This window comes from Gorilla gorilla, chromosome 4, assembly GCF_029281585.2.
Source record: "Gorilla gorilla gorilla isolate KB3781 chromosome 4, NHGRI_mGorGor1-v2.1_pri, whole genome shotgun sequence".
Taxonomy (NCBI): Eukaryota; Metazoa; Chordata; class Mammalia; order Primates; family Hominidae; genus Gorilla; species Gorilla gorilla.
The window spans coordinates 119058897-119203075 of record NC_073228.2 but is presented as its reverse complement, the minus strand read 5'-3'; the positions used below and the strand labels follow the sequence as shown (position 1 = coordinate 119203075).

At 36.6% G+C, this 144179-nt stretch overlaps 2 protein-coding genes and 2 pseudogenes across 6 annotated transcripts; all 4 read left to right on the top strand.

The window, feature by feature from the left end:
* Positions 1 to 52107: 52107 nt before the first annotated feature.
* CCDC112 (coiled-coil domain containing 112) lies at positions 52108 to 81913 on the top strand. 3 transcript variants are annotated; one of them, XM_031011725.3, is made up of 10 exons: positions 52108 to 52453; positions 63965 to 64086; positions 69100 to 69221; positions 72082 to 72171; positions 73065 to 73140; positions 73528 to 73918; positions 77503 to 77916; positions 79319 to 79414; positions 80116 to 80234; positions 81185 to 81913. In XM_031011725.3, the coding sequence occupies exons 1-10, from the start codon at positions 52337 to 52339 to the stop codon at positions 81225 to 81227; spliced, it is 1590 nt and encodes a 529-aa protein (XP_030867585.2). In that variant the 5' UTR covers positions 52108 to 52336; the 3' UTR covers positions 81228 to 81913. The 3 variants fall into 3 exon arrangements, with proteins under 3 accessions (XP_030867585.2, XP_030867586.2, XP_030867588.2); XM_031011728.3 differs by lacking the exon at positions 52108 to 52453 and adding an exon at positions 52651 to 52970; XM_031011726.3 differs by lacking the exon at positions 79319 to 79414.
* Positions 56572 to 63933, top strand: LOC129533980 (non-histone chromosomal protein HMG-14-like; annotated as a pseudogene).
* Positions 81914 to 83642: 1729 nt separating the features above from the next.
* Positions 83643 to 85057, top strand: LOC101147335 (small ribosomal subunit protein uS5-like; annotated as a pseudogene).
* A 1161-nt stretch (positions 85058 to 86218) lies between these two features.
* Positions 86219 to 138207, top strand: PGGT1B (protein geranylgeranyltransferase type I subunit beta). 3 transcript variants are annotated; one of them, XM_019026140.3, is made up of 10 exons: positions 86219 to 86393; positions 95832 to 95950; positions 107508 to 107575; positions 111095 to 111246; positions 112582 to 112714; positions 118107 to 118152; positions 127085 to 127269; positions 132099 to 132207; positions 136488 to 136570; positions 136764 to 138207. In XM_019026140.3, the coding sequence occupies exons 1-10, from the start codon at positions 86254 to 86256 to the stop codon at positions 136791 to 136793; spliced, it is 1065 nt and encodes a 354-aa protein (XP_018881685.2). In that variant the 5' UTR covers positions 86219 to 86253; the 3' UTR covers positions 136794 to 138207. The 3 variants fall into 3 exon arrangements, with proteins under 3 accessions (XP_018881685.2, XP_018881684.2, XP_004042418.2); XM_019026139.3 differs by having other exon boundaries at positions 136488 to 136651; XM_004042370.5 differs by having other exon boundaries at positions 136488 to 138207.
* Positions 138208 to 144179: the final 5972 nt, after the last annotated feature.

Below are 144179 nucleotides of genomic sequence, written 5' to 3'. Positions count from 1 at the left end.
TGAGGTTTCACCGTGTTGCCTAAGCTAGTCTCGAACTCCTGAGCTCAAGCACTCCGCCTGCCGCGGCCTCCCGAAGTGCTGGGATTATGAGCATGAGCCACTGCTCCCATTAGAACATGATTTTTAAAAAGAAAAGAATTGTATGAAAATATGTAAAACTTTCCTTGACCAAACTATTGTTGTGGCAAATATATCTGTGTGTGGGAAATACAGCATTTGTTCCTTCATTGATTTGCTAAATATGTATTACATACCCAGTGTGCAGCTGCTATAGGAGAAATGTAAGCAAAATGATTTGAGATCATGGGTCATAAACTCAGATGGCTCTAGGACTGAAACAACTACTGTGAATCTGTGATTGTGACCAAGCAAACAGGAGAATCCTCGCTCCATTTAAAGCATTCACATTTAATTTTAAAAATCAACAAAACCTGCTTCCAGTTTTCAATCCCTGGAACATAGAGGAGGAAGTTAACTATTATGGAAGGGTAAGGCTTGAAGAGTGAGTAGACTGTCAATAAAAGAGAAAGAACAGGAAAGGATATTATAACTTGAGACAATTTTAAAAACAGAAGTCCGGACTTCAGGGAGAGAAGAGCCTGGGTGAGTAGGATAAGTTCTGGGCTTTCAGTGTGAGAGGTTGAGACTTCAGTACAAACAGAACAGAATTTTTTCTTTTGGTGTGAATGGAATTCTACATCCCCTTCAACCTGTTCTTTTTCCAGAGTACTATGGCTTAGAAATGACACTACTATTCCTCCTGTCCTTCTGGCCAAAACCTGAGAACCATAATTCTTAATTCTCTTTACTCTCAGACCCTAGAGAAAGAGTCCGATTTTGTGGAAATTGAATTGTATGCATTAGTGGGGAGGGAGGGGTTCTCATTAAGTAAAAGACTACAAAACTAGATACAAAGATGCATGTTTGGATGGGCTGGTGCAAATGGCAGGCCCTGAAGCCTAAGTTCCATGGAAACTCACCTCTGCAAAACTTACATGAACCCCCCCTGGAATCTGATGCCTCTGCCTTCAAAAATATATCCCAAATCCAACTGTTCCTCCTGACATTCGCTGCTAACCCACTAGATGAAAGCACCATTAGCTATGGCATAGATTCTGGCAGTTCCAGCCCCCTGACTTGTCCTCTACTGACACTCTTGCTTTGCTGCAGTGTATTCCAAACACATCAGGAGGAATGATTCTTTTTAAATCTAAATTGGATCACATCATTCCTTTCCTCAAAATTCTTCAATGGCTACCCATCACACATAGGATAAAATCTAAAGTTATTCCTATGGACTCCTATTGAAGCGGGCCAGCCCCTCCACACCTGTGGATATTTCTCATCAGGTGGGATGAGAGACTGAGAAAAGAAATAAGACACAGAGACAAAGTATAGAGAAAGAACAGTGGGCCCAGGGGACTGGCGCTCAGCATACGGAGGACCCACACCGGTGCCAGCCTCTGAGTTCCCTCAGTATTTATTGATCATTATTTTAACTATCTTAGCGAGGGGAGTGTAGTGGGGCAACAGGTGGGGAGAAGGTCAGCAGGGAAACATGTGAGCAAAGGAAACTCTATCATGAATAAGTTCAAGGAAGTGTACTGTGCCTGGATGTGCACGTAGGCTAGATTTATGTTTCTCTTTACCCAACATCTCAGTGTAGCAAAGAGTAGCAGAGCAGTATTGCTGCCAGCGTATCTCACCTCCAGCCACAGGGCAGTTTTCTTCTATCTCAGAATAGAATGAATGGGAATGGTCAGCTTTACACTGAGACATTCCACTCCCAGGGACGAGCAGGAGACAGAAGCCTTCCTCTTATCTCAACTGCAAAGAGGCCTCCCTCTTTCACTACTTCTCCTCAGCACAGACCCTTTATGGGTGTCAGGCTGGGGGACAGTCAGGTCTTTCCATTCTCATGAGGCCATATCTCAGGCTGTCTTAGTGAGGGGAAACCTTGGACAATACCCAGGCTTTCTTGGGCAGAGGTCCCTGTGGCTTTCTGCAGTGCATTGTGTCCCTGGTTAATCGAGAATGGAGGATGGCAATGACTTTTACCAAGCATACTGCTTGCAAACATACTGTTAACAAGGCACATCCTGCACAGCCCTAAATCCATTAAACTTTGATTCATTACAGCACATGTTTCTGTAAGCACAGGGTTGGGGCTAAAGTTACAAGTTAACAGCATCTCAAAGCAGAAACAATTTTTCTTAGTACAGATCAAAATGGAGTTTCTTATATCTTCCTTTACTACATAGACACAGTAACAATCTGATCTTTCTTTCTTTTCTCCACACTTATGGGCTCCAAGGCCCTAATATGCAGCATCTGCTCACTTCTCAGACATTTTCTGCCGCTCTTCCCGCTGATCACTCCACTGTAGCCACGTTGGTTGGCTTCCTTGCCATTCCTTTATCAAGGCCTTGGGGTCTTTGCATTTATTGTTTTCTCTGCCTAGAACACCTTTGCCCAGAATACTTTGATGACTCTCCCCCCTTACTTTATTCAGCCTTAGCTCAAATGTTACCTTCAAATCACCCAATCCAAATGCACTACTTTAACCTCTATTTCCTTACTTGATTTATTATTTTTTATTTATCGCTACTTACTTTACTATTATTTACTCATTTGGTGTTGCCTATTTCCCCTAGCAGAATGTAAACTCCGTGAAGGTAGGGATTTTGTCTATTTTATTCCCTTCTGTTTTCCCAAAGAATAGCATAAGACCTAGCACAGAGAATAATATAACCCTTCTCTGGAGGAATATGACATCCTCCAAGGCCTCTATGATTTTTCAAACACAGTGTACAGCATTTGATTAAAAAATAAAAAATTCCAGGCATGTGAAGAAACAAGACCAAAAAAAGAGAAACTAACAATAAAAATAGACCCACAGATGACCCAGTTATTGAGAATTATCAGACACAAACTCTGTATTAACTGTAATTCATATATTTAAGAAAGCATACGGCAAGATAGAGAATGTAATCAAAGAACTTGTATCTACACAAGAAATGCAATAGAGATTCTAGAACTAAAAAACTCAGTACTGAAATTAAGAAGTAGATTATTTATAGTATATTAGATTCAGCAAAAGACATGATTACGAAACTGAAAACAATAATGGTAGAAAATATAGAGGCTGAGGCATGAAAAACAAAAGAGGTAGAAAATACAAAATAGGGTAAACATATAGGACATGATGAAGATACACATGTGATGTGGTAAAAAGGCCTGAATAAGTACCACTGGACTTCAAAAAAGGGAAGAGAGAAGGAATTGGGTCGAAACAATACTTGAAGAAATAATGGCCAAGAATTTTCCAAAAATGATGAAAGACATTAAACTACTAATTCAATAAGTTCTCCAAACCCTAAGTGGGATAAATACAAAGAAAACTACAAATAAGCACATCAAAGTGACATCATCGTGACTGCTAAAAAAATGACAAAAATAAATCTTTTAAAAGAAAGAGAAAGTCAGGAAAGAACAAGACAGGCAGATGAATTGTAAAGAGATTCATTGAAAGTCAGAAGGCAATATAATGGCATCATTAAAGTGCTAAAAGAAAACAATTGCCAACCTAGAAATCTATACCTAACACACATATTCCTCAAAAATGAAGGCAAAACAGAGTAATTTCCAGACAAATAAAATATGACAGAATGTTTCACCCAGAGGTCTGCACTAAAAGAAATGTTAAATAAAATTATTAGGCAAAGGGAAAGTTACTTCAGACATGTCCACAGAAATGAAGAAAGGGATGATGAACAATGGTGAGGGTATGTATAAATGAATATTATCTCTACTAAGAAATAATAATGTCTTGTGGCATCTAAAATATATGAAGGAAGCTGGGCATGGTGGCTCAGTCCTGTAATCCCAGCTTTTTGGGAGACTGAGGCAGGTGGATCACTTAAGGTTGGGAGTTTGAGACCAGCCTGGTCAACATGGTGAAACCCTGTCTCTACTGAAAATACAATAAGTATTTGTATTAATATAATTAATATAAATAAATAAGAAGAAGTAAAAAGTTAACAATGATAACACAAAAGTGGGAGAGGATAAATGGACTTAAAGTGTTCTAATAGCTTATCAACATCTGGGAAGTAGTAAAATAATTTCAGTAGTCTCCCCTTAATCCATGTTATTGTATGTTTCCTTATTATATGTTCCAAGACCCCCAGGGGATGCCTAAAATCAAGAGTAGTACCAAACCCCACTGCCAAAATTTGGAATGTCTGCCCGTAAATTTAATACTTTTTCCATTTTAACAAGGCTCATATCATGCACTGTGACTGTAACTTCTGCAGTTTGAAGTGCAGGAGCAAAACTAGCACATAATTTCCTTATTTGGCTTATAAAACTAGCCTGTAAATTTCCTTATTTACAATTTCACAAATAGAAGATTTTTTCTTCACATAGATCTTAGTAACTTTAATGTACTGGTTTTTTTTTTTTTTTTCCTATTCAATTGAGAACTTTCACCTTTTCACTTGAAGGAAGCATTTTCTGGTTTCTCTTTGGCATAGCTGAATTGCCAACATCTCTATTTTTGCATGTTGGGGCCACTATTAAGTAAAATGAGTGTGATTTGAACACAAGCACTGTGATGCTCAACATTGGGTAAGATAACCCAGATGGCTCCTAAGTGACTAATGGGTGGGAGCCTCTATATTGTGAACATGCTGGACAAATAGATGATTCATGTACTGGGCAGATTAGAGTGAGACAGTGCAAAATTTCATCATGCTACTCTGGACAGCACACACAGTTTGAAACTTAGGAATTGTTTATTTCTGGAATTTTTCTTTTAATATTTTTGGACCTTGGTTGACTGCAGGTAACTGAAATCACAGAAAGAGAAACCCTGGATGAGGAGGGACTACTGTAATTTACATGAGACTGTAGTAAGTCAATGATGCATAGTATAATCACTGGAGTAACCACTAAATGAATAATATTTTTAAAACACACACACACATGCCAGGAAGTAGAGGGGAAAAAATAGAAAAATAAATTTTTACTCTATTCAAAACAAGGCATGAAGGGGGAGAAAATGAAACACTGAACAAATGAGACAATTACCAAAAAAGAGTAAGTTAGCAGATTTGACGAAAACATATCAATAATTATTTTAAATTCCTGATCAGTCATATACTACTTATAAGAGACATACCTTAAATATAAAGAACCAGAAAGGTTGGCAGTAAAAGAATGAAAAGGGATTTACCATGTACACACTAACTAAAAGCTAATATAGCTATATTAATATTAAACAAAGCAGACATTAAAGCAAGCCCGTTATCAATTTATTGCCTCTCAGCTCCAAAGTCACCCTAAGATATGTTTTGCCACAGTGGACAGAATTTCTTTAAGCATCTCTCCTTTTTTTAAAATTTAATTTTATTTTAAGTTCCAGGATACATGTACAGGACATGCAGGCTTGTTACATAGGTAAACGTGTGCCGTGGTGGTTTGCTGTACCTATCAAATCATCACCTAGGCATTAAGACTCACATGCATTAGCTATTTATCATGAAGACATCTCTCCTTTTTAAGGAGCATGATGTTAACTAAGCTTTCTCAGTGGACAATCCTAGAGGAACACTGCAGGAGGAAGGGCCTCTCCTGCTGCTTCTGGCTTCTCCATGGCAGGTCAGTGGTATTACGGTGAGGATATTTGGTAGAGCTCTGCCCCAGCCATGTGCCCAGAATGCCCAGTCCCCTGGTGACCTTGCAGCCTTAGCTTGGCCTAGGGATAACCTGAGCCACCAGGCGGCTCACCTGTGGCCTGGAAGGTTTCCTTTTTCTTTTTTATTTCCTTGTAGGAAAACTTTTAATGAACAATTGACCATTATAGATTTTCAGCCTTAGTATTTATTTTTTCCTATGTAAAATCAGATAATTAAAACAGCCTATCTCAAGTATGCTAGAAGACGATAGTATGAAAAAGAATAATAGTCATGTTTGCTCCTACTAGAGGGTTTCTTTCAAGGCCCCACTCCTTCTGCATACCCACACATCCAGTTGCTGATCCCCTGCCCTGCCCTGCATTCCGAAGAGTTGCTCCCTGTTTTATCCAGTGAAATCTGGACTCCTTCCAAGTTTGTCCTTTCTTGGATATTCTTTAAGCCCTAGGGTGCCTTACAGAGTTTCCGCACATTTTATAGTCACTCTTATCAGAGCATGAAAGTCTTCATTAAGTCCATTCACTTTATTAAACTTCCACTGCTTAACCCACTGATTGGACTCAGACTAATACAAAGGATTATGTCAAAGTGATGAAAGATCGGGAGATAGAACAATCCTAAATTTGTATTCAGGTAATAACATAACTTCAAATTATACCAAGCAAAAATTGCACTAAAAAAAAGAAATTAACTAATCTATAATTATAGTGGGAAATTTAACATACCTCTCAATAATTGATAGAATGAAGCAGAAAGTAATATCAATAAGGATACAGAACATCTAAACAACATAATTAACATACTTGACCTAATTGACATACATAAATAGTCCACATAAAGACAACAGAGTGTGCATTCTTTTCAGGGAAACATGGAACATTTATTTAAATTGATAATATGTTAGGCCATAAAAGACACTTCAACAAATTTTTAAAATTTTAAAGGATTGAAGTCACTTATAATATGCTTTCTGACCATAGTAGAAATAAGCTAGAAATCAATCACAAAAAGATAATTAACAAATAAAGATGATGAGAAAATAATATTTTGAAAATCAGCAATTCTCTTCCAAATTAGGGTTAACCTTGTGAGGGTTGGGGCTTATTCTAAATAATGCTGCTTTAGTTTAGTGTAGTTCAAAAACATTTGCATTGAAACTATCTTTGGATGTATTGGTGGACTCACCCATACTAAAAACACAGACTGATTACTCATAACTTGTTACTTTTTTGCAATGTCAGATATTATTCAACTAGATCTATGCCCCACCCCGGCCCTTAATCACAATATTTAACAGGGTGACTTTTGCATATTTCCAAAAATGAAATACACACTTAAAGTATGACCATTTGGTAACATTAAGGATATTTTTTAAATGCTCTGCTTTCTCCAGCTGGCCCCTCTATACCTCAGTGTTCTCACATACAAAATAAGAGGGGTTGAATTGGAAGTTGCTAAGGGCTTTCTAACCCTTAAGATTGTATGAGTAGATGAACTCTGTGTGCAAATATTCTATTTTAATAAGTACGTTGACCCCTGAACAACACAAGTTTGAACAGCATGGGAAATACATGCAGATTTGCTATCCCTGAGACAGCAAGACCAACTCTTCCACTTCCTCCTCCTCCTCAGCCTACTCAACATGAAGATGATGAGGATGGAGACCTTTATGATAATCCACTTCTACTTAATGAATAAGAAACATATTTTCTCTTCCTTATGATTTTCTTAATAACGTTTTCTTTCACTATAGCTTATTTTATTGTAAGAATACAATATACAATATAAATAACATATAAAATATGTGTTACTAAACTGTTTAAGTTATTGATAAGCCTTCTAGTCCACAGTAGGTTATTAGTAGTTAAATTTTGGGGAAACCATAAGCTATATGCAGATTTTTGACTGTGTGGGGTGTTGCCACCCCTAATCCCTGTGTTGTTCAAGGGCCAACTCTGTTTGTATTATAATATGTTACCTGTCAAAACCATCAATTTAACTAGAGGCGAATGTAAAATCTTCATTTACATTGATCCTTGGTTAAGAAAAAAAAATGAAGAGTCCATGTCATTTTTTTTCTGAAGCAGTGACAAATGCTTGAACTTTGAGGTGACTGAGGGATGAAAAAGTAAATTTTCCCTGTACAGGCATCTAGAAGGTACTGTGATCATGTGAACATGCTGATGACGATGTTTAAAATATTCCTGGGATGAACTCAGAACTGGGTCATGTATGCTCTCAAGATGGTGTAAACGTGAGAGGCTTTTCCTGGAACAGATTTCTGGTCATCTAATCTGACTTCAGCAGTCATATCTACCACCAGTCTTCTCAGTAAATAATTTGAACATTATATATATTCTATTATATTTTCCTTTCCCTATATTAATATTATTCTTCAGCTAGATGAGTATGTTTTTAGTAGGAGTGGGGAGAATTCTCAATGCATGCAATAAAGAAACACCAGTCTCTTTGGATTTTTTCTTGGCATTTTTAGTCTTATTTATTATTTCTGATAAAAAAGACCAAAAGTTTAAATGTAGCCTTTTACAGTTTGCAAATAACTCTTCTCATATTTATTTGGTACTTGGGAACACTATGATGCATCAGAAAAATCGAGATGTTTAAGCCACGAAGACTTGACTTTCAATTCTACTGTGGCTATGTACTTGCTCTGAGTCCTTGGACTAGTTACTTAATGCTTCAGTGAATATTTTTGACTGTAAGTAGCTGAAATCCAGTCCCAAGCCAGCTTAAATGAAAAGGGAATTTGTTGTCTATTAATTGAAAAAGCCCACAGAGAGAGGACCGCCGTTTGGTCATCTCAATCTAAAGGCTCTCTCCATCTTTCTGTGACCGCCTTGATTCTGCCCTCCTATGTGTGTAAGCTTCTTCCTCTGACTGGGAATGAGATGGATATAGTAGTTTCAGGCATCACAGCTGCACACTGAGTATAACAGTACTAGTTACTAACATATTAAAATACTTTGGTACTAGTTGATAATTACCCATTGCCCTGAACCTGATGAGGGTTCCCAATGTCCAGCCACTGTAGCTTCCCCCCAGGACTTCCTCACAATCTAGTACATAAAGAGGCAATATATGAAGTTCAGGAATCCAGGTAATATATGGAAGCAGGAATTTCAGACCCTGCTTCAGTATTATGTTCAGCACTTATTCTGGTAAGTATGTATCAAATATTATTGCTATCACCCTGCTGACACATATCAACATTCAGATGGAACAAGAGAGCCTATCTTTCCTTATGGCCCTGTAAAAGAGTAAGAAAACTTTCCCCAATGTCTCTAGTACACTGTCTCCCAATTTCCTTTGCCCAAACTAGATAATGTTTCATTTCCTGAACAAGTCCTATGGCAAGAAGAATGTCATTCCCTTAGGCTCACCCCTTAATCTAGAGGAGGGGACAACTTCTTTGCTAAGTGAGAGCCTATATTTCTCTATGGCTCTATGAAACAGCAAGAAAACTTTCCCCAAAGTCCCTAGTACACTGTCTCCCAATTTCCTTTGTCCAAACTGGATAATGTTTCATTTCCTGACCAAGTCCTATGGCCAGAAGAATGTCATTCCTTTAGGCTCACTCTTAAAGCTAAAGGAAGGAACAACGTCTTTGCTAGGTGAGAGTAAATGAAACAGAATACAACTGAACAGAGGGAAATGGATACTAAGAAGCCAACCAACAATGTCCATTTTTTGAATCTCAGTATTATCATCTATAAGATGATCATAATGTTGTATAATTCACAACACTGTTATAAAAATTAAATGAGATAATATAGTACATTACTTAGAACAGAGTTTGGTTCATTTATTTTATAATAGGTGCTCAATAATTTCTGGTTAACAACAATAAGCACAATAATAATAATATTGCTGTTGTGAAGAACTGTGAAGGAAGTGTCTGAGATTTTATACCTTTCACTACCATAACAACTCAGCCTGCCACGGTTTAACAGATCCTAGAAAAAGACACAACACACCTGGGTTAGAGATAATGAACTTTATTACTCATACGCAGCGCTAGCAATAGCCAGAGTATCAGCATCTTTTTCCCACCAGTTCCTTGAGCCCCATTTTCCACAGGGTGATTCACAGACTGTCAGGTGACATCTGCATATGCAGTGAGCTGTATTACAGGAGAAGAACCCTGCAATAGACTGAGTTTATGTCCCTTCAAAATTCGTTTGTTGGAATCCTACCCCATAAGGTCATGGTATCAGGAGGTGGAGCCTTTGGAGGTGATTCTTCGGGAGCTGATTAGAATGGAATGAGTACCCTTGTACTTGTAAAAGTGATCCCAGAGAAATCCCTTACCTTTTCTGCCATGTGAGGCTATGATGAAAAGACAATGAAGAAGTGAGCCCTCCAAACACTGAGTCTGCTGGTGCCTTGATCTTGGAATTCCCAGCCTCCAGAACTGAGAGAAATAAATTTCTATTGTTTATAAGTCACCCAGTTTATGGCATTTTATTATAGCAGCAAGAACAGACTAAGATGGAAGGCAAGTTTAAATCTTCTTACTTGTAGCATTTGACTAATTGTCTCTTAATGTAAGATTTACAGTGTGTATGATGTGTTGGTGGGGGACCAAATGTTCCTGTACCCACATCCACATAAGCAACGTCTTAATAGATGATGTGAAACTTATTATGTACAGTCATTATCCAGGTCCCACTCACAGTTAAGTGTTCACCAATAATTGGCACAACTCCGTCTGGAATGTCTGAAGAACATTACTCTGTTTAGGCGCTGAAGGTTAGCATCAGTTCTATCATATGCCTGTAAAACCCAAGACAGCTCTCAACTGGAACAAGATAATGTGTCCTCACCTTAAATTAAATGGACACTTAAGGCTTGAAAGAGTAAGAAGAAGGGAGGATTGGGGATATCCAGGAACAGAGAAACAGACTGTACAACAGGTAGGGCAAGAGTTACTGAATCCTATTTACTTAATAATAAATGAAGAGATACAAAGTTTTCTGTGAATGTATGACAGGAATGGATCTCTACTCAAGTACCATGGCATGAGTTGAACTTTGCACCATCAGTTCCTATATATGGGACTCCAATGAACTTTAGAGCCAAACAGATATTTCAGCCTCTGCTGCTTACAGGCTATGAGTGTAAGCAAGTTTCACCACATTTTTCTTACTTAACTGAGAAAATAGGGATAATAATAGCACCTACTGCATAGGGTCATTATGAAGAGCAAATTCTGAAAAGTGCATACCATAGAGTCTAGTACGCATCATCAGTAAATGGTAGCTGATGCACTTGTTTAAAAAACTTTAGTAATGATTGACTTAATGATATATTGGGGAAAAACTTGCCCTGTCCTCCTATCTATATTTCTTGCCAGACACATGTAGGACAAAGGGTCACTCCATAAACCATCTGTGAGCTTTCAACTGATCATCAGAATAATGAGCCATCCCTGAGACCAAGTGCCACCCCTGGGCCAACTAAGATCTCCCTGGGTAATGCATCAATCCATTTCCCAGACTTTGTACAGCCATAGAGACAGTTCCCAGCTCCAGGAGATAGGTGTAGGGTGCGATAATCAAATTACAGAAAGTTGGATATTCATTCTGGTTCCACCTCTTATGAGGCTGACTTTACATTTCATCAATACCTCAACAAAGAGTTGTTGTAATATTTAAGGAAAGCATGTCTATAAATTTCCTACTTAGCACAGTTTCTTGCATGTTATACATTTGATAATTATTTATTCCCTACTTTCCACCCCTATTGTATTAAGGTGGAACAGATGTTGTCTCCAAGTTATTGTGAAGCTGTCACTTTTGAGGGGCTAGGGAAGAGGAACAACTTCAGCAAACTTTAAACATTTTGAACTTCAGTGGGCATAAGGATCACTCAAGGAGCTTGTTAAAAATGCAAGATTGGCCCCACCCATAAACATTTTGACTAAATAAATCTGGGGTAGTGCCCAGTAATCTGTATTTTTAACAAGCTCTCTAGGAGAGTCTTCTGATGTAGGTGATGTTGTAATCAGAAATTGAGAAATGCTGTCTGTGTCCAGTGCTATTTTAGACTCAGCTATCTACCTCATATTACTTATTTCTATTTTCTTTTTACCAAATTACACAATAAAAAATTGCTTTTAAAAATAAGATATAGAAAAATGGCAGAGAGGGTCATGGCCAGGGGAGTGGAGCGCAACTCTTCTCTTTTCACTTCAGAATCCTTACTTAGTTATCAGCTGACATATAAATAAAAGATGAATTTTCCAATGATTGGGAGACTCTGTCTTGGTTTTCAAGAAGATGAATGGAGGAATTTTCTGACTTTAAGGACACAGAAATACATGAAAGAAAAGGTTTGTCAAAGAATAATTAAAAAGATTTTTACTAAATAAAAAGAATATGGTTCATTAATGTGGTCAGTGAGGACTCAAGTAATTATACGAGTAATTTTTATATGTTTTCAGGAATGAAAATTGACTCCAAGGTTCTAATTATGTTAAACCACAACATCAATATTTCCTGGATTTGGGAAGAGAAAAATCATGTGCAGATAAAATTAATAGTGTCTTACCCTCTTCCATGATGTAATTAATGCATATGGAAGTAGGGGATGACTGTCAGTTCTTTTCTACAATGTAAGTTTGGGAACAACTTTGGCATTGTTGCAAATGCCCAGCTGGCTATTTCTAAGAAATGAAGTATTTATATGACAGAGACTCTGTGTTCTTAAAGGAAGTTCCCTATTCATTATTCAGATCCATGCACATCCCTGGAACAGGTTCAGCAACAGAAGTTTCCATGCTTTAAGATGGTGAGATATAAATAGTTTTGTAAGGTTGAACACCAAGATCATCTCATAACATTGAGAATGTTGCAATGTAGCTGTGAATCAGGTTTCAAGTTGTTGTACCATTTATTGGAAATAAAGAGTATACTTCTTTAACTAACTCATCCCTCAAAGGTCTAATGAATTTTAATTGCTCCTATTTTGAGCCTGGCTTCAAACAGCACACCCATTTAACCTGGCTATATTTAAAGGAGGTGGGGGGATCATTAAATCACTTAAGAAGAAAATATTCAGAAACACAAGACTGAAAACAATGTTATTCTTTCTGGAGTCATCTTTCAAGACAAGTGACCTGGAGGCCTGACATCTCCAGGCCACCTTACATTCGAAGGTGAACATGAAAACAGTAAAATAGAACGAATGACTTCTGGAACCAGGCGGAGGGAAGCTGATCTTGCAGCCCAGAGAAGGAACAAGAGCCTTTCTACTCTGTCTCCAAAATAGACAATATCACACTTCCCATGCCTTCCTCCACAACCTTCCCAAATGCCATCACAGAGGACAGTTTGTACATGATGAAATTCAGAAAGTTTCCTACAATATTTTAAATGAAGAAATCATTTTGCCAATTGTTTTCAATCTATAAAATAACTGAATTTCCATGCATACCTCTTCTTTGCCTTCACATAGATATGCCGTCCAGCCATCTGTCCATCTTTTGCCTCCCACCATCAGACTTCTTTGAACAAGAAGAGGTTACACTTTCAACCCTTTCCACTGCGGTCACTTACACATTTAACTTCCTACTCTCTCTGTTCAAAAATTATCAAAGGAGAGTGATGAAACTCAGAAAGCTGTAACACAGCTTCAAGATGCACCACAATTACTCTATGCACTCATGAAAAGCATTGGATTTGAAAAGACTGGAAGAATAAGCAGCTGGTACTTTAGGAGTGCTTATCATATGACTAGCCTTGTTCTAACTTATTTAATCCCCATATCAGATCTATGTTTATCATACTGATTTTACAGAGAAGTAAATCAAGGAGAAAGAAGGATAAGTAAATTTTCCAAGGCCACAGTTGCAAGGCTTGGAGCTAGGATTGGAACCCAGAAGTATGGTTATAGAGTCTGTGCTTCTAGCCACTATTTAAACAAGATGAACCAAACAGTTAAGACCTTAAATGGACTATGATGAATAAAAGTGGGGAAGCATAGAGCACTGCTGCTGTTACTCAGGAGACCCAGCTTCACCTCCACTTGAGAACCCTCTGAAGTAGCTGACAAAATGTTAGGTGAGTCTCCTCAGACCTGGGCTCTGGAAAATAGGCCTCATTCTTTCCTGAAACCACAGAGCTCTAAAAGAGCAATTGTCACCATGCTGAGCAGAAATGCCTCTAAGAGGATGCTTCATTGCCTTCTTAGGTGTCAAGACCCCCACCATGTATGTCCGGGTGGGGGAGGGGGTCACTATCTTCTGTCTTGGCTCCTTGGTCTTGAGCCTTCAGTCGCTAAAGCTGAGGTGCCAAAGCTCCACCTCCCTCATCCCTCTGGTTGGGCAGGAGTCTTTCTGAACTTTGAGGACTTGATGCAGATGGAGAGATTTTTCTCCTCTGCGCAAACAGGATCCTCAAGACCCTAGTGTGGCAATGAGAGGTGCTCACCAGAGAGTAAGAAGACACACTTCTGTTGGGACCTGGTCCAAATGGCTCTTGGGTACTCACCAAGTGACATAATCGTCTTTCCTGCAGTCCATTCTCTGGACACCTCCTGGACCACAGGTTCCCCTTTTTAAATATATCCTAGGATCAGATTCCAAGTGTAGAAAAGTGTGATAGGCTATAAGTTAAACTGTTTTAATCATATATATGATCAAAAGTGTGTATATATGTGTATATGTATATACTCAGAAAAAAAATGTATCGCTGATGCTTTTTTTCTACTTTTCCTTTCCATCTCTGTCTTTTTCCCACATAATGAAGACTCAGGGTAACTTCTGCTATTTGAGATAGCAATTTATTTTGCTTGTCTCTCCTCCAGTGTCTTAATAATAGTTCCTCTGATAATTTTTAAACTTAAATACAATGCAAATTTTGCTTATGTTGGACAAGTAGAAAATCATTTTTGCAGAGATAAAATCAAACAAAAAGTGCATATTTATATTTAAGTATGTTCATATCAACATGACAAAGAAAGATGATAAGTATATACCCCAGGCCATGAACATTTGTTATCTCAGAAAGAAGCATGAGAACAGAGGGGTAGCAATGGTAGTACTTGTATTATTTAGGTTTTATTTATGTATCTTTTTATTATTTCACCTGTTAAAGTAACATACATTGTTTTCTAAATTAAATAAAAATAGAGAACATTTTAAAAGGAAAAGGTAGACTTCCCTTTCCAGGAAGCTGAAGTAGACACATTTTTCCCTATTCCTCTCATTAAGTATAACTAAAAACTTTGGACATTATGTATAAAAGGAAAATAAAAAGACTCTGAAATGTAGAGAAAAGGCACATCGTCTAGGAACAACAGGAACACAAGAAGAAATTTAGTGTTGAACTCCTTGGGTTTTCCTTTTGTTTCCCAGACTTGGAACTGAAGAAGCCAGCCACCCAGAAAAGTCAATGTATACAGACAGAAAAATGCCCAACAAAAGCCTGTTCTCTCTACCAAAGGACCAGGAAAAGGACAACATAGCAAGGCAAAAAACTGCTCCCCTCCAGCCTAACTGCACAGAAAAAACTGTGGCTCCCTCACCCATACCAGCAAATATTGAGTGGGGTGCCCAGACTTCCACCTTCCCCAGGCTATAGTGAGGTTGTGTCAAAAAAGGCCAAGAAGGAAGCTGAGACTTTCATCCCTGCCAGAATACAACAAGCCTCTCCCACCATGGTGTCAGTTGAGGCCATGTGGGAAGCCTGTAATTCTACACTCAGTGGATGGTAGCAAGACATCCTCCTCCTCCCCGCTGGGCTAGTGTCAGAAGAGGCCTAGTGGAGAGTCAGCACTTTCAACACCACCCAGTGGTTTTGAGGCTAACCCTTTATACCTCCTTAAGTGGCACAGTATCAAGGGAACTTCTACCCCCTGCAGCCACAGAGGCATCAATAGAGGCCTCATGGGAGTCAGAACTTCCACCCCTATGTAGCAGTAATGAGGAGCACAAATTACAAGGTGTCAACAAAGGCCAAGAGAAGAACCTGAATTACCCTACCCAGCAGCAATAAGGTAGCAACCCCCTTTCACTTTTGGAGCAGTGTCTGGAAATCCAGATAAAACAGAAGGCTTAAATAGGATCCAGAGCCTTGTAACAAAATACCTCAAATGTCGAAATGTCAATTGTACCAAAAAGAGTTCAAATTCAATGGGAAAAAAAGCCAGCATTAAGATGACAGAGATGTTAGAATTAGCTGATTACATTTTAAAGCAGCCACCATAAAAAATGTCTCAGCAAGCAATTACAAACATGCTTGAAACAAACAGAAACTTAGAAAGTGAAGCAAAGAAGTCCGGGTGTGGTGGTTCAGGCCTGTAATCTCAGCACTTTGGGAGGCTGAGGTGGGTGGATCACCTGAGGTCGGGAGTTTGAGAACAGCCCGACCAACATGGAGAAACCCCGTCTCTACTAAAAATACAAAATTACCCGGGCATGGTGGCAGGCACCTGTAATCCCAGCTACTCGGGAGGCTGAGGCAGGAGAATCGCTTGAACCTGGAGGCAGAGGTTGTGGTGAGCTGAGATGGCGCCATTGCACTCCAGCCTGGGCAACAAAAGCAAAACTCTGTCTAAAGAAAAAAAAAAAAAAAAGGAAGTGAAGCAACGAAATAGACAATGTTAAAAAAATAGAAATTTTTAAAACTGAAATGTACAACAACCTAAGTAAAAAAAAAAAAAGCAAAAAAAAACCTCAGTGAATCAGCTCAACAGCAGAACAGAGGAAAAAGAAGAAAGAATTGGTCGACTGGAAAATAGAAATTAGCTAATCTGAACAACAGCAGAGAAAATGGACTTTAAAATGATATTTGAGTAGATGAATATCCCAATTATCCTAATTTGATCATTACATATTGTGTATTTATATCAAAATACCTCATGTATCCCAGAAATCTATACAATAATTTTATATCAATTTGAAAAAGAAAAAAAATGAGCAGAGCCTTCTCCTCTTTAGTTTTCTAAATCGTGTTTGAGGATTGAAGCAAAAATTATAACATTGTCTGGTATGATTCTAAATGTGTAAAAAGGAAATACTTCAAACAATTATAAATGAGGAAGGATAAAGTCATGTAAGGTTTCTACATTTCACTCAATCTAGTAAAATGACAGTACCAATAGACTGTGATAAGTTATATTAGTAATGTTACTACTTACGGCAATGACCAAAAAAGCTATATACAGAGGCTCAAAACACTAAAAAACACTACAAATATCAAAATGGAATTCTAAAAATTTTTCATGTAATCCACAGGAATATAGGAAAAGGAAAATGGAAACAAACCAAACAAACAAAAAAAAAGAGAACAAAGAGGAAATAAAATATAGAATGGCAGACTTGGGTCTTAAGATATCAATAATTACATTAAATGTAAATAGTCTAAATATGTCATTTAAAAGACTGGCAGAATGGATTTAAAAACATGACTCAACTATATACTGTCTACAAGAAGTTTACTTCAATAACAATATAGCAGATTGAAAGTTAAAAAAAAGTATCACTGAGAAAGATACATCATTTCAACATTAGTCAAAAGGAAGCAGAAGTGACTATATTAACATCAAATAAAGTAGACGTCAGAGCAAAGAACATTATTATCAGAAACAAAGAAGGACATTTAGAGTAATCCACCAAGAAGACATATCAATCCTAAATGTGTATGTACCCAAAAAAAGAGCTGCAACAGAATCTAATCAACATTTATAGAACATGCCAACTAGCAACAAAAAAATACCCATTCTTTTCATGTGCCAGCAGAATGTATAGTAAGCTGGAGCACAGTGAACAAGTCCCATCAATATGCTTAGGCCCATCCTGAGTCAAACAACACACCTCAACATATTTAAAAGGATTGAAATAATACAGAGTGTATTCTCTGTCCACAGTGGTATCAAACTAGTGACCAATACAAGAAGATAAGGGGAAAATCTCTAAACATGTGGAAACTAAGCAACATATTTCTAGATAATCTGTGGGTCAAGGAAGAAGTTTTAATGGTAATTTTAAAATTACATTGACCTGAATGAAAGTGAAAATACAACGTATAAAAATTTGTAGGACACAGCTAAAGCAGTGCTGAAAGGGAAATTTGCAGCACCAAATGCCTACCTTAGAAAAGAATAAAAATCTCAAGAACCTAGAAAAAGGGGAAAACCCTAGAAAAACCCAAAGCAAGCAGAAGGAAGCAAATGATAAAGCTGTACAATGACTAAGCTGGTAAAAATTTTTTTAAAAAAATTGCTTAGTTTTTGGATAAGGAGAAAAACATTGTTTTTGGAAAATGAAATTAAACTACAACACTGAAATATTGGAATGAACTTAAGCTAAATTCTAAGGATTTGAGCCTGGCTTCTAAATTTGCATATACATTTCTAATCTCTGTAAAAGCTCCAGCATGAAACCATATTGGTCAAGGAAATCAGCAAGTGCCAGGCAAAAAACTAAGAGTTATGCTCATTTTTTTCACTCTTATTTATTTATTTATTTATCTCAACTTTTATTTTAGATTTAGGGGATACATGTGCAGGTTTTTTACATGGGTTTATTGCGTGAGGTTTGGGGTATGAATGATCCTGTCACCCAGGTAGTGAGCACAGCACTCGATAGGTAGTCTTTCGACCCCTGTTCCCCTCTTTCCCCACCTCCAGTAGTCCCCAGTGTCCATTATTTCTATCTTTATGTCCATGTGTACCCACCGTTTAGCTCCCACTTGTAAGTGTGAACATGCAATATTGAGTTTTCTGTTCTTGCATTTATTTACTAAAGATAATGGCCTCCAGCTGCATCCACGTTGCTACAAAGAACATGATTTCATTCTTTTTATGGCTGTGTAATATTCCGTGTGTATATGTACCACATCTTCCTTCATCCAATCCACATTGATGAGCACCTAGGTTGATTCCATGTCTTTGCTATTGTGCATAGTGCTGCAATGAATATACAGGTGCATGTGTCTTTTTTGTAGAATTATTTATTTTCTTTTGTGTATATATCCAGTAATGGGATCACTGGGTCAAATGATAGTTCTGTTTTAAGTTCTTTGAGAAATCTCCAAACTGCTTTCCACAATGGCTGAACGAATTTACATTCCCACCAACAGTGTATAAGCGTTCCCTTTTCTCTGCAGTCTCACCAGCATCTGCTATTTTTCGACTTTTAAATAATAGCCGTTTTACTCTTGTTCATGAGATTCATCATATGGTTATTTACCTTACTGTGACCTTGCTGAAATGATAACTCCTCAATTCTAGGCCAGTGTGTTCTAAATGATACTTAAAGTAACTGCTATCACACGTGTGTGTGTGTGTGTGTGTGTGTGTGTGTGGTTTTAAGAAGCGCAGAGTTTAATAGGCAAGAAAGAAACGGGAAGAAAGAAAGAAGAAGCTCCCTTGTACAGAGACAGAGGGAGGGGGGCTCCAAAGCTGAGAGGCAGAACTCCACACTTAGCTAATATCAGCCAGCTATATTCAATGGCTGGAGGAGGCTGTGTCTGATTTGCATAGGGCTCAGGGGATTGGTTTGACTAGGCATGTCATTCACGTAACCGGCGGAAAAAACTGGCCCTCCTACCCTAGCCTTTTAATATGCAAATGTAGGGCAACATGATGTTCCACACACGTGGGGATATGTGGGGGTGGCCATGCTGCCAGACACATGTGGGGGCAAGGGCAAGAGGACAGCTGTGGGAATCGCCATGTTGAGTGGACCCGGTTTCTTTTCTTTCTTTCTTTTTTTAGAACAGAAAGAAAACTGTTTTATTACACAAACTTGAATGTGACATGCATCATAGTCAATCTGCTTAAGAGACTGCAGAGACAGAAAGATGGTCACCAAAATTAGTCCACAAGTAGAAGAATTAACAGCACCATGTCATACATAGTTCATCCTAAATTCACATGGAGATTGAAGAGGCTATCTGTGTATGCTAATTGTTTATATTCAAAGACAAAAAAGCTTTTCACATCTTCATAACAGGAGGTAGTTTAGCAGCTTGAAGCCAGGTACTTGCTGAAGATAGGCTTTCACTCTGCTACAAAAATGGTTGAAAAGCATTCTATCCTTTTGGCTATTTACGTTTTAGAGCAGTGGCTCTGTGCTCCATGGCATTGGGCTACAGCACTCCTGCTTGCTTTTTCCTTTTGCTAGTGTCCGCTCTTGACCTCTATCATCTGCCACTGAGGCACAGCCTTGAGCACAGCTCAGTTTATGTGAACCACATTTCCCACAGCAGCACTCTAGTGTCACATCAGAGAGGAAAGCCTGAGCTGCAGGAGGAGAGCCTGCAGGCCTCGTGGGTAGAATTGCACCTTCACACTAATGGGAATGTGACCAGTGTTTCAGCCCCGTTTACCCAGTTTCTAATGATTTGCATTTGCATATTAAGGTTGCCAGCCCAGCCATGCTGGGTGGACCCAGTTTCTAACGGCTTGCATTTGCATATCAAAGGTTGCTGGCCTGGGTCTAAGAGCCAGGGCTTTCATGCTAGAGAAGAGCTGTAAAAAAATTTTCCAAGGACCCCTTTTTCCTCTCTACCTGCCTAAAATAATTTCTTAATAACTCCTACCTCATTTCTCCCTGTGGAGATATCACCCCAATGGCTGTTAGGGGGTTCTGGGCGACAACTCTATCCGGCTACTTCCTGCTGAAAAGGGGCATTGAATGGGGAACAGTATCTAAGACTTCTCCTGGGGTTGATCTAAAGGTCCTCAGAACGGCGTGTCCATGTGTGGTTCAGTTTGCAGCACCATTTGGAGTTTGATTGATTCTAGGTGAGAAGAAACAATCGAGTTACAGTATTGAGTATACAGGGTCCAAATATTAATACAAGATATACAAGCAAGAGAGGGATTAATAAAGGGGTCAACCAATTCCATAAAGAAGACTGGAATTCATTAAATAAGGATTGTAGCCACCAGGGGCTGAAGCCGGCATTTTCTGTGAGCCTGTCAAAAATTTTGATTTGATCTTTTAAGCACCTGTAGATTTTCCTCTTCTTTACTACAGGTGTTAATCTAGAAGCAACATGTTTCATTTGAAAGTGCACAGGTACCTCCTACTCCAGCCATAAGGACATGGAAGGCCTGTCTATTTTGTGTTACTACTGAGGCTAAAGAGACTATAGATTGCTGTCGTGCCTCTATGGCCCCTACAGTTTCCTTCCATCCTCGTTGCATCATAACAGAGATATTAAGTATTGATCTTTCAAGGAGAGGTATGTCTGCAGACCAGAACAGACCTCTGGCTATAGAATTTCTCATCCATGGATTCTTCTAAGAAGGGATTGTCATGTGCATGCCCTCCCCAGTCTGCCCTTTCAGTTAAATCTCCATATGAGGGCATAGAAATGATAGATCTTTTTGTCTGGTGTATTCGAGATAGTGCAGTTTCTAGAAAAGAGCCTAAGTTAGGGATGTCCCCAGATGATGCTGCCATCTCAGTAGAACTTAAAAATAATAAGTCAGGAACTACTGCAACTGTAGTACAAATTCCCTTCCACTTTCTTGGGAGGATTAAGTGTATCCAGGAGCCACACAGAAAATATAGCCCTGTTCCTAGAAGAGATGGTTTTAAGTTGTGGCTTGTGAGAGACACTGGCAGATTTTTCTCATATCTCAGAAGTTTTCCTTCTTTACATATAATAAGGACATCCTGGGATAAGGATAACCATATTTAGGATAGTCACTTACAGTGCCATTTGGAATTAGACTTGCCAAATGAAAAGGGTCCGCCTGACAAATGGAGTTTCAAAAAATTAGAGACATAATATGCCCTGGCCAATATCTCAGATGATCCTTGTGGCAAGGGCTGTCGGTCCAGATGTCTCCAGTTCGCCCACATATTTGTAAGCCACTACTATTAGCAAACGTCATACAAGGGTTTGGAGTTCCATGAGGGGGCATGTTTGGAAAGGCCCATGTGTTATTCTTTACATTACAGTCAAGGTGGTTATTTAGAGCATGCCATTCCCATTGAGACTTCCAACCAACGGGAGCAGCTAGATTCTGAAAGCCCCCTACTAGGGCTTCCGATAGTTGTAGATTATGCTTGTTGCATTCTCTTCCCCAAATCTTCCCCAAATTTCAGCAATTACAAGTGTGATGTTACAATACTTGAGATCTCCCAAGCATGGTCCTTCCCTTTTACTTCTAAAGCAGAGGGAGGCATTTGCTATTACTTGGTCCACTTTTCCCAGCCTGAGGGTATCACACATATTTTTTAAACTATGATACATAATGAGACTAGGAATAAGCACAGTAAGGAATAATGTATTTACCTGAAATCTATTAATTAGAACTTTATTAAGTCTAGCACTTGGGTTGTTTGCAATAGTTGGTTTCCTCTATGTTCTTAAAACTTTAATTTTTTTAAAAAATCACACAATACATAAGTATATTCTATTTCTTCAAATTCAATCTACACAGAAGCATGTTAAAAAAGAATGTAATCATGGCTAACAGTTTGATATATATATATATCCTTCCAGACAATTTTATATATATTTACACAAATACGTACATATATTTATAGATTTATATACAGAAAATTAACCACTGGAATTTAAGATAAGCAGAATTAGGCTTTTAGGGTTAATTCTACTAGTTTTTAAAAGCTTTTTTAAAGCTTAGCACAGTGTCATAGACATCTGTACATGCTAGTACAGGATTTTAAATGCCAGTAGTTTATTTCCCACTGTTGTAAAGATATCACATGATTGTATCATAATTCAGTCAATCCTACAATGAATAACTTACTCATACTCTTTGTGCATGTATACATGTATTTTTCTAGGGAAAATATATAGAAATTGAATTTTTCGTACTTTGTTTCCAGTAAGTCACAAACTCCCCATAGTGTGTGAGTCTCATTTGTTCACATCTGGAGTCCAGCGTCTCTGTGCTTGGACGTACCAGAACAGCTCCCACCTCTGCAGCAGTCCTCCCCAGCGGTGGTCTGGGCTGCTATGATTTCCTTTATCAACCCAATCCTAAGTTCTTTCTGTTTTTCAGGTAACTTTCAAAATTCCTAGTACATTAATGGCAGTCATTCTTGTTTTCCGGCATTATATGCATTTATTTATTTATAAAATATGTATTCTGTTAATTGAAAGGATTTGGAGAGGTAGGCATATGTGTTCAGTCTATCTTGTTCTAATCTCTTTTCACTCTACAAAAAGGAAAGATGAGTGGATCAGAATAGTCAAAAGAGAGAGACTTGCTAAGAATCTTTACATAGAAACTCTCTATAAAATTTTCCTCTTTTTAGAACCTCTGACCCTGAAAGCTGCCAGTGGGCTCTGTGAAACATCATCTGTAATGTTAGTTTTTCTGTTGAATGCCTCCAGCTGTGGGTCATGGGGCAGAGGACATAGATTTTTATATCATCCCAATGGATTAATGGCTCAAAATCAAATCCTGGCAGAGTATCAAAGACTGACATCAGAAACGCAAGGGTGAAAGTTCTCTCTCTTGAACATGCATAACTTTGGGTTTGTTTTTTTAATGTTGAATATATTTATCATATTCTTTTAATCTAAGAAGCCAAAAGAAAACCACATGGTATAAAAGAAAGCAAGCCTCCAAAGAATACCAAATTATTTTGGAAGCAATAAAATCTACTTTAAAAGATTTGCCTGTTTTAAAAAGCGGCTGGATGACCTCATGTTCCATATGAAATTCTCAAATCTGGACATAGCCATTGTGTTTTCTATTTAAAGCCCAGTACAAAAGCCAAGCAAATGCTTTGTGCAGCTTGTTTGTGCCTTCAACTGCCTATGCTCTGATATGGTTTCACCTACTTGAATCAGGCAGGATGGTTTCTGGACACAATATCACGTTGAAGTCTGGATCTCAAAAATGTTGTGAAGCTGAGGGATTTTTTTTTAGCCTGGTTTCCCAGTTTGGGCAATCTTTTGCTTCTTTCTCCCAGCTGTTAATAACTTTCAAAATTTTAATTAAGATTTAGGTGCAAATGACAGACTGACTATAGCTTAAACTTTTACTCCTTTAAAAACACCTGCATTTTAACATCAATGCTCTAATTGTGGAATCCCGGTGTTAGCAAGCAGAAGAGGAGCAGATGAGGTGGGACCCTTTGGGCACCTGGGCCTTCCAAGTACTCAAGTAAGTGAGGTGTGACCTCCTTCACTCTGCTCACGTGGGTACCACTTCCATTTTCTGAACAGGACTCTCCTTCCATTGCAGCCAAAAGGATAATGGTTTTGTGCCTCCTAGGTTCAGAGAAAAAACAAGAGTCAGCAGGGCTTGGTGCAGGAGCTTCTTAAATATGAGCCCTTCAGGGGCCTCCATGGGAGGGAAGTGGTGAGAACAGGTGGGACTGACTCCTTCCCTACTTTATTTTTCAAAGAAATCCTTGCTTTTCCTTTTTTTCAGTGTAAAATGTTTGACAAGGGGTTTTGGCCAAAAGAAATGTGGAAAACAAAGATGGAGGAGTGGAAAGGATCTGGGTTGTAATCCCTGCTTCCTGGAGCTCAGATAAGTTCAATATGCAGTGGCTAGAGTAAGCCTTGGTGCTACATTTGGCCAGAGAAGATTGTATCGTATAGTTGCCTCCCAGCTCAGCCTACACATTTGTAAGAGAGAGAATGTGTCCATTCCATCTTCAAGACAGGAAAGATAATATAGATGAGAAAGACTCTTTCAGTGAACGTGGAAAATGACTGTTGTAAATAACATGTTATATTTTAACTCCTCAGTCCTCAGTTTCCTCATCTGTAAAATGGTAATGCTGAGAGTGACCTCACAGAGTTGTTGTGAGGATTGAGTAACATCTGCAAAACTCTGCCCAGTGTTCGGCCCACAATCAAGTGCATGTCAGCCATTGTCATTAAGTATCTGCCTTTCTGTATCACTCTCCAGTCTCTTCATGCATGATCCACTGCCTCCCAGCTAGACAGGAAGGGTTTGGGTGGCATTATATTTCTTATCCTAAATCTTTAAACTCCCATCTCCCCACAGCCCCCATTACAGTGTCTGGCATATAGTGGGTTCTCAACAAATATTTGTCAGTTGACTCATGGATATTGCAGTTGATCATGGACTATTTTTCTTCTGCAGTCCATGAAATTGTGTCACCCGTTGTCCTAGTTTCTGTTTGCTCCTTATATATAGAATCCTACCTTTATTTCTAAGCACATTCTGACTTTTTTTAAAGTTCTTGAAATTTGATCTTTTGATCTACCTACATACAATATAAACGAAGAGAAGAGACAAAAATCAAGTTCTTCTGTGGTTTTTAAATTTTACTTTGAGCCAACCCAATAAGGGCTTCTCCTCTTAAACTGTATGTTATTGGAAGAATCTTTTGGTTTCACTTTATTTATATTCTCTATTTATGAAAAGAGGAAAAAAACACATTCTGTATATCCTTGGAGTGCTACAGCTTTTTTATAAGATTAAAGAGGTAAACATCAATAAAGATCAACTACATAAAGTATATTCAATAGCAGAAGAACACTAAAAGGATTACATTCTCTTCCTCTATTAGGTTAATTTTACATTAAAAATAAATCTCTAAGATGAATTTTGTAATTTACCAAGTGGTAAAATAAACAACTTGATTAAATTTTAAAATACACATAATAAATATTGCAGTTAATATTAAATAACAAAAGTGTTTTATTATTTAACATATACTTTAGAAAATAAATAGAAATAAAATGGTACAGTCACACTGGAATACAGTTTGGCAATTTCTTTAAAACTAAACATGCACATACCATATGCTACGGTTTGAATGTATCCACCAAATTCCATGTATTGGAAACTTAATCCCCAAGTTTACATGATGATTAGAAGTGGGGCTTGGGGAGGTGATTAGGATGAGATAAGCTCATCAGGATGGGGCTCTCCTGATGGGACTGGTGGCTTTATAAGAACAGGATGAGAAACCTGGGCTACCACACACACATGCTCTTGCCCTCTTGCTATGTGATGCTTTCCACCATGTTGTGACACAGCAAGCAGACCCTCACCAGATGCCAGTGATATGATCTTGGACTTCTCAGCCTCCAGAACTAGAGGAAACAAATTTCTTTTCTTTATAAATTACCCAGTCTTAGGTATTCTGTTATAGCAACAGAAAACAAACTAACACACCATACAGCTCAGCAATTGCACTTTTGGACATTTATCTCAGAGAAATGAAAACTCATGTTCACACAAGAACCTGTACATGAATATTCATAGCAGCTTTACTCATAACATCCAAAACCTGTAAACAACCCAAACATCCTTCAGTGGATGAATGGTTAAACAAACTGTGGTACATCCATACCATGGAATACTACTCAGCAATAAAAAGAACAAACTATTGATACATGCAACAAGATAGATAATGCATGGATCTAACAGGAATTATGCTGAGTGAAAAATGCCAATATCGAAAGGCTACATAAAGTATGACACCATTTATTGTAACATTCTTAAAATAACAAAATTATAGAAATGGAGAACAGATTAACAGTTGCCAGATTAGTGTTTAGGGAGTGGGGACTTAACTATTAAAGGATAGCATGAAGGAGCCTTGTGTGGATGAAACAGTTTTGTATCTTGATTATGGTCATGGTTATACTAATCTACACATGTGATAATATTGCATAGGACTATGTACACACACTCACACATGCACAATTAAGGACATATAAAACTGGTAAAATCTGAATAAGCTCTGTGTGTTTTACCATTGTCCGTTTTTTGGTTTTGATGTTGAGCTACAGTTATGCAAGATGATACAAATGGAGGAAGCTGGATAAAGGGTACTCGGGACATCCCTGTCTACACATTTTTTGTAACTTCTCATGAATCTATAATTATTCACAATAGTTATAATAATTATAATTATTTCAAAGCAAAAACAAAAAATAATAAATAGAAGTTCTGCACAAAATATATTTCCATTGCACACAATAATGTTTTTTCAAGAGACATATATAAAAAGGGAGCCCTATGGAAGTACAAATGATGTATAGAGAGTGAGCACTGAGGGACCTTTAGATTCAAAAAAGTAATCCAAAGGACTTCCTCTTTGACTTAGCTTCTTAACACAGATGAAGTGGATTTTATCATAAAAAGTATGCTCTCTAAAATAATATTAAACTTTAACTCCAAATGTTGTTATTAATCTTTTAAAAATCAAAGAGTTCCTGGCATGGCTGTTAAATAACACATACTTATCCATATTTTTAGAGAAAGAAAGTGAAGCATAAATGTTCTCACTATATGCATACAACATGCTTCAGAATTTCTGTTATCACAGAAATTCTTAATTCTCCACAATTCTCTGTATTTCTTTCCCTTTTATTTGGTCCTCAAAATAATTGCATGAAGTATATAGAGGAAAAAACATAAGCAGAAAAACCACAGGCTGATAATACTACCATTCTTCTAGGAACTGCCAAGGCCAACACACATACCCAGTCACAGGTGTTCAGTGTAGCCCAGAGACTTCAGGTATTTCCTCAAATATTATACCAAAAGGACACACAAATGCGGAGTGACTTGACAACTCCTCCAAAGCACGGTGCTGATACAAGAATTGTGCTGTCGGTTCATTTCATTCCCCAACATTTTATTCTCTAACAATCCTATGAGGTAGACATCTTACAGATAAAGAGACCAGATAACATAAATGTGTCAATTAAGTCTATGGGTGACTAAGCATGGGCTAGCCCTGGCCCAGCCACATTCACAGTGAGTCAGTGCTTGGCTTCTGGAGCCACACTGTGTGAGTGTGAACCTCAGCTCTACAATGTCTGAGCTACACTGTCTGGGGCCAGTTACATGACCTCTCTCAACCACAAGTTCCTCACCTGTAAATTAAAAATAATAATAACAATCAGGGTATTTTGAGGATCAAATAATTTCATATATGTCAGTCATGTAGATCAGAGGTCATCAAACTATGTCCCGTGGGCCAAATTTGTGGCCAAATCCCACCATCTGTTTTGGGAAATAAAGTTTTATTGGAGCACAGGCACATTCATCCCTTACATAATATCTGTGGCTGCTTTCTCATTACAACAGAGTTGAGTACTTGTGACAGAGATCATATGGCTCACAGCACTGAAAATATTTACTATCTGGTCCTTTACAGAAGAAGTTTGCTGACACCTGATTTAAATGATGGCTTGGCGAAATCTAAATGCTTAGTAAGTGTTTACTATTGTTCTCACTATTATTATAAAAGTTCACCCTGATGTCTTGGAGAACAAACCTCTCCCATCTACTAAGAGCCTGATACAGTCATATTCCAAATAGTTTATCCTTCCATCATAATTCTGAAGCCTCTCTCTTAGAAAATCCATACATGTTTTAGGCCTGTATCATGAGGGCAGTAGCTTGGTAGAATAAGGCTTCTACTTTCCGGGAAAACTACAGAGTCACTTTAATTAATCATGTATAGCTGACCTATCAAAAGGTCTTGGTTTTTGGCACAGTTGTAGCATGGGTTTTCCAGGTCAGACAAACAAATATGTTTGCTAGGAATGCACGAAGTAATGGGCTGATTTTTCTCCTATTCTAGGTCATTCTGGGCATGTTCTCTGAGGATGGGAAAGGTTATTGCCTAAAAAAGCCCTGCTATTTCTGCAAGTCAAGTGTAAAGATAAAAAAGAATAATGGAAGAGATCATAAACTAATCTAGATTCATAATAAAATAAAAATAATAATTATTTTACTGACCCAGGTAGAACTACTGGTTTAATTGGTGTCAGTGCAAAGTACAAGGCTAAAATGGATCTATTCTCCATACAGTATGCAGAGTAATCTTTGAAAACACAAATCAGATTGAAAACACAAATCAGATTAGGTACCTCCCTTGACTAAAATCTTCCAGCAGCTTCTTATTTTAGCATAAAGTCCAAATTCCATGATCCTGCTCTATTTCCTTCTCTGACCTTAATCCGCCACTCTTCTCCCCTCACTCCCTTGAGCCAAGCTCATAAGCCTTCTTTCATTCCTAGCACATGCCAAGCATGCTCTGCCTTCGGATGTTTGCACCTGCTTTCGTCTCTTCTCTCTGCCTGGAAGAGTGTGTCCGTACATCTTCACAGGGCTGACTCCTGCTCACTGATGGTCTTGGCTCAAATGGCACTTCCCCAACCAGCCTTCTCTCAAGACCACCCACTCACACTCTCCATCACACCTTCCCATTTTATTTCACTCATAGCCCTCATCACTAGCTGAAATTATCTTGTTTCTTCATTTGCCTCCTTAATCTTTGTGCATCTCCCTCCATTAGTACATAAGCTCTATGAGAACCTGGAATATCTTCTTTTATATAATAGGTAGCTAATAAATAATCATTAAATGAATGAATGAATGAACCAGCAGGATTTTCACCCTACAACTATAAAACATGTCTGAAGTAGAAAATAAGAAATTTTTAGGGAAAATTAATTTAGGTCAAAGAGCAATATGCAGTCAGAATGCAAAAAATAAGTGTCAAGTAGTAGAACTATTCAGAATGTGCTTTTGAAATGCATTCTCCTACATGGGTCCTATCTCCTGCCATTTAGGCAACATACTTGGAAAGTCTATGGGAGGTAAATTTTAACTAGTAATTACATTCTTTCTTGTCAATCTTCATCTACCTGCCATTAAGGCTAACAAAAAAAAAAATGAAATTCCCAAGTGCTGAGCTCACTTAAATACCTGGGGGTAATTTTTCCCTTCAATGTCTCTGGGATCATGGTTAAAAAGTCAAGTCCCTCTTTCAGAAGAGAACAAAAATCACTTATAAACACTCTTTGAACATTTTGTTTATAGTTCCCTTTGTAGTTTTTAAAAAATGCATGAGAAGCTATTAACATACAAAGCCTAGTAGGGAAAATAGCCTTGTACCTTAAACTAGTTCTCCAATATTTTCACAAAAAATAAAAATAGACTTGTCACATGGAAGAAATGATGTCATTTATCCTTGGAAAGACCTCTAACAGACATTCATCTGTACTGTTACTAAACTTAGACAAACACTCCACAATAGAATGACAGACCTAAACAGCCCCTTAAGTTACCTACACACAGATGAACTAAGGCTGCTGTTCAGCAGACATCATATTCTTCAGGATCCACTCCTAGGACAAAACATATCTCATGCATTAGGCAGTAGCATATGGATATTATCATTAAAAATGGACTTATGTGTACATACAATGTAAATGTATGCAGTTCATACATGTAAAAGGTTCTAGATTTAACTTTAGAGATGAAAAAGGGGGAAAGTTAAAATAATTTATTGAATTTAGAGAAAAACTCTTATTGCATTTAAATGAAAGACACAGTCTGAATGCCAACCTTATTTTCTAGCTCAGACATTATTTTTATAGTTGAATAGTGAAAATTTTTTAACTCATTTATTCAACAATGTCTTATTAAGTACCTATTATGTACTAAGTGAAATTCCAGGGTTGCACAGAGCTTATGTACTAGTGGAGGCAAACAGACAATTATAAAGTAAGCGAATAAATTTAATCCAGATTTAAATCTGGTGGTTCTAAATGTCAAGCAAGATCTCTGAAATAATAGTCCTGACCCATCTTTAATATTCTTCACGTAGATTATTTTATACCTATCTGGACAGATCTAGGAAACATTAACTCTAGCAAGAATTCAGAATTTCATTAAGATACAGATTCCAGTGAGATATGTGGGGCAGATGAGAAGTATGTCTTCCAGTAGGATTATATTTTTATTGAACTGAAAGAGGATTCTACCCAGATTTTACTGAAACAAATTAAATATTGGACATTTGTTCTAATCATGTAACAAAATGCATTTTCTAAATGGAGTTTATAGAATAGCTTTTACCTATTTGGTGGATAAGAAAGATTAGTGTTCACGGAGCGACATGTATTGTTGTTTGCATGGAGAGCATGCCCTGAGACCATCTCTAAAGAACACACACATACATAGGAAGACTCTGGGCTCTACCTGTCAACTGCACAGTCTCTGCCCAGTGCCAGGAACCATTACTTCATTTAAACCTTGCGAACAAGCTGACCAGGCAGGTAAGAAAACAGACAGAAACTCAGAGTTAAGTGATGTGTGAAGATTCACATAGCTAGTAGGTCAGTGGGAGAGCCTAGATTTTTATTTAGGTCTGACTTTAGAGTCCATAAACATTCAACCATTTCACTCGGGTCTCTCAGTTGAGAAATGTCATTTAAACATAAATCTGAATCTAGACAGTATTATGGTCCACTTGGCTATTTTCCTAAAGTGAAGTGCCTAGATCCACTGGACAAACTCCAGAGCATTTGAAGAACTCATTTTGACAATGCCCAGCAAAGATATTTGGTCTTAGTGCTTTTGTTTTTCACTATGAGCCTTAATGCAAAAGAAGTATTGACATTGAAGCATGATTTCTGTATCACAGGAGGGCTCCTGGACTCTTGGGAGGCATTTACACTAAAGAGTCTTCTAATTTAAATTTTTAACTAGGAAATATTTCAAACAAACAAAAAAGTAAAGAAAAATAATGTAACAGATGCCTATGTAACTACCTCCAAGATTAAGGAGATGCTAACCGTTGGGGTGGGGATGGGGTGCATTTTAATGCACTCTAAGGTTTGGGAGCAAGAACTACTCATTTCTCTTGCTGTTTTCTTCCTTTTGAGGGCATGCTTGCCCACAGGGTACATATGTTCTTCATTGCTTTCTGCCATGTGACAAGCTACATTTCAAAGGCCCCTGTGTGGGAGGGCTAGCCCTGTTGGTGACTGGATGAGCACTCCTGTGTATTTCTATGGGTCCAATATTTTGAATTCCAGATCTGAGCCACATTTGCATCATCTATTTAGCTAGTAATAAATGTGGCATTTTATTGACCACCTGTCTGATTTTGACTGCCTTCTATTTGGTCCAGAACTTAGGTGAGAAGAAGGGTGCTATTTTGAGGGACTCCTCAAATTCCAACATTAAAATTTGTCCATACTCAGAACTCTCCTTTTAAAAATGAATAAAAGTTAACATTATAGCTAAAGCTTTCTTCCATCCCACACCTCATTTTGTTCTTCTTCTTCCCCTAGGGCTACCCACTAACCTGAATGTATCCTTCCTATACATGTTTTGGTAATTTTACTGTATAGTTATATGTCTGTAAACAATCTTATATTGTTTTATGTGTTTTACAATTTTGTAAAATGGCATCATCCTGCACACATCCTTTTGAAACCCACCTTTTTCACTCCATGTTATTGTTCAGATTTTTCCTTGTTGATATATACATAGATCTAGTCATTTTAACTACTGTATAGTATTTAAATCATATGAATAACCCACAGTTGTTCTTTCCCATTTTATCCTCAGAGTGAGCAACACTACAATTAATTTTATTGTATGTTTCCTTGTATCAGAATTTTTCAGTGGTAGATATCTAGATGAGTTAACAAATACTAGCTGATGTGGTAAATAAACTCTGAAATGTCAGTGGCTTAACATAATGAAAATTTATTTCTCACTCAATGTAAAGCCCAAGTCGATGTGGGGAACAGGGAGAGACAACCATTTCACAGGGCCATCCAAAGATCCAGTCTGAAGGATGTTCTGCCCCTTTTCAAGATCAGCCTGTTTGTCAACATCCAGCCAGAAGGTGAAGAAAGAAAAAGCGAAGATACACCAGCTTTTTAATCTCTCTGGCTCAGAAATTTCACACATTACTTCCACTTACCTTCTATTGGTGAGAAACAGTAGTACACTTAAATGCTATCCAGCTGAGAAATATTGACGCTGATTGGGCAGCCTCATTCCCAAGACTACCCTACCCGTGGAATGGGGATCATAAATGTTTACAGGATAGCTGACCATCTCTGCCGCAACACCTACAAGTGGTATTGCTGGTTCTTTCAAAGAAGAGTTATTCACTATAAAGTTTTTATTCTCTGGCCTTTTCCTTGTACTAAAGGGTGTTGTTATAGGCTTGCGAGGTTTTTTAGCAGCAGAAATAGGTGGAATCACTACTAGCTTCTCTTTGTTCTCATCAAATCTGCTGGTATGAGGAAAGAGAGCCATTGTTGGGTTGTTAATTGTTGGTGGTGGGGTGAGGGAAGGGTAACACAGAAGACTCCTCTCACTGTCACTTTCCCAGACTTTGAATGAGACTTTGACAGAGCCTTCAATTACTGCAATGCCTGTGATCTCATTAGAAAAATCTTATTAAATCTAAAGGAGTAGACCAGAAGAATATCAGATCGGTTTTACCAAAACATTATGCCAACAAAAGTTCCAAAGGCAGATTTTCTGAGGCCAATATAGCTAAAGAACTTCTTGGGCTAGGACAGAGATGTAGCTTGGATTCTTCCTCTATCCTTCCAAAACTCTGGCTTGCCTTTAGACCCTTGTATACTCTCTGGTCATCTAACTGAGTGAAAACAGGAAACACGATCCTATTAAAAAGACCTGGGGATAATGTAAAACTAATCCTACACATATTTAGATGAAGTAACAATTGGTGCCAAGAGGAGGGAAGGTATTTGGGAAAAATCGAGTTTTAAGTCTTTCTTTTAAAAAGAGGCTTTAAAAATACAGGGAAAACTAAAAAATATCTCACTTTTAGCAAAGTAACTTCCAATCACCTATAGAAAGTCATTTTCTATAGAAAATCCCTCTTCCCACCCAAGTTCTGGACCAAATAAAAGGAAGTCAGAGTCAGATAGATGGACAACAAAATGCTTTTCTACAGGTGATTGCTATTTGACTAATTGCAAATGCTGCCACAATCTCTAATTATGGGTTGACATAATTAGAGTTGACAATTACATGAGACTAAGGAAAAAGTAACATAACTACAGTTAAGCTAAGAGATTGTCAGGTTCTCTCTTACAAATATTTTGCAGCCATCAAAAAAGAATAATCGTGTGCTGATACAGAATTATCTCTAAGATATTTTTAAATTTAAAAAGCCTGTGTAAACAGTGTATGTATTATGTAAATATTTGTGTAAAAAGAAGATATATGTATATATAAATGCCTACACATGTATTTGCTTATGTAGGAAACAATATCTCTAGAATTATTAAAAAAAAAAAAAAAAAAGAAAGAAACCTGTAACAATAGTTACTTCTAGAGAGGGGAATCAAGGCAGGGAGGTCAACTAACTCATCACCATACACTCTTTTATGTTTGAATGTGGTGTATAAATGTGTGCATGTGTGTGTGAATGTGTTTGTGTATTTATGTTGAAGCATAGAGAGGTACAGTAGTCAATTCCACACCCTACTGAGAATAGAGTTTCAAATTAAGGATTCAAGTCTAGTGAAAGTAGACATAGTTATCATTTGAAATTAAAGGGAAAGGAAAGCCAAATATTATAAGGCCTATCCTCAAATTGTTTTAAGTTAATGCTCCTCAATCTCGTTTTGGCCCCAAACACATTGAAGGATCCACATTGTTCATGAAGAGCTACTCCTCTTAAAGGTGAGTCTCAGTTTAGTGCCACATACTTCGTAGGTCTAGGACATGTAGACTTAAACTTGTTCCAGGGGCCATTGGCAGAGAGAGATGGGAGAGTAGAGCATTCCCAAAAATGTAATCACAGAATGGTTTGCTTTAAAGGAACATATCCTTAGAAAACTATTAGACAGGCTTTTGAACCATTATTGTTTTGTGTTCCCCTATTATAACTAAGATAATTTCTACATATTATTTCTCTCTCTCTCTCTCTGTATATATATATATATATATATATATATATATATATATATATATATATATATGTTCTGCTTAGTGCCATCTTGCCAGCTAATGCATTTTGCATTAAAATGCTTCTGATCAGCCTCAGCTAAACCCAATATAGGATCCTGTTTCTTTCCTATCCTGATCTAAAGGGTAGCATATGAAAACCTTGGGGAAGGAGAAGGGCAATACTATCCTTTGGTGATTCTGATACCAAGTCCAATTTAACATCTATACTTACTCATTCAGGCAGCCATTCTTGGTGAATAAATTGTTCAGAATCAAATATCAAACTGGTGGCCCATTGGGTCATTATAGCCTTCTACTTGAGGGGGAAATTAAACTGAACCAAAGGAAAGTTTCACCAGATTCTTCTCAATGTACTAAAAGGAACAAAAACTACCATAACAATTCTAAGAATTTGTGATCCTAGTATAATACAGCCATGACTTACTGGGACATAACTGAACACTTTATAGAGTGACACTTTCCAAAGATTCTTGTGAGCTTTTACTTAAATTTTTCCCATAAATTTACTAATCACCCTTATCAAAAGGAAATTCATGACATAGCTCAATGCTAAGAGTCCAGGGAACAAGGTAAAGGCTGGAAATAGTGACCTGGTTTCACTAGAAATTGCAGGAAAGTACTGGTTTATAGGTCACTGGTTTTTTTGTGCCAGAAATGTCTGACTAAATTAGGTTACATCCTGCAGGCCCTTCACCTGTCTCTCACGTAAATAACATTACCCAAGGGTGTCCTCTCAGCCCTACTCATGACTGGCACAAAGACATTTCAGCCCACATAAATTACCTTTTTTCTGGTTTTGTGAGAAACTTGGTTCCCTCAGATGGTTGTGATATGAATATTCGCTCAAAGCCAAAGGTGAATGATAAAATAAAATGGGCTCTAAAAGGATACTTCTACATCTAAAATTCAAGAATTCTATGATTCTAGGATGTAGTATAAAAATTAATGGAATCTGTTTCACATAAGCAAGCAGATTTAGGATTAGAAGCATGTCATAACTTGAAGGCAACCCAAAATTTATTTTTAGGCTACATGACTCTTTCAGAGTTCTTCATTTCAGACAATGAAACTCCCCCTAGCTAGTTTAGGCAGAAAAAGGAATTGTATTAAAGATTTTAAGCAGTTCTTGGAATCTCAGTGAGGGCTACAGAATAAACCATGGCTGCTCTGAGGCTGGGAGCTATATGAAAGTTACACAGCAGGATGGTTCCAGGGGGCACTCTATTGCTGCTGTGCCTGGGCACAGACAACCCAGCTTTTGCCCTGAGTGGTGGACACTGGAAACTCTGCCTAGAACCTCTGGCAACATCTCTGGAAGGTGGAGCCTCTCCCTCTATCTGCCATGATGGATTCTGTGAGGTGCCTCACTCAGTTCAGCATGGAGGTCTCAATAAGATGGGTCTAATTGGCAGAACCTGGACACTAGATTGTCAAATTAAAGATGTCAGGAGAGTTTCTGACTTCATCTTTGAAGAACGAACTCTCACAAATCAGGAAACTCTCCAAATATAGAATGGGCTCAAAGGTAATGGGTGGCAATGCCCACTTCAAGTAGTATAACCTTAGCTTCCCCTGGGGACCTGTAAAGCCCAGGTCACATCTTCCCGGGGAGTTAATGCCCATGGGCAGACTCTTGATCAGGGGCATATGTAGAATGAAATGGACTGGCAGATAAATTGTTTTTCCTTCCTCTCCCCTGATGGGATGCCTTGATATGTAGAGTTCATTTGGCCTTACTGAGCACATCCCATGAGATGGAACATGAACTATACTTATTGCCAACAAGAGGCTGACTCAAACTTCCCTCATGTTTGCCCCTTTTCCCTCACTTCTGTTTCCCTGGGAATGTAACTCCCAAAACAGATAGCAGCACATAAGCTTTTCCTTTAGGCTCTGGTTTCTACGGGTGCAAAAGCATCTCATTGCAGATGCAAAGTATTCTTATTAGAGCCTTTGCCTGGTCTCTGTGACAAGCTTCAATTATTTTTCCTAGAAAACTAGTAATAGAAGCTCATGCCAATTTGTAAGACTGCATTTGCCATAACTGTCGTTCATACTAAAAATTTCTTTTCTACTATCTCTAGTTTTGTCTTATGTGCAAAGAAAGAATTATTCATTGGCTTTCAGGTTGTGAGAGTGAGGAGTAGATGAATGAACTGGTCAGCTCTCTCAAATTCAGTGAGAGTCTCCTCGCTGCTACATCAAATGGCATCATGCTTTGTTATAGCCATGCTGAATTTCTTCTAGTTCCCTAAACAAACTATTGTATATCATTTCTCCGTGCTCTCTATCTCAGGTTTTCTCTCCTAAGAAGCTGTCTTCCTTTCCACTATTACTACTGCTAATAGTGGAATTAATACAGCTAACTGCATCTGGTCCTTGAAAACTAAGCTTGGGTGTCACTTCTTTAAGGAAGCCCTGCTGCAGACCCCTTCCCACAACTGTAATTTATACCAAACTGCATATTCCTATAATACCCTGTGCATTGTATTTATTTGAGCCAAACTGGACTTCAGCTATTGGTCTATTGACCTGTCTTCCCTAACAAGATAGCTGCTTGAGAGCAAGGACCATGCCTCATTTGACTTTGTAGCCCTAGCAGCAAGCACTGTAACTGGCACATAATGATCGTCTAATTAAAAGCTGTTTGAATGAATAAATAATGTTTATGGAATAACTGAATTACACCAGTCAGGGTCCCTGTGCCATGTTGTGGCAGTAGCTAAAAAAAAATCTATCCAGCCAGGCGCGGTGGCTCACGCCTGTAGTCCCAGCACTTTGGGAGGCCAAGGCGGGTGGATCACGAAGACAGGAGATCGAGACCATCCTGACTAAGATGGTGAAACCCCGTCTGTACTAAAAAAAATACAAAAAATTAGCTGGGTTTGGTGGCAGGCACCTGTGGTCCCAGCTACTGGGGAGGCTGAGGCAGGAGAATGGTGGAGCTTGCAATGAGCCAAGATCGCATCACTGCCTGCCAGCCTGGGCAACAGAGCAAGACTCCATCTCTAAATAAATAAGTAAATAAATAAATAAATAAATAAATAAATAAATTAAATAAAATAACATAACATAAAATAAAAAATCTATCCAAGCCCTTCCCTGGATTGAAGAGTGCTTCATCCTTCCACCCACCTGTAAGATACAGTCAATAACTACATTGAGCCATCCCAATTGAAAAATCCTGTAATTTCCCTAGGAAAGATGGCTCAATGTCATGTTTTTGGTTGATTCCTGAGTGAGTGAGGATAATAAAAAAAAATTACTATTGAAAAAAAAATAAGTGAAATGTGTATACCTAGGACTTGCCTTAGATGACCAGTGTTTTTGTCATCTCCATCTCACTTCACCAATGGAACAAAAATAGTTATTAAGAAATGACATTTAACTGTTCCCATATTTAGAAGTTATCTGTCCCATATATCTGAAGCTGACCCTCATTCCAAATACTTGTCCAAATATGTCCTAATTTTTAGTTTAGAAAATACATACTCATTTATTTTTGCATGGATCCATCTAACAAATTCAAATTGATGCCTAAGATGGGCTGCCTCAGGCATGGATATGCAATAGTAAATGGAACAAACATCATCTCTTGTGGAGTTTGCATTTGAATGGGGGAGGAGTATAAACATTATAACCTGTATTCAGGAAGTCTTTCCTTCAACAAATATTTATTAAGTGCTCCTATGGACTCCGTGCTGAATAGCAGAGACACAGGGGTGCCCCATGGAGGTTGTCCTCTAGAAGGGAAAGAATATTAATCAAATCATCACACAAATAGATAATGAATTATGACAACTGTTATAAAGGGGAAAAATCAGATTAGATGGGATCCAAATCCAGATGTGGGTGGAGGTGGCCAAAAAAGGCTTCCCTAGGAACTGACATTCGAATTGTGTCAGGAAGCGAGGGTTAGAGGCTCCCTCCAGACATAACCACTAATACAGGCTAAGGGATGCTGGCATGTTATGAGAGCTAAAAAAGCCCAGGGTAGCTAGAGAACCAGGAAAGATGGAGAGAGAAGCAGGAAAAGTGGTCAGGGACCATATCATGCAGGGTTTTACAGGTCATTTAAGAAGTCTGTTCAAATACATTAGGGAATAACTAATGAAGGTTGAATGAGATTGCAGGTAAAAATTAGTTCATGAACTTCAAAGTTGCTAGTATCTATTGTTTTGATTTATATTCTGGTATAAGTAATTGAGATTTTTTTAAAAAAACTATTTGTATCACATAGAAATTGGTAGCATTAAAAACTATTCTAACCATTTTTGATAAAAATAATTATTAGATTTAGTATAAAATTTTGGGAACAATCCATTTAAGAAGCTAAATGTCAGTTGACTGTATTTGTGAGTCTTAATATGAAAGTAAATGTTTTTATTTATCTGCCAGGATTTCAACTGGTTTGCTCTTACTTCTATTACTGGTATATTATAACAAGAACATCCTAATTTTCATGCCTAAAAGATGAAAATATTTTTTTCTTTTGGAAAGAATCAAATATGAACTGTATGTTTTCTACTGTTGCTCAGGTGACATCTGGTGGATAAAAACTGAAATGCAATTTTATATAGTTTAAGAAAGGTGAGGTTCTCAAATTCCATTGGTAGGAAGTCATTAAAGAAGTTGAGCCTTACTGATTGATGATTAATTTTGCTTATATTTTTGGCATCCTATTATTCTCAGTAAGTAGAAATTGCGATAGAGATTTGATGGCAAGAACACTTCAGTGCCCTAGTAGATTTGGTAGGCTTTGGGTCCTGCTCAAACCTCTGACAATAAGTAGCTAAATGGCCTGATTTAATTTTGTTTTTTTAGGAGTTTTCAAAGTGAGTAAACAGATTAGCTACAGATGGGACAAGAATCAGATTAATATCTGACTTCTCAGTGATAGTAGTAAATAGAAAAAACAAGAGAACAATATCTTAAATATTCTGAAGAGAATTTTTACTCTGTCTAGAGTTCTCTGCTGAGCCAAACTCTCCAACAGATGTAAAAATAAAGGCATTTTCAGACATGCATGGGTATGAAGTTAACCTTGCATGAGTTCTCTTTGAAAGAATTACTATTTAAAATGCTATTTTTATCATTTACTCAATTGTCAAATGTTTCTACTTGGGGAAAGCGAGTGTATTCCATTAAGTATTTATTAGAGCATGCCCCTCACTGTTACTGGTTTATTTTTCCTGAAAATTTCTGGATTTTTTTCTTTACTTTTTATTATAAGCTATAGACCAGCTTGTCTACTTAAAATATTTATGTTTTCATTGTATTCTTTCACATATTCAAAAACCATAACAGTGAGCAGGCAGGCAAAGTCCTTTCCAGAATGGAGCTTACATTCAGTTTTTTTTTTTTTCACTATGTCAAATTGGGTCTTTATTTCTATTATGTTTTCTAACTGCTTGTTGTTTGTATAGATGAAGGTGATTCCTTTCTGCACACTAATTTTGTACCCATTTCATAAGTTCTCATATTGTTCACAACACATGTATAATTGAGTTTCTTGGGATTTCCAGGTATACAGTGATCTGTAAATAGTGATATTGTACCACTCTTCCAATGTTTATAACTCTTATGTCTTTGTCCTGTCTAATTGCATTGGTTAAACCTCCAGAACTACACCAAATAATAGTGATGACTGTAGATACAATTGTCTTGCTGCTCATTTTAATGGCAACGGTTTTAGTGTTTCCTCATTGAGCAGACTGCTGGCTTTTGGGAAATACCCATCTTTCCCCTTTATTGTGATTTTTTTAAAAATCAAGTATGGATGTTGAGATCTATTGAATGCCTTTTCAGCATATTTGGAGAAAATCATGCATAACTTTTTTCTTTTTTAATCACTTTTATCAGACAAATTTCAGTTGCAGAAAACAGAAGAGGGTTTTATACAGGGAACTGGCTGCATACAAATCAGCAGAAAGCTGGAGGAGCAAGCTGTCTAGTAGTGGCTCCCGGAACCATACTGCAAAACTGGCCCACCCAGGGATCTGCCCCCTCTGTCACAGTCAGGAAGTCATGCTCCCATCCCACAGCTCGTGAGCATGTCATCTTAAGGTGATCTGGGAATGACAGCCTGCCACCACAATTCTTAGCTCCAGGAACACACCTTCTTATCTTTCACCTCTGGATCAGAAAACCGATAAAAGGACTACCAGCTCCAGAGTCTCACTGTGTCTGCTACAAGCTACCCCAGCAAAATGGCTGCCTCAGGTGCCACCAATTGTATCCTGAAAACAAGTCTCACACAAATGCATCTGTCTGATTGTCAAACGTAATTCACATTGAAGACCCTGGCTGCAAGGGAGCCTAGGAAATGAAGATTCTGAACTTTCCAGCCTTTATGGTATAGGATGTCATACAAAAGAGAGATTGGGGTAGACAGTGAATGAACCATGTTACTATACCCAACCTCTTATTAAAATACTGAATAATGTTAAATCATTCTTGAGACCATAGGGAAAAAATTCTTTTTCCCTTAATTATTTTAAGGTGCTGCTGGATTCTGTTTGCTAAAACTTTGGTGAACATTTTAAAATCAGTATTCATAAGTGATTTTTGTGCTGTCAGTTTCTGGTAACAAGCATATGCTACTTTCATTAATAGAATTTGGAAGCTTTCCTCTTTTGCCTCTGCTCTGGAACAATTTAAAAAGCATTAGATGCCAGTCATGGTGGCTCACACCTATAATCCCAGGACTTTAGGAGGCTGAGGCAGGTGGATTGCTTGAGGCCAGGAGTTTGAGACCAGCTGAACAACATAAGGAGACCCCATCTTTACAAAAAAAAAAAAAAAAAAAAAATTTAAGAGATAGCTGGACATGGTGGTGCAGTGTCTATAATCCTAGCTACCTGAGGCGGGAGGATGGCTTGAGCCTAGGAGTTCAAGGCTGCAGTGAGTTGTGATCACGCCATTGCACGTTAGCCTGGGTGACAGAGCAAGACCCTGTCTGAAAAACAAAAAAATAGCATTACAGCCTATTTATTTCTTCCATAAAGATTTTGTAAGATTAGCCTTTGAAGCCCTCTGAGCCTGATGCTCTTTGGGAGCCTACCTCCTTGACAACTGTTTTCTTTTTATTTTTCTTGGACATTTAATATTTAATGTTTATATTTTTAATTCACCAATTTCAGTAAATTGTGTTTTTTTAGAAGAAGGATTAATTTCACCTAAATGTTCAAATTTATTTGCAGGCAGTTGAGGGAAATAGACTCCTATGATTATTTTCCTTTGTATCTTTTTATTATGTATTTTTGTGCTTTCTTAATTTTATTCTTGACCAAGTTAGCTAGTAGTTTATCTGTCTTGTTAAATTTATTCATTGGGATTATCATTTTTCTTAGTTTGATTTTATTATTTTCTTTTATAATTCATTTTTCCTCATCTCCTTTTTGGTAGCTGTTTTTTTCCTCTATATTTTTTAGCTGGGTAGTTAATTCATTTACTCTTATTCTTTTGTGGTTATTAATACAATTATTGAAAACCACTGTTTCTTCTGAGGGTTGCTTTAATTGTATTCTGTGGATATTAGTATGTAGTGTTATCAATATTTTCTAATTAAGCTGCAATTTTAGTTTTGATATCATCTTTGACTCGAGTTTTAAGAGAGTTTTAAAATTCCAGATAATAGAGTCTTTTTGTCTTCTCAGTTGATTTGCTTTGTGATCAATGAAATATATCCACATTATTTCTGCTTTTTGGCATTTACTGAGGATTTGGGGCCTAAATTTTTGTGAAACTGTTAGAAAAGAAGGTATAATCCTTGTTTTCAGTGCATAGAGTCAATACGTGTCAATTAGACCTACCTTATAAAACATATCATTTAGTCTACTCTATATTGAAACCCCACTCTTTATACCCTTCTTCAGGTAGTCTCCCCACAGCAGCCTTAAAGAAGATCAACAATTCTGTGACAGGTGTCTAACAGCTATAGCTCCAACCTCTGCCAAGGAGTGAATACTCCTGCCTCCAATATTAAGAACCAAACCTTGCAGAAATATTGATAGGAAGAGAAAAAAAAAATCAAGAAGTCATTACCTCTCATTCATTTACACTGACTGGCAGCCAGGTCAAGCACAGGCTTGCATATTTATATGCATATTTGCAAATTTATTTGCATATGTATACAAAAACAAACCTCCCCAACTACATGCACTTTTTTGCTTTCTCTTCTGATTCCACCAAGGTTTCCACCAGGCACTTTCCTCAGACTGACCTGTAATACCCTAAGCAGTCTCTCAACATGGCCTGCTTCCATGCCCAAATCAGGGTGGGACATGCACTTCCTTGTGTTTCTCTGTAGTAGGCAAACTGGTTTGGTGTCTGCAGTCTTAATGCTTAGTAACAGCCTAATGTTAGTTGATTTTCCTTCCAACATGAACAAGCTATAAAATGTTTCTGTGCTCCAGATTACACCCATCACTAGACATTTCCTTTTTCTTATATTTTATAGATCCCAGTTAATGTTAAACTAACAGTATCAGTTGGGATTATTATATCTCAGACTATATATAACAAAAATCCAAAAGCAGTGGTTGAAAAAACAGTTAATTGCTTTTCTCACATAAAAAGCAATTAGAGGTAGTCAGTAAAGCTGTTAAAATTAGTGCATGATAATTGTGAAAAATTCCCAACATTACCTAAGTCCCACCCATCCACTGATGTTTTATCATTTCTTGAAGTACATTTCTTACCTTCTATATTCTTGAAGTACATTTCTTACCTTCTATATTTATATATAGGGACCTGGTTTTTATTTAAAATTCTCAAGCAAGGGTAAATAATTTAAAACTTATTTTGTACCTATGAGCTAGAAGTTTCTGAGAATTTTCCTGTAATCCAAGGAAATATGTAGAAAGATGATCTACTGTACGCATTTGATTTTCTAACTGTAAAATAAATGACTATAATATAATAACTGGAATAATTTTTAAATGGTAGGTTTGTGGTCAATCATATAGGTTTGAATTCTCAAAGAAAAATACTGTATTGGGACTAAGCGGTGTAGTCATAAAACTGTCATCCACACTGAAGACTTTTTTATTTCTCTGAGGATGGTCTGAGGGGCGTAAACCGGATACTATCAGCAACAGAATAATCAACATCCATTCAAACACAATTGACTGTTTTGCTTTCTACTGGCCTCCAAGAAATAATTATTTTTCAAAAGAAGAAAAATAGACTTTGAGGGTTTGGTGGTTTAGGAAGATAAGTATTAATGATAAAGGCAGGTTCATGGTTGATGATTGGTTCTGCTATATTTTAGCTATACTGTCTTAAAAAAATGTATTAACTACGCTCTCATAGTTAATTTATTTACACCAAAAGGAGATTATCAGTGTTAATAAGAATGTTTGACACATAACAGGCAATCAAAAGTAGGAATTATTATTTTTTAAATAAATATTTAAACTTTTTCCTTTTATTATACCTGCCCTCAAACTATCTTATCTTAACAGCTACACTTGAAGATTCATGGTTGTTGCTGCAGCTGTTACAGTTGTTAAAGAATCCATCTTTTAAGGCCCATCTTTGGGGAACTATAGTCTGTTAGAGAGTGTCTGGTTAGGGAACTCTAACATTACCAAGGAATTGTAAAATAGAAGCTAAATGACTGGGAATTATTTAAATAACTGTCTCTTTTTCATATCCAGAAATATTGTTTAAACAATAGAATATTTTATATGGAAATAGTGAAAAGTTGATAGAAGACATTCAATTGTTTTTACCTGAGAGAGAGAATTGTGGCGGGAGCTATCACCCTATATGTAATATTGCTTAGCTTGCATTGTGATTTCACTAGTCAGTGAAAAACAATTTATTCCTGCCTTGTCCATTTATACTGGTGAATTCTAGAGGGCACTGTAAAATCATCCATTTGTTGGTGTATTTGAAAGATTAATACAAATATTTTGTTATAATTAAGCCTTATTTAGAAATCCAGTCCCCAGGCATACGAAGACATTTGATTTTGTGTAACTCTCTGGAACAATTCCACCCATTTTCAGCAAATTATTCTGTGACCTTAGAATGAGTCAAAACTGTCTCACCATCTGTTCAATTTGCAATAGTGATCCTTATGTAAGGATCACTTTGATTTGAAAATCAAATCACTAGTTGCAACACTGGGCAACAAGTTCATTAATTGGGTTGAACTTGTTTGGTTATAATTGGAAAATAGCCTCTTTTTTCCTCTTACTGATTGCTTTTTAAACTTAATCTGTTAGATATCTCTTCCCTCTCTCAGATAATATCTTAGGTGGAGCCCATATATTTTCTGATCACCTTGAGTACTACTCATTTTCAGGTATTGAAACGTCAGCGTTCCCTAAATCACAACCATCATATCATGTCCAACTTAAAGCTTTTCCTTATTCCTGACCCAGAATCAGTAACCAGCAGTGGAGAAGACAGGCAGAGGCTCTTCTTTCACTCTCCTTGACCTACCCCCTTTCTGCATTCAACACACTGCTACTGAGGACTTCAGGATCAAGGAAGGTTTGAGAAGCTAATGAAAAGTCAGGAATTGGTGACAGTAAATGTAAGGCATTTTTTTTTCCAAAAAACTGACAATGAAATGGAATAGAAAAAATAGAAGGCTGTGACTTGACTCACATATTGGTCGTGAAACAACACTGAGTTATATGGTGCAGATGAGAGCCAGGCCTAAACAAAGTGATTCTAAAATGTTGAAACTACAAGGCTGGGCAAAGGCGTACCAGAATGAATGTGAACAAAAAGGAATCACCAGACAGTGATTTTAAACATAAGATTGAATTCAGGGCAAAAATAATTAAACAGGAAGTATACTTTACAATAATAACAGGTGTAATCCACAATGAAAATCTAAGTTATATATTCTATACCCTAAATAACGCAGCATCAACATTCATTAGAAGGACTACAGGAGATACAAGAAGAAAAAATAGAAACATAAGTATCAGAAGACTAAGACAGATTAAGAATTCAAAAAATTAAGTGAAGATTGGGAGGGAATATAATAATGTGCAGTAAAACTGACTATAAAATATTTTCAAATAGTATTTTAATAATAAGTAGACTTAGAGGAAAAATAGGCTTGCACCCAAGCCTATTTTTATGAACCTTATGAACCAAGAAACAAGAACAATTAAAAAGACAGGTTGGTATGGCAGGCAATGCTAGCAACTAACCCACTCATCCTCATAATAACCCCAATAAAGTATATTTTCAGGATGCTTTGTAGCTAGGGGTGGCTGTGTGATTCAGTTACAGTCAATGATACCTAAGAGGAGGGCATTGGGTAGGGAGGACTCATAGGAAAGCTTTTTTAAATGTGGCAGGTCTGCTGTCATCCTCCTTTTGTTCTTTGCCTTTGTAGCAACACATTGTAGATGTCCTGCCTCTGAGTTCACCCATCCACACTGACAGCCTCCACCTGTGTCCATGCTGTTCCGCTTCTTGAACTAACAGCTTTCTCTAGAAGCTTGTTTAGCCATTGTATGGGCAGCCTATAGAAGCTGGTGTTTAATGTCCCCACAGCAACGCTCAACCAGTGAGGTTTGGGATTTGGTAGATAGATAACTCAGCTTTCCCACCCCTTAGTAGGGAAACTCTGAGGACAGTCCTATAAGATTCCTCAGAGGTCCCCAGCTGGAGTGAGGCCCAGTTGCCCACAGCACTAACCACTACAACACTCTCTGTTGGCTTTTCTCCCTTTCCTATTTCACTTTCTCGACGCTGTCACTTGGCTTCTTGAGATCACCTCCCAAACAACCTATCTCCTGTACCCAAGTCCTTGTCTCATGATCTAATTTCATGGGAACCCAAACTATGACAGCCCTTTTCCTTCTTCCTGTCTAGAATGTAAGTCTGAGAATTGGATAGAAAGAGATAGCATGATATCTATTTTCAGAGAGTATATACTATAAATGGAAACCCTAAGATAATCATTCTAAAAATAATACCAAATTAAGAAAAATGATCCAAGTAGCAATAAAGAAAAGCGATTGTCTTTATATATTCAAAGAAAAATAAGCTAGAAGATATAAAGGAAGAGGAAATCCAGCTTACAGTTGCAGTAAATATTGTTAAACTCAAGAATAAACTTCAAATCTTTAATTTTCAAAGATGCAAAAGTGGACTAGAACAAATGTAAACAAATGTAAATATGCTTTGTTCGTGGATAGGACAACGGCACCTCATACACATATTAGTTCTTTCCAAGTTAATAAATTTAATGTGATTCTAATGAAAATGCCAAGCTTTTTTCCCCAAAGTAGACTATTGATTCAAAGTTTCTATGGAAAATGAGCAAGCAGGGAAAGCTAAGAAAACTCTGGAAAAGAAGAATGAGAGAAACTAGTCCAATAAGCTATTAAAACATTTCATAAAGTCCTTATAATTTAAAAAGTATCTATTCATTAATACATAAGTAGACAGATACAATGATAGAAGAGAATAGAAAAATTCAGGAGAAATAGGACAATTATATATGAAAAGTTAAGTGGCACCAAAAATTACCACTAAACATATGCTTTTAAAGAATAATGTCAAAATAACTGGATAGTCATTTGGGTAAAAGTAAAAATTGGGTCCATATTTCACACTGAATATCGGAAAGAAATCCAAATAATCCAGATATCTAAATGTGAAAGGTGAAACCACAGAAGAAAACAGGAATTCACTTCATTATAAACTTGGAGTGAGAAACGCCTTTCTAGAGATGATTACAAATCCCAAAGCATTGAAAAAAATAATAAAAGACTGACAAATTTGACTACATAAAAATAAAAAGAACTTGCTCAAAGCAAAAAAAGGAAAAGTCATAAAACAAATTTAAAACCTGAAAGAAATATTTGCAATTTATACCACAAAATATATCATAATCTCCTAATTAACAAACAGTTCTTAAAAACTGGGAAGAAAGGCACCAAATACCAGTTGGGAAAACATGTAAAGAGACAGTTAAAAAAAAAAAAAGCAAGCAATTGTCCTTAAACTTATGAAAAAGGCTGACCTTCCTCATAATAACATAAAGGCATACAGACATCCCTCAGAAATATTGCAGGAAATATTACACACAAATTTAAGGTTTCCAAGTGCATATAAAAGTTATGTTTACACTATACTGCAGTCTATTAAGTGTGTAATAACATTGCATCTAAAAAAGCAATGTACATACCTTAATTTTAAAATACTTTATTGCTAAAAATGCTAACAATCATCTGAGCCTTCAGTGAATTATAATATTTTTTGCTGATGGTCTTGCCTCTATGTTGATGGTGGCTGCTGAAGACTGGGGAGGCTGTGGCAATTTCGTAAAATAAGACAACGGAAGTTTGCCACCTCAATTGATTCTTCCTTTCACAAAAGATTTCTCTGTAGCATTCTATGCTTTTTGATAGCATTTTACTCATAGTGAAACTTCTTTCAAAATTAAAGATGGAAGAATGGTCAATTGGTGGAGTAGTCAGAATACACAAAACATTTATTAAGTTCGGCATGCCTCATGGTGTCCCAAAACAATTAAAATGGTAACATCAAACATCATTGGTCACAGATCACCATAATAGGAAACAAGTTTGAAATATTGTGAGCATATTTCGAGAAATACCATCACATTACCAAAATGTGACACACAGACGTAGTGAGCAAATGCTGTTGGAAAAATGGCACCAATAGATTTGCTTGACACAGGATTACCACAAACCTTCAATCTGTAAAAAATGCAGTGCCTGCAAAGCACAATAAAGTGGAGCACAATAAAAACAGGTATGCCCATATTAAACTTACTGAGAGATACCATTTTTCATCTCTTTAGATTTTCAAAAATCCAACAACTTAAATACTAAGATCTCAAGCAATAAAGAAGCAAGTACCCTCACACATTGTTAGTGGCAGTGCAATATGGTACAACTCCTATGGTGAGGAATTTAGCAATATCTAACTAGGTTGCGTTTGCATTTAATCTTTGACCTAGCTATTCTACTGAAGATAATCACTTTCCCAAATATGAAATACTTATGAATCATTACTTGCAGCAACAAAAGTTTAGAAATCACCTAAATATTAGCAGATGACTGGCTGAATAAAATAATGGAGGATTATGCATTTAATTTTTAAAATTTAAGAAAATTTCTGTGAACTGACATGAAGCAAGTTCCAGTATATATTGTTAAGCAAAAATTTCAAGGTGCAGTATATATTGTTAAGCAAAAATTTCAAGAGTATAATACATGTGTTATCAGTTGAATTGTGTCCTCGAAAGAGATATGCTGAAGTCCTAATCCCTGGTACCTGTGAATGTGACCTGATTTGGAAATGGGGTCTTTCCAAATGTAATCAAGTTAAAATGGGGTCATACTGCATTAGAATGGGCCCTAAACCAGTGACTGGTATTCTTATAAGAGGAAAGTTTGGACACAGAGACACAGATATGTGTTGTGCAACGATGGAGGTAGAAATTGGAGTAATGCTTCTACAAGCCAAGGAGTCTCAAGATTGCTGGCAATCATCAGAAGCTGGGAGAGGGGCATGGAACAGATTTTCCCATTAAGCCCCCAAGAAGAAACCAGACCTGCCCACACCTTGGTTTTGAACTTCTGGCCTCCTACACTATGAGAGAATAAGTTTCTGTTGTTATAAACTACCCAGTTTATGGCACTTTGTTATGCAGCCCTAGAACGCTAATATAATATGCTAGATGTTTTTGTAAGAAAAAAAAGAAAAAGAAAAATGTATTTGTCTATTTACCTTTTTTTTCTTTTGCAAATGAAACAAAAAGAACCAGAAATTAACACAATTATTTACCATAGAGGATTAGTTGAAAGGCCATGGAGAGGATATGTTGGGGAGTAAGCCTTCTTTAAACATACCTTGTCATAGAGTTTTGACTTTATACATGTTATACATAACTTACTTATTTTTTTAAAAAAGTAAATTGAAAGAAAACAAAACAAAAAAGGAAACATTGAAATTGAACACAAATGTAATCAAAAGAACTGAAATATATATCAAATTGATTCCATAGCACATAGAGAAAAGGGTGATTTCAGAAAACTTCTGAACACAGTACTCTAGATATCCAGTGCAGGATATACTCTAACAACAATAGGAAGTGCAAAATGATCTTAGGCTTGTCTTTATTTTTAGTGGCAGTATTAAAATTGTAAAAGACCACTCAACTCAAATCGTTGGTTGACTTGTTTTTTTCCGAGGCTGCAAGATAATTCTGGACTAATAATTACAGGAATTCAGACAGTGCTATAGTAACAGGGCTCATTTGGATAAAAGGTAATACAAAAATTAAAAAAGTTTTACCTTCTCAATACACCCAAGTGACTTACTTCCTCCTGCTTCACACAGGGGTGGGGAGGTGGGGCCAACCATCTCCTCCCTCCAAATCTTCTAACTACCTTGTGCTGCAACCCATGTATGCAGGACTCTCTGGCCTCCCCATAGTCCCCACCCACTACCTCCCTGTGTCAGAAGAGTCTGTGCTTCTATCAAAGACCAAACCTCCCACTTATGCTCTGGACTCCATCAGCCTTACTTTCAAGAGGGTCTGACTGCCTCTGTCCTGCAGCATCAAACTTCTGTTTCCACTAGATAATTCCCAGCAGCATGAAAAACTCCTTCTACTAGTCCCTACCTTGAAACACAACACAACAACAAAGACCCTCTTTGATCACACATCTTTCCCCAGCTACCACTTCATTTCTCTGATCACCTGCATCACAAAATCAATCAAAATCATAGCGAAAAACACTGTTTCTACCTCGTCACCTCCATTATCTCCTCAATGCAGTCAGCCAGGCTTTGGTCTACCTACCCCATAAGCCCACCGCCTCCCTGTTGCCAAATGCAACCATCATTTCTTTGTTACCCCTTCACTCAGCCTCTAGGTAGTGAACCACACAGCTGATCATTTTCTCCTCCTCCTCCTTCTTCTTTCTTTTTCTTCTTCTTTCTTCTCCTTCTTCTTCTCTTCCTCCTCCTCCTTCTCCTCTTCCTCCTTCTCCTCCTCCTCCTTCTCCTTCTCCTCCTTCTCCTCCTCCTGCTCCTCCTTCTCCTCCTTCTCCCTTCTCCTTCTTCTCTCCTCTCCTTCTCCTTCTCCTTCTCCCTTCTTCTTCTTCTCCTCCATTCTTCTTTCTTCTTCTTCTTCTCCCATCTTCTTCTTCTTCTTCTTCTTTTTTTTTTTTTTTTGTTGAGACGAAGTCTCACTCTGTCACCAGGCTGGAGTGCAGTGACACGATCTTGGCTCACTGCAACCTCCGACTCCCTGGTTCAAGCAATTCTCCTGCCTCCGCCTCCCGAGTAGCTGGGACTACAGACACGCGCCACCACGCCCAGCTAATTTTTGTATTTTTAGTAGAGATGGGGTTTCACCATGTTGGCCAGGATGGTCTCCATCTCCTGACCTCGTGATCCGCCCACCTCGGCCTCCCAAAGTGCTGGGATTACAGGCGTGAGCCACCACGTCCGGCCTCTTCTGCAAAAACTTCCCTCCACAGACTTCCGGTTTTCCTCCCTTCTCACAGATCTCTCCATATTGGTCCCCTTCTCCTCTTGTCCGTGGTCACCTTCTCGGAGTGGCCTAGGCTTAGTTCTCGGACTTCAATTTATACTCACCCTGGGTGAGCTCATTCAGTCTTATTTCAAATATTTTCTATACGAAGGTCAAATTCGTATCTTTAGCTCTCTCTCTCCTGGGCTCCAGAGGCGTTTATCTCGCTGCCTGTTTAATACCTCTACCAGGATGGTCTCTGGAGTCAGGCTGTCTAGATAGGTATCCTACCCTCTACCTGTGTGGCCATGTGATCCTTAACTTTATCACTGAAATGGAGATGATAATAGTACCTACTTCATGAAGTTATTTGTGAAGATTAAATGCAAAAGTGCATATAAAGCACTTATAACAGCCCTGGCATAAAGGAATTGCTCAATAAATACCTATTTGTTTACTTGTTAAAGGTGAAGGAACCTTACCTATGTGTCTAATTCAACAATGAATTCCCAAGGCCTAGAACAGTGCCTGACATATGCTAGGAGCTCCATATTGACTGACTGAATGAATCGATTTCTATAAAGGGGGAAAAGGTAGTACCTACAGAAATCAGCTCAGTTGCCACAGGTTGTCTTGATTGGAAGCGTCATCTGTGGCTTTTTTCCAACTTCCCAGCACTGTATTTTTGGAATCTGTCTTCTCATTGACCAAGTCCTAGGAATGTAACTGTGGCATTCCTGCCTCTGATATCTGGTTCTGTGGAGCAAGCTGGGTTTTTTTCTTTAAAAATCTAAAATATGATTTATTGTTAGAATCCATTGATAATGTTTTTTCATTTAGACTCAGTCTCAGCAGCGCTAAGTAGAAACCTAGAAAGCGGATGTATATTAGGTAAAAATATGTATATATTGACTATAACACGAATAAAATTTAAGGACGATGTAAGACAATGAATTTTCTTGACAGGTATGGGACTGGGATGGCACAGTCGGTTAAGTGCCCAAAGGGTATATAAACCCGCGACAGGGCAAAGCGCAGCCCCCGCCCCGCCCCGCCCCCACACCCGCCCGCCCCGCCCCGCCCCCACACCTGCCCGCCCCAGAACCCCAGACCCGCCCCTCCCCTGCATCCCGGCTCCGCCCGGCACCTTGCCCCTCCCTCGCCCCGCCCCTCCCCGCCTGAATCCCGGCCCCCGCCTCGCATTTCGGCCCCGCCCTGCACCCCAGTCCCGCCCCTCCCGCACCCCCTGCACCCCCGCATCTCAGCCCCGCCCTGCATCCCGACCCCGCCCTACATCTCGGCCCCGCCCTGCATCCCGGCCAAGCCCGCAGCGCAGGGAGCTGTCTGCAGAGGCCAGGGTGCGCCTGCCACGAATCCCCAGGCACCGGTGGCCGCCGCGGCCCGAGTAGCTCGGCGGGTAAACATGGCCGCACTGACGACGGTTGTGGTAGCGGCTGCGGCCACCGCGGTAGCCGGGGCTGTGGCAGGGGCGGGCGCGGCCACCGGGACCGGCGTGGGAGCGACGCCAGCGCCTCAACAGGTAAATCCGGGAGAACCGAGAGCTGCTCTGGCGGCAGGCGAGGGGCTGCAGGCCCTGGCTGAACAGGTGCCCTCTGCAGCGCCGGCGGGAGGCGCGGCGTTCGCCTCCCCTGCTCGGGGCCTGGCACGCGCTGGGCGTTGCTCTTTGTTGGCTTGTGCGTTTAACAGCTTTTGCAGAGCCGCCTCCATGTGGTTTCGGAGTCGAGGAAGACCTGGGTGGGAACCCGGCTCTGCCGCTTCCTAGCCGCGTGATAAGAACATATGCTGTCGGCGACTCACTTTCTTCTCTAAAAATTGGGAATAGTAACATGCACCTCCCGAGCTTTGGACTAACGTTGTGTCTGGGGAGCCCCTGGCACAGTGCTTGGTTGGAGGGGGACTCTGTGCTCAGTAATTGGTGGCAGCTCTGTTACTGTACCGGCGCTGGGAACACAAGGAGAAAGACAATATGGGATGGTCGGAGGCAGAGGTGTTTCCAGTGATCGGCTTAGGACCGCTTTCTAGGTGGTGAGGACAAGGTATCTTTGTTCAGATGTTATCAGCTCAGCGAGACTTTCCATGATCTCCCTAAACTGAATCCCCTTACGCGGCACACCCAGTCCCTGTTTCTGGTTTTATTTTTCCCCATAGCACTTAGTACCATATATTATATTACATATTTTATTTCTATTGTTTATGTTTCTCCTCACACCCCTCACCCTCCCTCGCACCCCCATGAGAATGTAAGCTCCATGAGGGCAGAAAGTATTGGAAATTTTATTCTTTATTGTATTCCCAGCACCAAGAACTATGCCTGTTGTGCAGTGCCTGGAACGTAGTATGCACTTACTAAATAATTTGTGGATCAATGTAAACCTGAAGGAAGGCTGTCATGAGCTGAGGAGAGGTTCCATCTTTTTCCTCCTTTAAGGAAATACAGTGTCTTTACTCGTAGACCTTCAGGAAATTCCACCTACGGCAAATTTTCTCACACATCCTCTATAATTCTCTTTATTATTCTAACTCTGGCCCAAGTATCTCAGGAAAAAATATAAAATATATAAAAATACATAATACCTAAAGTATTTTTAAGTACTATGCTCAAAAAAATGTGTGACACCATGTTGCTGGCTTTCTCCGTCATTTCTCTAAATTCTTGTAGCAATGTTCTATCTTTTGATCTGCATTTCTTGCGAGTTGCCTAATGTTGTTATTGATGCACACTTTTGTGATATTTGCCTTCTCAGGGGTTGGATCAGATCACCTGTGGAGCTCTTTCAGATATTTTATCAATCCCCTAGAGGATATCTAGCAATGTTTGGAGACATTTTTGGCTGTCAGAGTGGGGAGCAGGGGGGTGTTGAGGGGCTGCTAGCATCTAATGGATAGAGGCCAGAGAACAGCCACCCATAACAAAAATCATCTGGTCCAAAAGTTAGCAGTGCTGAGATTGAGAACCATGGTGTATACTTTCTTACCACTTTAGTAGGGAAAGCAGAGCCTCATTGTTGAGAATCTACCTCAGCATAGTTAGGTAGAATTCTTCACGTGTGTTTGGGCTTTTTTAAAAAAACAAAACAAAACAAAACAGAATTACTGCATGCTATATTGTGATAATGTTTAGGAGTTTACATGTTATCCATTTTTGTACTTTCCCCAGCATACCACACGCACATACCTATACACACAAATTCTACAGCCTAACACCGAACTTGAATATTTGTCATATGATTAAATGAACGAATATTCCTACTGACTTTAACACTGAAACCAACTAGTATTTTCTTGAGAAGAGATAATTTTCCTGGTGGCAATCTCATGATACTAGAGATGTCTACCAAAATATCTAAAGTTCCTGTCAGCTAGGGCTCCTATAACAAAATGCTACAGACTTGGTGGCTAAAACAACAAAAGTTTATTTTCTCACAGTTCTAGAAGCTAGAAGTTCAAGATCAAGTTGCCCTTAGGGTTGGTTTCTGGTGAGGCCTCTCTTCCTGGCCTGTAGGCAGCCACCTTCTCACTGTGTCCTCACATAGTCTTTTCTCTGTTACAAGAGGAAAGAGATCTCTGGCATCTCTTCTTATAGGAACACCAGTTCTATCAAATTAGGTCCCCACCTTAATGACCTCATTTAACATAAAGGCCCCATCTCCAGATAGAGTTATTTGGGGATCAGGCCTTCTACATAGGAATTTTGAGGGAACACAATTCAGTCCATCACAGTGTCTTTAAATTACTTTGGAGTAAATATCTCTGAAGTTTTAGAACTATTTTATACTGTATTTTATTTTACAATATCCTGAGGGTGTGGAATCTCATGAATTCCTCACTCATTATGAAAAGTTAACACATTTTCCATGCTTTTTAATATTTGTATATTATTTGTTCATAACCCCTCTTAGCTATTGCCTTTCAAAACTGAAGACCGCAAATCTCTATCCTCCTCTCCAATGTCATTTCCTTCTTGTTACCAGCTGTTCTCTTGATCGTTGTAGTTGCTGAATTATGACTTTTTTGAAGTATCTTTAACAGTATCACATTAGTGTGATGCTGGTTTTATACCAGCATAAGGCTCTGTCTTCTGTTTTGTTTCTAAGGACCTTCCCTCTGATGATCTGAATTTTATGTTCCTTGGCTGCCTGAAATAACCCTTCAATAATAACTGTTTTCACCTGTGACTGTGTAATCTTACATAGTAAAAGGGACTTTGCAGGTGTGATTAAGATAAATTAAATACCTTAATTATCTGAGTGGACCTGGTGTAATCACAAAGGTCCTTATAAGAGAGTCGCAGGAAGATCAGAGTCAGAAGTAGGAGATGTGATGATGGAAGGAAGAGGATGGAGTGATGTGAGGAAGGGGCCATTAGCCAAGGAATTAAGGTGGTTCTAGATGCTGGAAAAAAAGGTAAGGGGGTGGATTCTTCCCTGAAGCTTCCAGAATGAATGTAGCCCTACTAACACCTTTGTTTTAATTAACATTATTTTTAATTGACGAATCATAATTATATACATTTATGGGGTACAATGTGATGTTTTGATATATGTATACAATGTGGAATGATTAAACCTGGCTAATAATTAACATATCTGTCACCTCACTTATTTTTTTCTGGTGAAACATTTGAAATTTACTCTGTTATTTTGAGATACACAATACATTATTACTGAGTATAGTTAACCTACTGTGCAGTAGATCTCAAAACATTCCTCCTGTCTATCTGAAACTTTGCACCGTTTGACCAACTCCCTATTTCCTTCCTTGCCTTCCCCACCAGCCTCTGGCAACTATTGTTCTACTCTGTGTTAGATTCCACGTGCAGTTTAAGTGAGATTATACAGGATTTGCATCTCTGTTTCACTTAGCGTAATGTCCTCCAGGTTCACACTTTGATTTTAGACTAGACCTCCAGAACTATAAGGCAATAAATTTGTGTTGTTTAAGCCACTGCACTTATGGTGAGTTTGTTACAGCAGCAATAGGAGACACCAGGAAAGACCTAAGAAGCTCTCAGTCCTCATCCTTGTTTGTCTTTGAAACACTGTGCTGGCAGAAAGTAAATACTAAGGTAGGGTTGTAAACTGCCTGCCTGCATGTAGGAGGTATGCTTCAGCATGCATACAGACCCCCTTTCCCAAAGGTAGCAAAGGCTAGGACACATAGTGGTTCAATGCATCTAAGGAAATCTCTGACCAATTATTGTCTGACAACTGAGCTAACCAACCAGAGATTTCACTGCCACACCTGACCAAGACTACAGACTTTACAGAATTAGTTTAAAGTGACCAAACAAACAGCAACAAAACAAACCCTGCTAAGGGGAGATAATCTCATTTTTGGAGTTGTCCATTATATTATTTTATATGTCCAGTCTTTAACAAAATTATGAGACATGGCAAGAAAGTATGGTTCACACATGGGGAAAACAGTAAAAAGGAACTGTCTCTGAGGAATACTGGCTATTGGACATACTAGGCAAAGACTTCAAAACAGTTATTTAAATATGTTCAAAGAACTAAAGGAAACCATATCTAAAGAACTAAGAGAAAGTGTGGGAATGAAATAGAAATCTTTAAAGAAATTAAACATTTAAAAAAGAATCAAGTAGAAATTCTGGAGTTAAAAAATGCAAGAACTCAGATGAAAACATCACTAGAGAGACTCAACACCAGATCTGAGGTGGCAGAAGAAAGTGTCAACAAACCTGAAGATAGGTCAATTCACATTATCCAGAGTGAAGAACAGAGGCAAGAAAAGAATGAAGAAAAATTAACAGAGTCTGAGATCTGTGAGATACCGTTAGGCATACTACCATGTGCATAATGAGAGTCCCAGAAAGAAAGGAAAGGAGAAAAAAGGAGGAAAACCGATATTTGAAGAATAATAGAAGACTTCCCAAATTTGATGAAAAACATTAACCTGCATATGGATGGAGCTCAATGAACTCTAAGTAGAATAAACTCACAGAAATTCATATCTAGACACATCGTAATAAACCTGCCAATAAATATGGACAAAAAGTCTTGAAAGCACCAGGAAAGAAACAGTTCATTACATATAAGGAATTCCTCAATAAGATTAACAGCTGTTTTCACATCAGAAACCATGGACACCAAAAGGCAGAGGGATGACATAAAATAGAAAAAGACTGCCAGCCAGTTGTTCTTTGTACAGCAAAATTATTCTGTAAGATTGAAGAAGAATTTAAGACATACTGAGGCAAACAAAAGCCAAAATAACTTATCATTAGCATAATTGCCCTACATTAAAAGGAGTCCTTCAAGCTAAAATAAAAGGACACTAGACAGTAACTTGAATCCACATGAAGAATAATGTGAATAGAGTACTGCAAATATATAGGTAAATATGAAAGTCAGCATAAATGTATTTTTGTTTGTAACAAATGTTTTTCAGAAAATAGAGGAGGAAGGAACATTTTTAATGAACATTTCTCATTCTGTAAGGCCATTATTACCCTGATACCAAAATCAAACAAAAACATCTCAAGAAAGAAAAATACAGAATAGTATCTGTTATAAATACAGATGTAAAAATACTCAACAAAATACTAGCAAACATATCTAAAAACATGAAAAGGATTATACACCATGATCAATTGCAGTTTATTCCAGATATGAAAATCAATTAATATAATACTACATATTAATAGAATAAAGGGCAAAACCGCATAATCATCCCAATAGAAGCAGAAAAGCAATTGACAAAATCCAACACCCTTTCATGAAGATAGGTCAATTCAGATTATCCAGTCAACAAACTGTCAATAGAAGAGAACTTTCTCAACCTGATAGAGGCATCATTAAGTAACGTATTACTTAATGATCAGATATGGAAAGCTGTTTCCATATGATCAGGAACAAGGCAAAATTGTCCACTCTTACCAATTTCCTCACTGAAAGTTCTAACTAGGGCAATTGGGCAAGAAGAGCAAATAAAAAGCATTCATATTGGAAAGGAAGAAGTAACATGATACTTATTCACAGATGACCTAATATATATTAAAAATTCTAAGGGATTCACACACACACACAAAAAACTTACTAGAAAACTAATAAACAAGTATAGCAAGGTTGCAGAATACAAGATCAATATACAAAAGTCAGTTGTATTTCTATACACTAGCAATGGACAATTCAAAAATGAAATTAAGAAAAAATACCATTGATAATAGTATCACAAAGATTAAAATACATAGGGATGAATTTAACAAAAGAAGCTTAAAACTTATGCTCTAAAACCTATAAAAATTATTCAAAAAATTAAAGGAGACATATAAATGAATACTTAATGTTTATGATTTTGAAGACTTCATTTTGTTAAGATGGCAATAATCCCCAAATTGATTTACAGATTCAGTGCAATCTCTGTAAAGATCTTAGCTGCCTTTTTAAAATTATTTTGCAGAAATGTACAAGCTGATCTTAAAATTAATATGGAAAATGCAAGGCACCCAAAATAGCCAAAACAGTCTTGAAAAAGAAGAACAAAGTTGAAGGACTTACACTTGTTAAATTCAGAATTTAACTTCAAAGCCACAGTAATCAAACTATGGTACTGGCATAGGGATAGACAATAGACATATAGATCAATGAGAGTCAAGACATACACCTACAGATTTATGGGCAGATGATTTTCAAAAGGGTGCCAAGACAATTCAATAAGAAAAGAATAGTCTTTTCAACAAAAGTTTGGACAATTGAATAACCACCTACAGAAGCTGAACTACCTCACACCATATTTGAAAAATATGTAATCTGATCAAAGATCTAAATGCAGGTCTAAAAAACTTAGAATAAAACACAGGCATGAATTTTCATGACCTTTGGTCAGTCAGTAGTTTCCCCTGTATGACACCTAAAGCACAAGTAGCCAAAGACTAAATAGATACGTTGGATTCCATCAAAATTAAAAAACTTTTGTGCTTTAGGCCACGTGCAGTGGCTCATGCCTGTAATCCCAGCACTTTGGGAGGCCCAGGCAGGAAGATTGCTTGAGGCCAGGAGTTTGAGACCAGCCGGCCAACATCGCGAAACCCCATCCCTACTAAAAATACAAAAATTAGCCATGCTTGATGGTGTGTGCTTGTGGTCCCAGCTACTCAGGAGGCTGAAGCAGGAGGATCACTTGAACTGGGGAGGTGGAGGTAGAGGTTGCAGTGAGCCGGGATTAAGCCGCTGCAAAAGAACATTATTAAGAAAGTTAAGCGATAAGTCAGAGTATGGGAGAAAATACTTGCAAATTATATGTTGATAAGGGTCTTACATCTAAAATATATGTTGAACAAAGTTACAACAGATTTAGTTCAATTTAGATCGAATTGGCTTTTATTTGCGATTCATGAATTGGGGCAGCATCCCATTCTATAAAATAGAGTAAGAATTTCCACAGGGCATGACAGAACAGTGGGTTCTGTAAAGTAGGAATAAAAAACCCAGAAACAATAGAAAAAAGTGGGGATCTCAGCCGCGGAGGTGGCAGGAGGAGCGGCAACAGCCAGTTAGCCCAGCTCCACAGAGGCTCACACACCAGGGCTTGCAAGCACTGAGCACCAGGCAGGCGCCTTTCCTGCTGCTAAGAAGCCCAAGCGGAAGGTCAGCTCAGCAGAAGGGGAAGTGAAGGAAGAGCCCAAGAGGAGATTCTTGGAATTGTCATCTAAACCTGCTCCTACAAAAGCAGAAATGAAGCCAAAAAGGGCAGTCATGAAAGGATAAGTCTTCAGACACAAAGTGCAAACCTAAGGGAAAAGGGGAACAAAAGGAAAACTGGCCAAAGTGGCTAACCAATAAACTAAAGAAGACTTATCTGCAGAAAACGAAGAAACTAAAACCAAAGAGGGTCCTGCCTTTGATGAAAGCTGAGGGAAAGAAGCCAAGTCTGTCTGGCAATAAAATGAATTTGGTTAAAAAAAAAAAAAAGGAAGCCAGTCTGATTAATATCATCTACTGTGTCTTAGTAGTCCCTGTCTCCCTCCTTGTACAATCCAGAGGAATATTTTTATCAACTATCTGGTAAATGCAAGTTTTTTAGTCACTCAGGGAACATTTTTAAGAAGGAGGGAATCCCACCGCATCCTATTTTTTAAGTGTAAATGCTTTAAGAGGTGAAATCATTTGCTGGTTGTTTATTTTTTGGTACAACCAGAAAATAGTGTGGGATATTCAATTATGGGAGGCTTTGACTGTCTTGGGTGTCAGCATAGCATTCCATAGATGGGGGTTAGTTCTTATATCTTCTAATACTAAGCATACTAAATGGCGATATGGAGTCACGGTCCTGCATTTGATGTCTTGAACATTTTAAATTACTTCCATTCCCATGTTATTTTTTAGTAGAATTGTTTCCTTATAAAAAGCACTCTTTGATCATGGCTTTCCCTGTCAGAATTGTGTGCACTCTGTGACATCTTTGGTTATGGTAGTCCTATATTTTCCTAATAACATTGTTAGTGTGTTGTGAAAGACTGAAAATTAGAGTTTGTAGTGTATATGGTATTAAATTGTGAGTTGCTGGGATGTATTTAACAGCTTATCAACATGTGAAGATACTGGTACTTGATCACCTCTTAAGGAAAATTTCCCTCCAAATTTAAGCTGGAAAGTCACTGGAGTAACTTTTAAAAGTACATGGTGGCTGGGTGCGGTGGCTAATGCCTGTAATCCCAGCACTTTGGGAGGCCAAGGTGGGCAGATCACCTGAGGTCAGGAGTTCGAGACCAGCCTGGCCAGCATGGCAAAACGCTGTGTCTACTAAAAATACAAAAATTAGCTGGACGTGGTGGTGGGCGCCTGTAATCCCAGCTACCCAGGAGGCTGAGGCAGGAGAATTGCTTGAACTCGGCAGGCAGAGGTTGCAGTGAGCCAATATGGTACCAATGTACTCCAGCCAGGATGACAAGAGCAAAACTCCATCTCGGGGGGAAAAAAAATGGCATTTTAGATTTTTGGTACCTGTGTTAAAAATTGTGTGCAAATTGAAATGTGTATGTACTGATTTTCAACACAACCAATAAAATCTCAATTATTAAAGAATATTTTGAAGAAAAAAGAAAAAAGAAAAAAGCAGATTGGGGTTGAGCACAGTAGCATGTGCCTGTAGTCTCAGCTACTCAGGAGGCTGAGACGAGAGGATCATTTGAGCCCAGGAGTCCAACCTGGGCAATATAAGAAGACCCTCACCACTTTAATTAAAAAAAAAAAAAAAAAAAAGGAAAGAGGATTGGTTAACATCTGTTTACTTCGGGTAACTTATGAAGGTAAAAGCAGAGAGGCTTTTCTTATTACTCGGACTCAGGTTGACTGGACCCTTTCTGATTGGTTGCTGTGCATCTCTTGTTTTCAGGAAAAATTGGTCCGTTGGGGAAATCTACCTCTTTCCTCAAAGTTTCATTTTGATCATGTGGCACTTAGCATGAGTGACTCTATTTTTAAATGGATTTTGTCTGGTCTGTTGGGGCCTACTGCAGGAGCTCTGTTCAAAACAATAGCCTCCCATAAAAGTAGAGTAACATAAATAACTGTTACAATTCAACAATAAATAGACAAATAACCAAATTTTTAAAAAGGGAAAGGATTTAAGTAGACATTCCTTAAAAGAAGTGGCCAATAAGCACATGAAAAAAATGCTCAACATCATTAGTCATTAGGGACTAATCAGAACCACTGTGAGAAATCACTTCATACCCATTAAGATGACTGTAATAAAAAAGACAGGCGATAACAGTTATTGGTGAGCTTGTGGAGAAATTGAAACCCCCATACATTGCTGGTGGGAATGTAAAATGGTGCAGCCACTGTGGAAAACAGTCTGGCAATTCTTTAAAAAGTTTAAAATTTGGGGGCTTCGAAGGCATTATCAAGAAAGTGAAAAGACAACTCAGAGAATGGGGGGATATATTTACAAATCATATGTCTAATAAGGGACTTTTACATCCAGTATATTAAGAATGCTTCCAGCTCAACAATAAAAGGGCAGTTCTTTTTTGTTGTTGTTGTTGTTGTTGAGACAGTGTGTTGCTCTGTCCCCCAAGGCTGGAGTGCAGTTGTGTGGTTATGGCTTACTGCAGCCTTAATCTCCTGGACTCAAGTGATCCTCCCACCTCAGCCTCCTGAGGTGGCCTCCTGGTGGCCTCACACCACCATGCCTGGCTAATTTTTTTTTAAGTTTTTATACAGACAGGATCTTGCTATGTTGCCCAGGCTGGTCTCAAACTCCTGAGCTCAAGCTATTCTCCCACCTTGGCCTCCCAAAGTGCTAGAATTAGAGGCATGAGCCACCAGGCCCCACTATGCCACCCAATTTTTCAAAATGGGAAAGTAAAAAAAAATAGTTACTTTATGATCCAGAAATTCTGCTGCTAGGTATATAATGAAGAGAATTGAAAACATATATTCACATTAAAACATGTACACAAATGTTCAGATTAATTTGGCCAAATAATGGAAACACCACAATTGTCCATCAGCTAATGACTGATGAGTAGATAAAGAAAATGTGGTAGACCCATATAATGGAGTATTATTCAGCTGTAAGAAGGAATGGAGTATTGATTCATGGTACAACACGGATGGATCTTGAAAACATCATGTGAAGTGAAAGAAGTCAGACAAGGCTACACATTGTATGAACCCATTTATACAAATTCTCCAGAATATGCAAATCCATAGAGTCAGAAAGTAGATTAATGGTTGCCAGGAGCTGGGAGGAAGGGGAATGGGGAGTGACCTCTAATAGGTATGAGGTTTCTTTTTGGTATGATGAAAATATTCTGAAACTGGATAGTAATGACGGTTACAAAACTTTGTGAATACACTAAAAACCACTGAATTGTACACTTCAAACAGACATATTTTATGGTCTGTGAACTACATTTTGACTTAAAATATATTTCCTAGATTTAGATTTAATACTTTGTTCTTTTTTGCTCCTGGAAATTTGAAGCCTTGTTTCCTTTTCCCCTCGTCCCCCACAACCCATTTTTATTGCTTAGCAATCCCTCTCGGTGATACCTCCAAAATACATTGAGTCTTCTTTTATTTTCTATCAGCCCAGTAGTCCTGGACACTGTCATTCCTTGTCTCTATAGCTGTACTAGGTACCTCATTGATCTCCTGCTTCCAGTCTTGCCTCACTCCACCCCCACACCTCCCATCAATTTACTCTCCAAAAAAATAGCCAGAAAATTGTTCTTAAAGAGTTAAATGTATCATGGCATTTCCCTGCTCAAAACTCTTCAATAAAATCCAGACCCCCTAAGTGACCTAAAATATCTGTATGATCTGGCACATACCTGCCTCTCTACTTTCATCTCCTACCAAGATCCACACCGTTACTAATCTCATGACACAATTGGCCTTTCTCTGCTTGAACTCAGCAAAGTCTTTCATGCTCTAGGGCTTTTGCACATGTGGATCCCTTTGCTTAGAACACACTTTCCTACTGCTCCTGTCATGGCTGGCTTCAATCTTCCTTAAAGTCATCCCCTCAAATAGACCTTCTGTGACCATTGTAACTGAAAAAAGCAAACCCTTTCTCCGCTTTCTCCATCTGAGCCCTAATATTTATTTTCTTAATAGCATTTATTGCAGCTGGTGGAGTTTTCATTTTATTGCTTGTTTACTCTTATCTCTTTAAATCTGTTTTTCCTCACTAGACCTTCAGACAGGGGCCATATTATTATAGATCATCATCGTTTCCCTAGTGTCTAATGTAGCCCATGTCACTTCATAGTATTCAATACATATTTGTTAAATGACCGACTGAATGAATTAGATTATTTTGCAAATAATCCCTGGATATTTCACATTTCATACTCAGTTTAGCATTTTAAGATAGATATTCCTTCATTTGATAGATACTCCTTCTTCCACAAATGTACTTTTAAGAGTTAAGTGAGATTGGCCCCAAAATTATCCTTCAGGAAACTCAACTATTGACATTTTATCTCTCTGAAAAAATTCCACATTTATATCTTACTATTTTCATTACTGTTAAGTTTTTCTTGTTCTCAATGCAGAGTGATGGCTGTTTTAGTACTTCAGGTGGAATTCGTCCTTTTCATCTTCAAAACTGGAAGCAGAAAGTTAATCAGACTAAGAAAGCAGAATTCGTACGCACAGCAGAAAAATTTAAAAATCAGTAAGTATAAGAATATAATCTTCAAATAACATTACTAGCCATTTTATAATGGACAATAAAAAATTAATTCTACTCTACCCTACCTAGGCTTACATTAAGTTATAAAATTGTAATCACTAGCCTGTCAAATATAACAAGAGAAAGACGGGAGGTATGAAATAATAGGCTGTTCAATATAAAGTTAATTGTAAGTAGAGTTATTTCAATTTCCTTTATTTTTACAATTTTGAATCTGTGTATTTCAAGGGAAAAAAATAGCTGTTTCTTTAGATTTTATATAACGAATAACAGACTTAATCTATTTTCACTTTATAACTAAACGCCTGGTAAATTTTTTGAGGAAGTGAATCGTTTTTGTGTTTTTTTATTATGTGTATATGAAAGTGTTTTATAATGTTTTATAAATGACGAACATCATATATTTAAATTGCTCTTCTTCCTGTTTTACAAATGAGGATGTTGAGGATCATAGAGGATAAACGTCTTTCCATAGGTTACATGGTTAATAAATGGTGTTTGAGGGACTCTTAGGCTGGCTCCAGCCACTCTGAAAGCCATTGTTCTTCTTACTAACCAGTGATGTTCACCACCAAGCCTATTTGAATATGTGGGTGTGATCTCACTAAGGAAGACAGTGAATCATTTTAATGAAAAGTCTGTGCTCTTTTTTTTTTTTTTTGAGTGGCTTTTTAATCTCAGTTCCTTGGTTTCTGCTCCTTTCAGATCCATTTTGCCCATTATGACCAAGCTATTTGAGAAGCTGCCATTTATTTTAAATTTTCAATATATATGAACTTTTTCTTTAAACAACCGTTGATATTCATTGAATGTTCAATGTTGTCAGCAGTACCACCATATAAATATGAAGAATGTTAAAAAGAATTAGAACTCAAGGCACCCCACTCTACCCTACAGTTGAGAGCTTTATCAAAACGTTGCTTTGAACCTACATAGTATCAATTTGCCAAAGGACATGAGAAAAGGAGCCTGTTATAAGGAATGGTCTCTGGATCAGAATTGGTGGCAGTTCTCTATTTAGAAATTCTACCAATGAAAAAGTGTACTGTTAGAATTTTGAAAAGCTATACCATATTGTAGCTTTTGGAGACTAAATTCTCCTTGCATTTAAATAATACTTTTGTCTTTTCCCCCACCTTTATTGAGGTATAACTGACAAATAAAAATTATATATATTTAATGTCTACAGTGTGATGTCTGGATGTACACATACATTGCAGAATGATTACCACAATCAAGCTAATTAACATATCCATCACTTCACATAGTTACCTTGTGTGTGCGTGAAGGGTTGAGAATATTCAAGATCAACTTTCTTAGAAAAGTGAGCTGAGATTTTCATTATGTTAAGTGAAATAAGCCATACACAGAAAGACAGACAATGCATGATCTCATTTATATGTGGAATCTTAAAAAAGTCAAACTCAGAAACAGAGAATAGAATGGTGATTACCAGGAGTCTGGGGGTGATGAGGTGGGAGTGGGGATAATGGGGAGATGTTGGTCAAAGGGTACAAGTTATAAAATAGAAAAGATCTAGAGACCTAATGTACAGCATGGTGACTATAGTTAATAATAACGTATTGTATGCTTGAAGTTGCTAATACCTGTATCTTTAGTATTCAGAATTTGAAAAAATACAATTCTGTAAAATTTCCAAAATGCATTACTCTAGATAGAATTAGATTCTAGGTTAGAGGTTCTGTTTTATGTTTCTTTCTAGATAGGGTAATGTCCACCAAATGGTTAATATCCATAGATGGAGCAACCAGTGTGTTTTACAGTTCTGAGAAGGCTTCTTCATCTGTTTTAGGGCATTAGAAAAACTCACTGAAAGAATATTAGAAAAACTCATTGTAGAGTGTTTCTATCTAACAATTCACGTAAACACAAACAAAAAACCACAATCTATAATATCTTTTTTTAAATTTTTAAAATAGGTAATATGTTTACATGGTTCAAGAATCAAAACAAATCAAAGGGTACCCAGTGGAAAGTCTCAGTTTTACTCTTCATCCAAGCCACCCAGTTCCTTTCCACTCAGATAACCCACTAGTTTTGGTTTCTTATGTATCCTTCCCCAGATATTTTATGTGTTTATAAAGAAATATATATTCAGATTTTTCCTTTTTTGTATAAATGGTAGCATACCGTCCATATTGCTCTGCATTTTTTTAAGTGTATATCTTAGATAACAAGGAATTGTAGATTTTGCTAGGCACAATAATGGCATTATAGTTAGGTAAGTCAAATATCAGTACTCTCTAGAGGCACACACAAAAGTTTGTTGGGGTGAAATTGCATAATGTGGTGGATTTACTTGAAAATACTTAAGCTAAGCTAAGCAAAGCAAAGGTAGATGTAATGGATTTACTTGAAAATACTTAAACTGAGCAAAGCAAAGATAGATGGATAGAGGAAATGAGAGGTAAAACTGCTGAATCAGGGTGAGATAAAATTCATATCATATGATGGGCGTCAATTTACCATTCTGTACTTTTGAATATGTCTAACATTTTCCTACAAAAACTTTGTTTTAAAAAGAGGTTATCTTGGAGATCTTTTCCTGTCAGTACGTAGAACAGAGTACCACTGTATCATATTCCAGTGTATGAATGTAATATGATTTATTTAACCTGCCCATACTTATGGACATTTAGGTTATATTCAATCTTTTTTTAGTAACAAACAGTGCTGCGATTAATTACCATACCCACATAGGTCAACATTATTTGTTTGTAAGTATATCTTCAGGATAAATTCCTAAAAGGAAATACTGGGTCAGAGATAAATGAACTTGCAAATGTGATAAATATTGCTAAATTGCCCTCCGTAGACAACAGTCCCACCAACAATGTATGAGAAGACATGTTTTTCTCACAGTTTTGTCAACAAAATATATTAAATTTGTGATTTTTTTGCCAATATGATAGGTGTGCAGTGTTACTTTGATATAGTTTTAATTTTCATTTCTTCTATTGAGGAGGAGGTTTTCATTTTTGTCGACTTGTCTCCATTAATTAGCATATTTTGAATATCCTTATAGGTTAATATTTCTAATCCAGGAAAAACAGAAAGTAAGTTGAGTTTGTGATGAACTAAAAACTGTTGAGTGATATGAAGTTGTAGCATATCCCGTGTCCATGGCAGACGTTTCTTTTTATCATAGTAATTTTCCCCATCTGCAACCAGAGCCTAGATGAACTTCCCAGTCCTCAACACAGGACTCAGTCCATTAGAGTTGCCAGGTGGGACTGAAATCTATTTGATATCTTTATCTACCCATTATTTCTTCTCACAAACAATAGAAGCTACCTAAACACACATGCTAAGACATGATCCCCTCAGCCTTTGGAGTAGTGTGGTGGGCTCTGGGGCAGTCTCATCTGTCTACCCCCGTGTGTCTTATGAATATTAAATTTTTCTCTGTGGGCGGTCAGATGCGGTGGCTCATGCCTGTAATCCCAGCATTTTGGGAGGCCAAGGCGGGAAGATTACTTGAGGTCAGGAGTTTGAGACTAGCCCGGCCAACATGGCAAAATTCTGTCTCTATGAAAAATACAAAAATTAGCCAGTCATGGTGGCAGGCGCCTGTAGTCCCAGCTACTCTGGAGGCTGAGACAGGGGAATTGCTTGAACCAGGGAGGCGGAGGTTACAGTGAGCTGAAATCGCACCACTGCACTCCAGCCTGGGTGACAGAGCGAGACTCTGTCTAAAAAAAAAAAAAAAAATTCTCTATGTGTGGCAAAGTGGAAAAGATTGGGAAACTCTACGGTATAGATAGTTGCCTCTCAGGTTGTGTGAATTAAGTAAATGGCCAGCGATGCTCCACCACTTATTAAATCCAAGATTAGTGGAGAAATATTCATATTAATTTCCAACTTCTGGGAGAAAGAAACACATGAAGAAAATTAATTTTGGCTGGGCATGATGGCTCACGCACTTTGGGAGGCCGAGGTGGGCAGATCACTTGAGCTCAGGAGTTCAAGACCAGCCTGGGCAACATGGCAAAACCCTATATCTATCAAAAAAAAAAAAATTAGCTGGGCATGGTGGTGCGCCCCTGTAGTCCCAGCTACTCAGGAGACTGAGGTTGGAGGATTGCTTGAGCCAGGGAGGTCAAGGCTGCAGTGAGCTGAGATGGCACCATGGCACTCCAGCCTGGGTGACAGAGCCAGACCCTGTCTCAAAAAAAAAAGGTAATTTGAGAATTAATTTCTTTGCCCAATCAAAAAAGTTTCCCAGTAGTGTTTTATTTTATTTTTGTTTTCTCTTAGGGTGCAAACTAACAATGAGAACTCCTTACTGTTAGATAGACTAAATTCAAGGGGCAAAGATGTGCTGAAAGAAGCCCTGAAGTAAATGTAGACAATAGTCATTAAATACCCGAAATTTCCTGTCTTTGTAGATGGTTAGTCTCTCGAAGTTTTAGTTTTATTAATAATATTAATAACTTGCATTTCCGTAGTATACTTGTACTGTACAGAGATCTCCCACATATATTATCTCATTTGATGTGAGTAATAGCCCTATTAGATAGTGGAGAGCTGTTATTATTCACATTTTAGTGATGAGGAGGTTCATACCTGGAGAGGTTAGCCATCTTGGCTAAGGTTACAAAATTAATAGTATCTACTATTGAAAGCAGTCATCAGCAGTGATGGCCATTTTCAGGCTCCAGTGAGATTGAGTTGGAATCAATAGTCAAAAGCTTATGCATTTTCAAAGCAAATGTATATCCACATTTTCTTAAATTATCATTTTATGATTTACATAGCAGTTCAAATTATAGTTGTGTTTGATTGAAATTAACTCTTCTAGCTATTATTTTGACTAATGTTTTGATTACTTAGCCTTATTAACCAAAGTAATTATTTTTATTCCATAGATGAATTAATCCAAATATAAAATACTGATTATTGAGTGTCTTCCTATTTTAAACTATTAAAAATATATTTAGATCATATTTATACTATTTGTTTCTTTTCCTAAAGAGTAATTAACATGGAAAAAGATAAACACAGTCATTTCTACAACCAAAAAAGTGACTTCAGAATTGAGCATAGTATGCTAGAAGAATTGGAAAATAAATTGATTCACAGCAGGAAAACAGAAAGTAAGTTGAGTTTGTGATGAACTAAAAACTGTTGAGTGATATAAAGTTGTAGTTTTACCCTGTGCTTTGTCTTTGTGCATTGACTTTATTGTGTTCTCTATCAATAGAGTCAGTTCTCTATTGACTGTGTTATATTCTCTGTATTTTAGTTGGTAAAATTTGTCTTTTAGGGACATGTTTATTCTTTCGGGTCACTATTTAGTCATACTAACTGGATTGTTTTCTGTTGTATATTTCTTCCAATTTAACAAGAAAGAGAGGATTCGGGGGATTTTTTTGGTTGACACACCACCAAATGCTATTAAAATTTCTTAAAAGCAGAGTGATTTCTGGGCTGTCTGATGTTAGCTCATTACCCTGGCATTGTTGACTGAGCCCTGGACTCAGTAAGCATCAACAGATTCAAAGCTATAATTAGCAGTTGTGTGAAGTGATCAAGTCACATAATTGCATAAACCTGAGTTTCCTTGTCTACATTCTAAAACTTGTCATTTCTACCTCAGGAGAGCCGTACTGTGCATCTGATGAGATAATATATAAAAATGTACCTTATAGATAGATTGTATACGACTATATTCTTTTGTTTGTTATGAATATTAATCATTGTCAATAGTGTACTGAATGTTACCCTTAAAGAATTTGAGAATATTTGTTTCATTGTAGCGTTAGATTCTGTATGTTGTAAAATCTTTATAATAAAAAAGCTGCTTAGCATTTCTTAAAGGAAAAATAATGGTTATCAAATAACTAAGCTTTATAAAATATTAAGACTTACTATGTAGAGATGAGACTGCTCATGATACTCCCTTATCATCAATTAAAATAAATTCTTAGTGATTTTTTTCTTTCAAAATACAAGGTTGCACTATTTTTTAAAAGAAAAGATTACACTGTTTTAAAAAGTTATCCTTTGTCAAGCAGTGGCAGGAATCATTTTCCTTCTTTGATACATTGAAAAACCGAGACACCCCTGATTCAATATTTCTTTATTTCCCTCAGTTCTTTTGTAGACAACTGGGAGGCTGATTTTTCTATGTCTCAGTAATGCCAATAAGTAAAATTTTGTGCAAATTTTAGGTCACTTGATTTTCCCTTTATTATGGCAACTTTATTTGTACCAATCTATTTCCCTTTGTTCTATAGTTTTGCTCTTATTTTTATAAGTTTTCAAAACTTATTTTTATAAGTTTTCAAAACTTATTTTTATAAGTTTTCAAAACTTATTTTTATAAGTTTTCAAAACTTATTTTTATAACTTTTCAAAACTTATTTTTATAACTTTTCAAAACTTATTTTTATAACTTTTCAAAACTTATTTTTATAACTTTTCAAAACTTATTTTTATAACTTTTCAAAACTTATTTTTATAACTTTTCAAAACTTATTTTTATAACTTTTCAAAACTTATTTTTATAACTTTTCAAAACTTATTTTTATAAGTTTTGCTCTTATAAAGTGTAGTGTTACTACACTTTATGTTTTTCCTGTCTAGGAGAGTAAAGAATGCTTGCCTTAGTATAGAGAAGTTTTGCCTTCATATATTACAGCTAAGCAGTAGAAATACCTATTCCTTACCTCCAATATCATACCTCAATTTTAGTCTGCATTTATGTCATATTGTACTTAAATGATTTGTCTATATATCCAAATGAATAAATAAAATAAAAAGATTATCAGCCCTGTAGTGATATTTTGGTAGCTGATCAAACTAAGGCTAAAATGAAACAACAAAAAACACTTTCCTAATTACTTTACTAGAGAGGTTTCTTGACCTAAAGTTCAACAGTAAGACCCTACAAAGTAAATTACAAAAAGTTTCTGCCTTTATGGAATTCTTGAATTTTAATGAAAAACACAGAGCAAGCCAAAGTTGTCATATACGTATTAAGAGGTTTATTTTGGATATTCACACTGACTGCAAACCTATAGGTAAACTTTTTCTTAAAAAATAATTACTTTTAAGGACTTTTGTACAGAGCCTTTGGTGCTTCGTGCTTATTTGTGGAAAAGTTGCAAAAACAAAAAAGAGGAGGGTGCATAAAATACCCCAAGATGATAAAATAATAATATTACTATTATAAGAATGCGAATATTTTGACATTAGCCTAGTAATTTAAGTAAATATTAAAGTAAGATGATTCCTTCAGAAAAAAATATGAAAGAAGAATCCTTTATGCTGATAAAGACGATTTGAAAGAATCGTTGAGACTCTCATTTACTTTTCAGGCTTTATTGTGGGCCTAATATTTTACTCCTGGCTGGTCCTTTGATTGAGCTTGGCAACCTGTGGCATAGTATACCACTGAATGATACCTGAGGCACCTCCTCAGGGCCGTGCCAGTGATAACAATGAGTATCACCTGCCCCTTTCCTAGAGGATTTGGTTGGATGAAATTAATTCTCAATGGGAAGTTTCTCAGTATTCACAGAATTAACTAAATAGTTTTAATATTCCCACAATAGAGTTAAGACCAAATTCTATTTCTGTAAATTATAACAAATTAAAAAGAAATGAAACACTATTAAAGAACAAAAACTATGCTGAAACTGCTAATATTTACATCTAAAACAATGTCCAATAACTCAATCTACACAGAAGGGGAAAAAAAGGCATTTCCTTAGCACGGGTTATAGTAAGACTTAACCCATTATGCTTTTAAATATTGGAAGATATCGAAGGATGCTTTATTTAGAGCAAAGGTACTTAAAGTATTAATGTTTTGACATAAATAACTATCTTTTGTTCTTTATTTAATTGCTCTTGGCTTTTACTAACAGTGATCAGTCTTACATGTAGAATCCTGAATTGTAACCACATTTGTCACAGAATTATTTTAAAGTGCATACTTGTTTCTTATAGGAGCAAAAATCCAGCAACAATTGGCCAAAATACATAATAATGTAAAGAAACTTCAGCATCAATTAAAAGATGTGAAGCCTACACCTGATTGTAAGTAAATTTAGATATTATAATCTTTCTTATGTGTTAGTATTTTCTATTTGGCATTAATGGAGCTAAATTCTACTTTATTGGTTAGGACTTAAGTTTATTAATGGAGCTAAACTCTACTTTATTGGTTAGGAGTTAATAAGTTTATTAATGGAGCTAAACTCTATTGGTTAGGATTTAGTAAGTTTACACTGGAGAATTATAATCGGGCATTTCTGTGTGTATCCGTTAAAGTATTATCAAATCCTTAGAAATTATAAGGTAGGCAGAACACATACTAGTGACATTTACAGGATTGGGAATCTATGTTATAGAAAGGTTTAAAAACAGCTAATTAAGGGGAAAAAAGATTGATTTCCTTAATCCTGTCCCAGCGTTTCCCCTTCATTTGCTTTTTGAAATAATTATCTTTGAGAGGCATTTCTAATACATAAGGAAAGGTTAAACTGATTTAGGACAAATGCTAGCTTTTGGAAAAAAATCCTACAAATTATATCCCTACCTCCTTGCTTACTGTAATATTCATTCCTGAGAATCAAAGCAACAAATTAAAGGTCTCAGTGTGTATGGACTTAGGAATCAGACAGGTGTTGGGTCAAACCTTTGATCTTTCACTTGTTAGCTATGTAATTTTAGGCAAGTTACTTGATATCTCTGAGCTTTCATTTCCTCAGCTCTAAAATGGAGATAATTATGATATGAGTATATAGGGAAAATGTCTGTAATCAGAAAAAATAGCAATCATAAAAATTCACTTTTGAGCACAACTTTCTTATGCCTTAGGCTAAGAAATATTTTAAAATTAGGAGAACATTCCACTTTTTCTTCCTAATATTTAACTTCTAGCCATATGGGAAAATGGCACAAAATAATTTTCCATGTTTCTTTTACAGTTGTTGAGAAGCTCAGAGAAATGATGGAAGAAATTGAAAATGCAATTAACACTTTTAAAGAAGAGCAGAGGTTGATGTATGTTTTAAACTCATTTTAATATAAAATTATTGACCTTTATTTTTTAATAACTGGCCCCAGTACGTTTTTGTATATAATGCATTCTGTTATTATGTATTTGAGTCTTATACAAAAGCAATATAATATCTTTCTTGTTTTCAGTTTTAGGTGGCTTTTCATATTTAAAGTGAAATTTTATTCATATTTAGTTACTATAAAATCCCAAATAAGAATTTGAAAGATTGTTTTTATCTCTGAGGAGACTCTTTTAAGGCTTAAATTTATAAATGTTAATACTGTTAAATGGAGAAGATGATATAAAGAGTCAGGTATCTTAAATTTGATGGAAAATGAAGGGTTAATATGGATTGTCTTCTTATTCAAACTTTATTTTTAAAATTTTAGATATGAAGAGCTAATTAAAGAAGAGAAGACAACTAATAATGAGTTGAGTGCCATATCAAGAAAAATTGACACATGGGCTTTGGGTAATTCAGAAACAGAGAAAGCTTTCAGAGCAATCTCAAGCAAAGTTCCTGTAGACAAAGTAACACCAAGTACTCTTCCAGAAGAGGTACTAGATTTTGAAAAATTCCTTCAGCAAACAGGAGGGCGACAAGGTGCCTGGGATGATTATGATCACCAGAACTTTGTAAAGGTGAGAAACAAACATAAAGGGAAGCCACCATTTATGGAAGAAGTTCTAGAACACCTTCCTGGAAAAACACAAGATGAAGTTCAACAGCATGAAAAATGGTATCAAAAGTTTCTGGCTCTAGAAGAAAGAAAAAAAGAGGTAATAATTATAATAGCTATTATTCATTCTGTGTTTCTATGTTCTAGGCACTGTACTAAACACTTAACATGTCTCATTAACTTTACAGCAATCCCATGAAGTGTGTTTATAGTTCCCCGCCCCCGACAATCTAATAGAAGATGAAACTGAGGCATTGAAAGTTAAGTAATTTTGGCCAGGCACAGTGGCTTACACCTGTAATCCCAGCACTTTGGGAGGTTAAGGCGGATGGCTCACTTGAGCTCAGGAGTTTGAGACCAGCCTGGACAACATGGCAAAACCTTGTCTCTACAAAAAATACAGAAAAATTAGCTGGGCATGGTGCCACGCACCTGTGGCCCCAGCTACTTGGGAAGCTGAGGTGGGAGGATTGCTTGAGCCTAGAAGGTTGAGGCTACAGTGATCTGTGATTGCACCACTGCACTCTAGCCTGAGCGAGACCTAGTCTCAAGAGAAAATAAAAATAAAAAAAGGAAGTTGTGATTTTACCCAATTAATAGAACAACATTTGGAATTCCTCATAACCAAACGTGTCTCCGTCACAAATAACATAATGGGACAAAAAGCCTCTGATTATGGGTCCAGTCCTCTGTATCCACTTCTCAGAAATGTGAGCAATCCAGATCCACTGAGACTTTTGAAAAAAGTCATCTTACCAGCAAAGGCCACATTGTTTTGAATAGAGAAACCAAGAGGCAGTAGAAAAAATGCTTTGACTAGTAAACATTTCTTTGAGATTTTTAAACTTCAACCATATTGCTTATTTTAAAGACTCAAAATGTTAGCTACCCCAGAAAAAAAAATAACGCCTGATTGTGGCAGATACCTAAAAAGGTCCATTTTTACAAAAATATTACTCTGGCTTTGCATTAGATCAGGATTTCTTAACCTTGATACTATTGACATTTGGAGCTAGATAATTCTTTGTTGTGGGGGCCTGTTCTGTGCATTATAGGATGGCGTCCCTGGTTTCCAGCGAGTAGATGCTTTTAATGTCTCCTTAATTGTGATTATCAAAAATTCCTCTAGCCAGATGTCCACTGGAGGGGAAAAATAGCCCCTAGTTGAGAACCACAGTCAGAGTCTTTTTTTTTTTTTGTAGAGTTCAGCGATGACAAAGTTTGACTTACCTGGTTTAACAAAAAGGTTGTGTTTATTCCATAGATGGTATACCCAAGGAGTATTAAAGAAATAATTGAGTCCATGTTTAGTCTAAAGTTTCAGAGGGAATAGCTGCATTTTTGTTGTTCTTGTCATTCCCCTCCCTCCCCCCAGCAATAAATTGACTGTAGGGAAATTGACTTCTCGGGTTTTAAGAAAAATGTTTGAAACATAAGTCATTTGGGCTTTTTTCCCCAGAATACTGAAAACATGGGATTCTCAAAGTGGTCCCTAGACCAGCCAAATCAGCATCACCTGGGACCTTATTAGAACTTCGCGGGCTCCAACTCCAGACCTAATTAGCACTGTGAGGGTAGGGCCCAACAATCTGTGCTTTACCAAGTCCTCTAGTTTATTCTGCTAATGAAAACCACCTCTTTAGGAAAAAGAAACAGACACACTGCTTCTTGTGATAAAAGTAAACCATTCAGATTCTAGCTTATTTTCCTTGTTCCCATCTGCTCTATTTCCTGATATTTGATGACTGATATATCATCAGTTTGATAGGATATGAGCAGGACGTAGGGGTGAGATAGAAGGGTTTGTGAAAGTGGAGGTGCCATTTACTGAAGTAGGGCATGTTGGAGGAGGAAAGGGAAGTTTGGAGGAAAATATCAGGAGTTCAGTTTTAAATCTACAGAGTTTTAAGATGTTGAGTAGTAAATTTACCATTTTTATCTCCCACTTCCTTTAATATGTCCTGTGTTTTTAATAAGTGAAGATATTATTCGGACATTTTCAGACATGCTCTGAACTTTCTGGCCTGAATGCCTTTGCTTATCTTGTTCTCACTTTCTGGAACCTCCATTCTTTCTTTCCCCCTCCAATCCCAGCTTATGAAAATTGGCCTAGATCAGATGTTGCCTCCTCCTTGCCCACCCAAACATAAGTAGCTTCCCTCAGGATTTCACTGACACTTAACACCTTTTATATGATGTGTTGTGGTATGCCCATGTTGAATTTCACCTAGAACAGTGCTGCTCAGACTTGGTCCATGGACTAAATATGGGTTTGCAAACTGTTACTGGTTTACAGTGGGATAAAATAGTTGCACCAGAATTAACTATGCAGTGAGCACTGTTTAGTTCAATTGACTTTTTTTTTCCATAGAAAATTTTCACGTTGAAAGAAGCAGTGCATTGATTTGCCTTTTAACACAAATTCCCGATATTTTTGCAGACTGGTGTTTTGAGTAGCACTGTACTAGATGGCATTTGGTATAGTTTTAATATTGTTTCATTGTTCCTATCACATTGCCTTGTATATAGTATATATACATACCATAAAGATTTATTGAGTGGAATGAATGATACACCATAAAGAAAGATGAGGAAATAGTTTCTTGACTTGGAGGGAAGGTAATTCAGTGAATATGCCCTAAATGGCATGGAGAAGCCTGCTAGAATTTGAAATAATTTTTACATACCCATATGTAAAGACAGCTCTGTAGCTATTGAGCTGTTTTATTTATTTATTTATACATACTTCGGAAGCACTATGTGCCAGACGCTAACTCATTTAATCTTCATAACAACACTGTGCAAGAAATACTACCTACCACTTTATAGATGAGCAAAATGAGGACAGAGAAGTTTAGTGGCTCATCCAATGCCACACCTAGTAAATGGCACAGCCAGGATTTGGTCCCACATAGTCTGGCTTCAGTGCTCATGTTCTTAACCACCCTACTCTTAATTCTTCTTCTGATATTTGACCAGATAAAGATCACTCAGAAAGTATTCTAAGCCTAAAAGAGAATTTGGAAGCAGAAATGAGATGATCAGAGGAAAGGGATGTTGCCCATGAAAATAAAAGAAGCAGGTAGGCCTGGCACGGTGGCTTACACCTGTAATCTCAGCACTTTGGGAGGCCAAGGTGGGTGGATCACCTGAGGTCAGGAGTTCAAGACCAGCCTGGCCAACATGATGAAACCCTGTCTATACTAAAAATACAAAAAAATTAGCCGGACATGGTGGCTGGCGCCTATAATCCCAGCTTTTTGGGAGGCTGAGGCGGGAGAATCACTTGAACCTGGGGGGCAGAGGTTGCAGTGAGCTGAGATTGTGCCACTGCACTCCAGCCTGGGCAACAAAAGTGAAACTCCGTCTCAAAAAAAAAAAAAAAAAGAAGCAGGTAAAGAGGAGAAGGATCATTCATGAGTTGTAGTCCTTTTGAACTTGATTAAGAGAGAAAGAGGAAGGCCAAAAGGATGACCCATTATTCAGAGTTTTAAGAGACAGCAATTTTTAAAAAACAGAAATAGAAAAAAATTGCATTGGTTAAAACAAAGCTGAAAAACCTAAGCATCCAGCATCCTGCAATCAATATTCTTTCTAGAAAGATGGAATTGATGTGTTTTAAAATACTTTTGGCTATTAAAAAACTTTTTTCTCTTGCTTTCTTTTTTTAAAAAAATCGTTTAGTCAATTCAGAGTTGGAAAACTAAAAAGCAGCAAAAAAGGGAGGAAATTTTCAAGTTAAAGGAAAAGGCAGACAACACACCTATGCTTTTTCATAATAAACAAGAGGATAATCAAAAGCAAAAAGAGGAACAAAGAAAGAAACAGAAATTGGCAGTTGAAGCTTGGAAGAAACAGAAAAGTATAGAAATGTCAATGAAATGTGCTTCCCAGTTAAAAGAAGAAGAAGAGAAAGAGAAAAAACATCAGAAAGAACGCCAGCGCCAGTTTAAGCTAAAATTACTACTAGAAAGTTATACCCAGCAGAAGAAAGAACAGGAAGAATTTTTGAGGCTTGAAAAGGAGATAAGGGAAAAGAAAGAAAAGGCGGAAAAAAGGAAAAATGCTGCTGATGAAATTTCCAGATTTCAAGAAAGAGTGAGTAAATCTATTTCCTAAATAATTTTTAAATGCTACACATGGAGGTATTACTTCCAAATTCAGTTCAGCAAAAATTGAGTACTTGTATATTGGACCTGTGTATAGCATTAGTATACCAAAATGAGTAAGCCGTGCTCCCTAACTTCTAGTAGGTTATAGTCTAGTGGGAAAGATATGTGGAAGTAGGAGATTCCAGTGTAATGTGTTAAAGAGTATGGTGATTGAGATGTGGACAGAGTACTTAGGAGGAAGTACAGGGAGGGACACTACCACAGCTATGAGTGGCAGAGAGAAGGTAATACTTAGGTTGAGTCTTGAAGAAGGGAAGGAAAAATGAGGTCCTTCCTAGCAGAGGCAACAGCATGAATAGCAGCTTGAAAGAGTGTAACAGTATGGTTTGTGATGGAGACTATTAACATTTCAATATTCTTAGGGCATTAAGCAGGAGAGGGGAACCAACAGATGATGAGACTAGAAAGGTAGCCATAGGCAAGACTGAATGATTTGTCTTCTCTGCCAAACTGGCTGGCCTTACCATATTGATGACTTGCTTATTTGTGCATTTCCCCACCATAATGTAGGCTCCGTGAGGGCATTACTGGTGTGTTTGCATTAGTGGTGTGTTTTTTTGAGCATCCTTGTACCCTAGAGTTAAGTGCACTGTAGAAACTTGTCTTCCTAAAGGAATCGAGATTATTGCTGGGTGGTCAAATTAAAGGTGATTTTAAACAAACATATATAAGAAAAATGCTAATAAAGACATACTGGCAGAATTCATTCCAAAAAGTATTAAGACAAGGAAGGGGACTTTAAAATGAAAAAGGGTGCAAATGAGATATAATTTATGAATTGTTATGTGCAGCAATGTTTGTAAAGCAAAAACTAAGGGAGGTACAAAGAAAAATAACAGACAAAAACACAGACAAAGCACATTAATACTGAAAATTTTAGTTCATTTCTTTTAGTTCATATATAAAAATCTTCCTAAGTAACAAAAGTTCCCATTCCTCCTCATACACCCCAAAAATAAGCAGGACACATAATAAAAGAAAAAAATAAAACCCACAAAACAGAAAATATAAAATAATAAGAGAGATCTGAAATCAGACATACCTGCATTGATGAATGAATATGGGCTTAACTCACCTATTAAAAGGGAGTTTTAGGTTGAACCTTAAAGGAAAATAAGAGATTCCTAAAATAAAATAATACAGAAGGGATGTGCATGTGTTAACATTTATATTCAGAGAAAATAAAGCTCTTAGGCTTTGTTGGAAAGAATTAATATTGAAGGAATATTGATAGGTAAGGTAATTTGATTTTACTTGTGAACAACTAAATTTTGAACAAATTCTAGTTCAAATGCTTTCTTAATGCTATGGGTTTTTTTTTTTTTAAGGATTTACATAAACTTGAATTGAAAATTCTAGATAGACAGGCAAAGGAAGATGAAAAGGCACAAAAACAAAGAAGACTGGCAAAATTAAAAGAAAAGGTACTCTGCACCGAGATTATTTTCATTGTTATTATCCAAATTCCTTGATTTGTAAGGATACTGACATCAAATCTATTTCCTTTATATCTCACCTTATTTCTATAACATCTACTTTAAATTTCATACTTACTTACATATTAGCAAGCATAACTTGGTACAATTTAAGCAACCATTATTTGAATTCTGTCATTTTACCTTATGAGCACCATTTTCTTTCACTCTGAATTATTGTTCCCCCTACTTGTCATGTAAAAATTTGTTTCTATATGAACCTTTATTTTAGATCAATGGCAGCTATGAGCATTGCTTAATCTCTCTTGCAGTACTCAGAGCTAAAGATGTTGGTGACCCTCATGGATAAAACAGAAGACTTATTGGTAGTTACTTACCCTAATTTGTTGTCTGGCTATATCACTAGCATACTTAGCTGCATTACATTTCTCTCATAATAGAAATAGAAAAATAGGAATAGAATAAAATAATAGAACTAAAAGAAATAAACTAACAGTTTATGAATAGATTGATGTAGTCTAAATTTTCTTTTAGCTATATGAGCCCAATGAGAAGTTTACTGAGGTTATTAATGGTTTTATTAGCCAATATCAACTATGTCTTTTAAAACTGCACTAAGGCTTTTACTTATTTACTAGTACAAACTGAGTTTGTATAATTAACTGGTACTATTTTACTTCTGATTACAGGTTGAAAACAATGTTAGTAGAGATCCCTCTAGGCTTTACAAACCCACCAAAGGTTGGGAAGAACGAACCAAAAAGATAGGACCAACAGGCTCTGGGCCACTTCTACATATCCCACATAGGTAAGAAAGAGTTAGAATTGGTGTTCATTTAGTAATTTAATTGCTGCATGTTTATATTTTATGCACTTACTATATGTAAATTATATTTTTCATATATATGAAAATATGTGTGTATAATATATAAATGTTTTTTACCTAAATCTTTTTTTATATAAATATATAACATTTATATAATATATAAGAATATATAATATATATAAATATACATATTTTTTCATATATATGAAAAAATATATATATATATTTGCCTTTCAGGTCACTTTTATTTAAAAATAAACAGTAGATAAAAGTAAAAGTAGGTCAGGTGCAGTGGCTTACGCCTGTAATCCCAGCACTTTGGGAGGCCGAGGAGGACAGATCACGAAGTCAGGAGTTTGAGACCAGCCTGGCCAACATAGTGAAACCCCATCTCCACTAAAAATACAAAAAAAATTAGCCAGGCATGGTGGTGTGCACCTGTAGTCCCAGCTACTTGGGAGGCTGAGGCAGGTAGAATCACTTGAACTTGAGAGGCAGAGATTATGGTGAGCCGAGATCGTGCCACCTGGGTAACAGTGAGACTCCGTCTCAAAAAAATAAATAAATAAATAAAGTAAAAGTAGTACCTGATGCCCTATTAGATATTACATTCATGTTAGTAGATGCCATTTTCTGCCTTTTTCACATTAATATTTATTTTTATAAGGAGAGTAGTATTGAAAAAGAATGAATGAAAGATTGATAGATTAATAAGTAGATTAACTGATTGGTTTGTCTGTCAATCAGTTTGAGAGCTAGAGCCAGAAATAAAACCTTAATGAGGGTTGCAAACCTACATGCCCATATGAACCAGCCAAACAACATGCAGGGTAGGTTATATATATATTTTAAAGTTAGCATTTAATCAGATAGGGTTTTTTTCTTTTTAATTTCCTACGTATTTACAATTGCTTTTCTCTTTTTCTCCTTAGGGCTATTCCAACCTGGAGACAAGGAATACAGAGAAGAGTATGAGATAATGAAATTGCTACTCAGTTGATAAGAATGTTAACATACTAAGTTATACCAGGGAGAGAGTGACTAACCATATTCTTTAAATATCAATAGCTTAGTCAGATTGATTATTGTGCTATATTGTGAATTGAGAGGTATTAAGTTTCATGAGGCTTTGTCATTAGTATTCCTGCTTCTACCAAGAAGGTATTTAATATATGTGTTGGCCTATTATTGATGTAAAAGTTACTTAAGTAAGTTAATGTTAGAAACATTATTCAATTTAAATACTGAAAACATTTCAAAGAGATTTTGTTTTTGTCATAGCATAGCAAAATAAATTGGAACAATCATACAATGACATTTTTTAAACCAAAATTTTGTAACTTTTATAACTTGGAGTTAAGTTAGCTTGAGTAACAAAAAGGTAAAGTGGTTTTTGTTTAGAGTTACGAAATGTTAGTACTTTTTCTATGTTTAACAAATTGGCAGTTTGTCAGTTATGACATTTTTGTGTAATAAATATTTTGTATTTGTTTGAAGCATGCTTTGTTTTATATAGAGAATATTTATTTAAAAAATATGTCTCTCATATACCCTATTAATTGTATTATTGATATAATCTTTTTGGTTTCCTTCAGCAATTCCAAATTTTCCTTCAGCCTTTCTGGATTTCACAGATTTATAAAATCTTTGTGTCTTTCACATCTTCCTGGCTAATGCAGTTTTCTTTTCTGCTTCTGTTTGCCTCAAAATAGGAAAATTCTTTGTTCTGAAACATCATCTGAAATAAGCCAGCTTTAAAATACTGTGATTTCTCTTGATGGCACTTAAAATGTTTTAGGTGGGGCATGGTGGCTCGTGCTTGTAATCCCAGCACTTTCAGAGGTCAAGGTAGGAGAATTGAGGCCTGGAGTGTGACACTAGCCTGGGCAACACAGGGAGACCCTGTCTCTACAGAAAAAAAAAAAAAAGTTTAATTAACTGGGTATGGTGGCACACACCTGTAGTCCCAGCTACTTGGGAGGATAAGGTGGGAGGATCACTTGAACCCAGGAGTTCCAGGATGCAGTGAGCTACGATGGCACCACTGTACTCCATCCTGGGTGAGAGAGAGACCCTGTCTCTAAAATGAATGAATGAAGGAATGAATGAATAAGATCTTTTAAAGCTGTTAGATTAACATATTTGGGCAAAAGAGTTAGTTCTTAAATTTCTAAACTTTTATACATGAAAACACAATGTAATTGAATACGGTTCAACTTTTCATATTATAAAATATTACTTTCTAATGTTATTTAATTTGTTCTCATAGGAAAGATACTATATACATAAAAACACAGGAAATTTATCTCTTATAAATCTTTTTTTATCTTAATCTTTCATTGTTTATCTTTCATTGTTAATGGGATGCATTTAGGTTAAATGACTCAGAAATGTACTATGAGTAGCGGTCAAAATCTTTTCTTATTTTACAGTTAATATTCAAAATAGATGGCTTCCAAATTTTAGAAACTGAATTCTGATTTGTACAGTTATTGGTGCAGAATGAGAAAATTGACATAAAAGATCCTTAAACAGGAGTGCTGGTTTTGTTATTTATTTTCCAAAACTTTTTTGTAATGATTTGAAGTAGTTCGGAGATAAAATATAGAGGCTGGGTGCAGTGGCTTAGGCTTGTAATCCCAGCACTTTGGGAGGCCAAGGTGGGCGTATCACTTGAGGTCAGGAATTCAAGACCAGCCTGGCCAACATGGTAAAACCCCATCTCTACTAAAAATACAAAAATTAGCCTGGTGTGGTAGTTCACGCCTATACTCCCAGCTACTTGGGAGGCTGAGGCAGGAGAATCGCTTGAACCCGGGAGGCGGAGGTTGCAGTGAGCTGAGATTGTGCCACTGTACTCCAGCCTGGGCAACAGAGTGAGACTCCATCTCAAAAAATAAATACATAAATAAAACATAGAGCAAGATGAGGAAATTAAAAGCAGAACTGAGAAGCTACAAGATACAGAAAATGTTTCTTACATACTGCTTTTTTACGTGTTGCTTTTTGTTGCACCGAAATGCAGCTTTCAAATTCCTGTATCCAAGGTAAGCATTCTGGATGATGTGATTCTTATGGCTTTGTTTTTTTATTTTTTTTTAAATAAAGAAAAGTATGGAAGTTCCTCTGAAGAAATCAGTTTTTCTAGCTGAATCTGAAATAAATGATGAATTTATTATATAGATCCTTTATATAAAAGATGTAAGATAAACACAAATATCTTCAGTTACAGACTTCATAGAAGTTACAGGTTCATAAACAAGATGTCAAATAAATATTTCTTATACTAGTTTAAAAAGTACATTAGCTTTTTCTCTGAGAAAACACCAAATCGCGGATGATGCCGGTGCACCGGGGGACCTGGGAGGCCCGGAGGCCCGGGGGGCTCTGGGATGGGGAACTGGGTGGGGTCTCAGCCGGCCCTGGGATGGGGAACTCGCGTCGCGGCCATGGACGGGGCCGGGGCCAGCTGCAGAGCTCGTGGAGGCAAGACCAAGGACAAGGAGTAGATGGCTGTCACCAAGCTGGGCTGCCTGGTCAAGGACATGAAGATTAAGTCCCTGGAGTAGATCTATCTCTTCTCTCTGCCCATCAAGGAGTCTGTGATCATTGACTTTTTCCTGGGGCCTCTCTCGAGGAGGTTTTGAAGACATGCCAGTGCAGAAGCAGACCCGCACCGGCCAGAACACCAGGTTCAAGGCGTTTGTTGCCATCAGGGACAATGGCCACACTGATCTGGGTGTTAAGTGCTCCAAGGAGGTGGCCACTGCCATCTGCGGGGCCATCATCCTGGCCAAGCTCTCCGTTGTGCCCATGCGCAGAGTCTACTGGGGGAACAAGATCGGCAAGCCCCACACCATCCCTTGCAAGGTGACAGGCTGCCACTGCTCTGTGCTGGCGCGGGTCATCCCTGCGCCCAGGAGCACTGGCATCGTTTCGGCCCCCATGGCCAAGAAGCTGCTGCTGATGGCTGGTATCAATGACTGCTACACCTCAGCCAGGGGCTGCACTGCCATCCTGGGCAACTTCGTCATGGTCATTTTTTATGCCATCTCTAAGGTCTACAGCAGGCTGAACCCTGACCTCTGGAAGGAGACTGTATTCACCAAGTCTCCCTATCAGGAATTCACTGACCACCTCCTCAAGACCCACACCAGAGTCTCCGTGCAGAGGACCCAGGCTCCAGCGGTGGCTACAACATAGGGTTGTTCAAGAAAAATAAAATGAAGTAAGCCTGGAAACAAAAAAACTACATTAATAAGAAATATAGAAAAAACACTGAAGAAGAAATGTTATAAAGTACCCATAATTCCAGGGTAACTTTTTCAAAAAACATACCTACATATTTTTAAATTGTTACAGTCATATAGTACATATTAATTACTATGCTATAATTGCATTACACATATTTTCGTACATTTCTACCTAATTCAAACATTATCATGTAATGGCTAAATAATACTCAATTATATAGCTGTGCTATCATTCCCATTCGGTTATGCATATGCCAAAAATCTTGTATGGATAAAACCACTCATGGAAAGCCTTTTACCGACCTAGGAGGCATTCTATATTATCTCTGAATGAGTCCCACATTGCAAATTTTTCCTCTAGATTTGGATCAGATTGCTAGTCCTTGAGCTGAGAATCAGATGAAACATTTGGCTTCCCTAACTTAAGGGCCATGTTTATTAGAATTAATTTTCTGAGAATGTATAGAGTGTCCATAGCTGATTCCAGTAAGTTAAATGTGTATAAGACTCCACTTTAAAAATCTTCAGGCATTTGGGGGTATGTGTGCTAAGTGAGAGATCTTAATTTTAATAACAGTGGAAACTCCAGACTGGGCACACCTGAAGGGCAAGGACTGTGAGCTCCGTATTTGTAGGGAAGTACCGAGGACAGCCTAGAATCCGTCTCTGGCTGTTAAATGCGGTATTTTGTAAAGACATGCAGGAATACCTGTGAATAAGTAGTTAATAGGACCAAAAATTATTCAGAGCACTTTGGATTGTTGAATAAGTGTAAGATTACCCCAGCCCATAGAGTATAAGAATTACATTTTCTAAGAAAGCTAACAAAATTAAACCCAAAATTTTATTAGCTAAGTTGATCACAGGGAACCTAGTTTAGTTATATTATTGGGTGGATCCCCCCACCCGCTACTCAGGAATGCCTCATGAAAGTTTAAAGGGCATAGTATAACGGCTAAACAACTTAAATCCCTATTTTTGGAAAAAAGAACTAGAAGCATGTTTAAATTTTTTAGAATGCAGGTAATTGAAGAAGATATTGAGCTTATTTTGCTGTTGCAGATTGATGCACCATTGATTCTTGATAACACGTCGACTCAAGGAAAGTAAAATCTGTAAGATTTGTAAAAGAATGACGCAAGCAGTCATATATAGGTATGAATATGCATGTTGTATATGTTTGGGGGCATTATACACAGATTTTTAAGTGATTCCTGGTATCCAGAAAGGATTAAGATTAGGAAAGTCTCTGAACTTTTGTAGTGTCAATAAACATTTATCTCCACTGGTTTGTTTTTCTGTTTCCCTAACCGTTCGGCTTAAAACTGGCCCTCCAAAAATGAATCTGTTAGCAAGTTTATACTGATCCATCCTCGTTTTCAGATATACCATCCTCAGGTTCTACAGAGCCAGAATTGTCTCAAAGCGAACTTGATGCTTTTGACCTTGCGCTTCACAAGATAAAAATTCTGACGGAGGGATTTGTGGACTGGATTTTCACAAGGCCTGCGAGGTGTTTACAGGCCTCGAGGGCTTTGAGTAGAAAAGGTAGGGTCATGCGCTAGCTAGGGAGATAAAAGGAGAGAGGAAGTGCTGCACAGGACCCAGATGATAGCGGTTTCAAATACTGGCTTAGTCTGCGGCGGGCGCAGGTCCCCTCACCCGGCACCTCTGGGTCAGTACAGGAGGGTTCTTTCTCTCCGCGGGCACTGATTCCGGGTCGCGGCGGACGTCGCTTCCGGAGCAGCATGGCGGCCACTGAGGACGAGAGGCTAGCAGGGAGCTGTGAAGGAGAGCGGCTGGATTTCTTACGGGATCGGCACGTGCGATTTTTCCAGCGCTGCCTCCAGGTTTTGCCGGAGCGCTATTCTTCACTCGAGACAAGCAGGTAACTCGTGGCACAGTCAGCCAGGCTGGCACAAGGCCCGGGCTCCAGCGGAAAGGCGCGGCGGGGTCGGACCGCAAACTGGGCGCCGGAAGGGGGCTGCGCGGCCGCCCACTTGGCACTGACTGGTTTCAAGTGGGCTTGAGGTTACCCCCACTCTCCCGCCGTACGGTGGGAAGGTCTGGAAGGCTGTAGGTCGAGGGCTGTAGCATCTCCAGTTTCCGGCTTTTTCAGTTCCCTTTTCTTCTGGCAACTCTGAGCTGCTTTTTTACCCGCTCCCATAGCCTGTCACTTTGCCTCATTACTTCCGAGTGTAAAAAAGGAAAAGGACAAAGTTTGTCGTCGTATTTTTAGATGAATACTTCTGTGCATCCTTGTCCTCTCTAAAGTCATTAACTCTTAATAGAGTGTCTGTATGGTGTTTGATGTGTAGGAGCGGCAGAGAACCTCTAAGGTCTTAGAAACTTTGTGCGAACTATAAATCTAATGGTAGGCGAAAGAGGTGCGGTGTTGCGTGAAGCAGCCTGTTAAAAGTATTGCAATAGCTGAAGAGTGTGGTGCGGCAGAGGCTAAGCGACTTCATTTACAGTAAAAGCTGGGGATGAGAAGAAAGAAAGGAGAAGGCGATCTTTGCTCCGCATTGTTGTGTTTTGAAGTGAGGCTCAAAAGCTGCTTGAGACTGGATGGGAGGAAAGAGCAGCTTGTTTTTGCTGTGTTCTCTCCCCACGTTTTCCAAATTCTGAGTTGCTGGTGTATTTTGAACACTGCATGACCGGATCAGTTTGGGGAACTTTGCATATTACTTCTGCACACTTGGTCAAGAACTACATTATGGTAGGTGCCAGAGTACAGCTGAACAAGACAAGCATTTGTATAGAGTTCTGTGCTATATGTTAGTGTAGTGTTCATAGGAGTATATAGACAGGCATGTACATAATCCAGATATCTTTAGAGAGGCCTTCCTTAAACACCCTTCCTAAAGGGACCACTTCCAATGATCACCTTACATTACGTATGTATTGGTTTATTTGTTTAATATCTTTCTATTACACTGGATTATAAACTTCACAAAGGTAACATTTTCGTCTATCTTGTTTACCTCTATACTTAGGACTGGGCCGCCCTGTCCAATCTGGTAGCCACTAGCCACATTTGGCTATTTCGATTTGAATTAATTAAATCAAATTAAAAATTAAGTTATTCTTCTGGTAGTAGCCACCACATTTCAAGTATCCAGTTGCCATATTGGCCAGTGGCAATTGTTTCTATTTCAACATTTGCAACAGCTTAGTCCTTTTGGTCAACATTGCACTAGGACCTTAAATAGTACCTGGTATCTAAGAAGCACTAAGAAATATTTGTTGAATAATGTGAGCTGAGCCCTGAAGGATGAACAGATTCTTACAAAAGAAAGAGTGAAACGTTTATATTCCTTCCTCCTCTCATAGGTGTTGATCGATTAGCGGAGCCTATACCTTCACTGAAAGATTCAGATTTCCAAACCAAAAGGTTATGATTGTAGTGATATGAGATGTTTTAAAATGTTGATAAATCGTTTATATCTTAATAGGGATTAATTTTATGTGAATTCAAAGCGTTTGGGTAAAAAGTCTTCCATCCTGTTTTTGTTATTGATACATAATGTGCATATTTATCGTATACATACACTGCTTAGATACATGCAGTATATAAGTCCTGTGAGCTGATTAAATTGTGATTGTTAAACCGTTGAACTTTGCTTGCAGCTATCACTATAAGTCTGTGATTGCATTTTCAAAATGCCAATGTGTTTGGCCTGTTTTATAAAATTCCCGCTTGGACAAATCCATATAGAATAATGCACATTGGCATTAAACTGTGTAATTTTGTTCACAGCATAAGTAAAACAGCACAAATTTTCTGACTTATTTAACTTTAGTATGAGCATAGGATCGACACCAGGTGTTATATAACACCTTGGTGCATTGGTTAAGCAATATTGTATCCTTTTTTGTCTAATGTTTGTCACATGAATAGAATTTTTACATCATTTTGGTTTTCTTATAGCCTAGTTAACCGCATTTAAGATAACTGCGTATGTCAGTTTCTGTAGTGATTTTAAGTTTTTCTCTTTCCTAACTCACAGACTTTATTTTCTTTAGCACTAAGTTCTTTTGTGGTGCATGTGATTCATAACTGACTTTAAAATGCTTGTGAAGAAACTCCAGCCTTTTCAGCAAAGGTGATTGGTCACAAAGTTTCTGCTGATTTTTAAGACAAAACAGTACATTGGGCAAGCCACAACTCTTACCTGGTATTGCAGTTAAATTCCACAGTCATTCATAGAGTGCCTCCCCATGTGTCTAGGTACAGGTATACAGTGTTAAACTAATGATTCAGGTGTTCCTCTGTTCGTTTCTTTCTACCAATAGGTATGAAAAAGCTTTGAGAAGGCTAATATTAGACTGGATATGTAGACACTTATTTTCTGATTCACCATTTTGGCAAAATTACTCTTATTTTCCTGTTTCTTTTAGCCTGACCAATAGGAATAATTTTTACTTTTCTAGTGACAATGACTTTATGAAAATAAAAAGTGTATTGTCTGCGGTTTCATCAGAGATTTTTCTTTTATATTGACTTCTTAAAATGATAGTTACTAGTTTATAATCCAAGTGAATATTAAATCTTGGGTTGGGAGCTTTGTCAATTACCAGGTTTCTTTTATAAGTAGTTTAGGGAGTTTAGTGTGGTTATGAGTTATTGTTGCCATTTGTATTGGGGTAATAGGAATTAGAGTAGTCCTTTTTGTTAAGGAACAAAGTAGTGACAATTTTCTGTTATTTTTACAGCCACCTCTTCTAGAAGAAGGGTTTAGGCAGTTAGCTTTTATTTCACAAAGCATTTACAATCTAGCTAGTCTTTGTATTCTCATGTCCCTCTATTTTCCCCTGTGTATCCTGTGTTGTAACCTCTCTGCTGCCTCCCATTCTGCAACTACTTTGTTCTTTCGTTTCCTCCCTTATCTTTTTTTTTTTTTTTGAGACAATCTCACTCTGTCACCAGGCTGGAGTGCGGTGGCACCATCTCTCCTCACTGCAGCCTCCGCCTCCTGGGTTCAAGCGATTCTCCTGCCTCAGCCTCCCAAGTAGCTGGGACTACAGGTGTGTGCCACCACGCTCAGCTAATTTTTTGTATTTTTAGTAGAGATGGGGTTTCACCATGTTGGCCAGGATGGTCTTGGTGTCTTGGCCTTGTGATCCGCCAGCCTCGGCCTCCCAAAGTGCTGGGATTACAGGCGTGAGCCACCGTGCCCAGCCACCTTATCTTAAATATATCACAGTCTAGCAGTACATCTTTCAAAGTGTAGTGGTGGGAGACTCTAAGTAATGGCTTGTATGTGCTTATAAAAATGCACATACCTGGGCCCCTTCCCAGACCTTCATTGGATTCTGTGTGGGCCTTGAGAGTCTGCATTATAACAAGCATCTCAGGTGGTTCTAAAGCAGGCTAAAGTTAGAGACTGTTTGCCTTATAGGAGAAACAAACGCGCAGTTATTACAGCAGTGATTCCCAACTCTAATGTGTATGTGAATCACTTGGGGATCTTGTTAAAATGCAGATTCTGATTGCATAAGCCTGGGTCATTGTATTTTTAGATGAATACTCCTGTGCTTCCCTGTCCTCTGTAAAGTTATTAATTCTTAATAGAGTGTCTGTACGGTGTTTTATGTGTAGGAACAGCAGAGAACGTTTAAGGTCTTAGAGATTTACTTTACGGGAACTGTAAATCTAATGGTAGGCGAAAGAGGTGCGGTGTTGCATGAAGCAGCCTGTTAAAGTATATTGCAATAGCTGAGGAGTGTGATGCTGAGTGTGAGCCGGAGGATGCTGCATTTCTGACAAGTGCCCAGATGATTTTGATATGGCTAATCCGCTGACTAGACAAAATGATTGTGATATTCTGAGGGCATTCTGGAAGTGCCTAAGTAGCTCAGCCTGAAGAGAGACAGGGACTAGAGAACGCTTCTTGGAAGAAGTAATCCCAAAGCTAAATCTTAAAGAATGTGTTCCAGTGTTTTGTTGTTGTTGTTGTTGCTGCAAATGGACAATAAGAAGAATAAAGCTGGAGAAGTGAGTGTTGAGCAGAAAACTTCAATTAGTTCTCTAGTAGTGGTTCAAAATGTAAAGGGATATGGTAGGAATGTAATCTGAAGAGGTAGGCATGCATCAGATCATGGAAAGCTTTGTGTGCTTGTCTAGAAACATGAGTTGGATATCATGTAAGTGACAGGAATAATCATTTATATAGTCATATATCACATGGTACAGGAGCAGAACCAGGGAGACCAATGAGGACACTCACGTGGTAGTCCAGGAGAGAGATGCTGAGGCAGTGAAGTAGGGCTAGAAAAGAGGGGATGAAGAAAAAGGAGGAGTCCCAGGATTCTTGAATTGGAACTGCTATCTGGTCTGGAGAATAAAAGGCAAAAGGAGCCAGTTGAGAAAGGAAGAAGATGATTTATGTAATAGCACTTAACATGTAACCTCCTTAAGGTTAGGAAGCTTTATTCATTTTTGTGGTGACATCTAGTCTGCAGTAGGTGTTCAGTAGATATTTCTTATTGAAAAAGTATGATAGTAGAAAAACTATTTTACAAGTTAAATAATTCCACAGATATGTGACTGTACTTAAAATTATTTACCAGTTGAATCAGCCATTGAAAAATAATTATAAATGAAGAATAATGCTTAAAATTCCAGAATTCATGCAGTCTTTCAGTCATTTGTTTCGAAGTATTATGGCAGCATCTATGTGCTAGTATTTTAACTTCATGATTAAGTCTAATGTATCGTCTAAGGCTCTCTCTTCACTGACATGGTTATCAATTTTATTTGTGTTCTTATTTCTTAATGTAGATGCTTATTTATAATTTTAGATGCAATATGATGTAGTCATAGGCCCATCTGGTATCTAGGCAGGAATGTAGTCCATTGTTTAAGACACTTGTTTAAGACACTTGGTAAAGGGTGGGGTTGCACCAGAAAGGGTCAGGACAAGGGATCCAAAGTTTGGGAATCTAGTCAACTCTCATAAATTTGTGTTTTCAGTATATTTCTTATATCAGTATGACTAAGTTCTTTTTTCCACTGTCCAGACTATAGACTGTTTTTCATTCTTTTTTTTTTTTTTTGAGATGGAGTTTTGCTATTGTTGCCCAGGCTGGAGTGCAATGGCACGATCTCGGCTCACTGCAACCTCAGCTCACTGTAACCTCCACCTACTGGGTTCAAGTGAGTCTCCTGCCTCAGCCTCCCTAGTAGCTGGGATTACAGGTGCTCACCACCACGCCTACCTGACTTTTTGTATTTTTAGTAGAGATGGAGTTTCACCATGTTGGCCAGGCTGGTCTCGAGTTCCTGACCTCAGTTGATCCACCCGCTTTGACCTCCCAAAGTGCTGGGATTGCAGGAGTGAGCCACTGCGCCCATCCTTCTTGTTGTTCTTATTTAATCTTTGGGGTATGCGTGTTCTTAAGCCTGGAATATTTGACGTCTTTTGGAGACACTTAGGTTAACCCTCTTGTCTGTGAATTGATTCTTTGGTAAAGCAACTTGATTGGGGGTTGGGGGATGTTACTTTTTCATCCTTGTAAGATAAACTTCTTATACATATTGTTCGGAGTGAGAGAAGAGGGGTGAACAGAAAGATATTGTTTGCTTATTTACACTTCTCAGGCTGCAGATTCAGATTGAGTTCTAGGGAAAAGAAGAAACAGAATAAACAGATATTCTCTGAAAGAAGTAAAAAAGTAAAAATAACTTCATTGGCTTGATTTTAGGTGCGTGTGTTCACACAATTACCCCTCTATACACCTGTGCTGAGTCAGGTTGCCCAGCAGTTTATTCCCAAGTAGAAGTCATCTAGGAACCATAAAACCCTACATTATACTATTTCTCTCGGAGGCCCACAGCCCAAAATTCCTTTGTGTTTTTTGTGGCTTGTTTTAATTCTCTCTCTTTCAGTTTTAGGACTACTTGAGAATTCTGATGTGATTGGAAGAGGATTGGTTTCCCAGACTGTTTTAAAGGAGGCCAGATATTTGCCCCAAAGTGACTTATTGGTTCTGTCTGCCAAGCATTTCTGATGGGACCTCTTTTTATAAACATAAGCCATTCACATAACTCTGTTACTCTCATAAACCTTATGGTCTCATCCTAAGTCTTCACCTATGAGTTGAAAATGCTGGACTTTCAGGAGCCCTTAATAATTAAGTATGCAAGATTTTAAAATACCATCACATGGCTGATTTCTTGTATTTGGCACTTACATGTAAAGTGCATTCATATCCAGGAGCAAGTAACATGACAAACAGATCATTTAGATAACGTATACAGGTAAGAGTATGACCTTAAAGCAGGTTTTCTCAACCTCAGCACTATTGACATTTTAGGCCAGATAGTTCTTGGTTGTATGGACCTGTCCTGTGCATTGTAGACATTTAGCAGCAGCCGTGGCTTTTACCCACTTGATGCCAGTAACTCCCTCCTCCACTGTGACAACCAAGAATGTTTGATTATGATATATTATGTTAGGGTCAGTGTTCCCAGTAGAGAACCACTGTTCTCGAACAGTGCTTCTGAAACCTGCCTGCACATTAAAATTACCTGGGAAGTTAAATACAAAAACAAACCCAAAGGGCCCAGACCGCACCTTACACCCATAGATTTGATTGTGAAGTAGGACCTTGATCTCTATGTTATGTTGGTGGTGTTTTGGTTGTTTGTTTTTAAGCAGATTCTTATGAGCAGTTTTTAAGCAGATTCTAATGAGAAGCACCCCTGTGGAGAATACCACTTTGGGACTTAGACTTCTTGAGTAGTTTTGATTGTCTAGTGCTGAAATTTCAAGTAAATTACTTGAATTTTTTGGGCTTTATATTCTTCAGTTAGAAAATCAAAGAGATGGACTAGATCATTTCTGAATTTCTTAATTTTGAAAAAAATGCCAACTTGTTTTTATAGGCTTTTGCATAAATTCTCTTACTACTCTTACTGACAGGAAGGTCTTTGTTTTATCCATTGTCTGACCTCAAGTCCTTCATGTTTTCCTCCACTTTTGTCTCTGTCTTCTTTTTGCCCTTTTCCTTAATAACGCTTTAATAAACTATATTAGTAGATGCTTAATTGTACCTGACTATAAATATAATCATTTACTTTATGTATTATATCAAAACCAAAAAACCCTGTTAGAGCTCTCCGGGAGGGTTAGATGTAGTATTGCAGGTCCTTTATTAGTTCAGTAAATATTTGAGTGCATACAAACAAAGTGGACCTTATCTCATGAGACATAATTACCACCAAGGGCAGTGATTTTCACACTTTGTTGCTATTATGTAGAGGTTTTTCCCATGTCTAAAGGTTTACTGTGTTTGGAGAAGCACATTCCTCTGGGGAAAATGGTTACAACCAAGAGTCTATAGAAAAGGCCTGTAGTGTTATAGACTGTGATTAGATCCTAAAGTTGTTGTTACTCTTGTCCCTCCAAATCATGGCAAAGAACAAGGATAATGGCTTCCATTTATTGCGTGCTTATTGTGAGTAGGTAAGCACAATAACTGTATAAGGTATAGTAATGATTAAAATAATTATTGGAAGCTGATTAGAAAAGTTTAGATATCCTGCCCAGAGTCATGTGGTCAGTCTAGTGAAATTGGCCACCTTGTAATTTGACTGCAGAGTCTGAGCTTTGAAGTACTGTGCAACACTGCTTCCCACATAAAGGAGTTCCACTGCCCTTAATATAATCCTGATCTTACCTAGATAAATTACCTCTCTAATTCAAATAGATCTCAGTGTGTTGTTAGGATTAAATTGAGATAATATATGAGAAATGTCCCAGCTCAGTGTCTAATACATGGTAATAGTCTCTCAATAAGATGTTTCCCAAATATTTATTTCTGAAGTGCACCCAAATCTCTGTGGTTTTAGTTTTTGCCCTTAAGCTTTGGTTGGAATTAAATTACTTTCTGATATCTCCTCCTGTTATCTAATGGATGCTGCTAGTCTTTTTCCACCAGGGATCAGAGCAATAATTTGCCCTAAAAAAAAAAAAAGAAAAGAAATCACTATATTCTCATCTCTCCTAAAGTTGGTACAGATTGAGCATCCCTAATCCAAAAATCTGAGAGACTCCAAAATCAGAAACGGTTTGAGCACTGACATGATGCCACAAGTGAAAAATTCCACACATAAGTGCTTAACACTAACTTTGTTTCATGCACAAAATTGTTAAACTATTATATAAAATAAGCTTTGTGTGTAAGATGTATATGAAATTTAAATGAATTTCATATTTAGATTTGGGTCCTGTCCCAGTGGGGTATCATCTCATGTATATGCAAATATTCTAAAATCAAAAAAAAATCTGAAATCTGAAACAGTTCTGGTCCCAAGCATTTCAGATAAGGGATACTCAACGTGTAGTACTATTCTAGATAATACTATTCTAGATGCACAGGAGAGAAGTAAATTTATTACATACAGTGGATACCTCAGGGCATTAAGGCTTAATTATTTCTTAGAATCTTCATTGAAAAGGTTACAGAATACATAGGTAGCTCTGCTGTAAAATTTTAGACCAGATAATTTGAAGTGTTAATTTATTACTATTAGTCATATGAATTGTTAGATTATGGAAATGATGTAACAGTACTCAATCAAGCTATACTAGAGACTCCTTCTCAACATGAAAGGAATTATGTATAACAAATTCTTTGTGTTCAAAGCCATCGGTAAGATACTGATTTTTATATGAAAGCACAGGTTTAGGTTTCTGATTTATAGTGTACAGTCTTAGAGGGGGAAGGTTTTGCTCTATAGTTTTTCATTCTGCCAAAGAATGCTCCTCTCTGGGAAAATAGAGTGTAAGTACATTTGTAGTTTTTTAAAAGTTTTGTATTTCTCAAAGCTTATTATAAATCTTTTCCCAAGGAATCATGTTATTTGTGAACACCTTTGAATTAAGATATTATTCTCATATTCCTCCAGAATTAAATACAAGCTATAATTAATCCTGACAAACTAGTGAAAATTGACATTTTCACATATTTCTAAGTCCTGTACTATTTGTACTGATTAGTTGTAGAGAATCCTTTTTTAAATCTACTTTAGCCTTCAGTTTGGTGATATTCTGGCTTCAGTGGGTCTTGTTTGTGTCAATGGGGTAGGATTGGTTTCTTAACCCCCAAATGTCCCCTTTTGAAAAATTGAAACAAAAGGCTTGACTGATAGTATTAAGTTACAAGAATATGTATATATATATTTTTTGCTTTTGCAAGGTGGAAGTATTGTTTAAATTATTGGAAAATTAGAATGATTTTATTATTTTTCTAGACCAGGAAGACTTCAGACTTAAGTGGTATGATAGTTAAGATGGAATTTTACATTTTTTTCTTTTAGGTTGACAATTGCATTTTTTGCACTCTCCGGGCTGGATATGTTGGATTCCTTAGATGTGGTGAACAAAGATGATATAATAGAGTGGATTTACTCCCTGCAGGTCCTTCCCACAGAAGACAGTGAGTGAGTTTTTAGCATTTTATTTTTAGTGTGACTGGTTGTACCTGACATAACATGTGTTGGACTAGAAAATCTTAGTACTTACTTGTATACTGTTAACATATTTTATTTATCTGTGATTTTGTTGTAATGCAGCATTGCCATTCTGTTGAAATACAGTACTTAACAAATCTGATCATAATCTCAAGAAAACAATTTAGAGTTATCTGGAATTTAATAGAGATTCACAATTGTGGCACCATACTATGTTGTATACTTCCACTTTGATGACTACTTGTTGATTATTTATAGTCAGTATTTATGTTTGATTAGTTCTATAGCATTAACTCTGTTTTTCATTCCCAACAATTCTTGTCTTTTCAGTGAAAAACTCTTTGCCATCAAAAAGTTTTCTTTCAGTTTCCTGATTATTTTCCCTCCAATGTTTCATTAGCATTTTTAATGGTTTCTTAAAGCTCTTATGTATGCTTCAGTCATTTTTACACTTAACACTTAAAAACTTTTGATTAATTAAATGAATTCTCAGAGTTCATAAATTACATAATCAACTGCAAATATACAAGTTTTTATAAACTCTGTTATTCACTCTATTAAGTATAAAATGTCTAAGATAGATATAACTTATACATGTTATAAATTCTAACCTTAAAAACATCAAACAAACAAACTCCTAGAAAATCATGCTTGTTTTTTTTTTGTGGTTCATCGGTTATCATATGTAAATCTCATCCAGTGAACTCTGGAGAAATAATAAGCTAAAACTTTACTTAGAAAGAAAGATTTTCTCTGTTTGACAGACGATCTTGAACATAGTTTGTGGCTATTTTATTCTTGAAGTTCATAGTGTTTGTTTTTATATAACTTTTTAAATCTATGCCTATTTACAAAGTCTTATTAAAAAATGATTTAAGTATTTTGAACTAGCTCTATCAGAATTAAATATATAAATATCTAATCACTTTTCTGCTAGCCCCAATGAAAGCATGTATAAGTTTGGTCAATAGTTACAGATCTAACATGTTGATGAGTAGGATTTATTGAATTTCTGCTAAGAGTACTACTCTTCTAAACCTGTAGAGAAGAGCTGTGATAAGTTGCAAGTTATGGTCCTCATTTTCCAGGAGCATGTGGCTGAGGCCACGTCTTAGTCCTAGTCACTTGCAAAATACATGTCAATTGTTGTTTTCCCTTTTTGCCAGGATGTTTTTTAATAGTTTAAGTGAAAGTCTGGGATTTTTTAAACAGTTAATTATTAGCCTGAGGTATGGTAGAATTATTACAGATTGTGCTTGGTATTTTTTTTTAATTATAAGTACATGCCCGGTTTTTAAAGAAATGTATCTTACATGGTACAGATAGGAAATCATATACACACTGTGGCACATATGAAAGCTATTCCCTAAGTTCTTGCTGAAATATATTTTTATATTATTTTTTAATTAAAAATTTACTGAAACTCATACTCCTGAAATAAAATAGCTATTGTCTTTATAGAAAAGGATGGACCATAACATTTAATGAGAGAACTCAAGCTGTAGGTTATAGTTTCCAGACCATTGGTCACTTACTCACCATGCTTCCTACTTTCTGTCTTTTCTTCTATTTCCCCCCACTATTAAGGATTATTTGGTGGCTCCGTAATTGAGCAATTTTTTGGTCTGTTCTTTAATAAGTGTTTACTTCCCCCTACCATTTTATTAGTGAAATGAGTTTTTTATAACGCTATTATATCTATGTTGTTTTAAAAAGCTACATACTTCTCATTATTTAATCTTGTGAGAGATTTGCTATTATCTGGAGTTTCATATTATCCATAATAATTTTGTTTGTTACATAATCAACAGAATGGCTAAAAATTAAAAAGGTGGAAAATAACAAGTGTTTACAAAAATGTAGCAAACTGGAACTCTCATTCACTGCTAAAGGAGTTTTATAGCTGCTTTGGAAAACTATTTGGTTATATTTACTAAAGCTGAACATATGTATGTTCTATGACCCAACAGTTATAGTGTATACTCAGCAGAAATTAAAACATGTTCCCCAAAAGATATGTTCTAGCATGTTTATAACAGTATTTTTTATAAGAGCCTACAACTAGTAATTATACAGACTACCCATCTTCAGTATAATGGATAAAGGATATATTAGCATATTCACACCATGGAAGATAATACAGTAATGGGAATGAACAGTCTACAACTACATTCAGTTATTTGAATGAGTGTCACAAGCATGTTTATGAGAGAAAGAAGTACATTGTATATCGTTCCATTTTTACAAAATACAAAAATAGGTCAAACCAGTCTGGGCATTTGGGGAGTACTAGAAGGAAGTGGGAGAGGCTTCTGGAGTGCTAGTCATGTACTTTTTCTTGAGCTGAGTGCTGGTTATACAGGTGAGTTTATTTTGCAAAAGTTCATGGAGCTTTTTAATTATTATAGGAGTACTTTTCTTATGTTTATTATACTTCAGGGAAAGTTTAAACATTTTTTGGAGTTAGAATTGCAGCTCACCACTCCTTTTGAGAACCATCAGAATTCTCTTTCCCATTAAACTGTCAACTCCGTGGACTTCACTGGTTTGAAACCCACTGCCAATTTTTTTCTTCAGTCATTGCTGCTTAAGTTACTTAAAATATTTTTGCCTCCACCTGAATTGCAAACCTCTGGAAGGGAGAGAAGTGAATGTGTCTTCTATTTCTTTTCCCTCTCAGTGCTTATTGTGTATCAGTAGTTGTTAGACTATTAAATCACCTGCCCCTTCTCCAACTTTTTTCTCTTCCTCTTTTATATATTTTCACATTTAGCCTAGGACCTCGTCTGGCTCTTCAAATATTTTCTAATTCATAAAGCATTTGCAAACTGGTAGAATATGCTTTCTGCAACTCATAGGTCTGTATTTGTCGTACTTTGAGATACCATGTAAAATCTAGGGAATTATAACATCTAGAAATGTTAAACAAAACCTGGGGATTATAAAGCAAAATTTGATAGATTTGACTAAATAAATATTTAAATACTTTATGTAGTAAAAGATAAATAAGTGATGAATTTGCAGAAAATTATGGCTTGTATAATATTAACATCAACTATAAAGAATTGTTAAAGATTCAGAAGAAAAAGATACATTGTCCTTTAGAAAATGACAAAATTTATTAAGTAGTTAACAAAAGAAGTACAGATACATAAAAAGATGATTAACCTTACTAGAAATCAGGGAAATTCAGTCAAAACAATGTTACAAAATAAATGTTCATCAAAAGTGAAAGTTACATAAACTATGGCCCAGTAAAGAATATTATGCAGTAAATAAGGTAGAGCTCTATATATATACTGACATGAAACTGTCTGTCATATATATTAGATATGAGTTTTAAATTTCTTTTCAAATAATATGTCAGTATGTTCAATTTTTTGCCTTCTACTTTTAAACTTAACTTCCTCATAAAGCAACCTTTTTCAATCACCTGCCCCACCCCGACTCATTCCAATTACCTGCTCCACCCTGACTCATTCCAATTACCTGCTCCTCCCTGACTCATTCCGATTACCTGCTCCACCCTGACTCATTCCGATTATCTGCTCCACCCTGACTCATTCTGATCTACCCTGACTCCCACCAAACCACTCACCTTGTCTGTCTCTTTAAGTAGCCAGTTGGAATTAGTTTAGCCTGTTTGGTCTAACCCTAGCCAATAGGGGAACAACACAGCAGCAGGGGCCACCTGCGTCAGGGATGAGAACCCCTTCCCCTCCCTTGTCCAAGTGTGCGCTCACCATTGCACCATCTGTAAGGGCACATCCTTCTATAGAAGTAAATTGCCTTGCTGAGAAGAAAAAAGAAAATTTTATATTTGAGTGCTATTTCTTTTGTGGCACCGAAACTTTACTTATAATATATATGATTAAATGATAAATTTAAAACATATACAGATGTGCTTTAACCATCTGTATAAATGTGCAGGAAAAACTCAGAAAGGATACATAGAAAATCTTTGTGGAGGGGGAAGTAGATGGGAACAGAGGTGGGGGATGGCAAGATAAGATACTTTACTGTTTTTCTATATATCTGAATTGTTTGAATGTTTACCATAAGTAAATATGTTTCTGTATTTAAAGTTTTAAACTAGAAAAATACTTAGCTTAACCTCTCTTCAAAACATACAAAAATAAAAACTAAAAGTTCATAGCTATACGTAAATACTGATATTTTTGCTAATGGAAGAAATAATGCAATACATTATTTACTATTTTATAATTTTCAAAGCACTGCCAAATACATAATCAGATAGATTTATTCTTCACCTAATTGGCCTGTCCCAAGAAGAGGAAACTGAGAGGCAAAGTGATTCAGAGACCTGTCTGAAACCTCACACAAATGATAAGAGATAGAATCGGATTGACATCTGGCACTTCTGACTCCAAGTTTCAATGTTGTTTTACTGTTTAAGTATATGAGTCCCTAGTGGAGACAATCATGTTTGGCATATAAGGACATTGTGAATATTTAATTAAAATTAACCCTGGCCTCCACTTAACTCCAGGATTATAAAGACCCTGGTGGTTTCCTAGTAATAAGTGTATGGTGAGACCACTGGAGGATCGGGTCCTTCTCATTAACTTCAGGAGGGAAGTATTCGGGAAACACAAGGGGTCAGGTTGGGAATTGTGTGTGCCCTTCTGTGAGGGCACAACCAGAGAATTTTAGACTTAGAACAGAGTGAGGACTATTACAGTCCATCATTTTACAAATGAGGACATTAAGGTTCAAAGAGATTAATAATTTGTCCACAGTAATACAGCTAGTTAATGCTAGAGACAAGATTAGAATGCAGTTTTCTAGTCCTTTGGATATTTTACTTATATGTGCTGATTCAGTGCAATAGGTGCTCTGTTTACCATGCATGTTTTTCTGTGATGTACAGATTTTTCTCATGGGAACTCAGAGACTGTCTTATAGCTTTAAAGGAAAATTTAGTATCTGTTCCTTAATAGATCCCATAAATTATTAGGATTAAGTGTTTGGAAACATAGATAAGAAGATTTAATATTAAAGGGTAAAATGTTTAATGCTTTCATTTTTTTAGTGGATTCTTCAGATGGCTCACTTTTTAAAAAATAACATGGGGGAAGTAAGTATGGTTTCATGTGGCTAAGTCAAGCATGTTGCATATTTTAAAAATTATAAGTCATCTGTTTTGGAAATATTATAGATCAAGACATTTTGGCAAAAATGGTTTTACAATGTTCATTTATATATCCAGCTTTCCCAGGTCAGATGTCTGGTAGACCATTCCACAGACCTTTTCACAGTTCAGCTGCAATTCTGAATTCTCAATTTGCTATCTTGTTGAGGGAAATATTATTAAGTCTCTAATCTCTGTGAAAGAATATCTCCTGTCTGCCTTTTCTTTAATTGGTGTAGGTCCAATTCTAAAACAAATGTGTGAGATGTGGAAAATAGGTATATTTAAAATTTTTTTTTGGCTATTGAATGTTTCATTTACCTTGTTTCATTACTTTCTTGACATCCTTAAGGAGTTGTGTAAGGCATGCCTTGTTACTAGGAAATTGTGTTTCTTAAGATTTATGCGGAATTATTTCTCTATCCATAAAATATAAATGTTCATTTTAAAATCAGAAAGTAGCCACATTCCTCACTTGAATTCTGTTTGCTTAGGGCAAAAACTTTTAAAATGAGGATTCGAAAGTTAAGAAGTTAAGAACATGAGCAAATCAGTTTTGACATATATATTTAAGAAGCATAATCATCATTAATAGTATGGTGATATTTTGGCCCAAGAGCTGTCCTTTATTATACCTAAATATAATTTTGAATGCAGCTTTATATTTCACAATACAGTTTATTGCTTTTTATGAAAAGCAACTCCCCTGATTAAAATAAACCTCTTTAAACTCTCAAACTTTTATATTCCATAAGTTTATAACTGTTTGTTAAAGAATATCTAAATGTACTATCTTTCAATGCTTGACATATAGTTGGTTTTATGAGCTTAATAGTAAAACACTAAGTTTTAAAGTGACATATGACTCAGTCATCAGTCATCAGGCAAGAGTCAGCTTAATAAATTTCTTTCATGTACAAACATGCAAATAGATGAATTATTCTTCCTTATAGTTGATAACTATAGATACATTATATTATCTAATAACATACTTCTGCATACTTACACATAAACACACACACGTATTACATCCATGTACATACTCCCATTTTTGCTACCTTTCTCATCTACCCAGTTTTCATTTTTCTTCAGTAACCTCAATTTTTATGATATAGTGCTATCTAAAGTACTTCTATTAAACAGCATAAACAAGTTTGACTCTATAGTTCTACAAAAGTATATTTACCAAATCAGTAGTTCTTGATTCTGACTATGTGTCAAACTGGGATTGTTTTTCTTTTTAAATACAATTTTCCAGGCCCTATCCTCATGCTTTTTAACAGGCATGGGAGGGGAGATGCAAGAGGCATCTCTGTTTTTTCAAAATAGGCAATTGATTCTGATGGGCAGCCAGACCACACAAAGAATTTTCAGTTTGTTTTGCAACTGTTAAATAGGAACACTAGATGGTGCTGTTTGATAACCTGGAAAGAAATTTATACTGTACCCAGAGTATGCATTCAGCGATAAATTTACAATGAATTGTGTGTGTATACTTTCTTAATTATCATGAAAGTTATGCTTACTAGAATTCCAAAGGAAAGCACACAAGAGCAGACAAATATTGACAGAAACCGCAAAAGAGTACCTAATAAATTTTTTTAAGTGGTGAATTTTTTTTTTTTTTTTGAAATGGAGTATCATTCTGTCACCCAGGATGGAGTGCAGTGGCTCAATCTTGGCTCACTGCAACCTCCACCTCCCGGGTTCAAGCAATTCTTCTGCCTCAGCCTCCCAAGTAGCTGGGACTACAGGTGCGCTCCACCACACCCGGCTAATTTTAGTACTTTTAGTAGAGATGGGGTAGAATTCTCCATGTTGGTCAGGCTGGTCTCAAACTCCTGACCTCAGGTGATCCACCCACCTCGGCCTCCCAAAGTGCTAGGATGACAGGCGTGAGCCACCGCGCCCGGCCTAAGTGGTGAAAAATTAAGTGGTGAAAATGTTACCTCCTAATGAGCATCATTTTTTAAAACATTAGGATTTAAGTGTGTGACTGATAACTCAATGTAGTAAATGAGTAATTTTCTTGATTTCTTAGTTACTTCATCATAGCTTTTCATAAGAAACAGGAGAATTCTCTTACTGTAGAATAAAGTATAAACTTTAGAATAAACTTCTTTATCCAGTTTCATAGTCCACAGGTGATTAAGAAGAGGGCAAAAAATACTACATTGTCTTTTCCCTATACTGTGACTGTGGTGCTTAAGATCCAAACACTTTTTTCGTGACAGTATACAGTCTTTCTGGAAAAAAAAAGAAAAACATTTTTACTTTAAAAAAACTTTCCTTGATAAATTGCAACAAAAGCTATTCATTTCTTCCTGTTTCACTTTTGATAAAATGTAATTAACTGATTTTGAATGGTTACTGTTTATTAAGCCTTGTTTCACTTTGCTAAGTACAATCTAAACATGTCCTTTAACCTTTACAAGAAGCCTGAAATATATTACTTGCAATATGTTATTGTTACTAGTTCAAAAATGGAAGAAACTGGCTCAGAGAGGTTGTTACTTGCCTATAGAACTCATTGATAGGAAGAATAGGATCCTGAGTTTGATTCCAAGTGTCCATGCCATAATCTCCTAACCTTATATGGTACTTTTAAGTATTGATATTTCTGCTGCTTTTCAGAAAAATTATTTATTTAATCAGGCTAAAAACAGAAGTGAGCAAACAGAAATGTCATTTATTGATTCACCTCTAAGAAAATGAATAAATTCATTTATTTCACTCAGAAGCAGATATTTTATTGAGCCACTACTATATGTCTGCCTCTATGTAAAACACCTGACAGAATTGTTTAAGTTGGTGGGGTACTCAACAAAGGTGTCCAGTTGCAAGTATAAATTCAGAACTGACAGATGGTATCAGAGCTGTCTTCCATCAAAAGTAGAAATGGGATCACATTTTTATGGAGGACTGTTAGCAAATTAGTAACTTGAAAGGATACACTTTAAAAAAGACAATCCCAAGAACAAAAAGAGAAAAAAAAAGATTTAAAAATTTTTTAATCATATAGGAAAATACGCCTTTTGATACTGCCCCTCATCCAACTAGAGAAGGATTAAAAGAAGTGATGATAAAAGGATAGGCTGGGTGCGGTGGGCTCCTGCCTGTAATCCCAGCACTTTGGGAGGCCAAGACAGGCAGATCACTTGAGATCAGGAGTTCGAGACCAGCCTGGCCAACACGATGAAACCCCGTCTCTACTAAAAATATAAAAATTAGCCGGGCGTGGTAGCTCATGCCTATAGTCCTAGCTATTTGGGAGGCTGAGGCAGAAGAATTGCTTGTGCCTGGGAGGCAAGGTTGCAGTGAGCCGAGATCATGCGCCTGCACTCCAGCCTGGGCAACAGAGCAAGACTCTGTCTCAAAAATAAAAAGGATAAATGAATTCATAACTTGGTAAGAGAAAGATAACTTTTTATTTTTTTTTTAAGTATAGCATTATGTACAATTTGGAATATGGGGGGTGTGTTAGGTAGAATCCTTTTTTTTTTTTTTTTTTTTTGTGAGACAGAGTCTCGCTCTGTTGCCCAGGCTGGAGTGCAGTGGCCCGATCTTGGCTCACTGCAAGCTCCGCCTCCCGGGTTCATGCCATTCTCCTGCCTCAGCCTCCCGAGTAGCTGGGACTACAGGCGCCCGCCACCGCGCCCAGATAATTTTTTGTATTTTTAGTAGAGATGGGGTTTCACTGTGTTAGCCAGGATGGTCTCGATCTCCTGACCTCGTGATCCGCCCGCCTCGGCCTCCCAAAGTGCTGGGATTACAGGCATGAGCCACTGCACCTAACCTGTGTTAGGTAGAATTCTAAAGATGTTGCCCCAGGATTTCTGTTCCCTGGTAATTCAGTCAAATACTAATCTGGGTACTGCTGTGAAGGGACTTTGTAGATGGGAGTTAAAGTTATACTAATCAACTGACCTTAAAATGTGGAGCTTATCCATAGGTGACTTATGTACAGGTGGGCTCAGTATAATTACATGAGCAGCAGACGAACACAGAGACGTTCGTCATGGAATTGCAGAGAAAGGGAGCAGAAGAGAGAAGAGAAGGTAGAGAGGGTCTAATGGAAAAGATTTGAGTGCCGTTGCCACTCTGAGATATGGGGCCCATATATGAGAAATGGCAAGAGAGGATCTAGGAGCAAAAAGGGATACCTACCAGCAAAGAAATGGAGAACTCAGTCACACAACTGCAAGGAAGTTGATTCTGCCAGCATCCTGAATGAGCTTGGAGGCAGATTGTTCCCCCAAAGCCTCCAAGTAAGGAAGGTAGCCCTGCCTACACCTTAACTTTAGCCTGATGATGCCTGTGTTAGACTTCTGACCTTACAAACAGTAAGGCAGTAGGTGTTTTAAGTTGCCAAGTTTGTGGTAATATGTTATGGCAACAGTGACTAATACAGAGAACAAATTTCAGCCTTATTCATAATCATCTCACACCATTCATATTATTTTGTTTATTCCCTTCCAGTCTTTGTTGATATGTGCCATTTGCTTAATTATAAACATAAAAATGCACATTTATTTTTGGATCCTCCTTTTTTGCTTAACTTGATCAAATGCATTTCTCTGTGTTGCTACATAGTTCTACTGATTATTATTTTTAATAGGAATATAGTGTTTCTTTCAGTACATGAGGCATGATATGCTTAACCTGCTGGACTTTTATGGTGCTTCTAGATTTTCACTATTATTAAACTGCAGTGTGCATTTCTTCTCATACTTGAAATTATTGGAATTGATTCTCAGATATATCATGACTAGGTCAAAAGGTTATGAGTGTTTTTATAACTTCTGTTATATATTGGCAAGTTTTAAGTAGCTTACCAATTTAAAAGTCCTTAGGATAAGAGAACCATAATTTGACTGGGTCAAAAGGATATGAGTGTTTTTATAACTTCTGTTATATATTGGTAAGTTTTAAGTAGCTTACCAATTTAAAAGTCCTTAGGATAAGAGAACCATAATCACTGAAATCATAATCACCATTAGTATCTTTTTTTTTTTCGAGACAGTTTCACTCTGTCGCTCAGGCTGGAGTGCAGTGGCACGATTTTGGCTCACTGCAACCCCAACCTCCCGGGTTCAAGCAATTCTCTTGCCTCAGCTTCCCCAGTAGCTGGGATTACAGGCAGGTGCCACTACACCCAGCTAAGTTTTGTATTATTAGTATAGATGTGGTTTTACCATGTTGACCAGGCTGGTCTGGAACTCCTGACCTCAGGTGATCTGCCCTCCTCTGCCTCCCCAAGTGCTGGGATTATAGGCGTGAGCTACCACACCTGGCTGCTAGTATCTTTTTAAAATACATTTTTCGCCAGTAGGGAGATGATAATTGGTGGAGAGTTTAAATTTAGTGGTTCCTAATTTGTTCAAAGAATTAATGTATAAGCTACTATTTTAAGTTTTTTGGGGGGATAAGAAGCTGAAAAAATATAGTACCTAATGAAGAAGTAGGAGAGTGAAAACAGTTAATAATGAAGTTAGTCATATACTAGTCATAATCTCTTATGAAGGTAGTTCTTCATATCAGAGACTATTTTTAGACCAACTCGATTTTTTTAAATCAGCGGTGCATTTACAGTCTGCTGATACTGCATTGTTATTTTCTGCATCTATCATACTGATTTTCTAATAGCTGTTAAAACCATAATTGTTGTATAGTTGATTGTTCTTTCAAGTTCCCAACTTATATTCCATTGATATCTTGAGAAATGAAAATTTTTAGATAGAAAAAAAGTATGGATAAACATATTTTGATTGAGTAGAGAGAGACTAAGTGCTAACTTACAGTGTTCTACATACTTCAAAGCCAAGTGGATTACTGGACTCAGAACGAAGGTCTAGCTAATGTGGAAATACAAAGTACATATTTTCTCTGCAGCTTTAAACCTTTAGTTTGCTCCCATGTAAAGAAGCAATGAGTTAAAGTAAAAAGACACTAAATGAGTTAAAGTAAAAAGACAGTAGACCCTATTGTGTTATTAACTGTTACCTTGAACATTCACTTAACCTCTGGGCTTCTGTTTTCTGTTCTATAGAAAGGGGGATTGAATATGTTGATCACATAAAAATTGATCTGACAGGAGAAGTATGAAAGGACTTTATAGGCAGTGAGGTGGGCTATTAAAAAAAGGTACATGATAGAAATAATTATGTTTTTTGTGACTCATATGGAAATTAAATGAGGAAATTCCCATAAGCACCTAGAATGGACCTGGCACATGGTAAGCATTCAGCATTAGCCAGTATGAAAATGGAGACTAAAATAGTCTGTTTCTGAAAGATTGTGTAATTAAACTGCTTTAGAATCTGTGCAAAAATAAAGTGTACTTTAAATAAGCACATGCTTTTATTTTCTAGGATCAAATCTAAATCGCTGTGGTTTCCGAGGCTCTTCATACCTGGGTATTCCGTTCAATCCATCAAAGGTTGGTTCTGTTTGGTTCAGAAGGAAGCAGAAGGGATGTAGGGATATTTTAATAAAAGAGAAAACTAAGAAGTTACACAGAAAAAAAACAGGCTTCCAGATTTCAATGTGGCTAAATGTTGTCTAATAATATATATATATTATCAACTGAAATCCTTTAAAGGAAACCTATACCTACTTTACTTCCTCAAAGAAGTGCACTTTCTTCTGGGAAGAATACATGCAGTACATAAACACACACAAATTTCTATTAATTGTTACAAAAAATTGTCTCAGTATCATACATCTGTGTGTAAAAGTTATTGGTGATTTCCTGAGTAAAGGAAAATAGAGCACTGAAGTGTTATGATACCTGCTGTCTAAGAAGCCAGTAAACTTCATTGTGTTATAGAAAGACTCTACATTTAGCTCACATTTCTTAGGAATAAAAAAAAAAGCCCTTCTAAAGGCAGTGATTGAAGACCTAGGTAGTGATTATTTTAATGACTTTTATGAGACTATGCAGAACTTCTTCACGGTTATATCCAAAGGCCTTGATACCAGCACATGCCAATATAAAAACAGTGAGTCCTAACAGAGGGAGGAGCTTTATTTCTTCTTCAAAGGAGCAGACCCAGAAGAAACTTTGTAGGTGTTCCATATGTATACAAAATATGAGTATTTTTCTACAGTAGAAAGTGGAGAAAAGCATCATTTTTTTTAAAGCAGCCTCACAACATAGAAACTTTTTCCCTGATGGGGCCAGCCTGCTTATATAATGGTTATAAGCCAGTATCTTGTTGGGCTGAGTATCCACTTGCAAGGTAAATGGAGAGCTACCAGTTTTTCTGTAATCAGCTTCAAATTTTTGGAATAAATAGCAGTAATGTTGAAGAAGATGACATACTTTGATAGAGGTACTACTTCAGCTTTCTTCCTCTGCCTTAAGCTGTAAACCAGCTTGCCTGTGTCAAGGTCATATGAATTTACCAGCAGGACTCCAATTATGGGTGCCCACTGCATTTAGCAGGGAATGAGAAAACAAAGGATTCAGAAAATTTGTCCCTTTTCATGCCTATCATATTTTCCAACTTAAGCTAATCCTGAATACAGGTAATGTCTTCATTTAGTCATAATGAACAGAATATCGTGCCACTAGTTATGATGATCGTTATATAGTACTATACTGTATATAGATGTCTACCTATATTTGTTGCAGTGCTTTAATAACATTACTTTTAAAATATGATCCTTCCCCCAACCAATGCCTGCACCAAAACATTTTCAAAATAACAGGAGTAAAATTGAAGAAAAAACCATTATTGCCCTTGGTTCACAGAGTCTCCTGAAACTCCTTTTTGAATCTTCATTCACCTGCACCCTGATATCTTCTGGGCAAGCTACGTCTCACTTCATGCTGTATTACCTTCATCTGAATTCTGGGTGGTAAAAGGAACTAGATATTCGAAGTGGTATCACATAGAACCGTCACTGAGAGTGGTGGCTGAGCATCTAGGAGACAGATTAGGCCAAGAGAATGTGAGGAGGCACATTAGATTGTCCAGTACAGTATATGAATAAAATATTGTCACTGAGTTTTCTTCTGAAGCCACCAAACTATCTATGGACCATTCATTGACTTACCTGATAAATGCTTGGGACCTTCAATGGCTGTAGAGCACGTTTTGAGAAACACTGATGGATCCTCCCACTATTCTCACAATTTCCTTTCACAAATCCCATGCTCTCTAGCAAATTTTGTGTTGTCCTTAATGTGCACCCCAGAATTTTCCTTGTCTAATTTGCTTTTACTTTTTCTTCTACGTGTAATACCTCCTCTTCATCTATACCTGCCCAGGCTCCTCTTACGCAGAAAAGAATTCCTATTTAAACCCATGTTATTATTATCCCTCCCTTATGACTACTCATTACATTCTATTGTAATTATTTGAGTAGACTTATCTTCTGCTCTTAAGGTTAAGGTCCACATTTAATTTATGTTTGGCTTCCATGCAGTTGTTTTAACATAGCAGGTGTTTACTTTAAGTATCAAAAAGTTAAATATGCAATAGGAATTCTAAGAAGTCAGTTGTAAATGTGGAATAGGATAGCCAGGAGAACTAGAGCTTGAGTTCTAGGGAGGAACTTAGAATGAAAGACGTAAAGATGGAAATTTGCTTGGTACATTTGTGAGACCATATAAAGAACTGCATATCTGGCCAGGCACAGTGGCTCACACCTGCAATCCCAGCACTTTGGGAGGATGAGGAGGATGGATCACTTGATCTCAGGAGTTTGAGACCAGCCGGGGCAGCATGGCAAAAACCTGGTCTGTACATAAAATACAAAAATTAGCTGGATGTGGTGGCAGGTGCCTGTAGTCTCGGCTACTTGGGAGGCTGAGGCAGGGCAGGAGGATTGCTTGAGCCTTGGAGGCGGAGGTTGCAGTGAGCGAGATTGTGCCACTGCACTCCAGCCTGGGTGACGGAGCAAAGCCTATCTCAAAAAAAAAAATGTGTATCTAAAGGTGGGTAGGTGGGGTGGGTTCAGATTATTATAAAAAGGGTAGCGAACACCATTCAAATTCATTCTGTGAGGAACCATAGAAGGTAAATATGCAAGAAAATCTTACGATTCATGGGTGGTTTCAAGACCCTTGGATCTTGACTCCAAAGAACTAGTGGTCCGTCTGATATTTGCCTTGCACTTAGTCATCATTAAGATAAGTAACAGCTTTTTAGACAGTAACTTACTTAATCGTCACAATAACCTTGTGATGTACTAATATCTTCATTTTCTAGAATTAGGAACATTAAGCAAGCCAGTGAGAAATAGAACCAGGATTTTATGCATTTCAATGATTGTAAAAGTTTACATTTATTATAGAAGGCAGAGGAGTTTATTTTAATTGTATCGTTTTTTAGTTTCTTATATGGTGATCACTACTGTGGTATTTAATTTAGATTTGTGCTATATAGAATAAGTTTTGTTTTAGAAATCTTTTTTTCTGGAAGGCTGTATGCTTTTCTGTCTTTATAAGACTTAAATTATAAGTGATAGCGTGATTAAGTTTGAGGTTTAAATAATTTAGCCAGGCATGGTGGTTTGTGCCTGTTGTAGTCCCAGCTACTCCGGAGGCTGAGGCAGGAGAATCACTTGAGCCCAGGAGTTGGAGACTGCAGTGAGCTATGATTGCACCACTGCAGTCCAGCCTGGGTGACAGATAAGACCCTGTTACTAAAAAAAAAAAAAATCAAAAATCAAAAAAAAAAGTTATAAATAATTTGCTTTACCTGAATATCATAACTACTTCCATAATGCCTGAGGTATCAAAGAATTTAAAAATTAAGTAGCCTGTGCAATCATATTCATGTTGAGACATACATAAAATGGAGATTTGTTTTTCTCAATAAGATGTCTATACAAATCAGTATAAGCCATATTTAATTTTACTATTTACTAAAACCTTACGTCAGATTTCTTAATGAAATAAGTTTTCATTTCACTTCGTTAATTAGTACTATATTAATTTTGTATTTAGGCTCCTGGAACAGCTCATCCTTATGATAGTGGCCACATTGCAATGACCTACACTGGCCTCTCATGCTTAGTTATTCTTGGAGACGACTTAAGCCGAGTAAATAAAGAAGCTTGCTTAGCGGGCTTGAGAGCCCTTCAGCTGGAAGATGGGAGGTATGAGTGATTCTTTGTTACTTTTTTTCTAATAAACAAAAATATATTGGAACTAAAAAATGGATACAGTGCTATACTAGATCTTTAGAGGATCATACTCTATTAGAACCCCACCTAAAGCTTACGAGGTACATAATTAAGTGCATAGTCAAAAAAGTGACCTAAGATTTCCTCTGTGAATGAAAATAATAGTAATTACAATAGCCAAACACCTTTATCTTCCTTCTTAATAACAATGGGTACATAAATAAATGGTTGAATAATTTCAGGATTGGAATCTAATTTACATTCTAGATGAAAAATTGATATTTTGAAGTACGTATACATTTAGTCTGGACCTCAGTTCCTTGCTTTATGGTGATTAGGGAAGAAAGGGGTGAACACTGAATATTGTATTCCAGAGTAGGTAGTTTCCATGACATTTTTAAAGGATAGAAAAAGGAGTTCGTATGTTCATTGTTATTTGGTGATTCACATAGTGTGTCTAAAGATGAATCTTCCTGGAGCTTTAAGGTAGAAAAGAATTTTTAAGTCTGAGAAGCGATAAAGCAGTAGTGAAAAGGTTAAGGAAAAGACTGCAAACAAATCCTGCTGTGCTGTTAACTCTTTGTGCTCCATCTACTAATAGCTCTGTTTTCCCGTCAGTGTTTTCAAAACACTGCTCTTGATGAGGGAAAAATAAATGTAGACAAGTAGAATAAATTGACATTAATTGGAAACCCTATGAAACTAAATATTTACTTCAACCAGTACATATATGACTTATGTGTCAATATTTCAGTGTAGTCTTTGATTATTGCTTCCTTATTCTTGTTTATAAATACATACATAACATAGATTGCTACCTCTCTACAACTAATATGTAAAATTAAAATACAATATGATCAATCGATTAAATGGTTATCTGTGTATACATTTAGAAGAAATTTCACATAGAAAAACTTGAGCTTGGAAATTTCGTACTACCCAGTAGGTCTCAGGTTTTACCTTTTACTTTTTCTGCCATTCTCAAGCCAGTATACTGCAGCTGTCCCTGGCTAGGATCAAATAAGCTTATGCTGAGTAAGCATCTGGGAGGGAGTAACATGGTAGTGTGTAAAACTACCAAGAAGTCAAAAGTTTGTAGTAGAATGATGATTTAGAGAAAGTTTTATATTATTCAAGTTAGTAGTCTTATTCTTTATTGAATAATAAAATAGAATATTGAATAATAAAAGTAGAATAATCAACAGATTTTTCTGTTAGTAAAGACACACAGGAGGTGTTCCTAACCCCCATGCAAAAAAATCAGAGTCCAGTGTTAATAGAAAATCATATTGTTGTTATTATTTTCAGTTTTTGTGCAGTACCTGAAGGCAGTGAAAATGACATGCGATTTGTGTACTGTGCTTCCTGTATTTGCTATATGCTCAACAACTGGTCAGGCATGGATATGAAAAAAGCCATCACCTACATTAGAAGGAGTATGGTGAGTTCTGTTGATAAAATTGACTATTTAGGTTGTTTTTGCTGGTACATGAGGGCTGTATTATAGTGTATGTCTCATCTCTTCTGCCAACAATTTGTAAATAAGAGCATTAAGATTGCTTTTTAGGTAAATTGTGTATCAGAACACAATAAAGAAATAATCTTAAAGTGCAGATTGACTCCTTGGCCATTAAAATTTAATATGATTTTATTTAAAGAAGCAGTATCTTTATAAGAAAGGGATTGGTTGACTTAAAAGAAAAATAAGTAAAATCTGAAAGTCAAATATTGACAGCCTATTCTAGCAGGAGTTAGTAGAGAGTCCTGACAAGCAAACTGGAAGATTATGTTATCTTTGGTGAGACTATTTCTCTAATCTTTTTATTGGCATTAGTAAGGAAAGCTTAGTCTTAGCCAGAACTATCCTTTGCTCTACTGTGTCATCTCTGTATAAAAGGAGAAATAAAACTACTGCTTCCCAGGTTTATTATTTCCCAAATATGAAGTTTTTCATTTTATAGATTATTTTGAGGCTGTTAGAATATTTTAGGCTGTTAATTCAACTTTTCATAGGCAATATTTCAAAATGAAAATGCCTGTAAGTTCCTAAGAAGGATGGAGTTGCATTTAAGTGAGTGTGTAATTGTGGATCAGATTTTTGTAGATTCTACAGCAGCCCAAATTTTAAAAAGCCTCTGGATACAGAAAGAAGATACCACTAAAGGAGTTTTAAGAGGAAAAGAGATTTGTGTTTGATAGGAGGGTGGGTGATAAGAATTTTTGGTATGAATAGTACAGAAGTAATACTGTCTTCTCAGTGCACTGTATTTGGAGGTGCAGCAAGTTGATTTGCCCTATGTCTGCTCACTTGGTTAAGGTGGCATATGCCAGAGTTTTCTCTGTAAAGTTAGTGCTTTTCCCTTTGTAATTACTGAATGTCTTGTGGTGAGATACCTGGAGACTAAATATTCAGTGAGTCCCTAATCAAATTTTTATCCAATAGTGTTGTTAGTATGCATTGATGATTTTCCAGCTCTAGCATCCTTCCTATAAATATCAGTTAAAATTCTACTGTTTGAAAAAAACTTTCTCTCTGCATTTATTTATTTACTTATACTTACTTATTTATATCTCTATGGACTTCAGTTTCTTATTTTATTCAGTGGGTTGTAATCTGTTACTGTCATTATTTTGATGCTCAGATTGTTCTAGATTAGGCCTGTGGAACCCCTTTTAGTAGGCTCTATGCCCTTTTGACATGTTACCCTCATTCTTTGAAGACCTCCTTGCTTTCTGGCACAAGATATTCCAGGTTTATCTTGTACTTTTCCATCCTCAGCTCTGGAATCAGTCATTTCTTTGAGGAGCCTTGGTTATTCTTGTTGGAGGATAGGGTTTAGAAACTACAATCTGGGTACTAAGTATGCTCATTGGTATTGCGATGTCATTACTTCTAGGCCTTTTCTCAGGCAGAGATAGGAAATGTATGTCTACATAGGCATCCCCTTACAGACACACAGAATCTATATTTCTGTATCTATTTATATGTCTATATATTAAAATCATGAATCTATCGTGATGCCTCAAATTTCAGTCTTAACACCACAGGGCTCATTTTAACTTTCGTCCTTTCATTTGTGACTCCATTTCTGATAGTGACAAGCAATCCTGGCTCCTATTACCCAGAATACATTGGTTCTTTTTGTTTTGAGTCTGAGGGCATATAGTCAGAGCACTATATTTAAGAAGTACTCCAGTTACTTATTTTATTTCCCCCCTTTAATATGGTTATGTTATCTGTTTGAAGTACCATTAGGTTATTTGTTTCTCTTTGAATTCCATTTCAGGCTTTTCCTTCACTTAGCTCTCTCCTGCCCACAACTTTGTTGACTTTATTTATTTACTTAATATGTGAAAAACTAATTTGGTTCTTAAGGTCAGAACTATACAAAAAGATATATACAGAGAAGTGTGACTCCTTGCCCCTCACCCTCCCTGTCTTCCACCCTCTTCTTAACTCCCATACTTCACATCTTGTTCCCTGTCACCCTGTAGGTAACTATTCTCATTAGTTTTCAGTTTATCTTTCTTACATTTCTTATTGATGAGAAGATATGGATATTTTTAATGCTTTTCCTTTCTTCATAAAGTAGCATACCATACTCTTTTTTTTTTTGCTGTTTGCTTTTTTCACTTAACAATATAGCTTGGGAGAAAAAAAAAACACCAATACAATGTGAAAATTACTCCTTATCAGTTCAGAGAGATTTTTCTCTTTTTCTTATAGTTTCCTATTATATTACTCCACTGTGTGGATGTGCGGATGTACCATGGTTTTTTTCAGCTATTCTACATTTAGAGCATATATTTTGCAATTACAAATAATGCTGTAATTAATAACTTTCTGTATATATATTTATATATTGTTATAGATACATCTTCAGGGTAAATTTCTGGTAGTGGAATTGCCTGATCAAAAGGTAAATGCATATGTAATTTTATTAGAGATTGCCCATTTTCTCTCCAAAAAGGATAGACCAGTTTGTTTTCCTACCAATATAGGAGAGTGCCTGTTTTCACATAGCCTCACCAATAAAAAGTGTTATACTTTTTTTGTTTTTACCTTTTTTTCTGGTAGTCGAAAAGTGATATTTCAGTATCAGAAAAATGATATTTCAGTGATATTTCAGTGATATTTTGCTGCCCTCCTCTCAGGATTTTTCATTTTATTATTTCTTTTATTTTGAGTGTAATTGACCATTTTCTTAACTCGAGGGCCATACAAATCCAGACTGCAGGCCAGAGTTAGCCTTTGGGCCATTGCTGACCCCTAGTTCTAGTCCATTATTTTGCATTTGCTTTTTTTTTTTCCTTCTTTTTTTTCTTTTTAGGAATTGCATTTTAGTGTCTGTTCTTTTTTTTTTTTTGCCTGACCTTCTTTTCAGCCACTTTCTCTTTGACCTTTTTGTCTTACTTATCTCATTTTTATTCTCTTGGATGTTTTCTCCTTTTTTCAGTGTCCCTTGTATTTTCATTTGAGATTATTCTTCCTTAGTCATCCTGTAATTTAAAATTTATTTCTTATTTTGTCTTTTTCTTCTATTTCTTTTCTAACACTGTTTCTCTTTTTATTTCTATTGTTTGTTCATCTGTTTTTAACTTTTAATTTCCTTTTTTATTTCCAAATGCTTGTTCGAGGATATGTATTTCAGGGTGGAGTGCTACATTACAGTTTTCTTCTGATTCATGCCTATTTCTTGGGAGTAGAGGCAGATTTTCATATACTTAGGTGTTTGCGTTTCATTTGCTGTATTTTCATCTCAGAGTTACTTTGTATGTTAGTAATTTTTATTTTTTCTGATAAGAATTCCTAGTTTAAGATTGTTCTCTTCATTGTAACGAAGTATGCTTTCTTTACTGGGTGGCTTTTTTTGTAGCTGGGGTCTTTTCTGGTAGGAAAAATGTTCTCTTTGGTTTCTCAGGTATCTAAATTTTGCTTTTTTGAGCTTTCCTTTATCACCTGATTTTCAAAGGGCTTCTCCCTCCTTTTTTTAACTTTCTTCACCAAAATTTATACTCTTTGAGCCCTGCCACTTTGACTTGCACATTCTTTTAAGTGCCTTCCATATAGCCAGTGCTGTGTTTACCAGGCCTCTTTCTGAACAGGCTATCCTCATTTTGCATGATAGTGCCATACTATAATGATAACCACACGAGCTGAAATGATACAAGGTGATTTTAAGCATCAATGGGAAAAATTATGATTGTTTTATGACCTTTAAAATTTTTGCCAAATCATTGAAAACTCTTCCTGTCAGTTATAAATGTATGATGTTTTAAATAGTAAAATCAGTATATAGTATACTATAATGTTTTAAATAGTAAAATCAGTATATGGTATACTATAATTTAAAACATAAGAAATATTGTGAATATTGCCTTCTTCTCATTATATAAATTATAAGATGGAGTATTTTTTCTGTGTCTTGGCAAATGACCACAATCTAAGTTTCTATCAGCTTCCAACGTTGTGTGTTTTGTGTTTTCAGTGTTGTGAAGTCGCTGAGAATTCCTTTTATGTGAAGTTTTTTGCCCATAGCAGTTCCCTAGAACATCTTCATCTTTTTTTATCACAAGATCTTCCCTTGCTTATAGATGTTTCACCTTCACTTAGTTCTTCTGGCGGTATATCTAGAGTCTCAAACAGCAATATTATCAACATTCCCGTAATAGCTGTTTCTTCTATAACTCTAATTTTAAGTTCATACCCATTGTTAATGCTTTTTATTTCTTTACTGCACTTTCATCTTTGTTGGCCAAGCTCCTTTTTCTGTTATGCCTTTTAATAAAACATCATGTGGGTTTATCACTGAGAGACAAAGAGCACAACCACAGTCTGCTATCTGTGTGTGAACTGAATAACATGAGCAATGACCAATTCCTAACAGACCTTGAAAAAGGTGGTATGATTGATCACTGATCGCGATGCACATGTGTTATTTATGTAGTGATTTGCAGAGTGAAGAGCCAGCAATGGAGTTTTGTACTTTTTGCAATTATGGTTAATATGCTGCTGTGGTTACTGAAGTTTGTTGTGTTATTTAGCTAAACCATGGCAACTGGAATGTGTGCATAAGAGAACTGTGCAAAGTGAGAACTGCCTGTATTTCTCATATTTAGGGTGGACTTTCTCTTTTAGGCAGTGATTTTAGATCAATCTCAGAACTACTGTTAGCTCCCCTCCTCTCATGATTTTTCATAAATCACCCTTGCTCTCTGCAAAGGTGTGTAGAGTTGCAACAGACGGCTTGCTGGGATTTGATGTTTCTTTTTCTGTAGACAGGTAATCTGAAGCTTGAGTGTGTCTTCTTGCTTTGCTAAGATTTGAGATTTCAGAGTTTTATTGTTCTTCTTCTGTTTTGATTTTGGAGTGTATGTGGGGAGATTCCAATAATGGTACCCAATAATGGCTACCATTATTCTCAGTGACCCCAGACTGCCTCAGAATAGACTTGTTTCATGTTTATAATGTTCTATCATTATGAAATCCTTACATTTTCCTCCAACTTATGTATACTTGCAATGGTAAAGGAGTAAGGTTTGGAGCTTTTATTGAGTAGAGATTGAATATGTGGATAACTTTGAATAATCTATTCTCAGAATGTGCCTAGTGTATGCATTTAGTGATTTGGCTTGGTGAATAAGAAGAGAAAATCAGGTATTTGAAAATGCCTAATTCTACTTCTCCATGGGGAAAAACGCATATTTTGGAAGATATAAAGGAGAAATAAAATTAGAAGAGACCAAAAGAACTTAGTTCATTGGCAACTTATTTATTCATTTATTATTATTATTATTTCCCTATTAAACTGAACAATGTTTTTCTTTTTCAGTCCTATGACAATGGACTGGCACAGGGAGCTGGACTTGAATCTCATGGTAAGACATCTTAAATAAGTGAACATGTAGTTTCTTTTGTTCCCTTAGACAACATCTTGGTGTCTTCAGTATGGAGAACCTCAGAAGTTTTTCTCAACCCTTGGTGCAGCATAATTTTCTTCTTTGTCACTTTCCTTATTCTCTTTTGACACCATTTTGTCTATTTGAAGCCTCTTTGGTCAGTAATCATTCAGGTGTTGTTCAGGCTGGGATGTTCATATGATGTTTTCTAGTAATCTATTCAAGTGTTATCTGCATGAAAATATCTTGGGATTGTTTCTTACACTATCATTAGAAAACAACAGGTTTTCTTTGGCATAACTCTAAAAGGCTAGACCAAATATAGAATATTAAATATGAATGCACAAGTTCATGAAGAAATGAACATTTTTATTTACCTTCCTTAACAAAATTATTATTAGTCATAGTTGTAAAACATTTTGCTGCTTAGCTTATATTCAGTGCAAACATTAATACAGTCTTTTCTTTCATGTTTTTTTCCACTTTGGCAGAACTAGAATAATGATGTGATAGTCACTAAGTGTCAGCACATCAATAGCCTGAATTCTCTCAAGTTGAAATTTCCATTTGGAAATAAATAAGCTTCCATTCTTCTTTTCTAAAAAGAAAAAGGCCAGGTCATGGAGACTCTCTGAGTGAATTTCACTTTCTTCCTCATCACAGCAGTTTTCCATATAATTATTTGTTATCTCCATCCCTTTGCTAGCATAATGTAGCAGAAAGAACAGATCAGTGTTCTCGTCTCAGCCCTGACACCGAGTGACCTTGGCTCCTCATGTAATTTCTCGGAGGGTTTCCTCATCAACAGAGTAGAAAGAATTGCATCTTTCTTTAGGATTGTTGTTAGTATTATAAGAGATATGGGGGAAAGTGGTTTGTAAATCATAAACCTGTATAAAAAGATATTTCTAACAAATATTCCTTAACCCCATAGCCTTGTATACACTCTGGGATTTTGTCCTATCAAGTATTTCCTCCTCTTCTCACCTCTTCACTCCCTCCTTCAATTTAGGTAGTTGTAGAGTATGTGTCTCTAAGGGGTATATAGAACACTGTCCTGGAGTTTCCTCTGAAGCCATACTATAATTATGACACCATAGTTTTTGTGCGTGCCTGAGTCTCTATGAGATGGAGGGTGGGAGGAGCTGGCAATAACAATTATGTTACTAGTCATCACCACATGATCAAGAGGGATATAGTTATAGTTGTACAAAGGAAATCTGGCGGCTCTAAGAATTTCTAAGAAGACAGGATCTGGTGTTTACTATTGTAGGTGGTATTAGTGTACACTCTGGCTAAGGAGTCACCTCACCTGTGAGACAGCTGATATTATTTCCAAGACATTGGGATTATATTCTCTGGAATATGAAACAGCGGGGCTGCCCAAACATGACACTGTCTAATGGGTCCTGTCAGGAAAAAATCTTCCTAAGTTATACAAGTCATGATTTTGAATTGGTATGGCTTGAGTAGGCTGTACCCATTAGGATCATCAGTGATGGGCTATAGTTCATGCCCAAAGCGTGTATCTTCCTTCTATCTGTAAATTTGCCTTGGTAGGTTTGAGGCCTAAAGCCCTAGAGGAAGGCCTTTTAATCATAGTGTCACAGTGTATTTGTATATCTTAAATAGGTTATTATACCAAAGTATAGCCCCTTCAGCCTTTGGAATAACCAAGCAGGACCTGGGTATCTGGAGTCCCTGGTAAGGTTGTCTCCGGCCAGGAGCATCTTCCTCAGTATTACAGTATGTCCTACAAATACCAAATATTATAATTTTCTTTGTGTGCTATGAGGTTAGATAGCCTGGGAAGTACTACCCTAAAGAATTTTGGTTTAGTTTTCTTTCCCCTTCTCATCACCATCTATACTAGCAAGTGAAACCTCTTTCTAAAAAGTAGTCCTGCAATTTGGCAACCCATCAAGTCATTGTGTTCTCTCTTTTTCTTTTTTATTGTTACTGTCTTTGGAAAAGTGTTCCAAATGTACTATTCACCTTTCTTCACAAATGACTTGTTCTGTAATTCTCTTTGTAAGCCTTTAGCAACTTAGGAAGTTTGTCTTTGAAAGTCAGGAGTGATCTGTATTTCAAATCCAATATCTTTTTCTCATTCCTCATCTTATATTTATTGAAGCATTTGAGCTATTAACCTCCCCACTTCTTTCTTAAAACGTCACATTCCACTTGTCCTACTTCCTCATGAATTACTTCTGGTTCCTTCACCATCTTTGTTTCTTCCTGTCACTTCTTTACCTCAGTTCAGCTTTCTTTTCTTTGAATAGTTCTTCCTAAATCCCAAGGCTTTTGTACATGCTGTTCCTTGTACATAGAATCTTCCTCCATCATCCTCCACCCCCAGCATACACCTGGTTTTCTTTCACATCCTTCAGATCTTGGTTCAAGCTCCTGATTTAAAATTGCAAACCACCCAGATACACATGCAGTATTTATAATAGAATTGCAAACCAACTGCACATACACATCCCATTCGCTAACCCCCTTTCTAGATTTATCTTTCTCCATATCACTTACTATTTTATAAACGACCTATGTTTTATCTATTTGTTTATTGTCTGCTTCTTCTCACTTAAATCTCATGAGAACAGAGTTTTTTGCCTATGTTACACACTGATGTATCCTCTACACCTGTAACATGCTTGGCACATAGTTGAACAAACTAACAGATGGTTCTTTATTAATTATCTCTGTGTTGATGGCACCCAAAACTGTGTTTCCCAATCTGTACTGTTACTTCTGTGCTGCATAGCCCTCTTTCCATTTGCTTGCGAGGCATCTTTCTCGATATGACTTCGGTATCTCAAACTGCATATTTTTAAAACTGTCATTCTCCTCTTCAGCCTGTTGATGCTATTCAGAAATAACGTAGATTTATTGATTTTTTAAAAAAATTTTTTTGGCCTGGGGGAAGCCAGCAATCTGGAATTTTGAGTTTAATTTTAATCTCCTTTTCAGTTTTTGTTTTTAATTTGCCAGTTACACCAGTTGTCCTCCATAAATTAGCAACTTATAATCCCTGATCTACAGACTAAGAGGAAAATAATGTATTTATTAACCAGCTGCTGTGTGCCCACTACCATCTGATACTTTACATACAGTCTCATTGAATCCCCATATCAACCCTCTGAGAATAGACTTTTTTGTCTTAGTCAGAACTCAGAGAGGTAAAACCACTATGATTTATACACAAGTGTGGAAGAACATGGAGAAGAACCTAAAAGGGGTAGTTGGGAGGGTCAGGGAAAATCACTGACAAGTCTCCTGAAGCAGTGGCACAGGTGGACAAGTTAGGCCATACAGGGAAATCTAGAAAGCCAGACACAGTCACCTGCCAGATTGTGACTGTGGTGGATAAGTCTGTGAAGGGCTGGTGCTCCTGCATCTGTATGTGGGCCTGACATAACCAGGGCAAGAGTAAGAAGAATTTGGATGACAAGTATATGGGAGAATGAGGGCAAGCTGGACTCTACCAGCATCACTGCCTTTGTTGCTTACCTCCTCTAACCATAACCAGGGTAATGAGTGTTACTTGACTTCCACCATACAAGTCTCACACAGATTTCTCTAACTTTTGACCATACAGGGAAGTGGATCCTGGGGAACAGAATTCTAGCTTAGCCAAGTTGACACAGTAGAAAACCACAATAATTATTGTTATTTCACTCAGAGAAGTCACTTGCTTAGTAGGCTTACATATCAGGTTAAGTGTCATAACCCACTTTAAAACCCTGTGCTTGCTCAGCAATCTCATCCTGCCTGCAGTTAAGTCCCTTAGTTTATTCCTCTGTAATCTGATTCCAGTCTAGCTTTGTAGACCCACATCTGAGTGACCCCTTCCATGCACTCTAGGTTGTAAGAAAACATACTCTCCAAACATTTGTATGTGGCTTTTCACCTCTGGACGTTGCTAATATTCCTTTTCCTTTGCTTGAAATGCTTCCTTTCCACCTGCTTCTGCTTGTTTCTCTTTTCATAACCGTCAGAGTTTAATCTATCTTTCTATACCTGTTTCCAGGGGTTCAGGTGTCACCTTCTCTATAAAACATTTCTTCATCTTTTGTCCCCCTTAGTTCTGAGCAATATTTCCCTTTTCTGTATTCCCATAATACTTCATTCATGCCATTTTTATGGTACTTACCTCTGTTTATCTTTGCTGGATTGTAAGCTGGTCATATATGTCTTATTCCATATGCCCTTGTACAATGTGCTATTTGATGAATTAGTTATCCTGTATTCCACTTTGCATCTCTTGCTTGGAAAGTTGAATTTGGAATGTGTACTTCTGTTAGTTTGTTATTAATTTAGTTTCTTCATGTGCCTTTCTCATTCCCCAATTTAAATATTATTTAATATATGTATATATTTTAATTCAACTACTCTTCTCCAACTTTAGCTTAGCTTGGAGCCCATTTTTCATGAAAACTAAACAGACATATTTTATCCTTTTAGGCTGTGATCATCAAATGTAGTGATTCTCTTTATCCCCATGATTCCCTTGAGATAGTGCATGTTGAGTGTCCCTTATCCAAAATACTTGGGTCCAGAAGTGTTTTGGATTATGGAATATTTGCATTATACTTACCAATTAAGCTTTCCTAATCTAGAAATCAGAAATTTGAAATGTTCCAGTGGACATTTCCTTTGAGTGTCATGCAGGTGCTCAAAAAGTTTCGGATTTGGGAGCATTTTAGATTTTAGAATTTTGGATTAGAGATACTCATCTTGTACAGTTTTAGGGTAAAATGTTCCTTTTGTTTTGGAAGAAATGAATTTTCCTGCTTTGTTAGAGATAAAACTATTCTCGCTGCCCCCACCCCCACCCCCGCCAACTCAGGATTCATAATGCAGAAGTTCAGATAAATTAATTTGGTTCCATGATTCTTTTAAATTATCTCTACTTCTTAATTATAAAGATAAATATTAAATCTAAGTAATCAACTCCCTTGAATTTACTTCACTTGGCCGGGCATGGTGGCTCTGCCTGTAATCCCAGCACTTTGGGAGGCCGATGTGGGTGGATCACTTGAGGTCAGGAGTTCAGGACCAGCCTGGCCAACATGATGAAACCCCATCTCTGCTAAAAATACAAAAAAAAATTAGCCAAACATGGTGGCACACACCTGTAATCCTAGCTACTCGGGAGGCAGAGGCACAAGAATTGTTTGAACCCAGGAGGCGGAGGTTGCAGTGAGCCGAGATCACACCACTGCACTCCAGCCTGGGTGACAGAGCAAGACTGTCTCAAAAAAAAAAAAAAATTTACTTCACCTTTTTAATATGGTGTTTAATTGTAAAATGATGTACTTATTTATGTGCCTATTTATTTAGTTTTCTACTTTAGCTATATGATTTTTGACTACCTTAAATTTCAGAGGACATGGATTCTTTCTGATAACTTAGTATATACAAGTACTAAGAGAATCTCTAAAACTGAGCTGGAAAACTGTGGGAGCAAAATAAGTTATAACTGTTACACTGTTAAAATATAAGTAGATCATAACATAACAGAGCTGAAGTCAGGAACACCTCCTTTACCCTGCAGTTGGAAGAATTGGGGTAGGTTAAGAGAGAGTCTCTATGGTTCCTTTCATCTGTGATGTTTTATGACTGAGGTATTCTGCATATGCTAATTCTCCATATAACTGACGCACATCACGTAGGTGGCAAACTTTTAACCATTTCAGATGAAAATCTTTCTTATTCTTTTATTTGTATTTGCCTTAATGTTCTTACTATTATCCTTAAACTTTTGTTCATACTGTGTCTTCAACTAAGGCATAATGAGCACAGTTTCACCTTTTCTTGATGAATTCAAATCATTATAATAAAGAACAATTCTAGTATTGTACTTTTAATATAATGATATAGTATTCTTGAAATATTTTGAAGTGTGTACACATCATTGATCTAACCCCATTCAGCCCCAAAAAGATATTCCATTTTAGTTCTTGTGCCTGTTTTTAAATAGAATTTTGTAATCTACTTATCAAGATGTCACTTTTCTTTTCTTCCTGTTTTTATGTCTGCCTTTAACACTCTTCTAACATACTACTACTTTTTTTTGGGGGGGACATAGTCTCTCTCTGTCGCCCAGGCTGGGGTGCAGTCAAGCGATCCTCCTACTTCCACCTTCTGAGTTGCTAGGACCACAGGTGCACACCACGATGCCTGGCCAATTTTAAAAATATATTTTTGTAGAGACAGGGTCTCCTTATGTTGCCCAGGCTGGTCTCGAACTCCTGAGCTCAAGCAGTTCTCTCACTTTGGCCTCCCAAAGTGGTGGGATTACAGGCATGAGCCACCATGCCCAGCCTAACATACTAGTTTTTATACAGGGTTTTATAACTGGTTTTTTAGAGATTTGTGTAAAACAAGAGACTTTAGGAGCAACAGGCTTACCTGTTGGTAAATGAATGTTAAAGCATAGACTTTGTAAATGTTTCTGGCAATCCAGAGTCCAAACTTACTTCTGGAGTTACTATGTTCAAAATCCAGTAGTTTGGACAAAGTAAAGAGTGTTTTTTCTTTGAGTTGTGCCAGTTTGCATTAAGTAATCCTAATAAGTAGTTTGAGGAGTAATCCTTAATTGCCTCTTTTTACTTTTCGGGAGTTTGAAAGGTTACTTACTGTCTATTAGAGACTTTATATTTAATGATGTAATAAAACTTGAAGTCATGGCTTGGTTATCATGAAACAAAAATTGAAACTAGTGAGTCATTTGAAAAGGAAATAAGATTACTAGTTGCTTAATAGAAATTATTTTAAAAGGTTGTAATAATTTTTTTTAGCTTTTCTTTTGATTCACTCAAGACTAACATAGATGTCTCAACTAATTCTGAAGATTAAATAGTTCTTAACTGACAGTAACACTTCTAATATGATAGCTACCTTGAGTTTCCTAGAGGGAATGCTCACCTTTCCTTTGCCAGAGAATACATTCAAGATTTGTAACACCAAAAGGAAAGTTAAGGCATGAGATATATTAGGAACAAGGCATTTAAATTGCTGAAATTAATAAAAATCACTAGGTGAAGTCATAATAAATTGCAAGTATAAGTATTTTCAGATTATTTGGAGTTGACAACAAATAGTGCCAGTAAAAAGTGTTGTTTCTTTTCTTATATGGAAAAATACTGACTTTTCATTTCCTGAGGAAAGTACCTTTGTGAGTGTATTAGTTTTCTATTGCTGCCATAACATTTTAGCACAAATATAGGGGTGTAAAGCAACACAAATTTATTCTCTCCATTTCCGGCCAGAGCTGTACATCTGTGACTAAGTCTGAACTGAGACTTACAGGGCTAAAATCAAGATGTCAGCAGGGCCGGCTCCTTTCGCCAACAGTGTCTCCAGAGGAGAATCTGTCCCTTGACTCTTCCCAGCTTCTAGTGGCTGCTGGCATTCCTTGCCTTTGGCTACAACACTCAAATCTCTGGCACCATAGTTGCATTGCCACCCCCTCTCTGTTAGTCTAATCTCCTTCTCTCCTCTTATAATGGCACTTGTGAGTACAATTAGGGCCCACCCAGATAATACCAAATAATCTCCCCATTTCAAGATCATTTAACTTAATCACATTTGCAAAGCCTCTTTCTCTGTATAAAGTAACATTCACAGGTTCCAGGGATTAGGACTTAAATATTGGGGAGGCATTATTCAGCCTATGCCGTGGGTATGGATACGTTTTGAAGTAATGCTGTGCATCTGCTTTCATATTTGGTTTCCCTCTTTCCTACCGCCCCCATCCCCCACCATTCTTTTCTTCCTTAAAATTCTTTTTTTTTTTTATACTTTAAGTTCTAGGGTACATGTGCACAACGTGCAGGTTTGTTACACATGTATACATGTGCCATGTTGGTGTGCTGCACCCATTAACTCATCATTTACATTAGGTATTTCTCCTAATGCTATCCCTCCCCGCTCCTCCCACCCCACAACAGGCCCCGGTGTGCGATGTTCCCCACCCTGTGTCCAGGTGTTCTCATTGTTCAGTTCCCACCTATGAGTGAGAACATGCGGTGTTTGGTTTTCTGTCCTTGCGATAGTTTGCTCAGAATGGTGGTTTCCAGCTTCATCCGTGTCCCTACAAAGGACGTGAACTCATCCGTTTTTATGGCTACATAGTATTCCATGGTGTGTGCATTTTCTTAATCCAGTCTATCATTGATGGATGTTTGGGTTGGTTCCAAGTCTTTGCTGTTGTGAATAGTGCCACAATAAACATATGTGTACATGTGTCTTTATAGCAGCATGATTTATAATCCTTTGGGTATATACCCAGTAATGGGATCGCTGGGTCAAATGGTATTTCTAGTTCTAGATCCTCGAAAAATCGCCACACTGTCTTCCACAATGGTTGAACTAGTAAATAGGAACACCTTTACACTGTTGGTGGGACTGTAAACTACTTCCTTAAAATTCTTAAGCTGACTAGTTGTAATATCTGTATATCAGCTTCTAACTTGTTTATGTTATTTGTGAAAACTTGTTTGTAGCTTAGGGTTGATGGAGCCTCAATTCATAAGCAATATACTGTCTTTAAGGGACTTAAAAATCAGTCTCAGGTGATTGGGTCCTGGGCAGGGAGTTAGCAGTCCCGGACTTTAGTTCCAAATCTGCCGTTAGCCATGTAATTTTAAACAAGTTCCTTAATCTTGTTCCAAGTCTTACTTTTTTTCATAAGTAAAATGTTTCTTATAGCTTTATATTCTCTGTTTTAACAAATATTGAAGACTTGTGTTTAGTGGTTATTTTAAAATCTCATCTTTTAAATTTAAATTTTATTTCACTATTTTCTAGAATTATATAACCACTTTTTCCCCTTGAACATTTTGTACTATTTTCATAAGCATCTAATTTGAAGTTTAAAACATTGTGTGGTTTTGATTAACAGGAGGATCAACTTTTTGTGGCATTGCCTCACTATGTCTGATGGGTAAACTAGAAGAAGTTTTTTCAGAAAAAGAATTGAACAGGATAAAGAGGTGGTGTATAATGAGGCAACAAAATGGTTATCATGGAAGACCTAATAAGCCTGTAGACACCTGTTATTCTTTTTGGGTGGGAGCAACTCTGAAGGTAAGAGAAATAATAAAAAATGAGAAACCTATATTCTGTGTTCATATAAATTGTGCTAAAAAGGTTTGATCTTTGTAATGTGTATTAAATATTGTTAGGTTTAGGCTACTGGATTTTCTCTTTTGCTCTGCCAAAGCTAGTCTCTGTATGGTTTTTCCATAGAATTCAATGATCTCTTGTGCTGCTTGAAAATTTTCATTCTTAGAAAACTCAAGTAACCCAGAACTTGAGTTTTATCCCTACTTAAACCTTACATAGAACATATTAAATACTTACTCTCTTGTGGGTATAAGGTAATAAAAAATTTGGAACTGACTAGTTTATATAAATCAGGGATCTGTCTGAAAATGATAGCAGTAAAGGTTTTATGGGAAGGTATTAATCTTAAAAGACAAACCATGGGTCATTTCTTCAAAAACCATGTAAGGACTTTTTTGTTATTTATTTGTTTAAACCTTCTGAAACTCATCAATTGACATGCCAGCACACTTTTTCCCATCTCTACTACCTTTTAATATACCTAATTCCGTAAGGTTATTTAGTCACTAAATACACACAAGTTTTCTCTGTCTTAAAGTTGCCTTTTCATCTTTAAGAATTGTTACCTTGTTCTGATATTCTGCTAGAGGAGAGTCGTTAGAGGAGTCCATGTTTGTCTTCTCCATAATATTCTAATTTTTTCTCTTAAAATTTATGTATAAGGTTGAAAAAAATTTGGAAAAGAATGATTAAAAATGATGACAGTAGTCTTCCTGTCTCTCCTCACTTGTAGTACCATTTCTCAGGTGCATTTCAATTTTTTTTGACTGTGGGAAATTTCAAGCATATTCAAAAGCAAAGAGAAAGGTGTAATAACACCCATGTGTCCATCAACCAGTCTCAACAATTATCAACCCAAAGCTACCCTTTCTTCATCCATACTCTAATTCCCTTCAATTCACTGAATTATTTTAAAGCAGATCCCATATATCATTTTTTATATTCTCTGGAAATTTTGTAATATCTCTAAATGAAAATAACTTTTTAAAAAAAACTGAACCTTAGTGTCATTATCACATCTAAACAATTAGCCATAATTTATTATCATTAAATATCCACTGATTTCCTGTTGTATCACGTATATTTCCTATTGTATCACATAAAGAGGCATGTAATATCCAATTATCTCTCCTTTTAATCAAAGAGCTCCAGAGTTGAAAATATACATAGCACATTATACTAACAGTTTAAACATTTGTAAGTGTACAGTTCACTAGCATTAATTCCATTTACAATGTAGTGTAATCGTCACTACCATGCAAAACTTTTTCATTATACCCAACATAAATCCTGTATACATTAAACAATAATTCCCTATTCTTCTTTCCTCTCAGCCTGGTAACCTCTCCTCTGCTCTCTGTCACTATGAATTTGTCTATTCTAGGTACCTCATATAGGTGAAATCATACAATATTTGTCCTTCTGTTTCTGGCTTATTTCACTTAGCATAATGGTTTCAGGGTTTATTTATGACATGGCATATATCAAAATTTCATTTTTTTAATGGCTGAATAATAATATTCCATTGTATATGAATACCACATTTTCCTTCTTCATTTATCTGTTGATAGTCACTTGCGTTGTTTTCACCTTTTGGCTATTACAAATAATACTGCTAAAAACATGGGTGTATAAATATATGTTCAAGTCCGTGCTTTCATTTTTGAGGGGTACTGTATGTATATAGGAGTGGAATTGCTGGGTCATGTGGTAGTTCTTCATTTAACTTTTTGAGGAAATGCCAAACTTTTCCACAGCAGCTACAACATTTTATATTCCCTCTAGCAATGTATGAGAGTTCCATTTTCTCTACATCCTCACCAACATTTGTTTTTTCTGTTTGTTTTTATGTATATATATTAATATAATAGCCATCCTAATGGATCTGAAGTGTCATTTCATTGTGGTTTTGATTTGCTTTTTTCTAATGATATTGAGTGTCTTTCTGTGTACTTATTGGTCATTTGTATATCTTCTTGGGAGATATATCTATTCAAACCCTTTGCCTATTTTTAAATCTGGTTTCTTTTGTTATAAAGTTGTGGGAGTTCATATATTCTGGATATTAATCCCTTCTCAAATATATGATTTGCAAATATTTTCTCATTCCTTGAGTTGCCTTTTTACTCTGTTGATGGTGTCCTTTAATGCACAAAAGTTTTTTGATGCAGTCCAATTTTATCAAAATTTTTCTTTTATTGCTCGTGTTATTGGTGTCATGTCCATAAAATTATTGCTGAATCCACTGTCGTAAAGATTTTCCCCAGTGTTTTCTTCTAATAATTTTATGGTTTCAGGCCTTAATGTTGGGCCTTTCATCAATTTTGAGTTAATTATTTTACGTAATGTAAAGTAAGATCCAACCTCATTCTTTGACATGTGGATATCTAATTTTCCTAGCACCATTTGTTGAAAAGACTGTCCTTTTCCATTAAATGGTTTTGGCACCCTTGTCAAAAGTCAGTTGACTATATATATGTGAGGTTTGTTTCTGGACTTCTTATTTTATTCCGTTGTTTTATATGGCTGCCCTTGTGCCAGTACTATACTGTTTTAATTACTGTAGCTTTGTAGTAAGTTTCAAAGTCAAGAAGTTTGAGACTTCCAACTTTTCTTTTTCAAGATTGTTTTGGCTATTTGGAGCCCCTTGCAATTTGATATGAATCTGGCAATTGATTTTCCCATTTCTGCAAAAAAGTCTTTTGAAATTTTGATGGGAATTGCATTGAATCTGTAGATCACTTTGGGTAGTAGTGATATCTTGACACTGTTGAGTGTTCCTATCCATGAGCACAGGATGCTTTTCCATTTATATAGGTGGTCTTCAATTTCTTTCAGCAATGTTTTGTAGTTTTCAACATACAAATCTTTCACCTTTTTGTTAAGATTAAATTCTCAGTATTTAATCATTTTAGATGCTCTTGTAAATGAAATTGCTTTCTTAATTTCCTTTTGGATTGTTCATTGCTAGTCTATAGAAACTACCAACTTTTTATGGAATAGTTTTAACAGGCATTAAGGATCATTCCTTAAATCAATTATGGCATTAAGAGGTTACAAAACAGTGGTATTCTTTCATTCCTTCTCAATTTATTAACTAGCATTGTTTTTTAAAGAAGAATTTTACCTTACCCTGAGATATACTTTGTACAGAGAAGGACACATAAATACTGAATTCTTTCCCTTAATAGTGTTCAACAAAATGAGTTGGTTCCCTACCATCCCCTCAGCCTTTCCAATAAAATATTAGAGTTTAGAGTTTGGGTTTTTTTTTTTTTTTTTTGAGAATCATTGTGAACACATAGATTTTAACATTTTTTAGTCATATATTGTATATAATATATAAGTTATATATGACATATATATATTGTATATATATATAAAATGCTTAAATTGTCCCATCTTTATTCTATAGGAACCCTTTCAAGTTGTCCCAAGTCTTTTTTATTTGACGTCAGTAGTCTTTGACAGCTTTCTGAAGGCAACCACTTTTAAACTTTTTAAAAATGTTTTAATTCTTGTGGACATTACCATAACTTTAAATCACAGACTGACTTCTTATCACCTTTAGACATTATTGATGATTCCCAACTATGAGAAATTAAGATTTAGCCTCTCACTTTTCCAACAAATTGTTACCCGTTATAGTTCTGAATATTTTCCTCATCTTCTACCTTCCAATGCTATATAAGGTTACCTTTATTTTCATAATGTCAAGTTAGGAAACATTCATATTTTTGTTCAGTATTAATAATCACATCTTTCAGCCTTTGCCTATAGGTTGATTCTAAAATTTAAAAACCAGTAATCAACACTTATTATGGGATAGTGAAAATATTGTTTATTGCTAAGCCAAGTGCAGTGTTACTATTATAATTTTTTCATTTTTATGTAATGACCAATGTGCCACTGATGGAAAATATTCCTAACATCAAGATTCAAAAAAGTCTTTTTCCTTATATTTTATTAATTAAATCAATGTAAATGAATAAATTTGTTTCTTGTTTGTACCATAACTTTCTTATGAGTTTAGCTTTTCTTTTTGAGAAATAATGCTTCTTCATTAGTCACTAAAAGCTGTGGCTCTCTCTGGTTCATTAACATATATTAAATTGCTTTGTATAATCAGAAATGTCTTGAACCCTCTTACCTACTGTGCACCTCATCTTGAACTTCACAGTATTATTTATTTATTTGTATTTTACTTTTATGGGGTCTTGAGAGAAAAGCCAAGTACATGTCCTAAATCATTAAAAACTATATAGTTTTTTATGTTGCAATCATTTTCGTCTTACCTTTTTCTTTCCTAATTAAAGAGCTATACTTTTTTACTATTTTCAAAACTGTCTGTAGCATCTGGTTAGTAATTTTTGTTTGCTCTTTTTTTAAAAAATATTTTTAGTTCCAGTTACTACTAGTTTATAACTAATAGCTCAAGAGCTTATCATAAGAGTTAAAATATGGGTAGATAAAATTGTACTTTTTAAAATGACTGATTATGTTGAGTGGATTCGAGTTGTCTTTTGAATTTAGCTTAATGTGATTTAAAGGGTTCAGTTGGCCTGGTTCAGAAGAAGGAAATAGAGAGTCGAGAAAAGGAGAGTAGATTTGATAAGAAAATTAAAAAGTTAATGTGATTTACTCATTTCAAAAGTGCTGAAGGCCCCAGAGACTTGGTCTGAGCACCTTAGCTAAAGAAAAGCATATCTAAATGACACGTATCTGAAATTTGAGCCAAAGGTTGATATGAGTTTTTTGTCAGTAAATTTTTATTTGTCATGTCATTTCAGCTTCTAAAAATTTTCCAATACACTAACTTTGAGAAAAATAGAAATTACATCTTATCAACTCAAGATCGCCTTGTAGGGGGTTTTGCCAAGTGGCCAGACAGTCATCCAGGTAATTATTTTCTTTGTGAATCCAGAACAACCTTTATTTCCTGAATAGATCTTCAAGCATCTTTATCAGAAAAGGCATATGATAGAAAATATATCCAGTTGCAAAGTTACATTAAATAATATTTTTTAAAAGGTATATTGTGTAAGCTTAGGATAAATTTAGGGTATTGGAGAGTATAAAGGAAAGAGTTTATTATCAAGATGCGTGGGAATAGTGTGCATTTTTGCCCAAATATTTTACTTAGTAATGTTTTATTTCATTCGCAGCAATAATGTAGATGGTCTGAATGGGTCCTTTCCAAAGAAGAGAATTATTTAGGCCATCCAAAGCCATTAGGATTATTAGTCATGACTTGAGCTAAGTATAATAAATTACTCCCAATCCTGAAGGGAATCAGTTCTTACTCTTTTCAGAAGTCATTAAATAGGCCGGGCGCAGTGGCTCATGCCTGTAACCCCAACACTTTGGGAGGTCAGGGCAGGTGGATCACTTGAGGTCTGGAGTTCAAGACCAGCCTGGCCAACGTGTTGAAACCCCGACTCTACTAAAAATACAAAAATTAGCCAGGTGTGGTGATGCGTGCCTGTAGTCCCAGCTATGCGGGAGTCTGAGGCAGGAGAGTCACTTAAACCCAGGAAGCAGAGGTTCCAGTGAGCCGAGATTGCACCACTGCCCTCCAGCCTGTGTGACAGAGCGAGACTCTTTGTCTAAAAAAAAAAAGTCATTAAATAAAATATTTCAAATCCTGAATATATGTGTTTCTCACTTCCCATACTCTTGTTCTCCAAATTTCAACAGATTCAGACAATATAAATGACATGGCACTCAAGGCCCTTCCAAAATTTGGCTCCTCTCCCACCTCTAGCATCATTCTGTAGCCTACACCTCATCCAACATATGTTTTCACCTCCAGCAAAATGAGTCTGTATACAGCTTCCCTATAAAAATCCATTTAAGTGTGTTTTAAAATAATTTCAAACACTGACACTTTTGATAAGCAAGTAGTTAAAGAATTAGTTACAAATATGAAACTAGACACAAGGAATGATTGTTTTTGCCAGTATTGCAATAGAGTCGTGGTTTTTATTATCAGCCTGGAAAGTGCCTCATCAACTCATCTTCTATCACAGAACTGCTGTGGTTGGAATGTGTGCTTGAATCAGAATATAAATAGAGCTCATGAAATCAATTTTTGTATTTGAAATGAGCAGGAATATTTCCTTACACCCCTACTTGCCTATATTTTCATATAATACATGCTTCCTAGGCCAGGAGCGTTGGCTCATGCCTGTAATCCCAACAGTTTGGGAGGCTGAGGTGGGCGGATCACTTGAGGTCAGGAGTTTGAGAGTAGCCTGGCCACATGGTGAAACACTGCCTCTACTAAAAATACAATAATTAGCCAGGCGTGGTGGTGGGTGCCTGTAATCCCAGCTACTCGGGAGGCTGGGGCAGAAGAATTGCCTGAACCTGGGAGGCAGAGATTGCAGTGAGCCAAGATCACACCACTGCACTCCAGCCTGGGCAACAGAGCAAGAGTACATCTCAAAAAATAAAATAAAATAAATGGCCGGGTGCAGTGGCTCACGCCTGTAATCCCAGCTTCGGGAGGCTGATGCTGGTGAATCACTTGAAGTCAGGAGTTCAAGATCAGCCTGGCCAACATGGCGAGACCCCGTCTCTACCAAAAATGCAAAAATAGCCAGGCATGGTGGTGCACACCTGTAGTCCCAGCTACTCAGGAGGCTGAGGCAGGAGAATTGCTTGAACCCAGGAGGTGGAGGTTGCAGTGAGCCAAGATCTCACCATTGCACTCCAGCCTGGGCGACAGAGTGAGACTGTCTCAATCAATCAATCAGTAGTAAAACATGTCTTATTAGAGAAAGTGTACATTGCTTTCAAAGTCGTAAGCCAAAGTGTGTTTTCAGAAGTTAATTTCTCAAGCAAAATAATATCTTGAAATTTTTGATATCTCTAGTGCCTCAAAACTGAGAATTATTTTGGTCTTCATTCCATTTTTTCAATTAGTGCAGGGTACTGTTTTAACAAATAATGGGAGTAGGGAAATGACAGTCTCTTAGGAAACATTTCTTGTATAAACATACTTGAAATACATTCAGTGTTTCCAATAGCTTTTTTATTAGAAAGTTCTTGAGGCTTTTTCCGGAGAGATCAGTTGCTAACTTTAACATTTGTGTAAATATTTGGATGTACTACTTACTTTTTACAGATACATTACAATGTTTTCAGAGTATGCAATAGAAAGCATAGAAAGGCTTTGCTAAATTGAATTTATGTGTAAAGATCTGGTCCCAGAATCTTTATAATCATTTTAACAAGATTCTTTAAAATTAAGCTTATTCTTCATTCTAGTGAATTTAGTGGCAAATTTGACACAAAGGGATTTTATATACATTTATGAAAGAAACTTCAAAAGAATGACCTTTTATTGTGGAGTAAATATATATTTCAACATCTAAAGTGCTTTATTATGGAGTAAACATATAGTTCCACATCTAAAGTGCTTGTACGTTGCCACTTACAGATAAGGAGTTTTTTTAAAAACACAATTTGAGGCTTGAAACAATTGAGTTCTGATCTCATTGGCTGTTACAAAAATCTTTTTGAGAAAAAAGTAAGTTTTATTTGTTACTTTACCCAGAGAGATTTTAGTTTTACACAGTTCTACTTTATGTTATTATAGATGTATATTTTCTGTTGTACTTTTTCCTAGAAAAGTTTCCTAGTTTCTAGAAAACAAAGCTTAATGTTGCTTTGTACCCTTTGTAGTTTTAGAATAACTACATGGATGTAATATGACAGGTGAAATCAAATTTATTTTTTATAGTCTGAAAGTCAAAGGAAAGTGAGGCAGAAGAAACCTAAGTATTTTCTGAAAAGGCCTAAAAGGTGATCAACATGGGCCTCCATTAGTTAAATAACATTTTCACAATGGCATTGAGTAAGCACAGCTATTTGTCATTTCTGTTTTGAAAAATAAGTGATACTCCTGTAAGTAAAGCTTTTTCTTTAACTCTTTTGACAAAGTTTGGTGTGGTAAGATGTTTTGAACTTTTTGTTGTTGTTGTTTTGAGACAGGGTCTCATTATTTTGCCCAGGCTAGAGTGCAGTGATATAATCATGCCTCACTGCAGCCTCAACCTCCCTAGGCTCAGGTGAGCCTCCCACCTCAGCCTCCCGAGTAGCCGGAACTACAGGCGCACACCACCATACCTGGTAATTTTTGTATTTTTTGTAGAGATGGAGCTTCACCGTATTGCCCAGGCTGGTATCGAACTCCTGTGGCTCAAGCAATATGCCCTTCTCAGCCTCCCAAAGTGCTGGGATTACAGGTGTGAGCCACCACACCCAGCCTGTTTTGAACTTTAATAGCTCTTAAGGCCATAAATGTCAGCCAATTCAAAAATAGAAAAAAATTTTGACTGGTACAAAACTGTCTTTTTAATGTTCCTATAACTGCAAAGCTCTGAGCTCTTCAGAAGTCTACATAAGACTCCTAGTCAGGAATGGCCATGTGATTTCATTGGCCACTTTAATAGAAGAGGATCGCTGCCCCCTGAAAGATGGGAAACTAGTGAGCCAGTGCAGAATTGTCATGGTATGTGCACTCATATTATTTCAACCAAATAGAATGTGAGTTTGTTTTTATTGTCAGATCAGATATTTTTATAATGACTGACATTACCCTAAATAGGAGGATTAAATATGGCACAGCATTCCAGAATGGATTATTTTTGCATAAGCTCCTTTTATTTAACACAGTGTTAGGATAGTACTGCATATGGTTTAGGAACTTTCAGAGGTAAAACGTGGAGCGAGGGATATTGCAACTTAGATTCAGAGTTTTGTTTTCGTTTTAAAGAAAAAAAAACTTAATGATATAGCATTGAAGCTACTCGTTTCCATGTTCTCTAGTAAGCAAAAAGGGAAACTCCCTGAAGTGAGAAGTCTTACATATGACTGCTGCTACTCCTGTCTTTTAATCACAGAGGTTATGGACAGTATCAGCTCTTCAGCTGGAAACTGTTTTCCTTTGTTAATGATATTTTCATGAATAAAATATTTTATTTTGATCATCTGGGTTTTTTTTTAAATTGGTGTTTGAGGCTTTGAGAAAGCAAATATTTTTAAAACTATATTAGCATTTCTCTAAACTTACTTTTAATGGAGTGATGGGCTGGTAAATATGTGGCTAAAATATTCTGTAGAATGTACAAGTAAGAATGCCTATTATGATGTTTTAAATGGCTTCTTTTCAGATGCTTTGCATGCATACTTTGGGATCTGTGGCCTGTCACTAATGGAGGAAAGTGGAATTTGTAAAGTTCATCCTGCTCTGAATGTAAGCACACGGACTTCTGAACGCCTTCTAGATCTCCATCAAAGCTGGAAAACCAAGGACTCTAAACAATGCTCAGAGAATGTACATATCTCCACATGACTGATTTTAGATTGGGAGGGTGGGGGGATTTGTAGCATAACTGTAGCTCAAGTTTAAAAGCCATGTATAACCAAGTGTGCTCTTTTTTTAAAAGGTAGAGTCTTACAATCAAATCTCCTGCTGATGTCACTTTGGGATATGGTCTTGAGCCAGTAATCTTTATACTGGGTTTCAAGAAAATCTTTGTTGAAGTTTGAACCACAACTTTGTCGTGGTTCTTAAATGTTTATACTGTATTTCTAAGAAGTTGTTTGAGGCAAATTAACTGTATGTGTGTAGGTTATCTTTTAAAAAACTCTTCAGTGCAAATTGTATCTTATTATAAAATGGACACAAATTTTCAAGTTTACACTTCATATAGCATTGATAATCTTCAGGTGAACACTTAGTGATCATTTAAAAAGCTCACTGCTGATCGTAGAAAATTTGCTTTAATTAATTAAGTATCTGGGATTATTCTTTGAAAACAGATGACCATAATTTTTTTTAAAGAAGAGTGACTTATTTTGTCTTATTCTTAAGTAAAATGTGCCAATTAAACCTGTGTGGCCTATATAAATGAAATTAATAACTTCATAGTAAGAATAAATAGGTTTAACTAATGTGATAGTTTTCTAAAAGGAGATTGTTTGAAGACAACTATTATGTAACTGAGGGAAAAGCAACTTAACTGTATGTGATTGTGAATGAGAAAGTTTTGTGCTATGTGGGTCATTTATTTAGACATTGCTGTGATGAATACCAGTTATGTTTGATTTTATTCTCAAATCATTAGTTGCCTTTTTTTTTTTTTTTTTTTGCTTTCTAGGAAGAAAACAATCTTTTTTATCTAGAAGGAAAGATACTTTGTGTTTTCATTTTTAGCTATTTGAATTTTTTAATTTGTTGCCCCCAGTGTGTTAGCTGCTCTAATTTCAAACTAATACTTTTCTAATTTTTTTCAAATTAAATAAGTAAAAAATACAAAAACAGAACCATTCAAACAGATTCAGTGGTGTAACTCTATACATGGTCATTTTTATTCTCATATTTTCAGGTAAGTGAAAGGGAAATGCGACCATTTAGAGGGTAAGAAATAGGGTTTTGTTTTTGTTCATTGTTTTAAGTCTATGAACTAGCTAATTATAAAGGAGGTAGTATAAAAACTCTTCATTAGTAATTAATTTATCAATAACTCATATCCATTACTTGCTCAGTGACATTCAGAACTATTGTGTCTAGTACTGAAATGGGGAAAGAAAATCTCTTCACTAAAGGAATTGGCTTTAAGTTAGTCTTGGTGATAATAAATGTTGAAATACAAGTATCAGTATAAAAACTGGATTACTGGTATCACTGTTTAGGCATTGTAATACTTTAAATGTTATCTTTTTTTCTAAATCAGAGGAAAAAAATGTTGTGAAATAACAGTCCTTCCCAAGGGAAACACTGTGTACTTGGAGAAATGATTCATTTATTATTGGCATGCTTAGTTTTAAACCTGAGTTTGCCAACTGTATGTTTTTTAATTAGAAATAAAATAAATCTTCTGATGTGAAGGGGGAAAAAGTAAGCTTAATAACAGATGTTATCCGTCTATGGGTTATTCCAGTTGCTACTATTTAAATCCTGGCAGATTAAGACATCCATATCTCAAACTAAGTCATCTCTTAGACATTGGAAGTTAAAGTAGCATATATATAATGGCTTTAGGACTATATAAAAAGCCCAAATTGTTTTTTCTGTATCACCAAGAAAGGTTAGAAGGCAATGAAGGTAGTAACAGTGACTTTATTCATAAATGTTAGAGAAAAATTCCAATCTAAAAGTATTTCATAAGGCTAAATATTTTCTAACTCCTTATAATTTAATACCATAAGATTATAAATTTTAGTATGCTTCTAATTGATACACTTGTGGGAGACTTTCTTGTGAAACTTTATGGACTAGTAAATGTTCACATTCCACAGCAACTGAATTGACCAGAAAATAGCAGGCCAGTGTGAATTGTGGAGAAACTATTTCTAACTTTTCTAAATAGTTATTTACAAGAAAAGTATTTATCGATTAAATAAATTATAAGCAATATTTCACATATACACTTTATTCCTTAGCAGGAGCGATGTAATGAGGGAAAATATGAAGTCCGAAATTTCAAAAAGCTCTGTTTCCTACTCTGTACTTGTCTCCTTCCCACCCCCTAATTTTGTGGTATTTTTTTTTTTAGAAGGTAGGAGGAGGAGCTTTATTTTGAGCATCTGTGTACAAATGAGATTAATCAGATCATATGATAATCAGATCATAATTTAACCTGTTTATCATTTCAGTGTTTTTAGATTTGATCTATAATATATATGTGTTATTAGATCTTTAGTTATTTATATTTAATCTAAATTCATATAGAAATCTTGCTGACAGTGGTATATAATTTGAAAACTTTTGGACCTGATCATTTTTGAGAGGCAGTTAATGAGGAGGTGCTCTGGAATCAGATGACCTGGGTTTAAATCCCAGATTTGCCAGTTCAGCAGCATGATCTTAGACCCTAACTCTGCCGTGGATAAAATAAGGAAAATAGGTAAAACCTAACACACAGGGTTTAGGATTAAATGAGATAATACAGATAAAGTACTTAGGATAGTACCTGGAATACAGCAAATTTCAAATTATAGGTTCTTTATAATGATCATAAAATTATTTTTGTAATTAAAACCTCTCTTCTACAACAGAAGGAGGTCTTAACAGTTTAACCTCAGGGAAAATGATGACAACAGTGTTGTTTTCTAATCTCCCCATAAGAATACAGAGCAACTAGGATAGCCACAGACACTATTACAACGCTAGATGACAAGGTATCTCTATGAACTTCAAAATACAACTAAGTGAGGACAAACCACTGAACCACATAGTTTCAGTATCTGTGGGAGGAAGTAGAAGGAAGGCAGCTGGTTTCTGACAGCTCTGCAAATTGGAGAACTACAACACTGCCCACAGTTTCTCACTACAAAATGCAGCGGGCCAATCTAAGAACAGACACTGAAACTGGGAAGTGACTACAGAATCTCATTTGCAGATGAATGTTAAAGCAATATGCTAAGGTCTGCTGATTGCATTAGAGCAGTCTGGGTTTTACGCTGCGTACCTCTTGAAGCTTATGAGACAGAGCCCAGCACTGAGGACAAACTTCTAGAATTAGAATCCAAATGGGGAGGATGGGTAAAATAGGACAAAAGAAAGAAGATCTAGATAAGTATTGGGAAGAAAGGCCAAGACACAGAGACATTATATATATGTATTTTCATATATATATATATATATATATATTCTTTTAAATCACTGTGAAAATGGGAGCTCTAAGGCTGTGAAGTCATCCTAGAGCCACTCCTTCCTCCTAAAAGTACAGAAAAACTCATTTCAGTTAAGGGGAAAAAAAGAGTAACTGAGCCAGGATTACAGTCCAACTCCAGTCAAAGTTAGTATAAGAAATAAGAGAATAAATAGATCAACATGCTCACAGACAATGAAAGCACACTGGAAGGACGTGACCACAAGACAGATAAAAACCTAATATTTGCCAAAAAATAAAATGCAAATATGACAGGAAATTTATAGTAATTAGTACAGTTATCAATAAAAGTAGGAAAAGGTGAAAATTAACCAAGTACCAAACACTTGGAGTAAAAAGCAAAATAAAGCAGAAGGAAGGAATTAATAAAAGCAAAAAATAATTACTAGTAGAAAACCAAAACAATAGAGGCAATAATAAATCCAAGTTGGTGATGGGTAGTGCGGGGAGTTGAGTGAGATAAACTACCAGCTAACCTATTTAAGAAAAAAAGGAGGAAGCACAAATACAAAAATTTAAATGACAAGGGGGAAATAGTAAAACAGGAAATTTGTTTAAATTGACTATTTTGAGCAATTTTACACAATAAATTCAAAAACTATTTTGAGAAAAATGCGAATTGCCAAAATTTACTCTAGGTAGATAAAGTCACAACAAACCAATTACCGTAGAAGAAACAAATAGTTAAAAGTACCCCTTACCAAAAGAAGCATCAAGCCCAGATTGTTTCAAGGGGATTTCTACCAAACCTTTTAAGATTAAATAATCCCGTTCTTGCTTAAACAATTGCAGAGACTAGGAAAAGAATCTTGAACCTCAAAGTGCCAAAAAAAAAAAAAAAAAAGAAAGAAAAACTCCTAAATTCATTTTATAAAATGAATGTAATAGCATTGATTCAAAAACCTGACAAAGATTGTACCAAAAAGAAAATATAGCGCAATTTCATGAATATTAATAAAAAGTTTTAATGATAACATTAGCAAACAATCCAACAGCACTTTCAAAAGGTAATCATGACTAAGTTGGGTTTATTGTAAGAATGCAAGGGTAGTTCAATACTGGATAATCTGTTAATATTCATATTAAGAGTTAAAAAATATCTTCATCTTTGCAGAAAAGACGTGATAGAATTGAGCACTTGCTTATGTTAAATATACTAAGTAGAAATTGATGAATAATCTGTTAACATTGTACCTCTACCTAAAAGCCAGCATCTTAAATTTCAAAGCAAAAGAGACTTTCCAGCTGAAGTCAGGAACAAGACATGCCCACTAACTCCTGTGCTACTTAACAATGTGTTGAGAGTTATAGCCAATGAAGTTAGACAAAATAAAGACGTGAATTGGAAAGGAAGAGGTAAAACTATTTGCAGATATGAATATGTATCTAGAAAGCCCAAAGGAACTTGTTTAAAAACTAAACAATAAAAGAACTTAGTAAAGTAGCTATTAAATATAATTTACATACAAATATCAGTAGGCTTCACCAGACACAAGTGCATACTTTGATTCCATTTCGGTGAAGTTCAAAACAGACAGCATCTATGTATGGTGTCAGAAATCAGCACCCTCTTTCAGTCACTACCTCTCTTCCCAAAGGTAAGTGCTATCAAAATTACCATCAATTAGTTTTGTCTGTTTTTGAATTTTATATGAATGGAACCATATAATATACATTATTTTTCAACTGGCTTTAACTCAGTAGGACTGAAAGAGGGTACAAGGGAGACTCTGCGGTGCTGGTAATGTTCTGTTTCATGATCTAGGTGCTGGTTACGTAGGTGCATTCACCTTATGAATATTTATCAAGCTGTATATGATTTGTGCACTTTTCTGTATGTATAATTATAGCTCAATAAAAATGTTTACTAAAAAGAGTAACAAGACTATATATATATATATATATATATGTATATGCAAACCTAAACTAGTTAGAAGATATTTGAAGAGAAGACCACCTTTGTGATAGCAAAAGTAAAAAGAAAACTTAATGTGTAAATTTAAGACACATCTAAAATCTGTATGAGGAAAACTAAAAAAACTCTTGAGAGGCAAAAATGTAGATTCCACCAAATGAAAAGATACATGATATTCTTAGATAGAAAGACAACATCAAAACTTGTCTTTCCCCACTTAGGTTCATTTATAAATTCAATGCCATTCCAGTAAAAATTATATTGTTATTTGAGAGAACATACTAGAATAACCATGGAAACTGAAAAGAATTAGAGAGGACCAGCCATATCCGACACTAAAACATACTCTAAATCCTCCATGGCAGAAGCTATCAGAATTTTTTAAAGTGTGCACACTTTTTGGCCCAGATACTCTCTATCTATAGATTTAGCATAAAGAAACATGCAAATAGGCAATGATACATTTTCAAGGATCTCACAGCCACATTTTTGTAATTGTGAAAAATAAGACACTGATTATGATACATTTATGTAACTCAATACTATGCAACTGTTAAAGTATGGATATTGGAAGGCATTTGTAATGTTGAATAAATGAAAAGTTTTGTATTGGCACATAAATAGGAAGTCCAATGGAACAGAAGAGGAATTCCAGAAATAGACTCAGTGGCATTTAGAATACAGTAAAGGCAGCATCTCAAGTTAGTGAGAAAATGAACTTTTAAGTAAGTGCTATTGAGATTACTGGTGCTTAATTATTCAGATATTTACAATTTTAAAAAATATATAGCTTATTTCACTTTGAACCTTTTTTTAAAATGGACATTTAGTTTTATAATTTAAAGAAAAATGATAGTTCTCTCCCCATCCCAGCCTATACTATACCCACAGCCTATACTTCCTGGAGATAAACACCACTGTTGCATACATCTTTCAGACCTTTAATCTCTGTATATAGAGATATAAAAATACAGAATATTCTTTAAATATCTGAACATTTAAGTATTACTCATCCCAATACAATATATACTTATACAAATAGATATATGTATGTATACTATACATAAAGATCTGAGATACTAAATATTCCATGGTTTTTTTTCATTCAACAATGTATTATGAATGCCTTTCAATAGCCATACTTTAATAGTTGCATAGTATCACGTTGCAGAAACATACTAGGTCAGTGCAAAAGTAGTTGCACTTTTTACCATTTTAATGGCAAATGAGGCACTGATTATATTTAATCAGTGCCTTATTTTTCACAACTGCAAAAATATTGCTGTGAGATCCTTGAAAATGTATAATTGCCCATTTGCATGTTTCTTTATAGATAAGGAATTATTGGGGCAAAAAGTGTGCACAATTTAAATTTGATGTTTTTGTTTTTGTTTTTGCCAAACTGCTTTTTAAGAAGATTGTACTAATGCACACTTTTATCTTGACACTAAGATTTTAAATATGATCAGAAAATGGGTTTCTGATAGTAAAACTGTCTGCTTGTAATAATTGTGGCATTAGAAAAGACCTTTGTGGCTTCATTCCTCAAACTCATTTACAAATTATAAATCTGAGCTCCAAATATGAATTAACTCACACAAGATCTTTAACAATTAGTAGCAGTACTGTAACTAGAGTGCATGTTTTCTGTCTCCAGAAATAACATTCTTTTTATGCCACATTTTTTTAACTGAGGTGATCATTTTCCACCCTCTTCTTTCCATGTTTTTCCATGTTTGTTCTAACTTTTCATTAAATATCTTGAGGCTCTAACTAAATTAAGGGTGACCATTAAAATTGTATGTGGGATTCCCTGAACCAACTGGTAATGGACTACCAGCATATAAGGTGTCCTCATTAAAGCAGTTGGTGATTGGTACATGGGACCTCACTCATGTATGTTTGCATCTACTGTGAGTCAAAAAGTTTTCTTAAAGTATGGGTGGGATCATGAAAGAGATATAATTCACTGGAGAAATTGTGAAAAAGTAAAAGATTATGAATTTAGGCTCAAAGCCAATTTCCCTCTCATTTAATCCTACATGAACAAGTCAAGGAGTTTGGTAGAGCTTTATGAAATCTCTAAAGATTGAAGGAAAACAATCACTAAAATCGATTTGATAAAGTGCAACTAAGTAGCATGCTAGCCTGCTAATGGATTTTCATCTTGTCATTTAAGTTTCAGCAATTGAGTACCACACTAGAACACCCACAAATGAGATTCTGTTACAGAGTATCTTTTTTCTACTACAGAACATACTGTAAACAGT

Excerpts from the sequence above, each read along its gene's own strand:
- PGGT1B (XM_019026139.3), top strand. The coding sequence starts at position 86,254 with ATGGCGGCCACTGAGGACGAGAGGCTAGCAGGGAGCTGTGAAGGAGAG. Across the intron at positions 86,394-95,831 it reads TCTTCACTCGAGACAAGCAG|GTTGACAATTGCATTTTTTG; the intron begins GTAACTCGTGGC and ends TTTTTCTTTTAG. Across the intron at positions 112,715-118,106 it reads CCTACATTAGAAGGAGTATG|TCCTATGACAATGGACTGGC; the intron begins GTGAGTTCTGTT and ends TTTCTTTTTCAG.
- CCDC112 (XM_031011725.3), top strand. The coding sequence starts at position 52,337 with ATGGCCGCACTGACGACGGTTGTGGTAGCGGCTGCGGCCACCGCGGTA. Across the intron at positions 52,454-63,964 it reads CGACGCCAGCGCCTCAACAG|AGTGATGGCTGTTTTAGTAC; the intron begins GTAAATCCGGGA and ends TTCTCAATGCAG. Across the intron at positions 79,415-80,115 it reads TGGCAAAATTAAAAGAAAAG|GTTGAAAACAATGTTAGTAG; the intron begins GTACTCTGCACC and ends TTCTGATTACAG.